The sequence below is a fragment of the Myotis myotis genome, unplaced genomic scaffold (assembly GCF_014108235.1).
Source record: "Myotis myotis isolate mMyoMyo1 unplaced genomic scaffold, mMyoMyo1.p scaffold_m19_p_11, whole genome shotgun sequence".
Classification (NCBI taxonomy): Eukaryota; Metazoa; Chordata; class Mammalia; order Chiroptera; family Vespertilionidae; genus Myotis; species Myotis myotis.
This window is the reverse complement of record NW_023416315.1, coordinates 58,341,158-58,485,336: the sequence shown is the minus strand read 5'-3', so window position 1 is coordinate 58,485,336 and position 144,179 is coordinate 58,341,158. Positions and strand designations below refer to the sequence as shown.

Below are 144,179 nucleotides of genomic sequence, written 5' to 3'. Positions count from 1 at the left end.
CATTTAAGGAAGAAATAATATCCATTATACACAAATTCATTCAGAAAACTGAAGAAGAGGGAACACTTCCCAACTCATTTTATGAAGCCAGCATTATTGTGACACCAAAGCCAGACAAAGATATTACAGGAAAACTACAGACCAATATCCCTCAGGGACATGAATACAAACATTCTCAACAAAATTGTAACAAATAAAATCCAATAATATATTAAAAAGATAAAACCCCGTGACCAAGCTGGGCTTATCCTAGGAATGCCAAGTTGCTTTAACATTTGAAAATCACTTAATTTAGCACATTAACAAACTAAAAAATAAAGAAATACACAATCATATTTGCCGGGAGCCGGTCCATCCTTGCTGTTTCAAGGGACCTGGCATATATGGCATACTGTTCTTAATATGTTTGCTCACCTTCTTGGCACTATGTGTTTTAACCAAGGTCACCTCTCTGAGAAAGGTTGTTTCCCCAGGTAGGGATTTTCCCCTGAAGTTAGGGAGGGAATAAAACCCCAAAACTAAGTGCCAGGCGGGTAATTAATCACGTTAACTAGGAACAATCATGCTTAAGCTACATAATCTTTACTCCCTGGAATGGAGATAAGAAACGCCCTAACCTTTGGAATAGAGATTGATAGGATTGGAATCAACTGGTGTAAATACAGATGTAACAAGACAACAGGACACAGAACCTAGACACAGAACATAGACACAGAACCTAGAGACAGAAGAACTTCGCTGGAGAGAACATGGCAAAAGATCCTGGACAGAAACTGGAGACAGAACCTAGCGAGAGAACATGGCAAAAGATCCTGGACAGAAACTGGCCACAGAACCTAGAGACAAAACCTAGCTAGAGAACCTGGCAAAAGATCCTGGACAGAACCTGGCTACAGAACCTGGCAGGAGAACCTGGACAGAATCTGGCGACAGAACCTGGCTGGAAAACCTAGCGAGAGAACATGGCAACAGAACCTGGCAACAGAACTTGGCAGGAGAACCTGGCTGGAGAACCTAGCGAGAGAACATGGCTAGAGAACCTAGACATAGAACTTGGCTGGAGATCCTAGACAGAACTTGGGTGGAGATCCTAACCAGAACTTGGCTAGAGATCCTGGCTAGGCTGCTGATCAACTGAACGCTGTCTCCATGTCATTCCTTCTTCGCCGACTCTGTCCACACCTTTGGGGACCCCTGGACCTGCTGAGGTTGGACCCCAGCATCTGGCACCTGAACAGGGACCCCTAGGTAAGCACCCCGCACTTGGGACGGATAGGACTCCACCATAGGAAGAGGATGGATAGTCTTCGCCGACTCCGTCCACACCTTTGGGAACCCCTGGAACAGGATTCCCCTAGGTAAGCCCTCCCCCCCCTCCCCCATTGAGAACCCCACACTCGGGACGGATAGGACTCCACCAGGGTACTGCAGACCCCCCTATGGAGGATAAGTAGGGTAAGAAGGTGGATAGTACAGAATTTAGATTGAGAAGATGTGCCATACTGACCAAAGAAAGAAGACTCTGTATTGATCTTTAGATTAAGAAGATGTGCCATACTGAGTCTAAAGAAATAAGACTCCGTATTGATCTTTTAACACATATGCTTGCTAGCAGAGGAATTAAGGTTACTCCCAGTCAGACAGAACGTTTTATACAAGAAGTATGTCCATGCTTTTTTGAGGAAGGAAAGGTAAATGTAAAGGCATGGGAGGAGGTAGGCCCAAGGAGCCTTATCCTTAACCCCACTGCAGCCTTTCCACCCCGGGAAAGTGCAGGATTGGCAAGCTCTCCCTGGGGTGATAGATCAGGACTCAGGTAATAGCGGAAAGCGCCAATCCTACTCTTAAAATGGATGCAAGAGAGCATTTGGGGTTTTTCTTTTTAATGCCTGCTTTTAAAAAATAAAAAAGGGGGAATTTGTCGGGAGCCGGTCCATCCTTGCTGTTTCAAGGGACCTGGCATATATGGCATACTGTTCTTAATATGTTTGCTCACCTTCTTGGCACTATGTGTTTTAACCAAGGTCACCTCTCTGAGAAAGGTTGTTTCCCCAGGTAGGGATTTTCCCCTGAAGTTAGGGAGGGAATAAAACCCCAAAACTAAGTGCCAGGTGGGTAATTAATCACGTTAACTACGAACAATCATGCTTAAGCTACATAATCTTTACTCCCTGGAATGGAGATAAGAAACGCCCTAACCTTTGGAATAGAGATTGATAGGATTGGAATCAACTGGTGTAAATACAGATGTAACAAGACAACAGGACACAGAACCTAGAAACAGAACATAGACACAGAACCTACACAGAACCTAGAGACAGAACTTCGCTGGAGAGAACATGGCAAAAGATCCTGGACAGAAACTGGAGACAGAACCTAGAGACAGAACCTAGCGAGAGAACATGGCAAAAGATCCTGGACAGAAGCTGGACACAGAACCTAGAGACAGAACCTAGCGAGAGAACCTGGCTGAAGAACCTAGAGACAGAACCTGGCTACTGTTGTGCCCAGATTTCAAGATTCCCAAGAACCCACAGGGAGCCAGCGAGTCCGATGCAAAAGCAGAGTCATTTATTTCAAACCTAGGTTTGGCTCCCCTGCCCCCCCTTACTGGCACAGCAGCAGGTGGCAGAGAGAGAAAAAAACTCTGTGTGGAGAGAGGTTTTATAGGGGGTCGGGGTAAGGGGAGGAGAAAGGACTGTAGGCCCTGCCGATTGGCCAGGCGCGAGTCGGTGTCTCCTTACACAGGATGTGGTCATAGTGATGGCATGCACTTCCCTTGACTATCATTGGCCAGTCCAGAGAAGTCCTGGGCGTGGCCAGCAGCGGCTTGGCTTCCGGGAAGAAGCCTTGCTGAGCACATGGCCAAGGTAAGATGGAGGGCATAGCCCTTACCCTGGGGCAAGGTGGAGGGTGTAGCCCTTGCCCTTTCAGCTACAGAACCTGAATAGAGCATGGCAAGAGAACCTGACTAGAACCTGGCGACAGACCCTGGCTAGAGAACCTAGACAGAACCTGGCTGAAGAACCAGGCTACTGAACCTGGCGACCGAACCTGGCTGGAGATCCTAACCAGAACTTCGCTGGAGATCCTGACCAGAACTTGGCTAGAGATCCTGGCTAGGCTGCTGATCAACTGAACGCTGTCTCCGTGTCATTCCTTCTTTGCCGACTTCGTCCACACCTTTGGGGACCCCTGGACCTGTTGGGGTTGGACCCCAGCACATATTGATAAATGTAAGAAAAGCATTTGACAGAATCCATTCATGATTAAAAAATCTCAGCAAACTAGCAAAAATGTGAAAGATTTAAGGAACTTTACCAAGCATTGAAAAGTAAAGAAATTCTTAATAAATGGAGACATATACTATGTTCATTAGTTCGAAGACTCAATATTGTTACAGTTCTTCTCAAATTGATGTCCACGTTCAAAGCAATACCAATTTAAATCCCATCAGTTTTTTTGGACAAACTGGTAGAAATTGACAAACAGATTCTAAGACTCATGTGGAAGGACTTAGAGTGGCAAAAAAAAACTGAAAAGGAAGAACAAAGTTGGAGGATTAACACTAATTGATTTTCAGACTTTCTCTACAGTAGTTAAGATAGTGTGGTATAATTTTTAGAAACTAAGAAAAGAGAACATCTTCTGATCTCAAGTTAAAGAAGGGTTCCTTAGAGAAGATGCAAACAGCACTAAAGGAGAAAGATTGGTACGTTAGATCTCAGTAAAATTAAAAACATCTTTGCATATACAAATATCATAAAGAACATACATAACAGATCCAAGCCCCAGGATGTTAAAGATGCATACATTTGCACTTCAGCAATTTCTCTTCTGGAGAAACTCTTAAACATAAAATACGTATCTTGGTGCCCATGTATATACAGCATTGGTTGTAACAGCAAAAACGAAACAAAAATAAAAAACAGAAAAACAAGAAACAGCTCAACTGTGCATCAGCAATAGATTGGATAAATGCATTGCAGCATTTTCATAGAATAAAATAAAAGGCAACAAGAACATAAACAAACCACAGTTACAGGAATGTGACTGAAATGCACCTCATCTTTCATGATCAAAGGAAGCAAGCCAGGAAAATGATATACATGAATATATTCTTAATGCCACTTTTCCTAGAGCCCCCGAGGGGGTCTCAGACCCCTGCCTTTGTCCACCCGTCAGCGTCCATGGGAACTTGCATCCCAAAGTTCCCCAAACCACCAGCCCTCAGGGCGCCACAGGGAAACTGAGTCCCTAAGGAAATGGAAAGAAAGTCCTCTGCCCACTTTAGCTTGTACTTTTTTCCTGTTTGAGCCCCAACTCTTACAAAGTCTCTCACCAAAACAACTTCAGTGTTGACTTCTAACCTGATCCTCCAAAGGGGATCAAACCAATCGGCATGACAGGAGGCAGGGAGGAAGGCGGTGTGCTGATGTCAGGGGCTCATGCCAAGCCTCTGAGCCTGCCCTAGGGTTGTCCACAAGAAACAACCATCCTGCCCTGACCGGTTTGGCTCAGTGGATAGAGCATCAGCCTGCGGACTCAAGGGTCCCAGGTTCAATCCCGGTCAAGGGTATGTACCTTGGTTGCCGGCACATCCCCAGTAGGGAGTGTGCAGGAGGCAGCTGATTGATGTTTCTCTCATCGATGTTTCTAACTCTTTATCCCCCTCCCTTCCTCTCTGTAAAAAATCAATAAAATATCTACTTATATAAAAACCCTGGGTGTAACATCACGGCCAGAAGCGCGACCAAGCAGAAGGAAGTCAGTCCTGCAGAGGGTCGTCTTGGAAATGACTGTGCCCTCCCCCAGCTGCCCCCCCCCTGCCCTGAGGTCAAGGTTTCAGGCAGGAACCCGCCCTCAGAGCAGAGCATGGAAGCACTGAGTCCAGCCTTCAAACCAGACCCTGACAGTAGGGAGGAGGCAGCCCCATTCCTCACAGAATCTGCTGTTGGATAGCTTGCTGTCAGTGGTCTGCCAGTCAGGAACCCCATTCACCTACACCCCAGACCCTGACAGGAGGGTGGAGGGAGCCCCATTCCTCACGGAATCGACAGGTGGCCAGCTTGCTGTCAGGGGCCTGCCAGCTAGGAATCCTGTTCACCTGCATACCTGTATAAAGTTTTAATACATTATAATTGAGGTCATCGTGGTACTGTTTTACCCACAGTGTCTACAGGAATTGCTGTAAATTTACTTCTTGGTGGAAGCACCTTTCATTCCCAATATAAATTACCGATTCCATTAAATGAAACTTTAATTTCTAGACTCGATATAAACAGTGAAGTTGCTAAAACTATTAAAAAGGCCCAACTTCTCATTGTTGATGAATGCACCATGGCATCCAGTCATGCTATAAACGCCATAGACAGATTACTAAGAGAAATTATGAGTCTGAATATTGTATTTGGTGGGAAAGTTCTCCTTCTTGGAGGGGATTTTCAACAATGTCTCAGTATTGTACCACATGCTATGTGATCGGCCATAGTACAAATGAGTTTAAAGTACTGCAATGTTTGGGGATGTTTCAGAAAGTTGTCTTGTACAACAAATATGAGATCAGAGGATTCTGCTTATAGTGAATGGTTAGTAAAACTTGGATATGGCAAACTTGATAGCAGTTTTCATTTAGGAATGGATATAATTGAAATCCCCTGTGAAATTAGTTGTAATGGATCTATTATTGAAGCTACCTTTGGAAATACTATATCTATAGATAATATTAAAAATATATCTAAACGTGCAATTCTTTGTCCAAAAAATGAGCATGTTCAAAAATTAAAATTTTTTTCTTCTTTATTGTATCCAATCCTGTTACTACACAGGGCCTGGTCGGGAATGGGTCTGCCTTGGGCTGGCTGGTAGTGTGCGGGTTCTTGACTTGGTGCAGGAAAGATTTCACAGCATGAGACCAGGTGACTTTGAGATTACGTTTGTGAAAGCTGGGGACAGTGAAACAAAGGAAGGGCTGAGGGTAGATGGAGCAACAGGAGGGAGCCGAGGCGGTGCTCTGCTTTGGATCCTAGAAGCATTATGGGAAAGAAGTGGGCCAAAGTGGTGCTGCGTTAGCTCCCCGGGAAGTCAGAGAAAAGGGGGCCTTGGAGACAGGATCAGGGGGTTAGCCTGGGACGAGCGGCCACTGCTCATCGCTCCCCTGGTTGCAAGTCTCATGGGGACCCTTAGCATTTAGGAGGAAGTGAACATTTCATGCCCGGGAAGGGGCGTGGGTGTGCTCTAGAGCGAGCCCTCACCGAGTCTTTGTCTTGAGGGTTTTTCTCTCTTCTGTGGGCCAGAATCTTAGTAGAGGGTTTTTAATTTGCTGATGCATCGAAATGAGTGCAAGGGGGAGTTTGGGATTATTCTTTGGTCTGCTTTACTGTTTTACTTTTATCTTGGGTCCGCCTGGCTCTAATCGGGTTTTTGTTATTTGTTTCCCTGACTTCATCTGTCCTTGGGTTTAGTTGGCACAAATGGCATTAATTGGGCCTTTGTTCTCTATTTTCCCAGGCCAAACGCTGTGTGTTCTCTAGTTAGGGAGGAGGACATAAGCCATTTGCTCTCAGGTGTCCTTGGTTGGGGAAGATAAGGGCTTACAATTCGCTTGCTGGCTGTAAATTGTTGGAATTATTGGGCCTTGTTTCATTATCTCGTCTCAGTTTCCCCATTTCACTTGCCCAGGAATTTTCCTAGCTTCTTACTATCCTGCCTCGATCTTACTGGTTTCTCCATAATTTCCCCCTTTCCTTCCCAAATTCTAAGCAAGATAACTCATTATAATTGGAAGAAAACTTAGATATTATATAGTCAAGCTCATTGACCTGCAGATGATCAAATTGAAGCTTGGAGAGATGTAACCAGCTAAATTTATAAATCTTTTTTTTTTTTAATATATTTTATTGATTTTTTACAGAGAGGAAGGGAGAGAGATAGAGAGTTAGAAACATCGATGGGAGAGAAACATCGATCAGCCGCTTCCTGCACATCTCCTACTGGGGATGTGCCCGCAACCCAGGTACATGCCCTTGACCGGAATCGAACCTGGGACCCCTCAGTCCTCAGGCCGACGCTCTATCCACTGAGCCAAACCGGTTTCGGCAAAATTTATAAATCTTAAACCCAGAAGGGGTTATGCCTTGCAATACCTATAATAACAGTGACTAGTAATTTGATGTCTTCTAGTCCACCTGCTCACTGGGGACAACTTGTCTTTTAAGATAAAGTAAAAATGTCCTCAAATTCAGATTCCATCTTTGACAAGCAACTTGGCTTGTGCCCCAACGTCTCTAGGATTCTCGGTGTTCTCCCATGTTGCTGGGTACCTCCGGCTTCAGGCCCAGGCTCTGCAGACTTTCTTAGGCCCAACCTGCTTTCACCCTCTGTGTGGGGCATTTCAGCAGAGCCTGGGCCTGGAGCTACAGGTCCCCAGCAAACAGTGAGAACACCAGCAACCTCAGCAATGAGGTATTACTGGGGCAAGTCTTGGAGCCATCCAGGAGAGGTCTGGCTCCTAGCCACACACACCATCACGCCCTTCCCTGAGCTGATCACTGCACCGGGCGCATCCACTCGGAGGTAGGCACTGGAGGGCGGTGAAGCAGCTCTTACACACAGCCACGGTGCTTGTCCATGGACATGGCTTTGAACATGGTGTACTGGTTCTCTATAAGTTCGTGACTGAGACAGAGCCACGGCGACGCAGAACTGAAATTCAGACACAGCCTGTGTCAATAGGGAAGCACAGATTTTATTAAAAAACACAGGCTGTCCAGGGGATTGTCAAGGGCGGGGAAAAAAAAAGGAGACATATGTAATACTCGTTGTAATACTTTAAGCAATAAAACAATTAAAAAGAGAGAGAGAAAAATATCCTTGGGTGAAGATTAACCAAAAAAAAAAAAAAAAAAGCACAGGCTGTCTCTACCTCAAGTACCTCTGCTGCTAAAGAAGGATCTTTACGCCTTGCCAGCATCTTCCCAGTTTCCTTCTCTGCAGCCTGTCAACATGGTCTGGAAAAGTGTCTGTGGTCTCATTCCCCCCTGTGCCACCATGGAAACTATATTCATTCACTCACTCATTCATTCATTCATTCGCTCATTCATTCACTCACTCATCGGATAACATTGACTATCTTCATTGTGACAGCTGTGCTGGGAGAATGAACCGTGCCTGGTTCCTGATCTCAGGAAGTTTCCGGGGAGGGGCAGAGAAGAGAAGCTTAGATGACTGTGGCACAGGTGGTCTGAGCAAAATACGAAGAAAGCGCAAGCAGTTAGTGATGAACTCCTGCATTCTGCCTGGAGGGGTTGAAAAGGGCTTCCCAGGGGACGGGTCTGGAGTGTAGACCTCCCCTACTATTTGCAGGGCACTGCCCAGGCCCTGGGGCAAAACCAAGTGACTTGGGCTGTGCAAGAAGAGCTTGCAGTCTTGTTAGGGGTTATTCAAGAACAATACAAAGTTGCAAGAACGAGTCACGAAAACAAAGCGCATGGGATCCCTGCAGTGTGGGGGACCTTCCCCACGTTCTGGAATAAGATACTAAAAGTCACAAACATGAAAGACAATTTTCTAAACGGTCCTCCAATTTTCTTTAGGAAATTAAGCTTAACCTGTTTTACAAGAAATGTGCTCACACGGACAGAAGTCTTAGATTCAGAAATTCAGTGGCCAGAGTTGCCTTGTGGGTGGCAGTACACGCCAGTGTCAAGTCACCGGCCATCTCTGATGTCCTATCAATAATTCAGTGTCCACGGCTTCGGTCGTTTGCTGTGTACATCTTCCCAAGAACCCACGCTCACCACCATGACGGTAGGTTTGCACATTCTTACCTCTCACTTGAATTACTGATTGTCTACCCTGGGCCCAGCACTTTTCTAGGTGGGGAAATTCAAAAGTAGAGGGAATAGGGAGAGGCAAATGCCCCTGAGATGAGTGACATACTTAGCGCCCTCTCTCCTGTTACTCGACCTTGAATACAGCCTTCTCCGTGGATGAAATAATAAAACCGCCTCACCTCTCACACCTTCTCTGTCAGACCAATCTATCCTCAAGATTTCAGCTCAGCTCCAGGCTTTTCTTTCTTTCTTTTTTTCTTTTTCAAGTACAGTGGACATTCAATATTATTTTATATTAGTTTCAGTTGTATACATAGTGGTGAGACATTGATGTAATTTACCAAGTGGTCCCCCTGATAAATCTAGTACCTACTTGGCACCGAACAGGTATAATAATATTATTGATTATGTTCCTTATGCTGTACTTTACATCCCGGTGACTATTTTGTAATCACCACTTTGTACTTCTTAATCCCTTCACCTTTTTTTCATCCAGCCCTCTAGCCTCCCTCCCCTCTGGCAGCCATCAGTCTGTTCCCTGTGTCTATGAGTCTGTTTCCGTTCTGTTTGTTCATTTATTTTGCTCTTTAGATTCCACATGTAAATTAAATCAATGGCATTTGTCTTTCTCTGTCTGACTTATTTCACTTAGCATAATACCCTCTAGGTCCATCCATGTTGTGCGAATGGTATGCTTTTGTTCTTTTTCATGGCTGAGTAATATTCCATATATATATATATATATATATATATATATATATATATATATATATATATATATATATGTCTTTTAAATGCAAATTGCCTGAAAAGGGTAGCTCCTGGCTCCATAAGTCACTATGGCTCAATGTGAATCCTTTTCCAATGGGTTTGCTTATGAAGAAAGGAGCAGAACACGCTTGGGGACTGGGCCTGGGCTTGGGAGACTGAAAACATTGAGGTGAGTCATAGAGAAGGGATGGGGGGGAAATACAGATTAAAGCCCTGTTGATATAATGAGTTTATATTATAATTGCTTCTTAACACAGAGGAAACAAGAAAGGGCCCAGTGTGAGCATGAAGGGGGAGAGAAGGGGATGGAAGGAGGGAGGGAAGGAGGGAGGGAGAGAAAAGAAAGGGAGAAAGGAAGTCATTGCTTACATAAACTGTTTGGTCAATTACGTGTTGATTTCTTCTTTGCAGTTGGCTACAGTTCTCAGGTTGGGTTCCTGTCAGCTCATGCTGCTTGCTGCTGCATCTGCAAATACACTGCTGCATTTAGCAAGAATAACACTTAGTAAGAAGGCCCAGACGTGAGACCCTTGTCCTACCTAACAGTCAGTTCCTCCTCTTCTCTTCCCGCATGCACTTCCTTAAGGAAGGAGTCAGGGCTTTCACACAGTGCCTAGGACTCTGCTTCCTGCCACCTATAAGACAGTGGGGAGGTGAGAGAAAGAACAAAGGCCGGGCAGAGAGGAATGAGGGAGGACCCACTCAGCAGGCATTCGCCTCCCTTATCTGTTATCAGAGCAGGCTGTCTCACTCCTGTGGGCGCCTCTTCCATCCATGGCGCCTTCAGAAAGACCTGTTTTCCAGGTTGGGGCCAGGATTCATACGCCAGCAGCTCCCACAGTGACCTCCGGCTTCCCGAAGGGCCTCTCACACAGCTCTGGGGCCAGGCACCCATCTCCGAGGATCCACCTGAGGGTCCTGGGAAGCCTTTTCCCACCAAAATAACTCTGAAGCCACTTCTCAAGAGCCCTTAATCTGTACAAAGACCAATACCTTTGGAGGAAGCTTCTAGCAAGCACTCACTCCCCAAGAGAAATTTGCTGAACATTTGCTTTCTCCTCAACAGTCAGCTCAGAGCAGGTCCCCCGCCAGAACGCAGGATTTGGACCAGGAGAGGAATCACTATAGACATTGGTCCTCCGTCAAAGAGGTGTGAGTGTCCTGGGAGAAGCACGAGGTGTGAAACACCCACCCTGAGCTGACAAAGTGCAACATAAGAGAAGAAGGTGTTGGCTTGTTTCTTTTCACTCTTACAAGGAACCAACTACCAAGTGCAAATGAGGAAAGCAATTGTTTTGTTCTCAAAAAGCCATATATTTCCATCTGTGCCCTGTGGATGCTAATAGGTTTTCAGTCTTTGAGGAGCACCCAGTCCCAACGTTCCCCTGCTGGGCAGTTACCCAAAACAAATAGAGCTGGATGGTTGGGGCGTCCCCTGAGTTAGGGGCAGAGGACATCTCAGAGCGGCTCACTTCAGGCTGCTGTCATTAAGCCTGAAGCCAGCAGTAAGCTTCTGCCTGTTGCAGGGGCCGGGGGTGGGGGTGAGGTGGGGAGAGAGGTTGGGCTCATGCAACAAGGGTAGTTTCTGGGTGGCACATGTGTGGACTTAAGAGGTAGTTCAGTGTTTTTTTCGGACTTCAATGTGCACACGAATCACCTGGGAAGCTTGTGAAAATGCAGGTTCTGGCTCAGTGGGCCTGAGGCGGGGCGTGAAATCCTGCATTTCTGACATACTCCCAGTTCAGGCAGATGTTTCCGCTCCCCCAGCCACACTTAGAGAACACGAGGAAGCGGTGAGGGTTCAAAGACAAAAAACTTCCCACTGCTGAGCACTGCCTTGGTCTGGAGCTGCCCCGGCGCTTGAGTTCCAGATTAGGCGCCAGTGGCTTTTCATGGCACATGCCCAGCTGGGCTTTGTCAAAGCTGGTTGTCTTCCCCCAGGCAACACTGCCAGAGGCCGGCTTTGCCTTACAGGTATACGGAAAGCTAGGCACATAGGTGGGTGCTGCTCTCTGCTGGCCGTAGTCTGAAGTGCAAGCCCGCCCTGCCCTGGACAGGCGCGGGACGTCACACCTGAAAGTGCTGGGGCCCCGCCCAGGCCAGGAAAGGCTTTAGCTTCGCTTCTCCACCTCTGGGCTCTTTCCGCCACAGACCTCAGGTGTCTGCAGCCCCCGCGCTTTAACTCAGGTCACCCCCTGCACGGCTGGTGCTTCTGATTATGTGCCCACCTGTGTGGGGCGTCGATGCTCATTTAGTATTGGGTGCTGGGTGTGCCAGGATGACTCCGCAGTTTTATTTCCCACTGAGACCGGAAAGGGTATGTGCGCTGTAAAGGCATTTCTAAGCTGTTTTGGTCCGAAGGAGTGGAGAGAGAGAGAAACCTCTACTACTTATTTTTAATACAAGTTCTCTGGGAATATCCCAACCGTGGCTGTTTCTAGACTTCCTTTGTCAAGGACAGAGCTTGTCATGGCCACCGGGACACCCTAGAAATGGGAATTTAAGGATTACTGTGGAACGCGGAGATGCAAGGCATAATGGGGACCCCCTCTTCTCGCAAATAAATGCAGTATTCTCCCAGTTTCTATGTTAACACGGACCGTGGACGGCAACTTCAGCCGTGGTCTCAAGGTTTCTGTGTGCAACCCAGGTAGTAGAGAGATTCACCAGCAGGCCACTAGGGGGAGTGCTGGCTGGTTGCGCGGCAGAGGGCCAGAAGCAAGAGCACAAGGCCTTGTAGCTACTAGGAGCCAAAGGGAAAGGAGAGAGAGAAAAAAAATGATTGGTGGGGAAAACCCAAGATGCAAATTCTGCTCTCTGTCTTTATCTGCCTGCCCTTCTTCGAAACTATTAAGCCTTCTCTCTCCCCCTGAAATCGACAACACTCTTCCCACCTCAGCTGCCCTTGTCAAGGCCGCCACCTCCGCGCCCGCTGTTCTGTGCCCCCAGGAAGCTCCCTCCTGTTTCTAGTACAAAAGGAGACATGACCGTGGTCCTGTCCAGGACTTTAAAAAGGATGAAGGAGCAAGAATAGTCTAAAGCAGCGATTTTCAACCTTTTCCATCTCATGGCACACATAAAGTAATTACTAGTAGCACACCAAAAAAGATATTTTTTTTGCAGATCTGACAAAAAGAAATGTATAATTTTTTTCTAATCCTCACCTGAGGATATATTTTATTTTTTGAGAGATTGGATGGGAGGGAGGGGGAAGGAAGAGAGGGAGACAGGGGGAGAGAGAGAGAGAGAGGAGAGGGAGAGATGAGAGAAAAACATCGATTGGTTGCCTCCTGCATGTGCCCCGACACGGGCCAGGGATGGAACCTACAACCCAGGTACATGCCCTTGACTGGGAATCAAACCCTCAACCCTTTGGTGCCCTGACCTGGGGGTGGGGATTGGACGTGCCCTTGACTGGGAATCGAACCCGAGACCCTTTGGTGTATAGGCTGGTGCTCTACCCAGTGAGCAACATCGGCCAGGGCCACCCCATAATTTTTTTATGAAGCACCCTTCAGGGACACCAGAGTAATTGTTCCCCAAATATTAGCACAATTCCAGAAGAGCTGCAAGCTCCCAGGAAGGGTTAGCCCATGAAATAATAAGTTGTGGGATAGGACAGTGTCCTTGCTCAATAGGAAGATGACAATTTACTTTCTTTTAATAGGTAAATTTTGCTGGAAGCCGATCCAGTCTGGCTGCTTGAGGCAGTCCCTGCAGGGATGTTTCAAGGGACCTGGCGTATATGGCATGCTGTTCTTGGTATGTTTGCTCCCCTTCTTAAGCGCTGTGTGTTTTAACCAAGGTCACCTCTCCAAGAAAGGTTGTTCCCCCAGGTGAGGATTTTTATCAGTAAACCCCTTAACTAAGTGCCAGAGAGGTAGTTAATCACTTTAACTATGAACAATCACGCTTAAGCTACATAATCTTCTTCCTTGTAGTTTAATAGAACAATAGAGTAACCTTGGAATTGGGATAAGAAATGCTCTAACCTTTTGAATAGAATGGATAGGATTAAGACCGAATAGTATACATACAGATGTTAGATGACAATAAAGTGAAGAACCTGGCTATGATGATCACCTGAACACTGCCTCCGCGTCATTCCTTCTTCGCTGACTCCGTCCACACCTTGGGGAACCCCTGGACCCGCTGGGGCTGGACCCCAGCAAAATGTAACATATTCATACCTATTATAAAAATAGAGTTTCTGTTACTGAACCTTATTTTCTTTTTGTCATATTTCTCTGACGTTTTCTAGATGGGAAAAAAAAAAGTTCCCTTTACTCCTGGTGGTTTATCTCCCTGTTGGTTTGGGTGTTCTACAACCCATTCATTCAATTAATCTTTACTTAACAAGCAGAAAACAGCACACTTGGGGGGCGTCTCCACCTGCCTTTTCTAATTTAACCGAGATTTGCTTGTTTGTGTAGCTGTTTGCCCGAACAGTCCTGGTTTGAATGGAAAGTTTGCCAAACAATATGGTTGAGTGAGATATTGTGACTTTTGCTTAGGTACTCCTTCCTTCACCTTTTAGCCTACATCACTTCTCTGGAACTTTCCACGGTCAGCCACCCTGAGTGGTAACAGCTGCACACGGGAATGACATGAGAGGTAACGTTTCCTTTGGTTGTGGATATGATGAAAGAGTAGATCTAGAGTCAGCAGCAAGAGGACAGACAGCCTGTTGGCTATTTTTTAAACATTGTACTGACTCAAATGTTTAAGCATTATAGGCCTGAGACTTTCACCAACCACAGTCATTCACTCATTTCTGAAGGATGGATTGGACATCTATGCAACTAGGGACTCTCCCGGGCAGTGGGGTGATGGTGGTAAACAAGACAGACAAGATTTTCCTTCAGGAAGTGATGAGAGAGAGAGACTAACAAGCAAACACATTAATTCAGATCGCAACAAGCTGATGTGAGAAATAAACTGGACAGCGAGCCAAGTTGGGGGAGAGGGTAGGCATGCCACTTTCACACAGACAGGCCAGGAAAGGCGGCCTCAGCGCTGGGGAGACATTTGAGCCAGGACAGAAGAGAGAAGTCAGCCCTGCTAAGAGCAAGTAAGAGAATATTTCAGGCACCCAGAAAGCAAGTGCCAATGTCCTGGGGCAGGAAAGAACTGGGAATCTTAGAGAAACAGCAACGAGGCCTGCAAGTGGGACGCATTATGAGCAAAGGGTGGGTGGACCATGACAAGGTCGGAGAGGCAGTAAATGGACAGAGTCCAGAGGCCGTGAAGGCTTGATCCACAGGCTGTATTTCACTGAAAGGGGAGTGGAAACTCATTGATGGGTTTAAATATGTTCTTTTTATTGATTTTAGAGAGAGAGAGAGGAAGGGGGAGGAGACAGGGAGAGAGACATTGATCAGTTACCTCCTGCATATGCCTTGAAGGGGGATCGAACTGGCGACCTTTTGGTGCATGGGACCACTCTTGAGTGGTGAGAATATAGGTAATGGATATTCCCTTATTTAGAATCGTTTACATCTTCTAATTTTTCTATAATAAATATGTGGCATTTTATTATCACAAAGTTTATTTTTTAAGGAACTCTCAAAAATGTTAAAAGTTTATTATAACTACAACTGTTCAAAGCCCCACATTCTAAATAAATATATGAAGAATATTAGCATATAAAGATTTTGTCCATGTGGTTAACAGATAATTTCTATGCTCTGGAGGATAAAAAAGATACAACTGTAGACCAATCTGATAAGAATAAGTCAAAATGCATGTACTTTTATTTTCCATTTATTAAACTAGCAAAAGTAAAAAGAAAATTGATGAAACCCCTTAAGCATCACTCTCATAAATAATAATATGCGTTTTGTCACTGGGAAAACTGTGCCCCAAGTTGCAGTGCTGCTGGTTCATGAATATTGTTTAATCTTGCAAAGGGCTGGACAGACTTTAGGTTTAGGGCAGGCAATGGACGCCAGCCACCAGCCTCTGGCTCCTCCCTGCTGCCGGGCCTTACCTGGGCACAGCCACCCACCTGAGCACTCGGAACAGTAGCACAGCCATGGCCACCTTTGTGAGGCTCAGCACCAAAGCCAAGATGCCCATCGTGGGCTTGGGCACCTGGCAGGTAAATCACACACGATTCCCTGGAGGGGCTTTGGGCATTTTCTCCTGGGAGTCAGGGGTCTGGGGAGATGCGAGGTGACTTTCCTTTCTCAGGGATGATTCGAGCTGCAAAACTGCAAGTCTGGCTTTTTCCGGTGATAGTGAGAGTTCACTAGCAAGTACCCAGTTTCAAGCTGCAGTTGGGCTTCACAAAACCCCAGTGGTTTTCCAGGGCAGTTTCTCTTTCAGCAGCCTTCCCTCTGAACACTCCTGGCTCTAGGTTACTGAAAGGGGGTAAGGGGGATGTCAGGGCGCAGAAGGCCCGGCACTCCTTGCTGCTCGGTGTGTACCTGCACCCCTCTGCTCTGGGGCTTGCTAGAAATGTGGAAGGAAACTCAGGCCGCATCTCAGGCTACTAAGGTAGAATCTGCATTTTAGCAAGATCCCCAGGTGACTGCGGTGCACCCCGGGGTCTGAGAGGTACTGTGCCCACAGGGGGGATGTCCCAGTGTGGGCTGAGGACAAAACCCAGAAAGGCACTGTGCAGAGTTCAGGGAAGCAGATCCTGGAGCCTCTCTTAGGCTAAGTTTTAAATGCCTTCCCATCACCTTCCTGGGCCTTCTTTCTCATTTCCAATGTAAAGCAACCTTAATTTTAGACTGTAACCAAGAATAAGAACCATTTGTTTGGGTAGAAAGGAGCTGCCGCCTAGGATACAGATTCAGGTAGCAACCTAAATTGTGTTCCACTGAGGCAAAGGGGAGGACACTCTTTTTTAAATCCTCACTGGAGGATATTTTTTCCAATGACTTCTAAAGAGAGTGGAAGGGAGGGAAGGGGTGTGGAGGGGAGAGAGAGAAAGAGAGAGAGAGAGAGAGAGAGAGAGAGAGAGAGAGAGAAACATCGACATGAAAGAGATTGGTTGCTTCCCAAACGCGCCCTCACTGAGACTGGGGAACCCACAACCAGGACACAGGCCCTTGACTGGGAATTGAACCCATGACCCTTCAATCTGCCAGCCAACACTCTAACCATTGAGCAAACTGGCCAGAGCAGGGGAAAGTTCCCACACAGGTTTCCAATTAGGTCCATTTTATGTAAACGAGGTATAGAAATATAGAAATTGTGCAGTTCTGATTGGTCGGTGTAGGTCTCAGAGCTTCCCTGCAGCTGTTGGCTTAGATGGTGGTGTAACAAATGTAAATATCCTATATAATAAAAGCTTAGGTGGCGTGATGCCCTCACATGACATCATCACAAAATGGCTGGTAGGGGAGGGCAGTTGGGGGCAAACAGGCCTGCAGGGGAGGGCAGTTGGGTGCAATCGGGCTGGCAGGGAAGCAGTTAGATGTCAATTAGGCTGGCAGGCAGAAGTGGCAATTAGGGGCAATTAGGCTGGTGGGCAAGCAGGCAGGTGAGTGGTTAGGAGCCAGCAGTCCCAGATTGTGAGAGGAATGTCCCAGATTGGAGAGGGTGCAAGCCGGGCTGAAGGACACCGCCCACCCCATGCTCTAATTTCATGCACCGGGACTCTAGTAATGTAAATAAGTGGAGCAGGGGTAGTGCAGGAAACTGAGAGTTCAGCCTACGGTTCCTCCTGGTATACAGAACGTCTGAGGAGCCCCTCTCAGCAACTGGTTCTAGACCAGGGGTGGGCAAACTTTTTGACTCGAGGGCCACAATGGGTTCTTAAACTGGACCGGAGGGCCGGAACAAAAGCATGGATGGAGTGTTTGTGTGAACTAATATAAATTCAAAGTAAACATCATTACATAAAAGGGTACGGTCTTTTTTTTTTTAGTTTGCCCACAGCTGTTCTAGACTCCTATTATTTATAAAATGTGGGTTCTCAGTTCACCTATGGGGAGTCTATCCCAGCAGATTTGTTTCTTCTCAGCATTTACATCAAATGAATCTTTCTTCTCACATCCTAACTAGTGATAGGAGCAATCTTTGCATTTCTTCTCTCTTGCCCCTCTGCTGATTCTTTCTCCTCTGTCTCCGCCCTTCTTGCACTCAATCTTTCCCATCTCCTCTCTTGAGTTAGAGCAGTGGTTCTCAACCTTCTGGCCCTTTAAATATAGTTCCTTATGTGGTGACCCAACCATAAAATTATTTTCGTTGCTACTTCATAACTAATGTTGCTACTGTTATGAATCATAATGTAAATATCTGATATGCAGGATGGTCTTAGGCGACCTCTGTGAAAGGGTCGTTCGACCGCCAAAGGGGTCGCGACCCACAGGTTGAGAACCGCTGAGTTAGAGGGCAGAATCCCGTGTGGTCCCAGGATCGGGTCATTCCCAGGAAGCATTCTTGGTCAATCTGGGTGAGCAGTTCTCCTCCAGTTTACCTCAGTCCCAGCTTCTCTTGCTTGAATGAGGCTGTTTTGCTTCAAATCAGAGCTTCGACCTTGATACAGATGTGACGACAAATTGCTCCCTGCCGTGTTCCGGGTGCTGTGCTAAGAACTTTACATTCCTTGTGGCAGTTAACACGATGACCTCCGGGGCAGCAACTAGTATCATTCCCATTTTGCAGACAAAGTTTAGATAAAGTAAGTCATCTGCTCAGGTCTCGCACCTAGTCTGCGACGAGCCTAGTTTTTGCTGCAATGACCATTTTCCATCGGTAGATTCCTTTGGGTGGTTCAGAATCCAGTTTTCAGCCCGGTCATTAGAAGGGTTGCTGTCGGAGCCATCGCTCCCCCGCACACCTGGAGACATTGCAGAGCTGGAGGGTTAACCTGGATTAGAAGGAAATGGGCTTTTATGAGCTAGGTTAGGCCATGAGGCCATAATCAGAAGTGAACTCACTTTTCCTCCTTCCTCTTTGGGGAGTCTTCCAAGCGTGTTGTTCTTCCCAGGTGTCCTCTGGAAAGTGACCCCAGTGAAGCCTTGGTTGGGAGAAGCCAGGCTTGGAGCAGAGCCCTTTGAAGGTGGGCTGGGGATATGATATATGTGGTCTTTCTCTTAAGTCCTCCCTAGACAAAGTCAAGGAGGCTGTGAAGGTGGCCATTGACACAGGGTATCGCCACATCGACTGTGCCTATTACTACTGTAATGAGAACCAGGTCGGAGAAGCCATCCAAGAGAAGATCCAAGACAAGGCTGTGAAGCGGGAGGACCTCTTCATCGTTAGCAAGGTATTGTTACCAGGAAACCCCCGGTTGGGCTCGGGCTGCCTGTCGCTCTGTCCAGTAACGAAGGCAGGGTTAAATCATATTAGGCATTTATTGAGCAGGCCAGCCAACTGAGAACACAGGGTGCTTACAAGCATCAAATCCTGCCTTCCCAGCAAGGTACAGGGGACAGAATTATGAAGGGGAAAGGGCTGGGGGGCTATGTGCAGCCCTGGGGGGCTGCAGACATCAGCTATTGTCCTTTAGTCATTGATGAGATGATGTTGATGACATGATGTTTTGACTCCTGGTGGGTCGGTCTGACTGTGCTTACTGGTTCTGCTTGCTGGATTCACAGCTGAGTCACCTCCTCAGTCGCTTCGCACAGGCCTTGAAAAGGAAACTAAGAAAAACGTAACCCCCTATCTATAATAATAAAAGCGTAATATACTAATTAGACTGGACAGCCAAACGACCTTCCTGATGAAGCCAGGACTGCGAGCGCCGAGCCCCTGCATGAATTTCGTGCATCAGGCCTCTAGTTCACATGTAAGAAAGTTAACCCCTTATTCACTTAAGTATTTGTGTTCTAAGATTTAAAATAATATGATTATTTTTCAGTACCAGTCTCCTTTGCTGGGAGGACTGCACTTTAAGTAAAGGTGGGAGGCTTTGGATGTGGTCAGCACCCAGAACTCTGCCAGCCTTTCCTCTGAGTTCTAGCATCATTTCCCAGCCCTCTTCATCCCTGCCTTTATGACATCCCTGGATATACACATATCCACACTGTTGAACAGCATTGGTGTGGGGAGATACTGCTGCCACCCACCCATCTCCACGCAGTTTTCCCTAGAGGGGAGGGCTCCACTGAGCCATGGGGGCAGTCTCCATCCATGGGATCCACCTGCCCCATGATAGTCAAAGGCTAAGGGTGCAGTCAGGATTGATCCTGAAGCCCTGCCTTTCAGCACTGGTCTCAATGGCTGTGGCCCAGAGGTATTTTGGAAAATGGCCAGATTGTTTTTTTGTTGTCCCATGCAAATTTTATTTTAGTTCAGTCCAGTAAAAGGTGAGTTACAAAGTGTTATCTATATAATAAAAGCCTAAGCGGCCATTGGGCAGAACAACCAGAACGACCGGTTGCTATGATGTGCACTGACCACCAGGGGGCAGACGCTCAACGCAGGAGCTGCCGCCTGGTGGTCAGTGAGCTCCCACTGCCACTTAGCCAGAAGCTGGGCTCATGGCTGGTGAGTGCAGCAGCAGTAGCAGGAGCCTCTCAACTGCCAGTGAGGGATCCCGGACTGCGAGAGGGATGTGCAACTGCTGGCTTAGGCCCGCTCCCTGTTGCACATCCCTCTTGTAATTCATTACGGGAATTTCATGCACTGGGCCTCTAGTTTTAAATAAAGGGCAGGGTGAGAGAGAGGTGAGAATCACTGTATCTATATCATATCCAACTTGCTAAACAAACACTAGTTACAGGAACTTGGAAAGTGCCCAGATCCACTGTATGCAATGGTGGAATCTGGATAAACTTCTTAAAGAGTCAACACTTGGGGCCCATGGGCCCAGAGACATGAAAATGCAGAGGAAGGGCCATTTGCTCCCAAAGACTTAAAAATGCTTGACATTTAAAAGCTACACACAATTCCTGCCCTCAGAAAGCCGATAGCCGAGGAAGAGAATTAGGCATTACACAAATACCGAGTTAGGGCCCAAATATGCTAAACAATAGGCGAGACAGACAGAAGGCCAGGAGAGTTGAAAAAATAACTTGTCCTCACACTTAAAAATGTCCTTGACTTGCTGAGCAGCCTGGTGATCTCCAATACCTGGATCATGTGTCTTAACCCACTTTGCTCTAAGAGGCCTGCCTCTGGTTAGATCAGGGTATACATCCCCGGCAGGGAGAGTGAGTCGCGGGGCCTTCCTTTACCCAGTACTGACGTCTTGCCTTTCACTCATTAGCTGTGGGCTAGCTTCTTTGAGAGAACCCTAGCGAAGGAAGCCTGTCAGAAGACCCTCATGGATCTGAGACTGGACTACCTGGACCTCTACCTCATTCACTGGCCACAGGGGTTACAGGGATCACAGGTCTGAGCTACTTCCTGTCCCTATCTCCAGTTCCCAAGTAGGTGCCAGGGCTGGGCATGGGGCGGATGGAGCAGGAGGCCTTGCACTTTGTGACTTGAGCTGCAGGTTATCGGGAGGAGACGAAAACCTGGAAGAAGAGCCGAGTCCACGTGTGGCTCATGAAACAACCACGGGCCCAGGCATTCCCTCAGTCTGGGAGAAACATGCTTTCTGGCAGTCCAGGCAAGCAGCGGCTGCCACATCTCCTTCGTCCTGATCCCAGGACAGTAGTTCCCTTCCCAGGGGAGCTCTTCCATGCTGATATGTCAGGGCTCAACCCTCTGGTGCCCTGGGGTGCCACCTTGGAGAAGAGCCCAGGTATGGTCCCGCTGGAAGGCAGCCAGTCCTCGCTGAAGAAATGGCCCTCGTGTCCTGGGGCTCTGCTCCTGCCGGAACCTGGCAGACAGGAGGGACACAAATTCCTGGCTCTCTCACCTCCTGACCAGCTATGGCAAGGATAGTGTACCATCCCTAACTCCAGGCTTCTTAAGGCTACAAGAATAGAATTTGGCCAATATATGGTATTCCCCCAGGACACCACTTCTTTGGGAGCTAACCCTTGTTGGTTGATTTTGAAACTGAAGTCTGTCCCCAAGTATCTATAGGGTCTGGGTATGAAGATAGTGCCCATGGTGACAACAGTGGCTTTTGGAATGTGCTCATAATAGATTTTAAAACCATCTCAGCAGTTTCTAAAATATAAAAATATATGTTTTATGCTACAGGACTTATCCTACAGTATTTAGGATAATTCAAACTCACATTCTTGAAGTTGGCACTCTGGAACTTGAAAAAATAGGATGAAGGTGTGGGTGTTTAGCATGAGTTAGGACCCGGAAGTCTCATTGAACAAACCAAGTGCTCAGATGAACAATGCACTAAGCTCTTCGTTCTGCATTTTCAGCCTGGACAAAACTCTCTTCTCAATGTTACGGAAAGCAATGTCCTCGCCAGTAAATTTACATTCTTGGATGCCTGGGAGGTAAGTTCCTTCTTCTTCTCAGTGCGCTGGGAGTGAACCCTTCCCTTCTGTCCACAAGGGCCTGTCTGTCTACACGGGTGTGAAGCAGCCCATGGACTTGGTGCTGTTGAATTTTATCATTGCCACCATTCTCTCATTCTTTAAACTCCTTCCTAATCGCCTTTGGCTTAGGGTCCACCTGACACCACTTGTGTTTTCAAAGGCTAAGACTGAGTTCTCAAAGGAGACTGGAATACAGTGCACCTCACCTGGAGGATGCCCGTGATGGCCTCAAACCAGGAAGAGGGATTTGGAGCAGAGGCCTTGCCCTGGGTTTGCATGTATCTGCTGAACAACCTAGCATAAGTTGTTTAATCCCCCTGAACCTCAGTTTCTGCCCCTTAAAAAAAATCTTATAATGCATGCTAATAAGATATATCTTTTAGAATACGGCAATTTAAAGATTAAGGTCACTACCATCTATTAAGCACCAGGAACTTCAGTCACAGAGCTTAAGAGGCAGGTACTATGATCATCCCCCTTTACAAATGTGGAAATTGAGACCCAAGAGGTTGGTGACTTTGTCAGGTCATGTAGCAAGTGTGTGGCAGAGCTGGGACTGGATGAACCCCGGTCGATCTGTCCCAAATACCCCACCTACCAAAGCACTTCATATGGAGCTTGGCACACAGTGAATACACATGTTCCAATATTGGGGGATACGAGCAACTCGCTTCTCAGGTCAGATAATGACCTGTCCCACATAATTTGAATTCAAAATTGAATTAAGGAATGTCTTCCTCTGCTCATTTCCCGCCCCCCCCCCCTCCCTGAAACCAACATGTCCTCCTGCAAATGCTAGTAGAGATGAAAGTGAATGAACAAATGACAAATCAATAGTGACAAAAACTTCCAGAGTTCACTGTGTTACTTTGTCAGCTTTTGGTGTGGGACACATGTAGCTCATATTTTACAGCTTAAAAGTGTAGTAAGTGTTAAGCCTAACCTTTCTGAAGAACTTATCCTATATAATAAAAGCCTAATATACAAATTGACCAAATGGTGGAATGACTGGTTGCTATGATGTGCAATGACCACCAGAGGGCAGATGCTCAAAGCAGGAGCTGCCCCCAGCCCACAGGCCCCAGGCCAGCCAAGGCAGGTACCAGTGGCACCCCCCCATCCCCCCGATCATCCTGCCAGTCGCCCTGCAGAGGGAGGCTACAGGCAGTGGCAGCAGATTGGCCCTGATCGCCGACCAGGCCTAGAGACCCTACTGTGCATAAATTTCATGCAATGGGCCTCTAATACTTGACATAATTAAGTGTTGACTTTTCTGTGGATTATTTGTTTAAAAGTATTTATCTGTAAGCACAGCATTATTGCTGCTTTGAACTTCAATGAGTAGCAGTAAGAAAATTTAGATAGCAAAATTGATTTGATAACAGGGAAAAGGTTAATAAAGCAGAAAACTAATCATTGAATAATGGCAAGGTTAACAATTTGTAAATGTATTTGAAGGGAATTATCTTTGGCAAATAAATCATGAAATTTGTCTACTAGCAATAGAAAGGCTACATTACCACAAAGTATGGAGAAAACTATCCCGTTTTCTATGGGTGAGTTTCTAAGACTGTTATGAAGCTCTCTGGGTTGTAGGTAAAAGGAAAAAAAGACAGCAAAAACTACCAGCCATGCTAAAGAGCTTCAGGATTACCATTGGACTTGATGGACGAGGATATATCATTTACACGTAGGCTCTGTAAGTCGAAATTAGCAATAATAAGACAGCAATGATTTATGTAACTAAGATCCATACTAAGTAACATCATATTTTAGGAGCCAGACACAGTAAATAGCAATAAATGAAATACTTTTGGGAAAATCCTCTGAAGGCATCAATTCGTCATACATTCTACCATCTTGATCATATAATTAATGAATCCAAGGTAAATGCGACAGAACATCACTGCCGAACAAGGTTATGAGCTGATGAGCCCACATTCTAAAAAGAGGACTCAAGTTTCAGGTTGAAAAATGCTCCTTTTAGATTTGCGTATTCTTTTTTACCTTAATTATCATACAAGTCACTATCTAACTACCGAGTCTTAAATATTTGTTTGATATACTTACTAAAATAAATGTAAGTACTAAGCCTGCATTTTCAAGAAAAGATATTACTTTTTCTTTGCTAGTGACAAAATTGTAGCCATAAAAACAAAAGCAATAACGAATTCTCATACTTAACTGTAGAAAAGAAGTCTACATATTTATTTTACTACCACAAACAACCTCTTATGAGGGAAACAGGTCAGGATTGATGATTTCATAAACAATATAATGGTTTATGTACATGGACTCAACTCAATGAATGTTTTATTCCTGAACATGAAAATTGTGGCAAGACCTGAAACACAGCTCAAAATTTCAGCAGACTCAGCCACTGCACTAAATTTGGTAACGGCTCTGTCATATATCTTACCCTGGTTAAATGTGAGTTCTTAAATATCTTAGGAATTATTTCTGAGATGTGGAGATAGGATATCTCTAAGGTTGTTGGTTCTACCAGATTTTTTCTCCTAGCTTTTATGATGGTATGAATTATGGCAGTTCTGTCGTTTTTCTCTGCAAAAAAATAACATATATATATATATATATATATATATATATATATATATATATATATATATATATATTCTGATAGTCACAGTGCTGTCTTTTGAATGGATTTGGAATAAGGGAATAATAAGTACCTGTTGAGTTGGGGGCTGCTGTTAACAGATATGGTATCTTTGGGCAAGTTCAGAAAAGTGCCCCTTATAGACTAAATATTATAAAACAGGTATCTTTCCTTGGGGTGCAGGCACCAGGGACACAGCTTGCTAAATAAATGGTGGCCAGGTTATGGCTCCACTCAACTTCTTGTCTGCATGACCTCCCCCAGTTTGCTTGATGTGCAAAACCAAGCCACGGTTGGTATGCAAGAGGTTGACCCAGAACCCAGACAAGTGATGCTTCTCCTCTTCCAGGGCTACCCGGAGCCACCAGGTTTGGGGGAGAGGAGAAGGGCAAGCATATGAAACCTTCATCTTTTACTCCTAGTGTTTCATCAGGTCTGAGGAAGGGCAGGAGGGCTGGAATTGACCTGCAGGTTAGATAGAAATCTCCCTTTACTGCCTCAGCTAACCCTACGATGGTGGACATTGTACCAGCTTCCCCTGTCCCAGAGAGGACTAAGCCAAGCCAAGGTCCCTGGAGCCCCTCTGGGATGCCCAGAGTTGCTCCTCTCTGTGACAGGCTATGGAAGAGCTGGTGGATGCGGGTCTGGTGAAAGCCATCGGGGTCTCCAACTTCAACCACATCCAGATCGAAAGGCTCTTGAACAAACCTGGACTGAAACACAAACCAGTGATGAACCAGGTAAACTGCTTAGTAAGGTGTAATGATCCTGCCCATTATGTCTTAAATGGTTGGGGCCAAGTTCTGTGTTATGTACTGAGTCTTACTTATCTCAGGGCTCAGTGATCAGGACACTTTGGGGAGGTATGACAGCTCTTGGGGTCTGGGTTAGCAGGGGGCAGTCTGGTCTTTGTCTGGCAGTGTGTGTGTGTGTGTGTGTGTGTGTGTGTGTGTGTGTGGAACCCCCTGAGAACAGCTCATAAAGCAGGCCAGCTGCCGAGTGACAGGGATTGCTTGCTTTTGCAGGTTGAGTGTCACCCATACCTCACGCAGGAGAAACTGATCCAGTATTGCTACTCCAAGGGCATCACTGTCACGGCATACAGCCCTCTGGGCTCTCTGAGTAGACCGTGGTATGGCCTCTGAAGGGTTTTTCTCTTGATACCCTAAAAACATATTTCATAATTGGCTCATGTTGGTCTTAGACTACAAGCCCTCAGAAAGAAAAACGTGTTGAAGGTGATGTGCCTGGCACAGCCAAGCAGTGGGGGGAAATAGGAACTTTCAAAAACGGCAACGTACCTGACCCTTGAGGATGCTCCAGGTCAGCCACCCAGGGCTGGGCCTGTCTTTGCAAAGCGCTGAGGCTCAGAGCCCGTGGAGCTCAGGGGTGAGACCCCACGCATTCAGAACCTCCCACCTCATCTCCCATGTGGAGAAGACTGATGAGCAGCCCTGGGCCCCTCACTGTAGTAATATTCCCCCGCATATGATAAAAAGGTGATCGTTCTACCTTCCTTCTGCCTGTAGGGCCAAGCCGGAGGACCCTTTCCTGCTGGAGGACCCCAAGATTAAGGAGATTGCTGCAAAACACAAAAAAACCACAGCCCAGGTACAGTGTGTGTGTGTGTGTGTGTGTGTGTGTTCGCCCCGGTAAACCATTTTGGTTTTTTCTTCCTTATGTTGCCTTCACTTAACTCCTTGAAAGAGAAGTGAACAGGAGAGGAAGCCCCCCAGGCCTTTCCTTGGAAGTTTGTTTGCAGCCCAGGAAATACCATGGTCATCAGTGAAGGAAGGCCAGCGTCCCTCTCACGGCTGCAGCGGAGCCCTCGAGATGAGCAGCAAGAGCGTGACTTTTGGAGCTGGTCCAGATCCCAGTTCCACCACTTACCAGCTGTATGGCCCGAACACTGTCCCAAGCCTCTCTCTTTCTTCTTTTTTTTAAAAAAATAATGTGTTAAAGGGAAGCATAGGGAGGTTGTGAGGATTAGGGGAGATAATCGAGCAGAGGATTGGCAAGTGCTGGGTTGTCACGAAGTGCGCAGTCCATATAGCCGCTGTTAACGAGAGGCACAGTGAGCGGCAGGTTTTTCATTTTTCCTTTTCGTAGGGGAGGCGCCCCTGTAGATAAGTGGGAACACGATGTCCCTTTCTGCACAGGTTCTGATCCGGTTCCAGGTCCAGAGGAATGTGGTCGTGATCCCCAAGTCCACGACACTGGCACACATCGTTGAGAACTTCCAGGTCAGATTCTGGCTGGGTGGCCCTGGTTTTCCTCAGTGGAGGAGGGGGAGGGAGAGACTCTGTTGCTGGGCTTGTCATCCCATCCCTGCGTTGTCTGTGGGCCTCACCCCCTTCCCACCACCCTGCCATCTCTCAGGCCAGTGAGCTGTCCTCAGTGGAGCTGAGAGAATGATCTGTGGGCCTAGGATGTGCTGGGGGCGCAGCGGGCAAGTCCTGTTAGGTCTGAGCACAGCGGTGCCTCTCACCACTGAGAAGACCTGCGGTTGCCCCTGAGCAGTGAGGTTCTGGGGCCACACACAGCAGTAGGCAGGCATGGACCACACTTGAAGACCTGCTCATCAGGAGCGCAGACATGGGTAGTGCTGATAAGCCTGGCCACTCTCCCCTTGGGAACACTAAACCCTGTCAATACTGCAGTCTCCGTAGGATCTAATTTAGAGCCAAATTCGTATCCAGTGGACATAATGGGAGCAAGGCTGTGGCCCCATTATGTGAGTTTGCTTCTGGTGAGAATGACAGAGATCTCAAAGCATACCAGAAATGGGCTTGGCGTTGATGTTTTGGAATTCTCTCTTTTCCAGGTCTTTGACTTTAAATTGAATGATGAGGAGATGAGGACCATTCTCAGCTTAAATAGAAACTGGAGGGCCTTCAGTGGGGTCTTGTAAGTGGCACTGGGTTAAGTGAAGGAGGAGGAGGGATCATCAGGAGTTTTTCTAAATGGATAGAGGGTCAGCTGGAAGGATTGGAAGGCACCTGGGACTACTTTTATCTTTACATACTATTTCCTGGTAGTTTGGCAATTAAAATTGGAGTACCTGGAAAAGATGCATCCCTAGCAGCTGCATGTTGTCTGAACTTCTAGATGTAGAGTTAGAACTTTAAGAAAGGACATGTAACTAGGGAGAAGACAGAATCATTAATTTCATCCACTCAATAAATATTTATGGAGAATCTACTATGTGCCAAGCACTTTCTAGGTGCTTGAGATAGCACACTGGTCAAAGTTCTTGCCTTCACAGGCTTGCATCCTGGTGAGGGACTACAGGGACTACAGAAATAAGCTCAAAATAAACATGCAATTAAGACTGAATCCTACAACTAGAAACAGAGGCATGGATACGGGGAACAGACTGACAAGTGTCAGAGGGGAGAGGGGTTGGGGGACTGGATCAAAGTCGATGAAGGGATTGAGCAAAAAAAAAAAAAACTAAAAAAAAACTAAAAAAAATAATATATATATATATATATATATATATATATATATAGAGAGAGAGAGAGAGAGAGAGAGAGAGAGAGAGAGAGAGAGAGAGAGAAGCAACAGTGAACAATGTTATGGCAACCAGAGAGAGAGAGAGAGAGATAGAAACATCAATGAAGAAAGATAATCATTGATTGGCTGCCTCCTGCACACCCCCCACTAGTGGACGAGCCTGCAACCCAGGCATGTGCCCTGATCAGGAATCAAATCGTGACCTCCTGGTTCATAAGTCAATGCCCAACCACTGAGCAACACTAGCCAGGCTGGGATTGATACTTTAAATAGGATGGATCAGGGGAAACTTTGCTGATAAGATGCCAGTTGAACAGAAACCTGGAGGAGGTGAGGGATGAACCGTGTGGATGTCTGGGGGAATAGCATAGTAGGCAGTGAGAACCGCAAGTGTAAAGGCCCTGAGGTGGAACTGTGTTTAGAGGAGTTGAGTAAGGAGGCCAATGGGGCTGAAGCAGGATGAGTGAGGAGAGGCTTAGTATTAGCTATTATTATGAGTTTATTCTGTGCCCTGGTTCCTAGCACACCCATCAGATCAATTTGATGGAAGATCAAGGTGGGGCCTCCTTTGTGTTCTTACAGAATTTTGTGGGGGAGACTGAGAGAGCACAAAGACCACAGGATACACCAGAGAAGAATGCCTTTTGAACCAGAGTTTAATATTGACATATTTTTCTTTGTGCTTGCTCTCTCCATAGGTTCTCTCATTTGGAGGACTTTCCCTTCGAAGCAGAATATTGAAGCTGAATCTCTTGATGGGATGACCCCACAGCGTCTCTCTCTTCATTTCACTGAACTCTCTTGGCCAGAGTCCTATTTTAGCTGAGCTTGTCTGAAATCACACTGAGCCTGGCCCTCCTCTAGGCCAGAATCCAGGCAGCCGTATGTAGAGCTACACATTCAGCCAGGAGCAGATTATCACCAGGAAATATGACCCCAGCAAGCACACCACAGGGTTTTTCCCCACATATTTGATCTAATCATGGGACAATTCTGTTTACACTGTGGGTACAAAGATTAAAAAGATAAAGGATAATAATAATAACCAATAAGTATTGAGAGTTTACATAGGCACAGAGAGAGGACTGGTGGTTGCCGGATGGGGAGGAGGCCTGGGAGACTGGGAAAAAGAGGTGAAGGGATTAGGAAGTGCAAATTGGGAGTCAGAAAATAATCACGGGGATGCAAAGCACAGCGTAAGGAACATAGTCATTAATAATGCCAGGTGACTACTGGAAATACTGGGGGCAGCGACACTGTGTAAGCGATGTGGTTGTCTGACCACTATGCTGTATACCTGAAAATAATACAAAATAAGATTGAAAGAAAACTGTGATTGAAAAATTAAAATTAAACTTCTCAGAAACATTGAGAGTTTACTATGCGCCAATACTATTCAAAGGTCTTTTTGTTTGAGTTAAGCCGTTGAATGCTGCTAGTACCTCCTGGAAATGGGCACTCTTATTCATAGCTCGCAGAAGTGAAAATGCAGGGATGCTCAAGGCCACCCAGGTTGTAAGTGGCTGAACCAAGTTTCAAAGGCAGGTGGGCTCAGGGGAGCTCCCTGTGATTTGTCCCTCCCACGTCTTCCAGCGCTTTCTCTCCTTGCCTTTCTCTATCCTTTCTCCTTCTCACTTACCCTCCTTGCCTTTAATATGTTGTCATACCAAAGAGTCAACTGCAGTGGTGGCAGTGCCTGTAAGAGGCCGCCTTTCATTGGAGGAGGGGCGCAGCATATTCCTGGGGGTGGGGTGGGAAAGAGTGGCACGTCTGAGCAAGGAAAAGGCTTACTGTTGCCAGTAATCTGGAACGTTTTTTCTCTAATAATTTCTTCTTACGAAATATTCCAATGATATAGAAATGCACAGAGAATAATACAATGAGCATCTGAACACCCACCTTACTTATTTAACAAATGGTTATATTTTGCCATATTGGCTTCAAACATTTAAAAAAATTATTAATGAAATAAGTGGTTATTGATATGGTTGGAAACTCTCGTACCCCTCCCCGCTCCCATTCTACTGACACCCTCCCCAGAGGTAATGCACACCCTAACGTTGATGAGGTGCCAAGTCCTTCCTCTGCTGGTCATTTGCTTCCAGTCCTCGCCCTCCCCTATTCGGCATGGCGGAGGTCTACGAGCAGCAGGAAAAGACTACCAGTCCTAGGGATGGAGGTTACAGGAGGAGGTGATGTTTCCTAATCCCAGAAGTCGGGTCATCTAGTGGGAGACCAAATCAAAGTAGAGGCTACCTGGCGAGAGCTGGGAACAGAGAGGAAATGTTACTTCTTTTGGAGAAAAGGAGAAAGTAGGACCTCCTGTCCCAAGTATGGTCAATGGGAGGTCCTATTAGATGATTGGAGGGCAGGAGGAAGAAACACTAGGTGATTCTCCCTCTCTCCCTTGGTTATCGGCTTCTGTGTTGCACTGTACAGTTCTAGACTGTCCCTAAACATGATCTAAATTTGCCTTGAGGCTTGAGTTATGAACTACAAAGGCAAACACCATTCAAGTGTTCAGATAAAGCTCTGAGTCAGGAAGAATTTTTTACTTATTCTTTTGATCTTAATATTAACAGCCTGTTTCTATTTCAAGATTAGTTTCTGACCAAAGCATGTCTGCCTGTGAGGGCCCAGCACGGTTCCGGGAGTGCACGTGCACTTGCTGGTATCCGAGGAGCCTCCGTGGCCGTCCTCGTCGCAGATGTCATAAAAATCTGTAGAAGGATAAAGGTGACCTTTTGTGAGGGGCAAGCACCCGAGGACACTCTCGTTCATTAGCACGCCTCCTGAGTTCAATCCTGAGTTTCTAGCCAACATCAAGAGGTTTCTCATTGCTCAGGGGTTACATAAACTCAACGGAAAGAGATACTACACAGGGGCATCTTTGTGTCATTTTGATCAATGATTCCAACTTCAGATCCACAGGCCCTTGGGTGGCCAGAGTTTCTGCAGATCTAAAACTTCACCAAACATGAGTTGTGGACTAAACAAACATTATGTCTTTTTAAAAACTATGCAAAAATAGGAGGCAGTAAAGAATCTTAGAAAAACAAACATTTGCCATAAATGTGACAAAAATGAATTGGTAATTTTCTTATGATTGAAAGAGCTTATTCAAATCAGCAAGAAAAATCTAAGATGCCAAAAGAAAAGTTGGTACATGAAAACTGGCCAAAAAACAATATGAAAAGCTGTTCATAGTAGAAACCAAAATGCAAATTAAAACAAGTTATTTTCACTATAAAATCAACAAAATGTAAAAAGAAAAATAAATCTAGAAATATACAAATATTTACAGATTTTTAAAAAATATATTTCTTTATTGATTTCAGAGAGGAAGGAAGAGGGAGAGAGAGAAACATCAATGATGAGAGAGAATCATTGATTTTCTGCCTCCTGCATGCTCCCGACTGGGGATTGAGCCCGCAATGTAGGCATGTGCCCTTGACCAGAATCGAACCTGGGACCCTTCAGTCCGCAGGCCGACGCTCTATCCACTGAGCCAAACCGGCTAGGGCTATTTACAGATTTTTTTCCTATGTGGTAACAAGTGAATTTTATTTTTGTTATTCTTTTGCATAGTTCTCAAGTTTTCTACATTAGGACATTCACTTTTGCAATCAGAGAAGCATTAAGCATTTAAAAAACAACAAATAGCCTGACTGGCATGGCTCAGTGGTTGAGCATCAGTCTCTGAACCAGGAAGTCAGGGCTTGATTCCCAGTCAGGGCATGTGGTCAGGGCACACACTCGGATTGCAGGCTGGATCCCCAGTGGGGGGCATGCAGGAGGCAGCCAGTCAATGATTCTCATCATTGATGTTTCTATTTCTCTCTCCATCTCCCTTCCTCTCTGAAATCAATAAAAATATATTAAAAATAAAAAACAACAAATAAGGATTAAACTCAATTAGCTATTTCACACACCTACTGAAAAGCCAAACACTTTTACTCAGAATCATTTTCATTTACTTGATCTTTCAACTTTAGGAAACAAATATTCTGAATGTACTACACTGTAATTTGATAATATTTTAAATTCTATCCAGTTTGTTGTTCCTCATTTGTTGTCAGTGGATAAATGTTTCTCCAGCAATTTCAGGAAAGTTTTTTACTCCTGGATATTATAATGCTGCCTTTCAGCACTTTTGTTGGTGCAAAGAAGTTAGCCCCCAACTAAGCTAGGAAGAGTTGACAGGGACCAAGAAGACCACCTTGTCAACAAATTTTGACCAAGAACTATAAGCTAAGTGAAAGCTTTATTTGGAGGTCTTAGGAATTGCAAGTTGGCACACAGATTTGAGTAGAAACTCAACTGTGTTCCAAGGGGGAAAGAAAGAGACAGAATTTAGAAAAAGGGGAGCTTTGAGAGGGGTTATACAAGTTTCTTTGAAAGAGCTGTGGTTGGTGCTGGCAGCAGACTTACACTATAGTATATGATATGATTAATTGCTTTTGTTTATTGCTAGGTAAAAATTTATTTTTTAATTAGAGAGTTCAGTGATGCAGAGCCAGTTCCAGGAACTATATTAGGATATAACTGTTATGGTTTAGCTTAGTTCAAAAGTTCAGTTTCACATGGAGGGGGTAAGTTAGTTCAGCTTCCCAGAGGCCTCCTGGTTCCATTTTAGATTGCTCTCTTGACAATATCAACTCCATTTTGCTACAAGGCCATAGTAATCAAAACAGCATGGAACTGGCATAAAAAGAGACATAAACTAGTAGACCAATGGAACAGAACTGAGGGCCAGAAATAAACCCAAGTTTTTATGGCCAATTAATATTTCACAAAAGAGTCAAGAACATACAATGGGGTAACGCTAGTCTATTCAATAAATGGTGTTGGGGAAATTAGACAGATACGTACAAAAACATGTAGCTAGACCACCTTCTCACACCATACACAAGAATAAACTAAAAGTGGATTAAAGACTTACATGTTAGACTTGAAACCATAAAAATCCTAGAAGAAAATATAAGCAGTAAAATCTTGGACATTTCTCATAGCAATATATTTTGTGATACATCTCAGGCAAGAGAAACAAAAGAAAAAACAAACAAATGGGACTATACCAAATTTAAAAATTTTGCACAGCAAAGGAAACCGTCAACAAAATGAAAAGAAAACTCACTGAATGGGAGAACATATTCACCAATGATACATCTGATATTAATATCCAAAATTTATAAATAACTTGTAAAACTCAACACCAAAAACCCCCACGCAATCCAGTTAAAAAATGGGCAAAGGACCTGAATAGATTTCTCCAAGGAAGACATATGGATGGCCAACAGAAATATGAAAGATGCTCAACATCACTAATCATCAGAAAAATGCAAATTAAAACCACAATGAGATATTACCTCACACCTGTCAGAATGGCTATCTTTTTTTTTTTTTTTCCTTATGTATTTTTTTATTTTAAAGTAATTTTACATTTACAGAAGAGTTGCAAGGTTAGCATAGAGTGTTCTCATATATCGTGCATCCCAGCATCCTAAACATTAACATTTTATACAACTATGGTAAATTTATTATGACAAAGGAACGACCATTGGTACATCACTATCAACTAAATTCCAGACTTTGTTCAGATTTCACCAGTTTTTCCACTAACTCAGAATCATTGTTTTCTCTTCCAGGTTCCAATTCAGTATATCACATTGTACTCAGTCGTCATGTCTTCTTAATAAGAGGAGACAGTTACTAGTGATAACTGCAAAGCTGCAGAAGAGGTTACATAGGGGGAAGAGAAAGGTTACTAATCAACTTCTCAAAATTCAATAGACAAAAGGAACCTTGTGCCTCTCTCTGAGGAAACAATATTACAAGACCATCATGAGTCTCTCTTCCCTACTGCCTCATTATTTACTTCTCTGAAGGGTAAGATTGAGGTGAATGACATTGTGCAAGACAATAGTGTCTTGTTTCCTCTGCAACATGTCTTCTAGTAGTTCCTGCTCTCCTCTTTGCTAACTGCTTCATACACTAACTAAGCTCTTTGGAGCAGGGCTCTTCACATCTAGGGGAAAGCCCAGGTCCTCCAGCTGCTCTCCCTGCAGGGAGATGGGTGAGTTAGTTCACATTAGGTGGTAGAGAGTAGAAAAATCCATTTTGGCCATGTATTAGGGTAAAAAAGATATTATGTTGAGATCCACAATTTCACTTACTTCCTGTTGTTATTTTTCTTTTTTTTCTTTTTTTTTTTTTATTATTAGTTAAGGTATTACAAATGTGTCCTCATCCCCCCCATTAACCCCCAACCTCCCCCCCACACACACTCATGCTCCCATCCCCCTGTTGTCCATGTCCATTGGTATGGCTTATATACATGTATACAAGTCCTTCGGTTGATCTCTTCCCCTTACCCCCGCCCTCCCCTACTTTCCTTCTGGGGATTGATAGCCTGATTGCTGTTTCTCAGTCTTTGAGTCTGTCCCTTTTCATCAGTCTATGTTGTTCTCTATAATCCACAAATGAGTGAGATCATGTGGTATTTATCTTTCTCTGACTGGCTTATTTCACTTAGCATAATGCTCTCCAGTTCCATCCATGCTGTTGCAAAAGGCAAGAGTTCCTTTTTTTTTTACCGCAGCATAGTATTCCATTGTGTATATGTACCACAGTTTTCTAATCCACTCATCTGCTGATGGGCACTTAGGCTGTTTCCAAATCTTAGCTATGGTGAATTGTGCTGCTATGAACATAGGGGTGCATATATCCTTTCTGATTGGCGTTTCTGGTTTCTTGGGATATATTCCTAGTAGTGGGATCACTGGGTCAAATGGGAGTTCCATTTTTAGTCTTCTGAGGTAGCTCCATACTGTTCTCCACAGTGGCTGCACCAGTCTGCATTCCCACCAGCAGTGCAGAAGGGTTCCTTTTTCTCCACATCCTCTCCAACACTTGTTGTTTGTTGATTTGTTGATGATAGCCATTCTGACAGGTGTGAGATGATAACGCATTGTCGTTTTGATTTGCATCTCTCGTATAATTAGTGACTTTGAGCAGGTTTTCATATGTCTTTCGGCCTTCTGTATGTCCTCTTTCGAAAAGTGTCTATCTAGGTCCGTTGCCCATTTTTTTATTGCAGAATGGCTATCTTATCTAATAAAAGAGAAACATGCAAATTGACCATACCTCCGCTACACTCACCAGCCACGACCACCAGCCAATCAGGACCGAGTATGCAAATAAACTCAACCAAGATGGCTGCAGCCACAGAGCTGGAGCGAACAGGAGGCTTGGGTTACCCCTGGTGATGGAGGAAGCCAAGCTTCCTGCCTGCCCTGGCTGTCCCTGAGCTCCACTCAAGGCTACAAAGTTTCAATTATATAAGCTAAATAAATCCCAGATACCTGCTTCCACCTGCTGTAGCCTCCACTGAAGGAGGGTCTGGAAGCCTGGGTTGCCTGGGGCCATGGCCAGCCTGCAAACAGCCATCAGCCCCTCACCCAGGCTGGCTAGGCACCCCAGTGGGGACCCCCAACCTGAAGGGGGTGTGACCAGCATGCAAACAGCCCTCAGCCCCTCACCCAAGCTGCCACACACCCCCAGTGGGGACCCTCACCCCATGGGGGTGTGGCCGGCCTGCAAACCAACATAGGCCCCTTGCCCAGGCCGCCCCATGCCTCAAGGGAATCCCCACCCTGATCTGGGACACCCTTCAGGGCAAACCAGCCAGCCCCCACCCATGCACCAGGCCTCTATCTACTTATATAAAATCCCTGGGTGGTGTACATGACGACCTCAACAACCGTGACTGAGCAGAAGGAAGTCAGTCCTGTAGAGGTTGTCTTGGCAATGGCTGTGCCCCTCCCCGCCCCCCCCCCCCCACCACCACCACCCCTCAGCTGTTTCCCAGAGCTGTTTCCTGTAGGGGCGTTGTTGAGGCAGGAACCCACCCTCAGAGAGTGGAGGCATTATATCTTTATGAAGTGTGCTGCGCCAGCACAAGGGGTTTACAACATTCTTCTGGGTTTCAATCCTACTCAACTACATGCACCTGAACTCTATCAAGCCTACATCACTCAGGCATGTGGGGCCACATGTTCGGACCATAGGTTCAAGCTTACAACTACAGCTGTTGGCTATAATTGTGCTGGCAGGGCCAATGAGAGGACTGTGCCCTCTCATCAGTCTAAGGTTTGAACCTGTCCAAAACCCTGTAATCATCATGCTATTGAGAAATCTCAATAGTAAATGGGGTCTTTGTAACGCTACCAGATTTATTATCAAAAGATTACCATCTAACATGATCGAAGCTGAAGTATTAACAGGGTCTGCAGAGGGAGAGGTTGTCCTGATTCCAAGAATTAATTTGTCCCCATCTGACGCTGGCATCCCATTTAAATTGATTCGACGACAGTGTCCCGTGATGCCAGCATTTGTGATGACTATTAATAAATCATAAGGACAAACTCTAGTCAAAGTAGGCATATTCCTACCTGAACCCATTTTTGCACATGGTCAGTTATATGTTTCTTTCTCTCGAGTTTGAAGAGCATGTGATGTTACAGTTAAAATTCTAAGTACTTCATCACAAGTGAAATTAGTCAAGCACTCTGAAAGTGTTTTCTCTCTTAATGTGGTGCACAGGGAGATATTAGAATAAGTTTAATCACTTTATCAGTCATTGTTTGCATCACTGTTGTTTTCATATCATGTTTTTGTTGTTTTCATATCATGCCTCTGTTGTTGTTATATCCTTTTGTTACTGTTTATTTATTAATAAATTTATATATTATTTTCATATACATTTTACTAATTTCCTTTAATCTCTCACACTTCTATTATAGAGAAAGGGCAAATAGCAATATTAAAATATCTCCGCTAATTAATTCCCTTTTTTTAAAAAAATATATTTTATTGATTTTTTACAGAGAGGAAGGGAGAGGGATAGAGAGTTAGAAACATTGATGAGAGAGAAACATCGATCAGCTGCCTCCTGCAAACTCCCCCGGGGGATGTGCCCACAACCAAGGTACATGACCTTGACCAGAATCGAACCTGGGACCCTTGAGTTCGCAGGCTGATGCTCTATACACTGAGCCAAACTGGTTAGGGCAATTAATTCCCTTTTAATGTGCATGAATTTCATGCACCGGGCTACTAGTCTATACTAATAAAAAGGTAATATGCTAATTTGACTGGGAGACCTTCCAGGAGAACTTCCGGACGTTCTTCTGGACAAAGCCATGGTTGCGGGGCCAAGGTAGAGGCGGTTAGAGGCCAAGAGGGAAGGGCAGTTGTGGGTGATCAGGCTGGTGGGGGGCAGGGCCATTGGGGGTAAGCAGGCCAGCAAGGGGGGCCGTTGGGGGCAAGTAGGCCATCAGTGGGGGTCAGTTGGAGGTGATCAGGACAGCGAGGGGGCAGTTTGGAGTGAGCAGGCAAGCAGGGTGACAGTTGGGGGCAAGCAGGCCAGTGGGGAGGGGAGGGAAGGTTGGGGCGAGTAGGCTAGCAGAGGGGGCAGTTGGGGGCGAGCAGGCCGGCAGGCAGGCAAGCAGTTAGGAGCCAGCAGTCCCGGATTGCGAGAGGGATGTCCGACTGCTGGTTTAGACCTGATCCCTGTAAACCAGCAGTAGTACATCCTTCAAGGGGTCCCAGATTGGAGAGGGTGCACGCTGGGCTGAGGAACACTCCCTCCCCCTTGCATGAATTTTGTGCACCGGGTCACTAGTCATCAATAAATCAACAAACCAAGTATTTGCAAGGATGTGGAGAAAAGGGAACTCTTGTCCATTGTTGGTTGGAATGCAGATTGGTGCAGCCACTGTGAAAAGCAGTATGGAGTTACCTCAAAAAATTAAAAATGGAACTACCTTATGACCCAGTGATCCCACTTTTGGGACTTTTTCTGAAGAAACCTGAAACACTGATTTGAAAGAATATGTGCACCCCTGTGTTCACTGCAGCATTATTTATAATTATCCAGATTTGGAAGCAGCCCATTTTGCTATTTCTCTTTCACAACCTTGACCATCATTTAAAAATTACACAAGAGAGATGGTTTGTGTTTACCACTGTGTTTGCCCCTTGAGTTCTTCTTTTTAAAATTTCTTTTCTTTTCTTTATTGATTAAGGTATTACATATGTGTCCTTATCCCCCCCACTCATGTCTTGCTGTCTGGTATGCTCCACCTTCAGGTAGCTGAGTGATTCTCTTCTACATATTCTTCAGGCCTTTGCTTATTTATCATCTTCTCAGTGAGGCCTTTCTCCACCACCTTATTTAAAATTAATCCATCTCCTCTGCTTCTTTCTCTTTCCCTTCTGTTTTATTTTCTGCCACAGCATTTATTTAACTAACATATATATATTTTACTTATTGTTTGTTTGCTTGCTTGCTTGTTATGTTTCTACCCAGTAGAATGTAAGCTCTATAAGAGCAGGAATTGGTGTCTGTTTCATTTGTTGTTGTATCCCCTGTGCCTCAATATCTGTTGGGTGGATGAAGGATGATGAATGGATGAAGGATAATGGATGGATGAATGGATGGATGAAAAGTATTTATTCTGGATTTACAGTTGAGAAAACTGAAATCATGTCTCTTAATTGTTACAACCCATAGTGCCCACCCGCATACTCTGAGTGAGCCATGAAGGACTCTACAAATAATCATAAATTTCATGGACTGCATGACACTCTTAAACTGGGACCGAGATGATCACTTTGCAGTCCAGGGTGATAGGTGGAGAATGTCAGTCTTAATTCATGATCAAATTTTTATTCCTATCCTCACTCAGGTCTAATAATGAGGCTAAAATAGGAATTGAAAAACTGTCGTTATTCCATCCCTTCCATTCTATTTGTTCTACTCCAAACTTGAAACAGGTATATCCCCCACCCCCTCTACTATCAACTTCCTACTAACTATGATTTGAACAGGGCTTGGTGATAGGCCATAGCACTAGGTCTGCTTTCTACCAGGACACAGCTTTCAGGGGGCCAGAGAAGCATGAGTGGAGGAGAACGGCCACAGTAGTATCTCTATGAGTCAAGCCATGCTAATAGCTCTGGAGAGAAGCAGGGACAAAGACAGCTTGTGTATGGTAGCTTCGCAGGGGTCTTGGGCCATCATAATAGGCAAAATTATACCCTTACTGCCCAGTCTTTGAAGAATCCTGGAAATTAAAGATAATGGCTGTCATATTTATTGATAAGCTGAATTCATACCCCTTGCTGTTTTCCTATGAACAGCAGTATTCTGATTATTCCAGTTTTTATTTCTTCCTCCAGTATAGCAGTTTCCCTAGGGCTCCATCACAAATTACCACACAAGTGTTGCTTCAAACACCAGATACATATTCTTTCACAGCTCCGGAGGCTAGAAGTTCAAAATCAAGGTTTGGCAGGGCCACATTCCCTCTGATGGCTGCAGCCGTTGTCTATTTCAAGCTAGATGTAGTAAGCAAAATTCTAAAAGGTCCCCCAATATTTGAATGTGATAACATTCACATAATTGTGTTATATTGTATGATAAAGGGGATTTTACAGATATAATTAAGGTTCCAGATCAGCTGACCTTAAGATAAGGAGGTCATTCGGTGGTCCTGACCTAGCCACATGAACCCTTACTTGTGTTACTTCTGTTTGTTAGACAGTCACTTGTACTGAAGATGATGTAGAAGAAAAAAATAGGGCAAACCATAGTTTCTTTTCCTTTTGGCACAACCTTATTCATCAGTAAATCAAATGAAGAACATGTTGGAAGAACGTGTATACATCAAGAAGTGAAATAAAAACAGTTGAATTAGTTTTGTGCAATGTTTCCACTGTCCTGGTAAAACAACATACATCTGTGTGTATGAGCTCCAAAATATGAGTTGTGTTATGTTCTCCTGATTTTCCATATGAGTTCAATGCTCTCCTATTTGCATTTAAAACTGATACTGCATAATAGAAAGATGAGCAGTAAAATTCATGCTAATAACTTACCATTTTGACATTAAATAACAAATAAAAACAGGTGTGACTAGTTGAGAGAGAGACAGAGAGAGAGACCCTGGAAAAAGGAAAAAGATTTATATGCAGTACCTTTATTGGCATCTTTCCCCTGCTTTTTGGACAAGGGCCCCTGCATTTTCATTTTCCACTGGATTCTACAAATTACTAGTATGTAGTCAGCCACAGAGTCAGATTTCTCACTGTAAGAGATGACAACTATGAAAAGATACAAACCTAGAATGGCCCCTGTGGAACAGGATTAGAATTAGTGTGAACTCGTGGTTTTCCATAGAGATAGATTGGCATAGAAATTGAGATGTAAAGATTTGTGGAACTATAGATGTGTATGTACCATTCTCCATTAAAAGAGACTAGGGTTGCTTGGAGAAATATCTAATTCCAGGGTTGAAGCAGGGAATATATTTTTCCACCAGAAAGTGAGGGAGTGCTCATGAATGAGGGGGTCCTGGCTACAGGAACAGAGGCCAGCTCATTTAGAGCATAAAAATTAATGACACTAATGGATTATGATCCACTGAATAGAAGAGGGGTCTGTGAGACTGAAATAAATAAATGAAAATTAAAAGTTTTCCTCACAGCATATTGCCAAGTATAAATATAGAAGAAACAATGGGCAATCATATTAATAACTAGTCCATCCAAGAAACACCAGCGGGTACTGAGGAATAGGATATTTACCTAATCTCAAAGTACCTCTTCAAAAAAATGCTTATTAATTACAATTATGGACTGAATGTTTATGTCCCCCCTCAATTTCGTGTGTTCAAATCCCAACACCCAATGTGATGGTATTTGGAGACAGGACCTTTGGGAAGTAATTGGGTCATGAGAGGGACACCCTCATCAATGAGATTAGTGCTCTTATGAGGAGACATGGGAGATCTCTCTCTCTCTCTCTCTCTCTCTCTCTCTCTCTCTCTCTCTCTCTCTCTCTCTCTCTCTCTCTCTCTCTCTCTCTCTCTCTCTCTCTCTCTCCCTTCCTCCCTCCCTCCCTCCCCTCTCCACCACATCAGGACACAATGCGATGACCATCTGCAAACCGAGAAGTGGGTTCTTATCTGACACTAGATCTGTTGGCACCTTGATGTTGGACTTCCAGCCTCCAGAACTGTGAAAAATAAATGTTTGCTGTGTAAGCCACTCCAGTCCATGGTAACTTGTTACAGCAGCCTGAGCTGACTAGGACAATTACCAAGGGGCAAAGAGTGACTTTACAGTGGAGAAGCCTGGCAGATCCCTTATTAATTTTCTTTTCTTTTCTTTTTTTATTGTCTTGCTAACATTGCAAACGCCAGTCTCTGGACATCACTAGAAAGAGCAGGTTGTGAGGCTCCACCTTTTGAGCAGCCCTGTTGCCTTCTGCGTGTTGGCTCTCTGCACATTGCACTCCCACGTCCAAATACAATCTTATCCATTGTGAAGTTGTTGGTCGAGGTCGCCACACCATGACTTCACTTACGTATCTTCCTCAGCCTGTCTCTGGATTTGGGGCTTTGGCCTTCTGTTGGCACAAGCAAGACACATTGTTGTCACTCTTCCACCAGGGCAAAGGCTGTGGAGTCATAAGAGGGGTCAGGCTTCTGAAAATAAAAACATATCCACAAGCCCCAGCTCATTCTTTCTCTTACCAACCTCTTTCCTTGGTTTTAATGATTCTAATAAAGCAACACAGGCCTCACTCATACATATTCTTCAAAATAAATCAAGTGCCAAGTATTTTCTTCAAAGTCCAGACACAGAGCCCTACCCTGTTTTGCTCATTGGCTAGAGGATCTCGGGTTCGACTCTGGTCGAGGGTACATACCTCAGTTGCAGGTTCGATCCCTGGTCCTGGCTGGATGCATGTGGGAGGCAACCAATTGATCTGTCTCTCTCTCTGTTTGTCTCTACCTCTCTCTTACGCTCTCTCTAAAAATCAATGGGGGGAAAAATGTCCTTGGGTATGGATTAACAACAACAACAAAACACAGAACTAGGTTAGGAAAACAGTGAAGTTAGAAACCACTCTTTCCAAAGTATTCGCATTTTCATATCCACCAAAGTAGTCCCTTCTGGCCTGTCTCTCAGGTAAATCCAAAGATCCACGCTTTCCACCTGCCTCTCAGATCATGCCGGCCCAGAAGAGTCTATCCCTTTAGTCCACACTCCAGCTCCTTGCAATAATCTGGAACTAGTCCTAAGCCCATTTCCTTCATTTCTGATTAAACTTTCAGAGGAAAAGAATGATTTCAGGGAAATAATCTCTTGACTCCTTTCTTCCCTGATTTCAGCTCTTTATGGGTGCAGCGTCTGTCTTCCAACTTTGTTTATTTCGAAACAAAAAGGTAATATTGTAAAGCAGAAAATACTGCTGTCGTTGTTGTATTCTAATGTTCTGTAACTTAATAATTGAGTTCTACCTCCAGACTGGAAGCCAAGTACTCAAACAAGTAGTTCAAACAGTTGCTTCACCATAATTATCAGCCTTGCACTATCGTCCTTAGGGAATCTAACAGATGCAAATGCACTCACAGCCGTAAATGCTGATAAACAGGTTTGTCTCCCTGCAGCCATGCCCTATGTTTGTGTAGGAAGTGAGCCAGGGTCAGGAGCTGAGGTGGCCCCAAGGCTAACCAACAATGCTGTGCTTCTGGCTGCAGTGGAAATGGTAGGGTTGACTTAACCGGTTCAGTCTCAACCAGACAGTCTGTTTGGTGGTGCCTTGAGGCACTGAAGGTCGTCCAGATCTTCAAGATCAGACTGGCCCAACCACTTCCAGTGACCAGGAATTCACTTCTCCCAACTAATATTTAGAAAAATGTTGTGTTCAGAGAAGCCTTTTTTTTTATGCCAAAATATGCCTTCCTATATCTTCCACCCGTAGGACTCAATTCTGTATGCTGGGACTACATGGAACAAGTCTTAGCCTATACCTTGTGAGAGCCTTCCAAGTACTTGTCATGGCTGTATATTCCTACTCTATATCCAATTTTTTTTGTGTGTAAATAATGCCAATTAATCATTAGTGTTTAAATTAAAGCTTAATACTTTATTTTCTTAAAGCTATTTTTTAAAATATGTTTTTAAATATTTTTTTTTTAGAGAGAGAGGAAGGGAGAGGGATAGAGAGATAGAAACATTGATGAGGGAGAAAGATCAATTGGCTGCCTCCTGCACGCCCCCTATTGGGGATCGAGCCTGCACAGGAATGGAACTGGAGACTTCTCTGTGCATGGGATGATGTGCAACCAACTGAGCCACACTGGCCAGGGCCTCCACCTGATTAATTTGAAGCAAATCCCAAAGATCAAACCCTTTCATCTATAAATATATCAGTATATGTCTCTAAAAGGTAAAAATTCATACCAGATCACACATAAAAATTAGCAAAAAAATTCCCAAGTCGTTCATAATAGTGGCTTGAGGGTAGTTCTTCTTGTTCAGAAAAATTTCAATTTCAGCCTTGGTCTAAAAGAAAAATCTCAATTAAACTTTACCATTACTAAACCATCAAACTGCTGTTTGGTAGGGCAAGTCAGGATATTCAGCTTCTATTGCTGACAGAAAGTTCATAGAAGTGAAGACACTCAAATTCACAAAAGTGAATACAGTTAATTTTTGTTATTGGTTTAATAATACATGACAGACTCAAATGCAATCTTGCCTCACATAATGATGTTTTGGTCAACTATGGACCACATACACAATGGTGGTCGCATAAAATTATAATGGAGCTGGAAAGTTTCTATTGCCTCGTGACACCATAGCCTTCAGAATGTCATAGGACAATGCATTCCTTATGTGTTTGTGGGGAAGCTGGTTTAAGAAAACCTACTGCTCTGCCAGTCATACAAGAGTATAACACAGCCCTATCTGGTTTGGCTCAGTGGATAGAGCATTGGCCTGCAGACTGAAGAGCCCCAGGTTCAATTCCTGTCAAGGGCACATGCCCGGTTGCAGGCTCGACCACTAGTGGGGGGTGTGCAAGAGGCAGCCAATCAATGATTCTCTTTCATCATTGATGTTTCTATCTCTCTTCCTCTCCCTTCCTCTCTGAAATCAAGAAAATATAATTTAAAAAAAAGAGTATAGCACATACAATTATGTACAGTGCATAATACTTGATAATGATAATAAATGACTATGTTTCTGATTTTGTATTTACCGTACTTTTATTGTTATTTTAGAGCGTACTCTTCCTAATCATAAAATATGTTGGCAGCAGCCTCATACATATCATGTTTACCAAGTCTGTCAATTGCATCATTTTCTCTTGTGCTTGAGTCAATTTTGTGTTGTTATATAAATTCAGTAAGTGTACGTTTATAAAACTACCATAGCATACAGTAATGCCTTAGGCCCCCACTTTCACTTACCACTCACTCACCCAGAGCAACTTCCAGTCTGCAAGCTCCGTTTATGGTCAGTACCCTATAGAGATGTATCATTTTTTATCTTTTTTATCTTTTCTTCTTTTATTGATTTCAGAGAGGAAGGGAGAGGGAGAGAGAGATAGAAACATCAGTGATGAGAGCGAATCCTTGATCAGCTGCCTTCTTCATGCCCTACACTGGGGATCAAGCCTGAAATGTGGGCATATGCTCTGACCGGGAATCAAACTGTGACCTCCCGGTTCATAGGTCAACACTCAACCACTGAGCCATGTCGACCAGGCTATAATTAAGCATAATTAATATGCTTTTCCTACTATTGGACTGAATTCAATTTAATAAACTTTAGTGCAAATATGGTGGCATTGATAAAGTTAAAATGTGTGGCTAGACAAGCAATTGAAAAACTACAGGAAAAAGGTTGATTATTGAGTGGTAAAGATTTGGGAAGCCTTATAAAAGAGATGAAACTTGATCTGAACTTTAGAAGGTAAAATTTAAACTAGAGGAAAAAAGTGGAATGCTTCACAAATTTGTGTGTCATCCTTGCGCAGGGGCCACGCTAATCTTCTCTGTATCGTTCCAATTTTTAGTATATGTTGCTGCCGAAGCGAGCACCATTTTTTATCTTTTACATTCTATTTTTTTCTGTACCATTTTTATGTTTAGACATGTTTAGATACACAAATACTTACCACATCGCCTACAGCATTCGGCACAGTAACATGCCGTGGCCTAGGCGCCATAGGTTATCCCATATAGCTGGGTGTGTAGTAGGCTGTGCCACCCAGGTCTGTGTGAGTGCACTCTACGATGTCCATACAACGACGAAATTGCCGAGCGATGCATTTCTCAGGACATCTCCCTGTTGCTAAGTAGCACATGGCTGTATTTTCTGCATAGTATCTGCCGATAAATCACACGAGTAACTGCAGGCTTTAACCTTCTACTTTTTCATAAGCTTTGTAAATTTGTCCAATTAAACCTTTTCTGTTCCACACAAATTTCTACCACTAGGAGTTGTAACACATCTTAGCAGATTCCACTTCAGGTTGTTCTGTATTAGAGATTTTCTCAACTTCTTTGAAAATATTCTCACTTGTACTTGTTCTACACAGACGAACCCAATTCTTCAGTCACTTCAAACCTGGCGTTGCTACCTCAAGTAAACAACAACTGAGCAGTGCCGGTAGCATCTGTCAACTCATTAAGATACAAGGAAAAATACCCAGAACCATCAGCCTTCTTTTTGTAACAACTGTTGATGTTGCAACCAAGGTCCCCAACTCTTGGACCAACTGTTCTTACCATAGTTTGATTGTTTTAAACAGGTTTATTTTCTCTGGACACATTTCTTCAACTTTTCCAATCAAATACAATCTTATTAACTTAATATTGGTAAACCACTTTCTTTGCTTGCTAATAAGCCACTTGGAAACTTGCTTTGGTTGCAGCTTCATTTACATTTTTAATTCTTGTGAAGAAATTCTAGCTGTCCTAATTTTTTTAACTGTCACTTTCCTATGAGTTTGGAATATTGTGATTAGTGCTTAATCTGGTGATGGTGACACACATTGTGCTTAGCACAGTTGTAGCAAAATTTGAAGTCCACTTTTCTTGTTTCGACATAAAAGATATGCACTGGTAAAATAAAATAAAACAAAATGTCAGAAAATATCATGGTACAAAACTATGCTTGGCACTTGAAATGCTTTCTGAGTGCATCATGACTTACTGAGCAGCCGTATGAAGGGATGAGAGTTCCACATATGGTCTCTGTTGCAACTTTTCAAGTCTGCTCTTTTTTTTTTTTTTTTAAATATATTTTATTGATTTTTTGCAGAGAGGAAGGGAGAGAGATAGAGAGTTAGAAACATCGATGAGAGAGAAACATCGATCAGCTGCCTCCTGCACATCTCCTACTGGGGATATGCCCGCAACCCAGGTACATGCCCTTGACCGGAATCGAACCTGGGACCTTTTAAGTCCGCAGGCCGACGCTCTATCCACTGAGCCAAACCGGTTTCGGCACAAGTCTGCTCTTAAAACTCGAATACAACCATAGACAATATGAAAATAAATGCATGTGGCTGTTGTAATAAAACTTCATTTACTGATAGATATAACCTTTAATTTCAAATATTTTTCACATGTGACAAAGAGTTCTTTTTCTTTTTTTCAACGATTTTAAAATATAAGACTATTCTTAGCTTTAGGGCCATTAAAAAGAAAAAAGGCACCCTGGCCAGTGTGGCTCAGTTAGTTGAGTGTCATGCCATTCACTGAGAGGTGATCAACTCCATTCCTGGTCAGGGCATATGCCCGAGTTGGGTTGATCCCGGGGTGTGGGGTGTGGGGGGTGTGAGGGGTGTGGGTGTGTGTAGGAGTAATGCCGGTGGTCTTGATCCAGCATCTAGAAGGGCTCAGGAATCTGGAGAAGGCGCTGTGCTTAAATTAATAAAGAGTCCAGAGACAAAACATAATTTTGAAAGGCATTATGGGGAGTCAGAGAAGATTTAGCTAAAGGAACTAAGTTCTCCTTGTCTCAGGACCCCTTTCTATTTATTAACACAATTTGTCCTAAGGCAAGGTAGATATACATCAAAGGCCAGGGTTTATATACACAATCCATTGTCAGATTGGGGAATTGCCTACAGTTGTTCAGGTGTTTGGCCAGTAGGAGGCAATAACATGTAGCCTGAAATGTCCTCAGCTGTCTGGCAGCAAGCAATCATTTTATGCAACCTTTTCAGGTTTGGAGAAATGCCCTCAGCCATTTCCAGATGATTCAGCCCTACTGACATGCTGGAATTGGCTTCCGGCACAGGAGGCAGCCGATGGATGATTCTCTCTCTCCCTCTCTCTCCCTCTCCCTTCCCCACTCTCTTAAAAAAATCAATAAAAACATTTTGAAAAGTCAGTGGGCTCACAGGCCATAGTTTGCCAACCCCTGGTCTAAACTATTATACCTCTAAAAAATGCCACAGATGTGTTAGATCCCTGAATATTCACAGGTTTATTCCCTATCATCCGAGGAATACATCTCTTACCTAAGCATTCACAGCTCTAGTCACTTTCTGCTACTGGGTCCAACTGGCATGGTGTCATCAGTATAGTGGACCAGTGTCCAAAATGTCCAGGTAATCAAGGTTCATTGTCATCCTCCACGATCTATTTAATTTAAACAAGGATTAAACTGGTTAACTGAATGGGCTATTATGGAGATAGTCACTCCTGTCTCCTTTAAGTGGTTGAGAGTGAGCAACTCACTGCAGGATGTTTTATTTTTTTCAACTTACCATCTTTGCCTAGGGTTGCAGATCAGGGAGAACTTTTAGGGGTTTCCTCTTAGCCCAGGGATGGCGAACCTATGACACGCGTGTCAGAGGTGATACGCGAACTCATTTTTTTGGTTGATTTTTCTTTGTTAAATGGCATTTAAATATATAAAAGAAATATCAAAAATATAAGTCTTTGTTTTACTATGGTTGCAAATATCAAAAAATTTCTATATGTGACACGGCACCAGAGTTAAGTTAGGGTTATCCACAGCCCTTAAAATACTCAAATATTTACTTTACTCAGTGTACAGTTAATCTGATAAAAATCTGTTAGTCCCTTTGAGGAAGAATTGTTAATAGCTACTCTAAGGGCTTGCTATGGTGTTTCAGCCACCTTCCTCAAGGGGGCACAACAAGTCAATCAATAGATTCTGAATCTGAAATCCACCTCAACTCTTGAAACTAGACAAGAGACCAGATTTTCTTTGTGGTACTAACCCACTCAAGATCTTTTTTGGATATATAAATCAATTAGTACCTCATTTGCCTGCCCATACATCTTGCTCCTAGATACCATGGTTTATTAGTCCTTGCCACAGATTCTTGAGAGTCAAGGCCTCCTGGTTGTCACTCTGGCCTTGCTATTCACTCAGAGAATTGCATCAACCTGTCTTCCTAGAGGCTTATTGTGGCAATTAATGCAGCCAATTAATTTCACCAATCTTACCTTCGCTCTGATAGTTCTATGCTGTGGACTTGCTTCTGCTCTTCCAGAATCCTATTATCTCCACTGACACCAGGGAGCCCAGTTTCCCAGAAATATTTCCCAATGTCAGCGTTGGCTATGCCATCCAGGCTTGTGTAAGTGCACTCTACGATGTTCATGCAATGAGGACAGACAACACTGCCTTTGTCAGATGCTGGTGTCTCCCCCATGAAGCATTCCTTCCTGCTTCAGTGAAGACAGTGCCTCTGTGTCTCCTGGTCATTTAGTGGTTCTCTGGCGTTGCACCATCAGTCAGTTCTAAGATGCTCACCTTTCTGAGCCTTTAACCTGTTCCTCTGCCAAGGAATTCCCAGCATCTCCGCCTGATTTACTGTGAGCATCATTTTCCCCAAAGTTTAAGGAGATATTCCAGGAGCTTATTAGGAGCGACTCTAGGAGACCTTGCCAGAACGAACTGGGGGAGGAGAAAGCAAAGAGCAAAACTCAGTTCTGAGCTGAGGGGAGGGTGACACCTTGAAATGGATGACAATTTGAAGTCTTTAGCTAGGTGTACCTTTTAATACCTGAAAAGGGAGACTGTGTTAATGCCCAAGAGTGAATTGAGAGTCATTGGATCTGCCTGCGACATCTCCAAGGCACAGGAGAGAGAGCCAACAGTGTTTTTGAAGGCAAAGCTAGAAGAAAAACAGCGCTGTTCCCTCATTGTGCACTGCCAATTATAGATGGTTCAAATAACCTGTTGCACAAGTGCTGAGGGCAAAATGTGTTTCTGCCTTCCATTTCCTTGAGTTGTTTTTTCCACTTAGAAAATGTGTTACAATGAGTCATTATGCAGTATAAAACCATTAGGGTATTCTGTGTTTATAAACCTAGGGGACAAAATATGTTAAATCTGTATACCACACTATGTGAGCTGGTCTTGGAGACTGATTAAGTAGTAACCTAAGTGCAATACAAATAGTCTTAGACATGGGCTGTGGAGCTCAGCGAAGAAAACATCTCACCCATGGTATGGGGGTTGCTGGTAAAAACAGGTTTCATGAAGGAGATGGTATTTTGAAGTGATGAGTATGATTTTGAAAGAGAGAGAAAAAAGTCTTTCCAAGTAAAGGAAACAATAACAGGAAAAGGTGTGGCAGTATGATACTAGGGATGAGAATTTCAGCTTAGATGAAACAAGGGACCCATGTAGGGATGTAATGGAAAACGAAGTCTGAAAGACGCATGTGGCCTGCATCTGGAAAGTCCAGGACACCAGAGAGCAGGGTTTATATTTCCTATGGAGGTGCAGGAATGATGGATTGAAATTCAAATACTTCCCTTAGTATTTTTTTTCAAATAATTTCTTGCATATGATCTTCAAGTTCTCATTTATAAACTAAACCTCAAGATAGAGGTTGGTTCAAACTGGCCTTAGGCAGCCTGGGAGCACCCTGAATCAGCTACCTCTCTCTCCTTTGCAGGTCCACCCCCTTAGTCATGAAGCCCCCAGGACAATGAGGTTCTGGCCAGCATCACATAATCTTAGGAACAAAGCCTTGAGTCTGTTGTCCACAGAGACAGAGTTTTGGTCAATCTATAGATAACATCTTGGCCTCAGTTTTGTTTCAGCTCCAGGCCCAGAAACCAAAACCATCCCACTAAACAAATCCTTGCAAAACTAAGCAGAATGACACCAGGGCTGATATCAGGACCAGATGCAATGATCAACTATTCTCTACCCTAGTGCTAACCAATCAATGGAGACCACGAGCCTAACTCCCTTAGTCCCTTATACAACCCATTTCCTAGAAGCCACCAGGGAGCCAGGTCTTAGAGCAACAGCTCACCTGTGACTCTGGTTTTGGTGACATTTCCTTCCATAAACCTTCACTTCATTTGCTGCAATCTGCTATTCCCGTCCGATTTTGATGCATGCAGGCGAATGAAGTCCTTTTGTTTGGTAGCAGAGGCAAGTCCTGTTACTCAGGCACTGCTCCTGGATTTGGCAACCTCCTTGAAGTTCACTTACTGCCTTGCCCCATTCTGATTCTGGTCTGAGTACAGAAAGTAAATGGTTCACGACTGTGTTGGATCGTGGGAGCAAAGAGCCCTTCTTTCAGAAGTTGATCATGAAGCTTCAAGTTGAATCGTAGGATCCAGCATCAAATAGTGTGTTTACCTTGACAAGCATATGCTTTCCCCTCACTTGATCTTCAAAAGGAAGAGTTAGTAGAATACTGGTAAGGTGTCAGAAACATACCAATAACTGTCTCAGAGAGTTGGTGTGGGGATGTAAAGTGGTTATTACTTCCTGGCTCACAGTAAGCACTCAACGTTAAGCTCCCTTTACGTAGATTTTCTATAGAAGGGAGTAGCACAGAGTAAGTAATTTATCTCATACGAACTCTCTCTTTGAACACTGCCTCCCATCGGCACCAGCCCAGATAACTGAAGACATTAAATCCCTGACTAATTATATTTCCCATTCCTGCAGACATTCTTCATGAGATAGTTTCAGCCTTGCACCTTTCTATCCCATTCTGGACCCCTATAGTTTGATGCTGCCCCTCTTTGATGCAATACCTGAAATAGTACTCAATTCCCAGGTATGGGCTGACTAATGGAACAAAGAGTTCTTTTACTATAATTCTGTTTTTCCAGGCTAAGATTTCTTTAGGGTTTTGTTTTGCTTTGTTAAGTAGCCACGACTTGCCATTGACTCATATTTAGCTTCCAGCCAACGGAAACCCTTAAGTTTCTTTTCTTTTTTTCTCTCCCCCATGTGATGTTATTAAGCCATCTCTTCCCCACCCAGATCTCGGACAGTTTGTTTTTCTGTAGCTGAGTAAAGGACTTCTCATGGCTGTTAAATTCCAGCTTGTTAGATTAATTTTCTCCATTCTAGCCGTTAGTGTGTTAACAAACCTCTCCCATAGGACCAGTTAGATATCTTCTTCAAATTGGATTGATTTTCTAACGATGTCCTTTATTGACAACTATAGGGCGCAGCTACAGTGTTTTGGCCAGGTTCAAGCCTCGGACTAATGAAAGGACAGGGTCCTCTCATTGTCACGTGCAAGTCCCAGCTGGAGGGCAGGGCCCTCCCAGCACAATCATAGCCAACGGCTGTGGTTGTAAGCTTGAACCTATGGTCCGAACACGTGGCCCCACGTGCCTTGTGAAAGAGTTCAGGTGCATGTAGTTGAGTAGGGTTGAAACTCACGAGAATGCTGTAAACAACTTGATCATGCCCCTACTTTGCCTCGTGACATCTGCTATAAAATAAAGACATGGCTTGTGGGCGCTGGCGCTGTCTCCTCATCAGGGAGCAGCATCCCACCGAGACCCAGCTTTCATTCTCTTGTCTGTCTTTTCTCAATTCTTTCACCCTCCCCCCTGTCCCCCCCCCTCCCTCAGGATCACCTTTGGCCGTAACAGACAACATTGCTAAAAAGTTTTACTAGGACTTGAGGCAGCACAAAGCCCTGTGACCTGCCACAAGAAGCTTCCTAACAGGTTGAAAGGAAATTCAGTAAGTACTAGTCTTTGGATATGGTCATTCAACTGGATATGAATTCACTTACTTGATCTAGAAACCAGCTTACATTATTACATATTTTCTAAAATAAATCATGAGGCATCTTGGCAAATGCCTTGTCCACAAACACAATTTATGCTGAATTCACTCCTTTTTCTAGTCTAGAAACTCTATCAAAAACAGAAATAATTACTGTGGAATGGTGTACTGATTGTCAATACTGTATTTATCACTATCTGGGGTGCACTTTCCATCTGCCTTCCCTACAAAAGGTGCTTTCTAAATGTACCCCCTTTTGTACGGAGGCAGTGTGGCACTGTGATTAAGAGCATGGAGGGTTTAAAGCCTGGGCTCGAGCCTTGGCTTCCCTAGTTAGTGGCTGTGTGAACCTGGGCCATTTTCTCACCAAACGATGCCTCAGACTTTTCATCAGTAAAATGGGGAAAATAATAGAACCCACATCAGAGGGTTGGCATGAGGACTGAATAACTTAATATTTGTAAAGCATTTAGAAAATCTTCTGGCACATTAGTAAGCAATGTAAAGATTCTTGTTTAAGTGAACAGGTGGAAAAAATAGATTTGGTAAACAGACGTCAGACTGCAGCCAAAACTATGCATTTAGGATATCCTTCAGCAACAGACTATAGCAACACAAAACATCATAGCAAACGTATAAGCTGTAGTTTTTTGTTATGTTTTTAACAAAAATAACCCACAAGCCATGGAATGACTAGAGGTATTAGAGTCTCTGGTAACTTACCAACACTTAGACGAATTTTTTTTCTCAGGAGAATATATTGAATCTCCAGAACTTAGGGTCTATTACTGTCCAGTATGTATCTATATCTATACTAGAGGCCTGGTGCATGAAATTCATGCGGGGGGGGGGAGGCAGACCCTCAGCCCAGCCTGTGCCCTCTCTCAGTCTGGGACCCCTTGCTCCTTAGCACCCACCTGCTCACTGCTCCTTACGGCTTGGCTCGCTGCTCCTTAGAGCTGCTGCAGAGGCGGGAGAGGCTCCCACCACTGCCGCTGTGCTTTCCAGCTGTGAGTCCGGCTTCTGGTTGAGCAGCACTCCCCCTGTGTAAGTGCACTGACCACCAGGGGCTAGCTCCTGCGTTGAGCGTCTGCCCCCTGATGGTCAGTGCACATCATAGCGACCAGTTGTTCTGGTCACTTAGCCTTATCGCCATTAGGGCAGAACAATCAGAACGACTGGTCGCTATGATGTGCACTGACCACCAGGGGGGCAGACGCTCAACATAAGAGCTGCCCTTTGGTGGTCAGTGTGCTCCCACAGGGGGAGCTCCGCTCAGCCAGAAGCTGGGCTCATGGCTGGCGAGCGCAGCGGCGCTGGTGAGAGCCTCTCCCGCCTCCGTGGCAGCACTAAGGAGCAGCAAGCAGGTGGGCAGTAAGGAGTGAGCGGTCCTGGAGTGTGAGAGGGTGCAGGCCGGGCTGAGGGACACACTCCTCTCCCCCCCACCCACAGCGCACAAATTTTGTGCACCAGGCCTCTAGCATATTCATATTAATGAATGTATGCTTTCCACCTCCAAATAATTTTAATACTTTAATGGGTACTAGATAACTAAATACACAATTTAATACTTTTATTACTTTTCTTTCATCAGAAAAAAACCCAGATAAAGTTGGTTTACCTCTTAAGTTCCTGTGTATTTTATACTCTATTTTTTTTTAGATTGAGGTGATATTTACATAACATAAAATTCACCTATTTAAAGTGAACAATTCAGTGTCAGTACATTCACAATGTTATACAACCATCACCTCTATCTGGTTCCATAACATTTTCATTACCCCAGAAGAAAACCCTATTACCATTAAGCAATTATTCCCCTTTCCCCCTGCCCCCAGATTCTGGAAACTACCAATCTGCTTTCTGTCTCTGTGGACTTACCTGTTCTGGACATTTCATATAGATGGAATTATACAATATGTGACCTTTTGTATCTGGCTTCTTTCAGCATGCTCTTTAGGTACATTCATGTTGTAGCATGTATCAGCACTTCATTCCTTTTTATGGCTGAATAATAACCCATTATATGGATATGCCACAATTTGTTTATCCATTTACACACTGATGGACATTTGGATTGTTTTAATCTTTTGTCTACTGTGAATAGTGCTGTTATGATTATATATGCACATGTATTTGCTTGAGTACCTATTTTCAATTTTTTGAGTATATGTCTGAGTGAAATTGCTGGTTCATATGGTAATTCTGTTTCAGTTTTTGAAGAACCACCAAACTGTTTTCCACAGTGTTTGCACCATTCCCACCAGTACTGTTAGCATGTTTAATTTATCCACATCCTCACTAACATTTATTATTTTACATTTTTAAATTATACATCTCCTGCCCAGCTGGTGTGGCTCAGTGATCAAGTGTCGACCTATGAAGCAGAAGGTCACAATTCGATTCTGGGTCAGGGAATATGCCTGGGTTGTGGGCTCGATCCCCAGTGTGGGGAGTGCAGGAGACAACCAATCAATGATTCTCTTTCATCATTGATGTTTCTATCTCTCCCTCTCCCTTCCTCTCTGAAATAAATTTATTTTAAAATAAATAAATTATAGACATCCTAGTAGGTGTGAAGTGGTATTTCATAGTGGTTTGGATTTGCATTTCTCTAATGAGTAATGATATTCAGCATCTTTTCATGTGCTTGTTCTCCATTTGTTTATCTTCCTTGGAGAAATGTCTATTGAAATCCATTGCTTATTTTTTAATTGCATTGTTTCTGTTGTTGTTGAGTCTTAAAAGTTCTTTATATATTCTGGATACTATGTAAACCCTTATGATTTGCAAATAATTTCTCCCATTCTGTGGGTTTTCTTTTCACTTTCTTGATAATATCATTTAAAATTATTTTTTCTTTTATTGCATATGCCTTTGTTATCATATCCAAAAATCCATAGCCAATCTAAGGTCATGAAGAGTCATACTTATGCTTTCTTCTAAAAGTTTTATGAATTTAACTCTTACATTTAGATGTTGATTCATTTTGAGCTAACTTTTTGGCTCCTCTTTTTTTTATTGATTAGTATAGTTAAAGGCTTTGTCAATTTTGTTGATATTTTCAAAAACCAACTTTTTGTTTCATTGATTCTCTCTATTGTTTTTACATTTTCATTTATTTCAGTTTTAATCATTTTTAGTGCCTTCCTTTTGCTAGCTTTGGATTTAGTTTGCTCTTCTTTTTTTAAATTCTAGGATATAAAGTTGAATTACTGATTTGAGATCTTCCTTCTTTTTTAATATAGGCGTTTACTGCTATAAATTTCCCTCTGAGCACTGCTTTCACTGCATCCCATAGGTTTTGACAAGTTGTGTTTGTATTTTCATTCATATAAAAGGATTTTCCAATGTTTATTCTAATTTCTTATTTGACTCATTAGATGTTTAAGAGTATGCTATTTAATTTCCATATATTGTGATTATATGCTACTTTAAGACCATTCTTCAGAATCTACATTCTACCTTAATTCAGGATCTTACATGTATCCTTACTAAACCTTATTTTATTATATTTGAGTTATCAAACTGTTTAGCCAATTTTTTTTTTTAATTCTGATTGTATCATTTAACAATTTGGCCTATCTGAGGTCCCTTATCAAGTGAATGATAAAAAGGTGGAACATGGTGGCTAAGGATAAACCTGTGTTTATATTTAGGTTAACAGGAGCAAGTTCATTGTATGAATTTTTCTACCTTATGAAAAAGTAAAGGGTTAGGATTGAAAAGCCCAGCCTATTTTCTTCAAACTATATATTATTCGTAATCTAACTTGTACACTACAAATCTAACTTAATTTAATACACTATAATCTTGCTGTGATGGTTAACTTTATGGGTCAACTTGGCTGGACCACAGTGCCCAGACATTTGGTCAAATGTTATTTTTTTTAATTAAATCTTTATTGTTCAGATTATTACATTTGTACCTCTTTTTTTCCCCCCATAACTCCCCTCCTTCCAGTTCCCACCCCACCCTCCACCCTCACTCCCCACCCACTGTCCTCATCCATAGGTGCACAATTTTTGTCCAGTCTCTTCCCGCATCTCCCACACCCCTTTCCCCCCCAAGAATAGTCACTCCATTCCCTTTCTATGCCCCTGATTCTATTATAATCACCAGTTCATTCTGTTCATCAGATTATTTATTCACTTGATTCTTAGATTCACTTGTTGATAGATGCATATTTGTTGTTCATAATTTGTATCTTTACCTTTTTCTTCTTCTTCCTCTTCTTAAAGGATACCTTTCAGCATTTCATATAATACTGGTTTGGTGGTGATGAACTCCTTTAACTTTTCCTTATCTGTGAAGCTCTTTATCTGACCTTCAATTCTGAATGATAGCTTTGCTGGATAAAGTAATCTTAGTTGTAGGTTCTTGGTATTCATCACTTTGAATATTTCTTGCCAGAAACTCCCTTCTGGCCTGCAAAGTTTCTGTTGAGAAATCAGCTGACAGTCGTATGGGTATTCCCTTGTAGGTAACTGAGTTTCTTTCTCTTGCTGCTTTTAAGATTCTCTCTTTGTCTTTTGCTCTTGGCATTTTAATTATGATGTGTCTTGGTGTGGTCCTCTTTGGATTCCTTTTGTTTGGGGTTTTCTGCACTTCCTGGAATTGTAAGTCTATTTCTTTCACCAGGAAGGGGAAGTTTTCTGTCATTATTTCTTCAAATAGGTTTTCAATATCTTGTTCTCTCTCATCTTCTGGCACCCCTATAATTTGGATGTTGGTTCGCTTGAAGCTGTCCTAGAGGCTCCTTACACTATCTTCGTATTTTCAGATTCTTTTTTCATTTTGCTTTTCCAGTTGGGTGTTTTTTGCTTCTTCGCATTTCAAATCTTTGACTTGATTCTTGCGCTCCTCTGGTCTGCTGTTGGGAGTCTGTATAATATTCGTTATTTCAGTCCATGTATGCTTAATTTCTAGTTGGTTCTTTATCACAACATCAAGGGTCTCATTAGATTTCTTGTAGATCTCAATAAGTTTATCAGCGGCTTCTAGACAGTTCTTGAGAGACCTTAAAAGTGTGGTTCTGAATTCAATATCCTCCATTGACAATTTTGTCTTGTTTCTTTGTCTCCACATTTTTTATGCTTTCTTGGTGCACCCCCTAGTGGTCTTTGTGCGCAGTCTTGTTGTAGTTAAGCCTTGATTGTTGTAGTTAATACTAGGGGGATTTGACCTCCAGGCCAACTGGATGTGAGAATCAGCTGTGTCTGCAGTGGGAAAACTTCTGTCCTCTGGGGAGGTGCTAATCTAGCCTTTGCCTGAGGCTATCTGGCAAATGGCTCTGCGCAGGGCTTGGGAGGGGTGGGTTGCACGGGATCAACAGGGCAGGCAGAGCAAGCAGTTATGGCTGCTCTCAGTCCCGTCCCCAGAGGCTCTGCCTCTCAGAGTCCCAGCAACCACTGCAAACCTCGGAGGGAAAGCTGCCCTCGCGTTCCGATCGATGCCAGACAGTCCCGCTTCTCCCGTTTGAGTCTGGGTCCCTAGCGACTCGCCCAGAACTGGAGCTCAGAGCCTGAGCCTCCCTCCCGATTGAAAACGACAACCGCGCCCTCAGCCACCAGCTGCTCCGCACGCACCTCCTCACGTTTGTATTTTCCGCACTGCGCCTCCTCTGAGACTCGGTATGCTGTTCTCTTTCCTTCTAGTTGAAGAATTTCCCCTCAGCCAGCCTTCCTGTGGTTCTGGGTGATGTCCATTCCGTCTTTTAGTTGTATTTTTGAAGTGGTTGTTCAAGGCAGCAAACTCCGGTGTTTACCTATGCCGCCATCTTGGTTTCTCCCCCAAATGTTATTATAGATGTTTCTATGAAGGTAATTTTTGGATAAGATTCACATTTAAATTGGTGGACTTTGAGTTGAGTATGTCTCTCCATAATGTGGGTGGACCTCATACAATCAGATGAAGGCCTTATAGGGAAAAGACTCACATCCCCTAACAAGAAGACTGCCTTTGGACTCAAATTACAACTCTTCCCTGAGTCTCCAGCCTGTTGGCCTGCTCCATAAGATTTTGAATTCACCAAGCCTCCATAATCATGTGAGCCAACTCCTTAAAATAAATCTCTGTAGGTACACACACATACTTGTTGTTTCTGTTTCTCTGGAGAAGTGACTAATATACTTGCTACATAGTTCAAATGTTTTCTGAAACCAAAATATTTCCTTTAAGCCCTGTGATTTGTACTTTGTTTCCAGAGTAAGATTTTACTGCATATCCAGAATATATTTTCTCCTATTGGATGCCATCATTCATTCATTTGAAAAACATCATTGAACATCTATAATGTACCAGGCACTGAGCATAAGGCAGGGAACAAATGAGGAAACATATAGCATATCAAAGGGTGGTAAGTGTTGTGGAGAACAATAGAGGGCAGGATGGAAAGGGTGTTTACCATGATATGTAAGGTAGCATGTTAGGTACCATTCCTTTGCTTCTCCAGATCTGTTCCCCACATTTCTCCATTCTATTATCTACCATATGCGGTTGACCTGTATGGATTATACAATGGGCACTTTTTCTTTCTGGTTTAAGTTGGGTTTGGCCAGTGGGACCACTGGCAAGAGATCAAAGGGAAAGAGAAGAGTAGTTTTAGAATACCTCTTCTTCTGGCCCTTCTGAAGTGCAATGGTGTGGCTATCTCTTTCTATTAAAGGTTTGTCTAGTTGATGGTCATCTACCTACACCTTTCTCTCTTAGGGTTTCCAATAGCTGTTTTGCCTAGTGGTTTTTAACCTTGGGCTATTTTGGTCCCCACAGTACATTTGGCAAAGTGTGGAGATAATTTTGATGGCCCCAACTAGGGGAATGCTACTGGCATCTAGTGGGTAAATGACAGGGATGCTGCTAAATATCCTACAATGTTCAGGACAGCCTCCCCATCAAAAAGAATTATCTGGCCCAAAATGTCAATAGTGCTGAGGTCAAGAAGCCCTGCCTTAAACTCTTAAGCCTGGAGGTTGGTGGTGGTTCCCAGATGTTACTGGCCCAGAGTTACTGCATCATTCCTGTGATTTCCCCAAACCAAACCAACACCTATGTAAATAATCATTTAATTATTAATTTTTCCTCAAATTACAAATTTCCTTCTGGAACTGAAACTGATAGAAGTTGTCAGTCAGAATCCAGTGAGTAAAACAGAAATAGGTCTCAGTATTTCAAAGAGAGGAATTTCATGAAAAGAATTGGTTGCATGGGTATTGGAAGACCTGAAAGGCCAAATAGCAGTAAAAAATCCAGAAACCAGCAACAGTTGGGAGCCACTACCAGGGAGGGACAAAGAAAATATATCATGTTACCATATCCTAGATGCCGGAGTTACCTGGAAGAAGCTAGAAGCTAGTTCAAAGGAAACTAGAGCCATTGGAGAGATTTTCTGCTGCCTGAAGATGTAGCCTGACAAAGAGGAACATATGCCTTCCTCCCTTTTCTCTTCTGCCATTCTCCAATCTCATGTTGGCATTCCTAGTGATGAAACCCAACTGACAGGATCCTGAGAAAAGCAGCCTGCGGGAGAAAGCAGAATCGGCGAACATAAAATTCTGAGAACACGAAGGCTCAGATCCAAGAAGGCCCCTCTAAATAAGAGGACATTTCAGTAGAGAGGCAAAGCATGCAGCTATTTGGAATAAGAATGTCCTGGGTTGCAGAAAAAAAAGTGCAACGGCCCTAGAAAGCAGCATGCTTGGTGGGCAAAGGGGCAGTTGGAGCCAATGCTCCTATAACAGAAGAATGAGCAGGAGAGTGGTAAGAGATGAGATCAGGGGGAAGACCGGCAGCAGATCACATCAGGCTTTATGTGCCATACCATGGACTTCAGATTTTGCTCTGAGATGAAGTCATTGGAAAGTTTTGAACAGAGGGACATGATCTCACTATGGTTTAAAAGGCTCCTTGTGGCTGCCGTGAGGATAATAGACTTTAATAGGGCAAGAGACAAAGAGAGAGGACAGTTTGAAAATTATCTCAATAATCTAGGCAAGGTAGCTTGGACGAGGGCCCAAGAAGTAGATGAGGAGAGGTAGGATTTTGGACATATATTGAAGAAAGAGCCAACAGTTTTGTTGTTGGGTTATATGTGGGTGTAAAAGAAAGCCAGGAGTCCAAAATGACTTCTACTCGAGAAGTGCAGGTTTGGAGAAATTGGGAGCTCACACGTGGACATGTTTAGTTTGAAATGAAATATTAGATATCCATGCAGAGCTGTGGTGGAGCTATATGATTTGGGAGATGTTTGGATTGGAGATGTAAATATGGGCATTGTTAGCATATAAATAGCATTTGTCGTAATTTGGGTTCCCCTAGAAGCAGACCCTGACAAGAATTTAAGTGCAAGTAGTTTATTTGGAAGGAGAGTCCAAGAATTACCAGTAGAGGAGAAATGAGCCAGAGAAAGGGAGGAAGTCAATAAAAGGTGCATTATAAGGTAAGTTATCCCTATTGGAAACTGGCATTGTGGAATTCTGGGAAAGTACAGAACAGGCCTCAAAGGTCTCTAAACTGAGAGGCCAGAAAGCTAGATTAATTATTCACCAAATTGCCATTTATCTTTGATTAAGGATTTCTCTAGGTGCATTAACTCCCCAGCAATTTGCAGCTTCTTACCAGGAGAGCCCAGTGCTCTCTGGGCCAATAAAAGGTCCCAGGCAGAGAGTCAGAAGCAAGTCTCCCCAAAAAGCAGTTCCTGTGTGTAGAGGTGAGTCTTGCAGGGATACCGGTGAGGTGCCCACAGCATGAGACAATCTAGCATCAGCCCAACAGTGAGTGATAGAAGGTGTCCAGCTACCAAAGCACTATAGCTTTCCAACATTTAGAGGTCAAGGAAATGAGAAGGACAAGCAAAGGAAAGACTGAGGAGAGGTCAGTGAAAAACAGACAGTGGAGTTCTGGAAGCCAAGTTAAGAAAGTGGTCTTAGCAGCAGGAGGAGGAAGAGATTAACTGTGTCAAAAATGCCACAGAAGAAACAAGTAATGTGAGAGCCCTTGGTGACCTCAACACGATCAATTTTGGAAGTGTGGTTCAGGACAGGGAGTGAGTTAAAAAACCGGAGACAGTCTGTATAGACAACTTTTTCAAACAGTTTTGTGGCAGAGAAATTGAATGGAAGCTGGAGGGAGATGTGAAGGTCAAAAGAGAGGTGTGTGTGTGTGTGTGTGTGTGTGTGTGTGTGTGTGTGTGTGTGTGTGTATGTGCACCTGTGTGCATGCCTGTTTAAGATGAAACACTGTAGCATGTTTGTATGTTGATGGGACTGATTCAGTCAAGAGGGGAAAACCGCAGAAGTGATATCCTTACTAAATTACAGGGAATGGGACCATGTGCACAACTGAACAGGGCTATCTTAGGCGCACAGATACTCACTGATCATAACAGAGAGGAGGCAGAGGGTATGGCTATAGATGTAGATAGGTGACGGACTGTGTGGAAATTCTCTTAGTTGCACTATTTTTCACAGAAGTAAGGAAGTCAGCTACTATTTGAGAATTGAACAGGAGGAGCTGTTGGAGGATTGAGGAGAAAGAAGGTGTGAAATAGTCATTCAGGGTTGGGAAGAGATAGATAAGAGAAGTGGAGAAGGATGGCAAGTAGCACCAAAGGCCCACTTGAGCTGAGTGATCTTAAATTTAAAGTGAGGAGCAGTCAGCATGGCTGAGTCTCCGGCTATGCTCAGCCACCTGGGTGCAGGCCTGGAATAGGAGAGAGTAGATTTAACTGAGGTTGGGTATGTTTTATTTACAACCTCTAATTTTTTTGTGTTCGCTTCAAGAACACATTATATAGTAATTAGATAAGAAATAAGCATTTCTTGGGAAAATCATCCTGAATGCCAAGAGTCTTGAGACTATGTTATAAGCAAAGACAGATAAAAGTAAAGCATAAGTTGTTTTATTCAATCCATTTTGAAAGCGTAGCTCTGCAAAAACTGACCTTTACCCTCAGTAAATGTGGTGAACTGGCTTCCCTCCCTGAGCCTTCTGACTCTGGTGGACCCTATAGCCACTGATTAGCTAAGGCATAGAACTCAACTGTAAGAACTGTAAATACTTGTCCCAGTTTACAAGAGGCTGAGTCTAGTACAACCACAGGGATTGTAAAAAGCAAGAAAGATGTGTTTGAGGTTGCCCCACCTTCCTCTAATAAAAATGTCTTAACTCTAGACCTGTTGCAGGTAGAGCTCACATCCTTTGATGAGCCTTTGGTCAAAGATTTGGTAAGAAAGCCCTTTGAGACCTGAAGCTGGATAATTTGGACCCATATTTTACTCCTGGCCAATGGGAGTTATGACGCTGTGTCTTTCTATCCTAATATCCAATTTCTGAACAAGGTCAAACAGCCCATTCACAAGTGCTCTGAAGACATCCATGGCACATGTGGGCAAGGAAAAGGGGGTTGGATACTCTTTCCTAAAAAAAACATGTCTACGTTCTAACTCCTGGAACCTGTGGATGTGACTTGACTTGAAAACAGGATCTTTGCAGATGTTATTAAGGCTCTTGGGATGCAATCATTTTGGATTGAGGGTGGGTCCCAAATCTAGTGACTGGTCTCCTTATGAGAAGGGAGAGGGAGACTTGAAACATGCAGAGACACAGAGAAGGCCGTGTGACTGTGGAGGCAGATAATGGAGGGCTGGGTCTACGAGAGTCAGGATTGCCGACAGGCACCAGGAGCTGGGACAGAGGCAGGGGGACGATTCTCCCTCAGAGTCTCCAGAAGGAACCTATCCTGCTGCCATCTGGATTTCAGACTTCTGGACTCCTGAACGGTGAGAAAATACATTTCTGTTGTTTTGAAGCCACTGAGTTTGTGGTATTTTGTAATGGCAGCCCTAGGTAACTGATGCAGGGAGTAAACTCATGTTTTAGTAAAGTGAGAAGTGGGAAAACAACATGGTTGGGAAAACAACAATGAAACATCCTTGGGACTAGGGAAAAGGCTGAGATCACTGGTAGTTCCTAAAACCTCGGGGCATTTCCCTGACGTTCTCTCTAGGAGGAGATGCCTCCTCCCCCAGAAATCATGTTTCCTGATTGTCTGGAAAACCTGCAGTTATTTTGAGTCTATTGTCCCATTTCTATGAAAGTGTTGGAAATATGTTGCTCCCCAGGAAGTCTTACCCTTATCCTTCACCAGCCTGGCTTTTCAATAATGACATTTCTGCTTGCAGCTGCTCTGAGAAGCCTGTACTTGAGGGCAGCCTCCCAGGCACCTGTCTCTGCCTGGCTGCCTGACTTCTCTCCTCTGGAATGAGAAGAAATAACAGCCAGCACTGTCCTGTGATGTTTCGGTGTTTTTGTTCACTCTGTTCTCTGCCTGGAGTGCTCTAAGTCCCCTCAGGGAGCCCCCCTGCCGGTTCCTGGAGACTTGTCCAAACGACTCTGGCTCCCAGGACGCCTCCCTGGAACCACAGGATCAAGGATGTTTTTCCTTCTACGTCCCACAGAGCTGGAGCACTTTTATTACAGGACTTAGCAGGCTTTATTACAGCTCACTGTTAATGTATCTATCTTGCCTGAGACACTCCAGAGGAAGTGTTATTCATGTCTGAGTTACCAGAACGTAGTCTAGAAGCTGGCTCAGTAAGTGCTTTTCATATAAGTTAAGGAAAGCACTATCTCCAGTAACCAAAGTTTCCTGAAAACACACAACTGCTATCGTTTAACTTCATCTATTTTGGATTTCAAGCCATTAGAATTTGGCAACAAAAGGAAGTAACATAAAACTTAGTGTATCCTTCCTGAGCAAAGAGTTCAGTGCAGAATTCTGGAGGTAAGTGTTTGCTGCTTTGCAGTTATGATCAGAGAACTTATTTCCTGGAGATGACAAGGGCAATGTCACCCCTAGGACTGCAAAGGTTCTGAACACATGGGAGGTAGGCTCTTCCCATTTCAATTAGAGCTTGGAAAAGGCTTTCCAGAATTAACCACCGAAGAAGCACGCTGTGCCATATTTCCTTTGTCTGGTCACCACAGAAAGCTGCGTAGCAGATGGCACTCAATGAGATGCTATTACTCCACGGTCTATTCAAATGCCTTCTTTCATCGTGTTCTGTTTGGAGTTATACCTAGAGTTTCATGTATTTGAAAAAAATTCAGAATGAATCCTCAGCTGTAGAAGAAAAATTGACTGTGCTCTAAGCTTATATGTGAATATGCCCCATAGAAAAGATGAAAACGTTCAAGTGAACAGAAGCTGAGGGCAAACAGAAGAGGAAGGTTTGGGTAGGTATGTCTGTTCCCATGGGAACATAGGGCTGCTGCCAACAAAATCCATGGGAAAGGCTACAGACTTTTTCTATGATTCAGGCTAAAATTAAATTTGTAAAGGAGTCAAAATACACATGAATCATCTCCTCTTTCAACCACTACGATTATTATCATTTCCCAGTCAAAAGCTGGCCAAGAGTCACAACGACAACCAGACTGTTGTGACAACTGAAGATGTTTGAACTAAATAATCTCTCCACCAAGAAATCCCAGCAGCTTCTAACATCCACTACAGGCCATCTACATTCCTTCACCTATCAAGACCATCTGGTACAATGGTCTCTATATCACCTAATTTGTGACCAATTCCTCATTTTGGTCAGGTTGGTCTTCTCACTGTCCCCTGTACATTCGTGTTTGTTCATAATTCCAAAACTTTACTTCCACTCTGTCTGTCTTCCAGTGCATTTTTCCTCTTCACCATCTGTTCAAACCAATTTATTCTTAAAATCCAGTCCCAGTATCACAACCCTATGACTGGAGCCTGTTTGAGAGCTAGTCCAGGGACTGCCCAATGGTAGCTGTAGTTTTGGTGATAAGTTCATTGATAGAATCACCGTGAACAGAGTAAGTGGGAGGGAATAAGTACCCTCATATCTCTCCTCCTACATTCTGATCTCCTCCTGGTACCTCCCACTGGCCAGAGGATGACATCGTCCATGCAGGTCAGCCTTCCAAGACAAAGAAAATAGTAGAGAAGAGTCAATGGTCTAGGAAGAATAAAAGAATAACCAGAATAGGTGTTTATTAACACTTTCCTGCCTGTTTCCTCAGGAAAGAAAAATTGGGGTGGACAAGAAAGGTGTTAGGTTTACAAGGACATCGGTTATAGAAAGTGTACAAAGTCTGTCATTTTAAATGGATGAACATTTGTGACATGGACCCTTAGTATCTTTGTGTTGTACAATGTTGACCTCAAGGATTTCTCTAAAAGCATGAGAAACCGGCACTAGAAGTTTCATTTATTCATATAAACCAGAGAATATAGCTAATTCAAATTTAATAGAAAACTATAACAATGTTCAGTCCTTATCAAGCAGCAATTATATATATTTTTTAATTTAAAACATAGTGAAATTAACATTAAATTACCTGGAATATAATATTTGGAGGAAGACTATGGGACTAAGCTTCAGACCTGAATCTCTGCATTTGGAATTGGGATTTAAGAAGAAATATTCTAATGGGTAGGGAAGCAAAATGTATCCTGGTGCCAGATTTCTAGCATCTTGAGTCATGAAAACCTGACATTGCTTTAATTTTGTAATACTCCTCTGATCCCTGACCTATAAAAGTATTACGTGGAGCTATTTACCAAACTCATCAACCCATGACACATCCATAAACCCAAACTTGCCACGGTATTTTAGTTGTGTTAATGTTTTTGTGAAGGGCAAAGGATGCTGAGGACTCCTGGGTCCACACATACATACATACCTATACACCCCAGCACTAGCCATCTTCTCTCTTCAGCAAAATTACTCTTGCTTCCCATTTTTGTTTTCCAAAACAGGCCAAGGTAAGTAAGTAAAATCAAAACATCAATATGTTGAAGATACCTTTTATTATACCCAGAAGTATCTTAATATGATGGGAAACAATAAACATTATACCAATTTGCTTTGAGAAATCAAGTAGCTGATTATCCATCTACACTCAAATATGTGAGATACCCACTTCCTTGGTTTGGGGGTTATTCTTTAAACTAGATCTTTTCCTGAAAAGAATTCTCTAACGATATCTCAGGGAAAACACTGGCTGAACTCAGGAGTTAGTTCTGTCTTTAGGAATGCTGGAGGTGCAGTGCAGCATTTTGAGTATCAGAAGATTTATTTACAACTTGTTCATCCTAATATTATTTTATTAGTGAGTTGACTTGATACTAAGCTAGCCTAGATTGGGTTTCTCCAGAACAGATCCTGAGACTAAAATTAAGGCCAGGAGTTATTTGGAAGGTAATATTGGGAAGCATCGCCAGGGAAGGGAAGGAGCCAGTTAGAGGATGCGTTCATGAGGAGGTGACTGTGTGGGGAACTGGGCTCATGTCTACTCTGGGAGGTGATGTAGAGCATACCCAAGAGTGGTACCACCCAAAGGATGAGAAAGATGGAGGATTTAGCCACTAATTCCCATCTGTCATTAGTTTGAAGGCTATTCCTAGGGATGTTAACTCCCTGGCACTTCAGCCTGCCTGGCACCCAGCACCTCCTGTGGTTAGAGAAAGCTCTTGGGCTAAGGGATGCAGGCATTGGCAATAGAAAGCTATCACCATGTATAGGAATGTTGAGTAACAAGTGACTATGAGCAATGCACCAAAAGTATAGGCATAACTGATTATAAACACACTATTAAAGTTTCCTCTTGGTGGGAGGAAGCCAAAAGGCCAGCAACAGATGGTGGCAAGATATGGAAAGCAGAAACTGTAATTCTTCTGTTAGCAGTCCTATTTCTTCCCACACATGATCTTTGAAGGCTTCACCTCAACCCCAGACTGAAGATCAGGCTAAGGGAGGCCTGAGAAAAGTTTCTCCTTATCTTCTCAGAAGACACTGGGACAGGTTAGGAGACCAGCTTTATAAAGCACAACCAGCAAGAGTTTGCAGTGCCTTTCTGATAAACGGAAACTTAGTGTCACACTCCAAGGAAATATTTCTTTTTTATGCTGTAAATTTTAATCATTTTATTTCCCTACGGGCTTGAAAGCCACAGGATTACCCCTTCAAAGGGAGATATTGTTCTTCAATAAAAGTTCCGCACAGTACTTTCCCTTTATATTTTTTGGTATGGCCCTGTTTCCACTTAAGTCGCAGCCTTATAAGCTTTTTGTACCTCTTAACATCAAACTAAATGAGCAACTCAGACTTGCATTGTGTTTCCTAATTTGGGAAATGGAGGAGGATGCAGGAAAGGAGAGTTTTCCTGCTCTAAGATTCCAAGGTGCTACAAAAAGACAATGGTTGATGTTGTTTCTAGAAAACAGGTTCTCCTATAACTTTTAGGCTGATTTCCTTATCTCTCCACTTTATTGGACAAAAGATTCCTTTCAATAAAGTGAGAAGGACAAGATAAGGAATACATAGTTAACTAGGTATGTGTGTGGTAGTAAGTGTTCTGGACAAAGGAACCTCATGTGAAACATGTTAGGCCAAAGTAATAGCTCATGACAACATGATTAATATTTCTAGTCATTAGGGAAATGCAAATTAATACTAAATTGAGATAGTACTTCACACCCACTAGAATGGGTAAAATTGAAGAATGAAAATATCAGGTATTGATGAGACTGTGGAACAATTAGAATATATATATTCACCATATATATATATATATATATATATATATATATATATATATGCTGGTGGGAGCACTATAATGATATAATCACTTTGACAAAGGGTGGTAGTTTCTTATAAAGTTTAACATATGCTTTCTTTATGATCCAGCAATTGCAGTCCTAGGTAATTATCCAAGATAAGGGAAAATATATGTTCACAAAAGGTCTTGTACAAGAATATTCATAGCAGCTTTATTCACAATAGCCAAAAATGGAAAGCACCTCAAATGTCCATCAACAAGAAGCTGGGTAAACAGGTTTTGGTATATTACTACTTGTCAATAAAAAGGATGAATTAGCGTACTGATACATGCCACAACATGACTGCATCTCACAAATGTAATACTGAGAAAAGAAGTGGACACAAAAGGGTATATAAAAATGGCATTTCCACTTACATGAAATTCTAGAATAGGCAAAACTAACATAACGTGAAAAAAAATCAGTTGCTTTTGGGGGGTAGAGAGAAAACATGGGAAGAAAGGAGGAAGACCTCATGAAATAGAAATCTGGTGAGGGTGTAGGTACACAGGTGTATCTAGTTGTCAAAACCATTCAATTAACACTTGTGTGTTTCATTGTATGCAAAATTTACCTTAAAAGCTGTAAAAGTAGTAATAACCAAATGAAGGGGCTGGCAAGTGGGTGGTATAGATGAAACGAGTGATAGAATATTTAATTGTTGAAGTTGTGTGAAAAAGTGGGATTTAATATACTATTTTGTTTATCTAGGTTTGAAGTTTTCCACACACAAAAAGTTTTTTAAAAAAGACACTAAGCAAAGATCACCAAAAGGCTTTTATGGAACTAAAAAAAGTTCAGTGTGTCTGGAGTGGAGAGTGTCTTTTCCATTCTTTCATCTCATAGGAATCTTCCCAGACAGCGGTGGGCCAAAGATACTGAACCTCTTAGTCACATCTCATTCCAAAGCATGGATGGTTACTATGACTAGCTAACATAAATGGATAATTGTGGTGGGAAAACAGATGTGTATATCTCATGTGTAAATATAACTCACCAACTATTGTTCCTTGAGGTACCTTGCCGTAATTGGAATGAGAATTCAAACGTGAGCCATTTAGCTACCATGGACTATAGACATGTTTACAGGTACAGGCTCAGACCAGCATAATCCCCTTTTTCAACCTGGTAAAGCTCCTGAGGTTGTAGTAATTAAATTATACCACAATCAGTCACCAACTAATTTAAAAAAAAAACTATAAATTTAAAATTGTGTCTGAGAATATATAAGAAATATGTCCAATAAATCATCACCTCATCACTTTGTTTTAAAACAGATTAATGACAATGCTGTGTTTCATAAGAGTCTACATCAAATTCCCTACATCTTAATGCAATGCAAGTGTATGTGTGTGAAAGCAGGGGTCTGTGTAGACTCGTTAGAGTGAATTACAGATTTATTTCTTAGGAAACATTTGAAGTTCCCTTTAATGTTACATATGAGGGAATTGAAACCAGGAGCAGTGAATCACTTGTGCAAGGTAACAAGGGATAAGACTACCACCCAGATCTTCTGATTTCTTCAAATTGAGGTAGACTTTTGCCATGTGCATGGCCATGAAATGCTTTTTATTAGCTGTGTCCACGAAAACTTTATCTTGGCAATTCATAGAATACTATACAAATACAGAATTGTTCAAAAGGTTTCCAGTCCACCAGTAAAACTACAGGATGTCTCAAAAAATGTACACACAATTCAACAGCTGTAAGTTCAATTTTTGAAAATGAAATGAATATTAATAAACACTGCTTTTATAATTATTCAAAGTGTGTGTCTACATTTTTTGAGGACATCCTATAGTCTTTTGCCAGATGGAGATTACAATACTGGGCCAGGGTGATGTCTTTTTTTCCATTTATTTTTTTAAAATATATTTTTATTGATTTCAGAGAGGAAGGGAGAGGGAAAGATAGAAATATCAATGATGAAAATCATTGATCGGGTGCCTCCTGCATACTCCACACTGAGGATCAAGTCCACAACCTGGGCATGTATCCTGACCAGGAATAGAACCGTGACCTCCTGGTTCATAGGTTGACGCTTAACCACCGAGCCATGCCAGCTGGACTGCCCATTTTTTAAAAAATATGTTTTTATTGATTTTAGAGAGAGTGAAAGGGAGAGGAAGGGAAACATCAATGTGAGAAACACTCATCAACTGCCTCCTGCATGCCCCCTACTGGGGATCGAGCCTACAATCCAGGCATGTGCCCCAACTGGGAAATGTACTGGTGACATTTTAGTGCATAGGTTGATGTTCAACCAACGGAGCCACTCCAGAAGGGCTCTCTGTCCATTTTGGGTTAATTTTTGTATATGGTGTGAGGTAACTTCATTCATTTGCATGTGGGAATACTGAACTTGAGTTTAGAATTTTCCCTTCTTTCTGAAGTACATTCTTTATTTTTTAAATAGTTTTATTGACTTTTAGAGAGAAAGAGAAGAGAGCAGCATTGATGTGAGTGTAACATCAATCGGGTGCCTCCTGCACACACTCCCACTACTGGGGATCAAGCCTGAAACCTGGGCATGTACCAGAATCAAACCAGCAACCCCTTGGTACATGGGACAACGTCCAACCAACTGAGCCACACTGGCCAGGACTGAAGTACATTCTTTAAAAAGTTCCTTGAGGGAAGGTTTCTTGGTAGTAAATCCAATCTACTGTATGTTAGTCTAAAAATGTCTTTATTGTCATTTTTCTTGAAAACAGAAAAGCTAATCCAGAAACCTAGGTTGACAATTATTTTCTCTTCAGGACTTTGAAGATATCATTCCACTGTGTTCTGGCTTCCATTGTTGCTATTGAAAAATTTGGTATCTACTTGTCCTCCTTTGTAAATTATCTACCTTTTTTCACTGCATACTTTTAAAGTGTTCTCTGTTATTTGATATTCTTTGGTTGTACAACAAATATATATCTTTCCTATCTTGGACTCTTATTTCTTCTTTTTGTGGGTTCATATCCTTTTATCAGTTTTGGGGAATTCTCAGCCATTATATTTTCAAATGCTGCCTTTTTTCTATTTTCTTCATCTCGGACTCCAATTAGATATGTTATCCTTATTATATCCTTCATGTATCTTAACTTCTTTCATATTTACCACCTTGTTTCTGTGTATTATAGTCTGAGTATTTCATTCAGATTTAATACTCTCTTCACCTGAATATATTCTGTTCAATTCATTCACTGAGTTAATTCAATAATTATTTTTATTTATAAATGTTCTAATTGGTTCTTTTTTCAAATATGCCTAGAATTTTTACTACATTTATATTTTGATCCTTTTTTCAGTTTTTATTCCATCTTTAATTTCTTAAAACAGTTGAACCATAATTATTTTATACTACCTACCTGATAATTTCACTATACAAATTCTCAAGAATTTAAATGTGTTATTGTTCTCTCATGATTTTCATTTGTGGTGTGTTTGTTAATTTCTTATTATATTTTATTGTATTTAAGTTTTGTAAATCAGAGGCCTCGACTGGGGAATTGTATTTGTTTTATAATGGATTCAGGGAGGCTACTGATCTGAGATCCGTGTAGTTCTCTTCAAAGATTCTGGCTTAGTGGAAGAGTCTCACTCCCCATTTTGCAGAAAGCCCAAGCTTAATCTTCTAATCCCAGTAGCTGGTATTGACACTTCCCCCCCAAGGCAATCCCAGCCTTTACATTTGTTTAAACTGTTCATTCCAGTTCTAGCTGTTCTCATTTTTCCATTTTTGGCACATGGGGATATAATTTATTTCTTGTTTGTCAGCAATGTATTAAAATTATATTTGAAATATATCCAGGTTCTAGTTAGTCATATTGTAATGGGAGAGTCATTCATCTTATCTAGTCCATCATAATCATAGCAATGAAAAGCATAAGAAATATTTTAATCTGTATCAGTGGAAGGTTGTAACTTTGGAAGAAAAAAGAGGAAGTGAGAAGTAAATAATAAGCCATGTAGACATGTTGAATAATAGGATTTGATTTATTGGACCATGATTATATCATACTTTTTTTTCTGAAGGCTAAAAAGAGGAATACATGAATTGATGGAGAAAAGTTAGTTATAAATTGTGTTATAATGTCTTGAACCAAGTTCACCTTAAATAATGAGAAAAGAAAAATGTTATATTTAACTACTTAAAATAAGTCATATTTTTATGAAATGATATGCTTCTTAAGACTAAGACTATATTTCTTCCATATGTCCAGGGCCCCAACATAGAATAAGCACTTAAGTATTCCCTGGGGTCTGAAACTGCTGAGCTAAAAATGTCTTTAAAAATCATATAGTTTAACATTTTAAATATAGAGACAAATAACTTGAACTACAGTTTTAAGCAATTTCTCACACAGCTAGTATAATAGATCATGGAAGTAGACCCAAAGTCTCCTGACTCCAGACCATGCCTGTATATTAATCACATTATACCACTGAGTTGAGTCGATATGAAATGTTCCTGTATGTGCCGTTGCATATCAAAAGAAGGGAGAAATGCTCTCTTTGAACTAATTGTGTTTTTTCCTTCCCCTTTACAGAACTGATGACTTCATGCTGAGAGCACATTTCTATGAATATAAATCCTCTACAGTACTGTGTATTTAAAAAAACAATTTACACTTTAAAGACAAAATCTTCTCTTTCACTCCTCCCACCCCGACCCCCCAACCCTTTGGTAATAGTTCAACTCCTAATCTCAGTGGTTAAGTATGGATGCTGCCCAGGAGTAAGCAGGACTCACAGGTTAGAGACCAGGAAAGAGCCGATTTGTGCATCAGACATAAATAGCAAATGTGTGATGAAAGAGGTTAAGAGGGAAAAAAGAGCTGTACATGTGTGAAGTGTGTCAGGCTGGGATCTGAACTTTTAAAAGATGGACATGCTTAGTGACTTGGGGTAGGTTTACAGGGGTGAAGAGGGAATACACACCAACTTTGTTTCTTTTTCTACCTCCCTTCATTTACTTCAACTCCGAGGCCTTAATATTCTCATCTGTAAAATGAGGATATATTCCTCAGAATTGTTATGAGAATTAAATGAGATAGTGAAAATAAAAAAGTGAATGCAGAACTTGTCACATCATCAGGCAGAGAAGCCCTTAATTTATATTATTACTGCATTTGCTGAAACTGAGGCCCACTAGCCAAGCCCTTCACGTGTGCTTTCTCCTCTGACCACCAGAGAGCACACCAATACTGCCCTTCTCAAGGGAGAAAGGCCCCCGAGTCCCACAGCCTGAGGCTGTAGAAATGCTGTGGCTAAGCCACTCTCGTATGAATTTTGCAGAAGAGCAAACCACCCTTCTTGAAAGGCATAAGCACAGTATCTGCCTTCCTCTTTATATATTAGTTGAGCAAGGAATGCACAGGATGTAAGTTAAACAGTAACTGAATATAAAATTATATGTAAATATTGAGATACACTAGGTTTCTGGCGTTAGGAAGCAAAATAACTTGAGTATTAACTTTCTTTTTTCTTTATATTTTAGAAGACTTTATTACTTTTTTGAAGTACTATACCATAGGTATAAACATTCCATTTTATCCTCACAATAACACTGTGAAGTATAACTTTCTTTTTCTTTTATATTTTGAAACACTTTATTGCTTTTTTTTGAGCTCCTATTCTACAGGTATACCTCTTTCATTTTATCCGCAAAAATAACACTGTGCACAGGGCAAAGGGCACTTTTTCCAGCTATCTGGTATGAAAAGTGAAGTGCAGAGAAGTTTAGTGACTCACCCAAAGCCACACTGGTATTTAGGGTCAGAATCTGAACTACCACTCAGATCTAAGATATCATGTGTAGGAATGCTTTTCTCTTCCCCTCACTCCATTCTTCCCTTTCTCTTTCCCTCCCTTCTTTTCTTTCCCTTCCTCCAGCTGCTCTCCCTCTCCATTTCCTTCTCCTGCTTCTTCACTATGCATATTTCAGACATATGTCAGAACTAAATAAAATGCCCAATAACCCACCATTCAAATTAAGAAATATATTACCAATACCTCTGAAGCCCACTGCATCCTACCCCCTATCTTTAACCACTATCCTGGATTTTGTAGTTATTGTTCCCTTCTCTTTCTAGTTTTATTATCTTATCACCTGTGCATCCCTACAAATACCTAGTTTGTATGATGGACTTTATGCAAATGTAATAATACCAATGTATCCTTTTTTGCTCGATATTATGTGTCTGAGATCCATTCATCAATCAACATAATGAGTTGTCACTGCTTTAGAGTACTGCATTTTATGAAGACACCACACTTTATTCATCTACTAGAGGCCTGGTGCACAGATTCGTGCACCGGTGGGGTCCTTTGGCCTGGCCTGTGCCCTTTCACAATCCGGGACCCCTCAGAGGATGTTGGACTGCCGGTTTTAGCCTAATCCCCATAGGCCAGGCCAAGGGACCCCACCGGTGCACGAATCTGTGCACTGGGCCTCTAGTATGCATATAAGATCTTTGGTTAATCTCTTCCTGCCTCCTCTCCCCCCTTCCCTCTGAGATTCATCAGTCTGTTCCATGTTTCCATGCTTGTGCGTTGAGTGTCTGCCCCCTGGTGGTCAGTGTGCATCATAGCTACTGGTCAAATGGTCGAATGGTCGGTCACTTGGGCTTTTATATATATAGATTCTACTGAGGGACATTTTGGTTATTTTCAGTTTTGTGCTATTCTGCATACAACTTCTGTTGCACATCTGCAAGAATTTTTCCAGTGAAATTACTGGCTTACAGAATGTAACTACCTACAACTATACCAGCTAATGCTAAATTGTTTTCCAAATTGATTGTACCAATTCCCATGAGTGTATGAATTCCACATTTTCATCAACTTGAAATTTTCAGAAACTTTAGCCAATTTCACAGCTTGTGTTCAGATCGTGGTTTCTAAACACCACTCTCTAATAAAAAGAACTAGAGTTTCTTGGAGAAATAAGTTGATTCCAGGGCTAGGGCAGGTAATACTTAAGATGAGTCTGGAACATCTTCCTGTGCCTAAAAGTAAGATCATGTTTCGAAACCAAAATAAAACACAGGGGCCAACTCAAAGTAGCTCCTATGTGCCAAAGCTGGAACAATTTGAGCAGCAAAATAGGAAATTATAATATTAAATTATAATATATAAATATAATAAATATCCATGAGTCCTTACTGATAGCAGGGGTCCTCAAACTACAGCCCGTGGGCCACATGCAAATACAAATATTGTATTTGTTCCCGTATTGTTTTTATACTTCAAAATAAGATATGTGCAGTGTGCATAGGAATTTGTTCATAGTTTTTTTTTTTTAAACTATAGTCTGGCCCTCCAACGGTCTGAGGGACAGTGAACTGGCCCCCTGTTTAAAAAGTTTGAGGACCCCTGAATAAGAGTAATCAATTAAATAAATAAATGGGGGAGATGGGTCAGATTTTCCTTATGGTAGAATTTGAAGTAATAAATATAAAAGGAAAAAGAAAAATACAAAATTACAATGAAATACCACAATAATAACAGTTGCAATAAAGCTTCATCAAGAGATGATAAAATTAGTGTGTGAAAGTTTGAGGAGATACAAAGTTTGCACCATTTCAAAATATCTCCTCTGAGGGAGAAGGGGGAGCTTTTGTTTGATGAGTATAAAGTTTCAGTTTTGCAAAATGAAAAGACTTCTGGAGATGGGTGGTGGTGATGGTTGCACAACATGAATGTACCTAATGTCACTGAACTATCCACTTAAAAATAGTTAAGATGATAAATTTTGTGTTATGTATATTTTACAATAAAATTTAAAAAAATATATTTCCCAAGATATTTATTAATTACAATGGGATAAACAGCAATTTTATCGTAGAGAAACTTGGCAGAGACCACCTTAACCAACTGGTAAAGGTTAATGTCACCAATAATAATACCTACCAATATCATGAACACTGTGATATGATTCAGTGTGAATATAATATTTCCTGGTATTCTTACCTATCATATATAACGTCACTTCAATATGAAAAACATCAGGCCAAGTCATACTGAGAGACGTTTGACAAAATAAACTTTTCAAAAAATAATTAAGGTTGTGAAAGACAAGGACAGACTGAGGAACTATTATAGCCTCAGGGAACTAAGGACAAACTAACAACTAAAGGTAATGTGACATCTGGGAAAAGATCCTGGAATAGGTGGAAGAGATCAACCGAAGAACTTGTATGCATGTATGCATAACCCATGGACACAGACAATAGTGGGGTGAAAGCCTGGGACAGGGGGCGGCTGCAAGGGGTCAATGGGGCGGGGGAAAAAAGGAGACATATGTAGTGCTTTCAACAATAAAGATTTTTTTTTTAACCAAACTACAGACTTTATTTAAATGTTACTAGTTTTCTACCAATGCCCTTTTTCTGTTCCAGAATCTCACATTTATTTGTTGTTTATCTTTAGTCTCCTCTAATTTTAACAATTCCTGACTTTTTCTTATTTTTCATAATCTTGATGTTTATGAGGAATACTGATCATTATTCTGTAAAATGTTTCTCAATTTGGGTTTTTCTGATGCCTTTTCACGTTTGGAGTAAGGTTATGCATATTTGTAGCAAGAATATAAAGGAAATTAGTTACATTTTTCTTGCACATCATATCCAGAGTCCCGTGATGTCAATAGGTCTTGTTAGTGTTGGTGTTGACTTCTGCAACAATAAAGATTTAAAAAATAAAAAAGGAGGAAGAAATCAACAGGATTATTACTTATTTTTTTAAAAAGAAAAAGGATGTTAGTGGAAAATGAGTGGCAAATTTGAATAAGGTCTTCAGTTTAGCTAGAAGTATTATAGCAATGTTAATTGCCTGTTTCTGACTATTGCAGTATGGTTATAGAAGATGTTAACAATAGGGGAAGCTGGGTGAAGGGTATATTCTGGCAAGTTTTCTAACAGTCTACATTTAGTTCCACATAAAAAATTTTGAAAAGTTTTTCACCAATCCAAAATTGTAAAATTGGTAACTAAGATTGTATAGAAACAGATAGAGACCAGAATATCAGCTATATTGCTGTTAAAATTTTTGAATAATAGGACTCAAGTATGAGGCAACAATAAGCTGCTTAATACTGTCCCAGATCTAGAAAGATCACCCACCCAGACAGGTCTAATCTATAAGGCCAGGGGCTTAACTGCTAAGATCACTCATGCACTTTCTCATTGCAAAGAGGCTAGGCCTCATACATTCAAAGCTTTCTCCCAAACTCATTACTTGGATAAACTGTTCCTTTTCCTCTGGGGATAAGTGAGAAGGCCAGAAAGAGGCCAGTTATGCCACACCAATACATTTCCTTCCATGTAGAAGGAAATATCAAGCACTAGGAGTAAGTGATTCCTGCAAATTACTCATCTGTAAGTTTCTGGGCCAGTGTTTTTTGTTTGTTTGCTTGGTATGGGAAGATTTTATACTATGGATTCCATTTGTTTGTTGATTGTAGAACCATCCAGATCTTCTATTCCTTCTTAAGTCAATTTTAGTAAGTTATGTAGTTTTTATTAACTTTTTCATGTCATCAATATTTTCAAACATACTGTCATAGAAGACAACTTCCACTGCCCTCTCTCCAGAAGCGAAAGTGGCCTTCTGGGTTCTGGGGCACTTCCTTCTATTTTGCCACATCCCACAAAGGCTATTCAAGTCCCCACCTGGGTGACAAGCTGTGGCTTAACCTCACAGGCAAGGAGAAAGCCTCTACTGAGAGAAAGGATTGCAGAAGTGAGCTCCCAACATCTGGAGACTCTCCTCAAAGACTCCTGATGCATATTCCGATAAACATATACCGGTAGAGAATGAAGACCACCACTTCAGCTTCCACTTCATAAGGGGAAAGAGGAAGAGAAAATGGAATAGAAGGAGAAGGAGATGCAATAGCAGCAGCAGTCTAAATGAAAGCACCAGTCAAAAGGAAGGTTCAAGAAAAGAAGAAGGTAACAAAAAGCCCAAATGACAGTGACATGGATTGAAGGAATAAGAGGAAAAAAGTCTAAGAAGAGTTGGAAAGGAGACGGTGACTCAATCTCTAAAGATTTCTAATAATAGTCTCTGGAGAATTCCTGAAAGGATCAATCAGAGATTGAAAACCCTTCAGAACCATGTTCTGTTACCTGACCAGGTTGCAGCTGTGGCTAAATATGCAAACACTGGGAAACTGATCTCACAAATATAAATTTTAAAAAATACACAATTTAAATGGTCAGGTTATAAAATGGGTTCTGTGGCTGAAGGGAGGCCATGTGATTGTGAAAAGCAAACCAGACGCATAGGGCTGAAGCAAAGAGAGCCCTGTATCCTTTAAACAAGAAGATAGACTAAAGAGAAGGAACACTGATTAAAGAGAAGGATGACAAGGATTTTCTGATTGTTCAATAGATAGTTTACTTTAACAACAACAAAAAACGGGACACACACAATCTGAAAAAGCCTTCTAGAACTTCGGTGACTTTTATATAATTCGGCCAGTTATTCCAGAAAACGTTACTAATTGACATAACTTTAGCAGTCCCCTTGGATAATTTTAGATGGACTGAAGTAAATTTGTGTTTCAAAACTGAAATCATCAGTGAAAGGGGAGGTGACATAAAGTATCAATAAGATAAGAAATTTAAATCTCATGCCATGCGATGGTGCTATTAGTCCTACATATGCCCCCACTCCTACCCTTCAATGAACTTGTGGAAAATTATCACTCCTTTATTGACTGTGTTATAAATAGAAGTGACAAAAACATATGGGAGATCTTGCTAAACAAAAATGAAGTTTTTGCTGAACAAAGTTAAGCTAAAACTTAAAAACTGATTTATATAATTCAGAAATTAATATAATTTGATTCTAGTCCCTATTCCACCACAACTCATCTCAAAATAAACAAGAGGAAAAAGTCAACTAACCCAAAGACTTGTTTCCATGAAAAGTTCTGAAGTAAATATGGCAGAATGTTAAGATGTGATAAAGCTGGGAGTGGATACACATGTTTATATATCATTCTTCATTCTTCCCAGTATGTATGGAATATTATACAATTTTTAAATCCTAAAAAACAAATGAAAAAATGATTAAGGATTAGTTAAGTGAAAAAGGATAAGAAATATAATGCAGATAGAAATAACAGCATGGGCAAAGGCACAGAGAAATAGCATTGGAAGTATAGGTAAGATGCTTGATGAAGGTGCTTAGCAAGGATATAAGAGAAATGGGAAAGTGATCAGTCAAGTCCTAGTGAAAGGAAGTCAGAAGACACAGCGAACAGAGGTGTCTAGTGGACAGCGGGAACAATTAAACACTCATTACACATTCCAGGGACAAGAAAGCGAACCATCATAAGCTGAGCATGATAATGTAGCAGGCACTTTAAATACACTGTCCCATTTAATCTTCCCAACAGTACCACGATAGATATCATTATTTCTATTTTACATACGAGGACCCTGAAGATCAGAGAGGTTAACTAACTTGACCAAGATCACACAACTATTAACGAGGATTCTGTCCACATGTATGTTTCTAAAGCCAGTATTCTCTTTTTTAAAAATCAGGTCTTTTTTAAAGTTATAAATTCTATACCATAAAGTGCACCCATTTTAGCATACAATTTAATGAGTGTGAGTTTAATATAATTGTGCACCCATTACCACAATCCAATGTTCAATTGACTGAAATTCTATCCATTCTGACCATTGCTCAGACTTTCTCTCTACCATTATGTATCTAAACTTCTCACATCCCTGCCAACTTCTCACCTTCAACCCCTCCCTCCGCATAATTAAGTACTCCCCTCCCACCAAAACACCTTGTGAGTCTTAATTAATTGCACCTGCACTTATACTTGTTGGACTGTAATTAATAATTCATGAGTTGGTCTCTCTCCTACTAGGCCATGCTCCTTGGCGATAAGGGCAATGTTTCATTTATCTTTATCTCTTGCTCTTGGCACAGTTCATGGTAGGTACTAAAAGTACTGTTAATTCACTTAATTCAAAATTCCCAACGCAAGTTCTTAAGCGTCAGGAGACATTCAATGAGTAATTTGTTACTTTTTGGCTTAATTTGCTGGTTGAGACCAGATCTCAGGCGTTTCTCAAGGTTTTAATTGTTTTCTCATTTTCCCTTTTCCTTTTTGGCTCTTCTCTACCTCCTATCCTCAACACACACACTTTTTTGAGAAGTTAGAGATGCAACAAAGCATAAGGAAATATATAAGTTTAGGCAAAGAGGAGTACTTATAACATAATAAATTTTACTAAATTTACTCTTTTGGGGAGCTAAAAAATGTAACATTTTCCATAATATGTCGCTAAAGTTGGTCTGTTTTTAATATTTTGTCTAATACAGTTGTTTTTGGAGCTGAGGACACAGGTTCTTTCCTATTGGTCTTAAAAATAATTTCTAACAGAAGGGGAGTTTTGGCAAGCTATAACTGCCTGGCCTTTATATCCTTGTTTACGTTCCACGGGTGAAGAAATGTAGGTCATTTGGACTGCGGTTCTGTGCTCCAGCTGTCATTGAGACCAGGGATTGCAGCAACCCGAGTTTCAGCATGTCATCTCACCAGGAATCACCAAGCATCAGAGCCTTTGCCATTACCCACCTTATAAATCCTGAGTAGTTGACAGAATACGTATGGGCTAACCTTACTTGCTAATTTTTACAACTTGTGGTTGCCAACAGGTGTTTTACCTATTTCTCTTATCTGACACCTCACAGAGAGCTGATGTCAGAGACTAGTTCATATCCCTTCTTCCTCCCTCAACTGGCATAAAAAGACCAACATTCAGTTGTTGGTAATGACTGATGGTTTTTGTCATTATTCTTTACTTGAAAACTCACTAATAAATGAGGCCAGTGAAGCTATTTTCTTAATTTATTTAAGATTCTGTGAGGAGTCAACTGAGAAACATAAAAAGCTTTGCCTCACTGATGTTGGAGTCACCGATCTATAGGTAAAGTAGCTTCTCTCTGGACACAGCACAGCACTTACAAGTAGCTATAGAAATGACAGCTCTCAAAGCCAAGTTCTGGGATCTCAGGTAGCCTAGAAAATGTTTACCATACAAGGAAAAGATGTTTTATAGAACAAGCCTTCGTTTAGAAGCTTAGGTGATTTCATTTATAAATAGAACGTATTTTGTCTACTGTTGTGATTTTTTATACCATTTTAGATTTCTTTAAATTTTTTCCCCTTTGTGTATTTTTTTTTACATCCCTTAGGCTTCATGTTATCTCAGCTCACTAGCATCTGTGGCCTGGCACTTGTTTTGACTACGTAATCACATGTCTTTCCCTACATAGTGCAGCCTCTGAAACCTTATCTGCTAGGACCAGCCTTCCCTGCCCTTAGGAGGGCCTCCCAGTTATTTGCTGTACCTATTTTTCTTCAGAAGAGAACAAGAGAAAATCAACAAGGTTGATTTTGTTCCACACCTAAAAAACATATATTTTTAAAGTTAAAATGTATTGAGCTCTTTCTATGTGTCAACTTGTTTAAATAATGTAAATTCATAAGGTAGGTATCATTACTGTGCTCATGATACAACAGAAGAAATGAGGCAAGGATGTTAAGCAAGTTGCCCACGATCATATGATCAGTACAGAACAGACTCAGAGGTGGACTGGCTCCAAAGCCCACACTCTTGCCCATTATTGTACTTCTTCTGAACCTCTGAATCACATTTCCCTGTTGGATAATTAGTCCCCAGTAGTACCCTTGCATTAGAGACTCAGCCTGAGAGTTAGGAAACTTGGATTCTTGTTCTGTGTTTTAACTTGGGAGGAAAGAGCATTGTAGGTAGGGAAAATGCATGTACAAAGGTCTAATGGCCAAAGGGAGGACGAAGAAAGCCAATATTAGGAGCAAAGGGAACCACTGCAGTGTTTTAAGCCGTGGGAAGTGGGGGGTTAGCTGTAATCTGATCACAAATATATTCTTTCTTTAAAAAAGTAAATTACATTACATTTGGATTCTTTTAAATAAATTTATCTTAGAGAGAGGAAGAAAGGGAGGGAGGAAAACATTGATGATGTGAAAGAGACACATCGATTGGCAGCCTCCCATATGCACCCCGAACCAGCAACCTGCGTATGTGCCCTGACTGGGAATCGAATCCATCACAGGACAACACTCCAAGGAACTGAGCCACACCAGCCAGGATGACCACAAAGATATTCTACCAATATCACCCTGGCTGCTTAAAAGAGAGCAAAAGTAGATTTAGGAAGATTTGTTAGGAGTCTATTGAGAAAATCCAGGCAAGAGGTGATGGTGGCTTGGGCTAGGCGCAGCGGTTCTTAGCCTGTGGGTCGCGACCCCTTTGGCGGTCGAATGACCCTTTCACAGGGGTCGCCTAAGACCATCCTGCATAGCAGATATTTACATTACGATTCATAAGAGTAGCAACATTACAGTTATGAAGTAGCAATGAAAATAATTTTATGGTTGGGTCACAACATGAGGAACTGTAATTAAAGGGCCAGAAGGTTGAGAACCACTGGGCTAGGGTATTGGTAGTGTGTGTGTGTGTGTGTGTGTGTACACACATACACAGGTGTACAAGAGTGGAGTGGGGTGAGGGGATGGGAAAATATTTTTTTAAACATGTACCATGGATTAAAACTGCTTTTGATTAGATTATGTAAAAAGCCTTTAACAAAACATTCCAGAAGCTACATTTCCAATAAGTGTTACTGCCTTCAAAGTGCCATGGTGAGAGGTTCATATACCCATTTCAGTGATGCTTCATGGCTCTAAACAATTTTGGAAAGCCTCGTCTAAAATTTCCTTCTAGATATAAGGAAATGAGCTAAACTAGAAAAATAGGCTTACTGATATATATATATATATATATATCATCATCAGTTTAGCTCATAAACTTGTTTTGACTACGTAATCACATGTCTTTCCCTACATAGTGCAGCCTCTGAAACCTTATCTGCTAGGACTAGCCTTCCCTGCCCTTAGGAGGGCCTCCTAGTTATTTGCTGTATCTATTTTTCTTCAGAAGAGAACAAGAGAAAATCAACAAGGAACTAAACTAGAAAAAATAGCCTTACTGCTATATATATATCACTATCATACTTCATAAATCCCAGAAGCTAAGGGAACTATGTGTAGTGCTGTTAAATTGCTGCAGGGTTTATAAGAACTTTCTTTTATGACTTTGACCTTCCAATGTATACAGTGAGGTCAAATAAGAAAATACCTCATCAAAAAATGAGGATATATTCTTTTGACTAAGAGTAAGCCAACTCAGGAGACTCAAGGCAGAAGAAATTCTTGGATAGTCAAGATTTTTATTTTTTTAGGGAACAGATAATACATATATTCCAGAAGATTGACAGCAAATTTCCCATGGGGGGAGCAGGGGAGAATGGTGTTATATCCATCAGTTTTAAGGAACAGTGGGAAGCATGGTGGACACAGTTCAAATTTCAGACCCAAGCTGTGCCTAGCTGTGCAGGCTTGGACCAATTCTCTCTTTGAGCCTTACTTTCCTCATCTGTAAAATGGAGATACATATACCAGGAGTTTTGTGAGGTTTTACTAATGGAGCTCTGATTTCCAACCCGTCCCCCAATTTTCTCTCATTTAACCACCTTTTCTTCAGGTTAAAGAACAGGAAACCCTGAGAAAAGTAAGGATTAAAAGACAACCCTCCAGGTGTTTTCAGGCTTTAACTGGATTTACCTTTCTTAGCTCTGCAATACCAGGGCCCAGAAAAAAGAATTCCTAGTGCTTTATCACCTTCAGCAAAGCAAGGTAGGAGTGCTGTGGTTCAACAGACATTCCCAGAGCACCCTGTCATTCAAGGAAACAAGTAGCCCGTTTAAATACCTGAGTCTTTTTTTTTTTTTTTAAATATATTTTATTGATTTTTTACAGAGAGAAAGGGAGAAAGATAGAGAGTTAGAAACATCGATGAGAGAGAAACATCGATCAGCTGCCTCCTGCACATCCACTGGGGATGTGCCCGAAACCCAGGCACATGCCCCCGACCGGAATCGAACCCGGGACCCTTCAGTCCGCAGGCCGCTCTATCCACTGAGCCAAACCGGTTTCGGCAATACCTGAGTCTTTTTAAGAAAATGAAACAAACTCAATGCTCAAGAGTAGGAGATTGGTTGAACTGTGAGATATAATATCCAAAGGCACACTCACGCAGTGGAATTATATATATTGAAGAATATTAAATGGCATGGGGAGATGTTCATGATACATTAAGTAAATACTGCTGTAAAACAATATATATACTATGGATTCCAGTCTTTTATTTTTAAAATATATTTTATTGATTTTAGAGAGGAAGGGAGAGGGGGAGAGAGAGAGAAACATCAATGATGAGAATCATTGATCGGCTGCCTCCTTTACTCCCCACACTGTGGATCGAGCCCACAACCCAGACATGTGACCTGACCAAGAATTGAACCATGACCTCCTGATTCATAGGTTGATGCTCAACCACTGAACCATGCCGGCTGGGCTGAATTCCAGTCTTTTAAAAAATAATGTATTTACAGGGACAAAATAGAAAAAAAAAATTGTTAATAAATTTTGAGTGGTAAGATTATGGGTGTTTTAAATTCTTTTCTAAACCTAATACAATAAATGTAATATTTGTTAATAAAAAGTTATAATACATATGATACAGCATCTGAAAACTCCACAGGGCAGAAATTGTGACTACTTTGTTTACCGCCACCGAAAAAAACAGCATTTAAAGAAATTAGTGTTTTTTCTAAGCAGAATGTGTAAAAGGGGAAAGTGCCTCTTTTGATTTTCTACAAGTTTCCTCCTTTTTCAGGCAGTTATTTTTTCCCCAGAATTAAGAGTGGAAAAAAGAAAATCAGCCTGCCTCTTTTTCTGCCCCAGGATGCTCACTGCTGAGATTTAGAGTAGGGAAATTTCACATAATACAGACGTCCCAATACCGGAGGCTCCTGGATCTGCCACTGGTCTGTACCCTCTTGGCCATTCACTTCCTGACAGGCGCCTCTGTGGGTAGCAGTGAGGTAACTGGGGAAATTCCTGTCTTATAACCTCTACAGATATCCTGCAAAGGGGAGGAAAGCCCAAGGCCCAGAGTTTCTTGAGTTTTTAAAATAAGGGTACTTGTAAGTAGTTAAAACACTCTACTGTAATTGTTAAGAATCAATACCATTTACTGAATGCTTTCCAAAAGCCAGACATATACTGCATTATCTCATTTAATTTTCACACTGGTCACTTAGGTATTATCCCTATTTCACAAAGACAGGCTAAGGTCAAGCAATGTACCTTCAGAGACTGCAAAATTATTTCAAAATTGCCTCCATTATTCTCCTCTGTGAGATGAGGATTCTCCGTTTTAACACGTGAAAGAAAGGACAGGTGGCTTTCAAATCCCTGGTGTGGGTCTCTATGGCTGATCCCTTGGAGCAATTCCAGTTTTTTTGGTTTCAATAGATGAGTCCTGCCCTAACCAGCTTGGCTCAGTGGATAGAGCGTCGGCCTGTGGACTCAAGGGTCCCAGGTTTGATTCCGGTCAAGGGCGTGTACCTTGGTTGCGGGCACATCCCCAGTGGGGAGTGTGCAGGAGGCAGCTGATCGATGTTTCTCTCTCATCGATGTTTCTGATTCTCTCTATCCCTCTCCCTTCCTCTCTGTAAAAAAAATCAATAAAATATATTTTAAAAAAAATAGATGAGTCCTGTACTTAGTAGTGCAATGGAAGCCAAACATGGGCCTATATCACTAGATTATGAGTGGCAGATTTTAATCCGACACCGAAGGAGTTAGGGTGTGGTAGGAGACTAGATACTACTGCAAACAACCAGGTCAGGATGTGTCTTGACAACTCTCAAGACAAGGAGACAGTCCTGTACATGGGATATAGGACCAACGAATTCTGGAGTTTACTGGAGGGAGGAAGGGAGGGAAGGAGCCCATGGCTCTGCCAGGGGAGAACGAGGCAGAATAGCTCAGGTGAGTGGATGGTGTTCTGATGCTTGGTGGACCAGCTCAACCCTACCTACAAAGGAATCCTGTGTAAATTTTGGCCAGGTATGTATGCTATCATAAAATAGTATTTTATTGAACAAGACAATCTGCTACCCAATCCTTAAAGTACAATACTTGTTAATATTGATTTTCTGATATACACACATAATAAAAAGAAAGACAAAGAGACAACATGGCTATAATAAATTATGGTGTTTTCATTTCTTGTTTGGATGAAACTGGAACTTTTCCAAGAGTTGTTTGAAGTAAAATAGGGACTTGAGACACTGAGTTATTTTCATAGTATTGACACTGCTTGCTATATCAAAATCAAATTCCTCAAGGTTGGTCTTAATGCAAGTTAATTTTAAAATCTGTAATCTTGATTTTAAAGAATTTATTGTCTTTTTTTTGGCGGGGGGGGGGGGGGGGAGGGGAGAGAAGCTGCAGAAAAGGAAGCATTTTCCTAGAATTATGAGTTAGCAACCTTGCAAGGGTCCTTGTCCAAGTTCTGCCCCCAACCAGCTAAATAATTCTGAACAAATCTCTTAAGCTTCAGAGTCCTCACCTGCACAACGAGATTCTAAAAGGCAGATGCGATGGCTGACATTGTTGATGTTCTAATAGAATCTAGGTGACAAGATAGCACTCCATGGGTATCCACAACAACAGTAAAACTAAATCCCATGAGCAGGTGCCCTCAAGTGCAGCGTTGGGTATTCCCGAGTGTCAAATGCTTACAGACACCGGTGAACGGCCGTCTTTGTCCTCAGAGTATGGATGGTGGGCATTCTGAGTTAGAGAGCTTTCTGGGAAAACTTCCCCTTCCCTTGGTCCCCCGTGCATCCTGGAGGAAAGGAAGAGCAAGTGGGGTAAGAATATACGATCTGGAAGTTGTATTCCTGGGAGTCAGGTCTGGAAGGTGCCTCCTCCACTTGCAAGCTGCACCCTGATCTCTGAGGTCCGGGGCGGAAATGTTCTGCTCTAACAAGGCCCGTGAGATAGGGAACCAACTACAGACACTTAGGTCTCCATGAATCCAACACATAGCCTGCCGTGGAGTTCAACAACGTGGAAAGGTCACTTTTTCGAATTTTTGTTTAATTATTCTGAGGACCTGCTTGGCAGGCACCAAGCTACGGGGCTTGTGATGAGGATGAATCAGGAAGTCCTCCAAAGAGGACGCTGACACCAGGCAGGGCAGCTTCTTAGAAATGGAGAAGGGGAGATTCCCATGCGGCCAGGCACGCGTACTATTCCTTATCATTCCCACCTACTCAAAAGGTCTGACTGTGTGCTTCAAAGCCTGGTGTGGTGGTTCTAGCTAGCCTGAGAAGCTTCGGGTATTTTTTTAAATAGGTTTCTCTTGTTCAGTAACTGTGGCCTCCAAATTTATAATTCTCCTCTTTCCACTCCATCCTCCCTTCATCTGTGGTAGAAGCTTTCGTGCCTTGCATTTATCACTGTTCTCTCCCAACCAAAACAGTGCCAGGGAACAGCCTACGGGGCATCCCTACGAAAGCACTAAGAGAAAGCGCGGCTCAGCTGCTGCCCAGACAGCCGGCACTTTAAAGGCTTTTGTTTCCATCACGATTTAAGACTTAAAACCAACGAGGAAAGCGGGAGCTTTGCCCCGCAAGAACTACCCACTTTCATCCCGGGTTGAAGTCTCCCACCTTAAAAAAGGCATCGCCTCATCGCCTCCAGGATCCCGCCGACACTTCCGTACACCGGCAGGTACTTGATTTCTTTACGACGCGAAACTCTCTCTAGCACCTCAGCCTGTCAAGACCGCCCCAGGCCTGAGGCTTTTCTATCGCGGGTTCGACTTCTCTATTTTTCCAGACCCAAGCCCGCCCACCGGCGTCGAGGTCAGCTCTTTATTGGTCCTGACGTGTGCTCGTCTCCTCAGTGAGCCAATCAGAACCTCGCTTTCTACCCCAGGGATTTGGGAAACGGAAAAGACCTCGACCTGTTCCTGGGGAGTAAGGCGGGGCCGTAAATGAGTGACATTTCAACCCCCCAATGGGCAGAGCGCTAGGACCTGCCCCTCTGGCGCCCGGGCTAGAAAAGAGCGTTGATGCCGGGCACAGGGATGAGTCCTAGGCGGCACTGCCGGCCCGGCTGCTCTGAGGAGCGGGTGCTGCTGGTGGCCTCTTTGCAGGTGAGTGGTTTTGTCTTAGCATGTTTGCTGTTGAGAACGTTCCCGTTTTTAAAGGAGGTGGCGTTTTACCCCGGAGTGCGGGAGGCCAGTTCCTTGACTCTGCCGGTTCTGCCTTTGAATCTGGCGCTCGCTCGTCTGCCCCTCAAGGGCCAACCCTCACGCGTGCCCCGGGTTCCTCTCTGCTGTCCCTTTCTCTGAATGAGCCTGTCTGGGAGGCACAGGTGCGTCAGCTGGAGGGAGGACTCGCCTTGGGAGTGGTGTCTTGACGGCAGGAATAAACAGGAATTGAAGGGAGGGAAGATCACCTCCCCTGGGCGCCTGGCAGAGCCCCGTCAATGGTGGGGCTGCAGGAAGGAGGCTCGGTGCCCTCGGGGCCATGCCACTGTATTTAGGGCGATGGCAGACCTGCCCCTGAAAGTCGAAGCAGACAGAAAAAAACCTGAATGCCGTGAAAGGAGGAGGAGGTGAATGTCTGAAATGGTTTTCACGGAGCGCTCAAATCTGGAGCCAAATCACAGGTTCTTAAAAAAAAAGTTAAGTGTGTTTCCTCTCCTTTCAAAGGCGTAGGGGGCTGCATTGCTAGAGAAGGGCAAGAGAAATGCATAAGGGAAGTGAAGTGCACGGTTAAGTTTTGAAGGGTAATGGGTGGTTAGAGAACTTATTATAACTCCCATTCGCCAACCGTCTAGCTCTCTTCCAAATTGTGGAGCATTGATAGCTTGTGCGTGGGACCAGAAAGTTAACTGACGGAATGCAGGATTCGGTGGTGGAGGGGTGGGAATCAAACAGTATCTTTCAGCAGAAGCTGCTAAGATTTTCCGTTTTGAAAGCAGAACACATGTTTCAATTTGCCTTTTATTTTAAATCGGACTCCCCTGAGTCCAGGGACCAGGTTTTATCCATCTCTGTCTTCTTGTAGCACCGTAGATGCTCTTCCGTTAGTGTGGACTTACTTTCGAGAAGCATCATTCAAAACAAATGGTGTAGTGAGAGGAGCTCTGAGTTGCAGAGTCCAGACACCTGGGTTTTAGTCTTGAAGCTGTTGCTATTTGTGTGATCGTAAACAAATCGTTTCAACTCTCTGACTCTTCATTTTTGCATCTTTCAAGAGCAGATGCTGCCTTGGATTATTTCTGAGGTCCATGCCTGTGTTAAAGGTCTGTTTAAAGTGAAAATGATTAGACATTTTCCACCACAAGTATATAAACATAATCTCGTTGCAGTAAATCCCGTACCAGTCTGTTAGCAAATAAAAGTTCGCAGCTGTGAGGGTAGTGTTTGTTCTTTTGTGTCTACATTTAAACCAAATGGATCCTAGGAGAAACTTTGGACATTTACAGACGGACCATTTTACAGAGGTACAAACGTACTAGTAGAAAATGTCATTTTTTTATTCCATCATCCAGCGGCAACTCACTGTTAATGTTTGGGTAGATCTTTTGGTGTCTCTTCCCCTTTTGCTTCCTACAGTTGGTTGAAATTCAGTGGCACCTTCCGTTTTAAGTAATGACTGATACATCTACATTCAGCCCTGCTTTCACCTTTGTGTGTCTGGTGCCCACACATGTTTGAATTGATAGGTCTTTTGAATATTCTTGAAATGAAATCTGGTGTGAGGGAATGTTTATATGGGGAAATAGGACTAAAAGAATTACCTAACAAAAAAATCTTTCACTGAAACTTGGCCACAAATATGGAAAAAACATCCTTTATAAAAATGTAAATTAAATGTTAGCCACCTCATTAAAGCATTTGGACTGTAGTATTTGGTATACTTCTAAGACTGTATCTTACCATCAACTTTACCACCCCCTCCAACATACACGCACACACACACAATTTGATTTCATTCCTCCTTCCTCTACCTAATTTAACTTTCTTTACCCAGCCTCATTTTATTTCCAGCTTTTGCTTCTGCTCATGCCATCAGCAAGGTAGGATCATCTTCAAGGGCCTGAGGTCTGTGCCAGTCTTCATATGTTAGCTAGAGTCTGCTCCATTCAACCCAGAATACCTCTCACTTTTTGGTAGTGTGCTTCACCATCATCTCATTTAGTCTTCCTAATAGCCCCCTGAGAACAGTAATTTCATTATCCTCTTTTTGGATAAAGAACCTGAACAGGCTGAAGTTCAGGAAATTTAAATAACTTGGTCAAGGTCACACTGTCAGTAAGTAGCAAAGCTGGGACTGATATCCAGGTGTCTTGACTTAAACTTTTGGGGTTTGGTGGAATAGTTTATGTTGACAACAGCTACTACTCTGGGGAAATAAGTAGCCAGAGATAGGAAGGAGGTGTCATGAGTGAGTACTGTGTATATTGGTGATGCCTTGCAGGCTGAAACTAGCAACATGAAGACCAACATACATCTCATCACAAAAATATATCTCTTAGCTGTGAATAGGGGTTCACCTGCTATGGTTTGTTTCCCTTGTAACAAGTGATCAGTCACAGCTGTTTGTTAGTAGATGTAAAGTTGGAGAATGACAGGGTAATATTAGTGCCTAGAAAATACCTGTGATAGCATTTGCTCCTGGTAAAGAGGTATTCTTCTAATGCAACTACAAATGGAAAAGTTACTATAAAGCTATAGGAAAAGTAATAGATGGTGGAACACTAGGTACTTTTAGGTACAGTCATGTTTGGACTTTTAATATTGAGCTTGATTTGGGGGAAAGCATATTGTGTTAAGACTCCAAAGAACTGAGCTCCAGATTTCATTTGCCTTAAGAACTGTTCCTTTTCCTTTATCAGAAACATGGTTAACCTCTCTTTGTTTCTATATCCTCAAATATATAGCCAGCCTATCTTCTGTAGAGTTAGGTTCCTAATGCAATGGGAGTTGAGTTTCACATTGAAGATTTGGACCAGGGAAAACATCTGAGTGGTCTATGGTGGCATTTGAATAGTTAATATTTAAGGATAAGCTTTGGATCATAGCAACTCTTGCTCTGTATCCCTTATTTTCCATACGTCAATATTATATCATTGATCATATTTCTTACTCAGTTTTTGGAAACAAAAAAACAGAAAGCAAACTAAGTTTTTGGGCTGGTCTTTATCTTGTAATTTTATCTACCTGTTTATGAATTGTCATACTGGGATATTAGACATTATTACTTTTCGAATACCTGAGGAAGGGAAGAAGCAATGTTCTAGGAACATTACTTTCGAAGACAGGACAAGCCTCATTTATGGTGGAGATGGGGGAGGTATGTGAAATTACCTGGTTTAATTATCAGGAGTAGGAGGTAGCAGCAGGGTTTTTATGCTGCATTTGTTGAAACTACCTAGAGATTCTGGAGATAGTGTAGAACAGTGATGGCGAACCTTTTGATCTCGGCGTGTCAGCATTTTGAAAAACCCTAACTTAACTCTGGTGCCGTATCACATATAGAAATTTTTTGATATTTGCAACCATAGTAAAACAAAGATTTATATTTTTGATATTTACTTTATATATTTAAATGCCATTTAACAAAGAAAAATCAACCAAAAAAATGAGTTCACGTGTCATAGGTTCGCCATCACTGGTGTAGAAGTAACCTCAGTAAATACAATGCCTTGTGTGTGCACCAGTCATATATATATATATTAGAGGCCCGGTGCACGAAAATTTGTGCACTGGGGGGGGGGGGGGGGTTTGTCCCTCAGCCCGGCCTGCCCCCTCTCACAGTTTGGGAGCCCTCAGGGGATGTCCTACTGATGGCTTAGGCCTGCTCCCCACAGGAGGCCACCGGGCTGATCAAGGGAAGGCACCGCCCCTATCACCCCGCTGCTGCTGCCACTGCCGGCCGTGATGGCTGCCTGAGCCCCGGGCCTTGCAGCTGCAGGAACTAATGGCTGCGTGAGCCCATGGCTGCCTGAGGCTGTGGCTGCGGCTGCAGTGAGCCCACAGCTGCTGTGAGCCCTGGGCCTCGCAGCCGCCTGGGCTCAAGGCTGCCTGAGCTTGAGACTGCCGTGAGCCCCGGGCCTTGCAGCTGCTATGGTTTTGTCCAGATGGACATTCAGATGGATGTCCAGAAGATGTCTGCTCTAATTAGCATATTACCCTTTTATTAGTATAGATATACCCTCTTCATCCTTGCCTTATCTAAAGGATACTAATCTTAAAACATAATTTCAATTTTATAGTGGCATTTATGGAAAGAATATTTTTTACTCTGTAGCAAATATATGTATGGCGAAGGGTATTTGAAAATATGTCACTTGCAGAGTGTGTTTCCTTTGAATCATCTATTTGTTTCTTTATTGCCAAGGCAATTGCATAGCACCTCTTCCTCAGCAAGTATACATTCATTTGAAGTTTGAGTCATTGTGGCAATTTATGAAGATGTCTAATAGAAGTAAAGTATGTCAAAATGACAGATTATTTTTTGAAGTTGGCTAACGTGAATAATTTTTCCTTCTAGTGTTTTCTTTAACCCATTATTAAATAATTAAATTAAGGAAAAGTAAATACTCAGACTGATTTAAGTGTTCTCAGTATTGTATTCTGTGAAAAATAAATACAATTATGAATGGGATTCCATTACTCAAGGTACTTGATGTTCTGGCCAAGAATAAAATCAGGTAATATAATAATGTTGGGATTATTCTGTGACCAGATGCTTAAAGTTTCAAAACAGTGATGCAATTAGGAGATGAGAGAATGGTATCCTGCCAGGCCAGGTATTGGCAAATTAAGGCCTTCTGGCCCACTACCTGCTTTAGTACAGCCCACAAGCAATGAGTGGTTTTTACATTTTTTTAACGGTTGAAATAAATCAAAGAATAACAATAGTTCATGTGCAAGAAAATTACATGAAATTCTAATTTCAGTGTTTATACATAAAGTTTTATTGGAACACAGCCTCATTTATTCATCTGTGTATTGTCTACGGCTGCTTTCAGCTACAATGGCAGATTGTAATACCATATAGCACAACAAACCTAAAAAAATTACTATTTGTTCTTTTACAGAAAGAGTTGCCAACACCTGAGCTAAGCTATAGTGTCTTTCACATTCATCTTCTTCACATTTCAACAGTCATTTTCTTAGTGCAGGTCTTCATTGTATGTTACCAGAAATTATTGCAAAATCCTCAAAAGTATTCATATCTTTGGTTTTTCTTATCTCAATTTGTAAATGCTGCCTGATTCTCCTAAAATACACATTATTAAACCTTTAATGATGTCCCAGTATTTATACAAGAACCTATATTCTTTGGCACAAGTACCTGCAGGTACTATTCAGACTTATCTTTCTAGGCTAGTCTCCTCCTATTTCCTCGTTGTACCCTATACTTAGGGTGATCATATAATTTTCCAAATGGGACATTCAAGTGTGAGAATGTTTCTATGATAATTATGTTGGGAAATAGGCCTAAAGCAAGATTGCTCTAGGTAAACCAGGACATATAGTCACCCTACCTATTTCCAGTAATTTTGAATGAGTCACCATTTTCCATAAGTATCTGTTCCCTAGTACTCACTATCCCCTCAGACTAGAATGCCTTTTCCTTTTTCTATAAATCTAAATCTTGAACATCATTCCCAAACCAGTTTAAAGAGTGCCATGTCCATGAAGCCTTGCCCAGAAATAATCTTTTTCACCTCCCTTACGAATGGAGTGTTTCTCATGATGCGAATTACTGTCTGCTTTAGCAGTACGTACACACGCACACATGTCACCCTTCCCTAACCAGTTCCTTGAAGACATATCCTTGTTGGTTTCTATAGTCCTCACAGGCTCAAATGGGATTTGCAACACATGTTTGAAAAATGAATTAATTAACCAGATTTGGGAGACAGTATTTGTGGCTGTCAACTTATAAATCACCAATTTTAATGATATTAAGTAGTGAGGAAAGTTGGGTTTCTAAGGACTGAGGACAGTCTTGGGTGCCAGTGTGGCAGAGTGCTTCCAGGCATAAATGTAGGCTTGATCTGTGTCACCTTGGGCAAGTGAGCCTCTCCTCAAAGTTTCTGCATCTGTAAAACGGGACTAATCACAGTACCTCTCCATAGAACAGTGGTTGAAGATTCAAATAGTCTAAGCACATGGTGAGCACTCCTTGAATGTTAGTGGCTATGACATCATATGATATCTTCAGCATCATAATACTATTCTGGTGGGTAGGAAAATACAGAGACCTAAGACCAGGGCATAACAGTAGAAGAGCCTGGAAAGTACAGCATTGAAATCCTAAAGAATTTTTTTCCTTCGTGGAAGTAGTCAGCTGCAGAGTGTGAGTTCCAAGAGAAGATGTTCTCCACTTAACTAAGAAATAGCTAATCTGCAGTTTTTTGAGAGATCATGTCAGTAGAGTGGGCAAGGCACAAGTTAGGTGTCAAGAGACTAAAAAAATAATGGCTAGAAGAAAGGAAAAATAGCAAAGAAGAAGGGGCAGGAAGATGAGACACAGTCATATAAAAGTAATTTTTTTTTTTTTTGAGCCATACCATACTTTAAAAAGAAAGGAGGCTTGGGGTATGAATTCACTGACCTGTTTTGCCTTTTTTTGGTATAAAGTAAATCATCAACTAAAATTAGTGCTTAATTCAAGTGTCAAGGGATAAGTGAGGAACCCTAAGAACCAACTCCAAGGTGGTGAGCTTTACCAAAAATAAAACTTGATTTTGAAAAAGAAGTTTTTAAATTTGAGGGTGGAGAGTATATATAGAGGAGTATATATTCTTAGTATGATATCTATAAGTTGGGGTGACTATTGCCCAGTTTGACTTAGTGCAATGAGTTTTTTCTCAAGAACAGCCATAAGCTGAGCCCTCCTTTATTCCTTTCATAAAATGCTGCCTGGGTTTGGAAAGACAAGCCGTGACTGGATATGTTCCTAGGAAATGAAGCCAAATGAGCCCAGATCCTCAAACCAAGACTCTAAAGTCTTCAGTGGTGAGATAGGGAAAGCTCAGGGATCAGGGGGAGAAGACCTAAAATTTGCCAGTTAGTACTGTATGTTTTTGAACAAGTTAATTGGAGTCTCTCTCTGTGTGGAGATTATGGCCATTCATGAACATACTAAATTGTAAAGGCTACAAAAATATAATGGATGGTTTTTCTTGGCACTGGCTTTGCCACTAAATACACTGGGATTCTTGAGTTAAAGCTTTCTAACATCTCAGGCCTGCCAACTGACTGTTTTTACTTTGGCAATTACCACCAAAACTGTCAAGCCTCAGCCTCATTAGCACAATATAATCATTTTTGTCTAACTTTTGAGTCATTCAACACACCTCAAGACATATACCTAGGTTGCAGGTTTGATTCCTGGTCAGGACGTATATGGGAGACAACTGATCAATGTTTCTCTCACATCGATGTTTCTCTCTTTCTCTCAAATCAATAAAAAACATATTCTCGGGTGAGGATTTAAAAAAGAATTTTATCAAGCTTATATGATGGAATGATAATATTTTGAACCTATAGGGTTAAATAAAATATACTATTAAAATTAATTTTACCTATTTTTAACTTTTAATATGGTTTTAGAACATATATGGCTTGCATTATATTTTGACTGGACACAGCTGATCTAAAGGATGACTAGACATTACTGAAAGCAGCGTGGGACTGAAGTGAAGTGAAAGTGGAGGGGAGACAGTGATGGGCTGGGAGAGGGTTCTGTGTAGTATGTGTAGAGGTCCTGAGGCAAGAAAGAACATGGCATGCTCAAGGAAATAAAAGAAAACCCAAGCCTTGCGGGTCACAGTAAGGACTTTGAACTTTATCCTCAGATCAATAGGAAGTAATTGAGGGTTTTAAATGGGGTACTTAGTTTTCAGGAAGTTTGCAGTTAATAAATGAGAGCAAGAGAGCTACAGCTGAATATAGCAAGATTCTCATAATCATCCCCCCCCCCCGCCCCCCCGAAAAAAAAAGGAAGAAAAATGAGATGGAGGTATTTGGTTGGGAAATACCATTTGAGAGGGAGCAGGACCCTGCTCACCCATCACCTGCCCCTGTTTCCGCTCCAGGATATGAGGCACAAACACCCCCAACTAAAGAGAGAAGCAGACAACCGGGAGATAGTTTGCATTCAGTTCACTTTCAGCTTGGTTACAGCTCAGAGCCGGAGGAAGCATTCCAGGAAGAGTACAAGGTTGAGTGGGAGTTTGATTACAGAGTTGGGACTCTGCAGGCTGGTGGCAAAGGGTTTAGTGAAGGAAGGACAGGAACAAGGAAGCCCAGTACATAGGGGATTAGAGGGTCTGTTTCTTGAAAGAGTGTGTGGGACAATAACAGGGAAAAGCTTGGATTGGAGCCTGGAGGCTTGGGGTCTGACCATCTCCTGGGGTATGATGGCCTCCCCACTCATCTGTGCCAGGAGGACATTTCCCTTTGTCACAGGTCATACACTAGCAGACCCAATCCAGCATGCAGACATGTTTTGTTTAACTCACATTTAAAAACTGTATTCAAATGAGTCGCCAGTATTTGTATCAGGTATCACATGAAAATGCGCATTTCCAGGGTTTTTGACAATTGGAAGATCTAGGAACCCCAGTTCTTCAGCCTCACAGGGAAGTGGGCTGGAGCTAAATAGTAGCTACTCCTTTTTTTTTTTTTTTTTTCTATAATGTAAACGTTTAGGAACTGAAATTATTATTTTTCTTTTTTAAAAAGGACATTTATGCTAAAAATAAAATGGAATCCGTAGGCTCTCTGTGGTCTGAGTCTAAGTCTTGCATTCTCTCCAGTCTTTGGTTTCAGCAGTCCCATTTTCTTTCAGTTCTTCAGAAAAGTTCTAAGAGTAGCACCCTTAGTTCAGTGAGACCAGGATATACAAAAGCTTCGTCCATTTACATAGAGTGGCGTCCATCAGAGAAGCATGTATCTTCCCTGCAGCTCACCACTGTTCCCACCACCCCTGTAGCCCAGCATCACTGCTTTTACACATCTGTCTATCTGGTAACTGGGACATGTGAGTTTGCAGGCCATGCCCTAAACTTTATTCAAACTGACGACGAGTGTTGATGAACGCTTGGTATACCATGAGGATTAAAATCTTAAAGATTGCTAACTTTAAACCTCAACAGCGCCTTTGTAAATATTTAGCAGTTAATTAAATGGGAAAAGTCAGTTGATAGCATCAAGGACGAGAAAGGGAAGTGACTTTTAGTTTACCTGAGATAGATGCACTAGCTTGGGACCTTACTCTATATTCACTCCCTGTACATGAGTGAGGGAAGGGTATGTATTTGTATAGTCTTTGTGGCTGTAGGACTGTTTCTCTGCTCCAGTGTATATATTTTAAGGGGGGGGGGGGGGCAGAGAAAGTGGTTTATTCCTTAAACAAAGTAAGCAAATGCAGCAGATTAAAATACTGCAAAGCTGGTGGTAGGTGCCTGAGTGTTCCTGCTATATATATATTTTTTTATTCCTTTGGTAGAGTTCATAACCAAAAGATGAGGAAGTGCTTCTGCCTACAAAATTTGTCCATCATATCCCTCTTCATCTGAAGGGAAATAGCTCATTATCGTAAGAAGAGTTTTCTTGCTTGACAAGACAAAGTAAGGGCTGAGGCAGAGGGACAGTTCATAGCTTCTTTTCTCCACCCCCTCGCCCCCCCACCAAAAAACAAGACAATATATGTTATGAGAGATGGATTCAGTTTCTGATGGGCCTAAAGCTTCTACTACTTGGTGGATTAGGGCTCTTTAAAAAAACAATGCAAAAATACCTTTCTTTTGTAAATTACACACACACCCATGTGAATTCATTATTCGGTCTCCCCGTGCCTTAGAAGGTGTTTGTTCCAGCTTGAACTTCATTAGTGTCATGATTATTCTGCTCTGGACACCAGTAATCACCTAGCTAAATACTGCCCGCATGCCTTCATCCCACTCTCTGTTCTTCTGACACCCTGCTGCCCCTCTGGGCTGAGGGTAGAGGCATCACTGTCCCTCTGGAAATTCTCAGTGAGGACCTTCAGCTGAGCGCCGAGCTCAGGCTCTTCCAGTGACCTCATGCTTTTCTCCCTGCCCCACATGTGCTAAAGCCTCAAACCTGGTGCTTGACAAGAAAGGGAAATCATAAACCCAACTGCTGGAGCCTTTCAGCTTGCAAATCACCTCAACCTGCTGCCTTCCTCAGGTCCTCCGTCTGCCTTCCTCCGAAGCCTAACCTTAAAGCCCTTTCCCACCTTCAGAATCTTTAGGAATTAGTAAAGAAAGGAAGAAGCTAGCTCCCGATTCCAGTTAACTTTGTCCCTGAGGGTTATATAACTGTGGCTGAATCACAGTTTTCGTGGGACGGAAAATCTGCAGCTAATGGAAGTTGCCAAGAGTGGCAGAAGACCAGGCCCCGATGTTCATGTAATCTTTGCTCCCCAGTGTGGCAAACGCTGGGGTGGAGGTGGAGAGTGCTGGGCATGTAAACCAAACGGCATTTGTCAGTGAAGATACGTCCGCTGCAAGGTGAGCGAAGGCAGGCCGACGCAGCCAGGCAGCAGAGTCCTGGGAGACAGAGTGGCCCAGCAGATCTCTGGGGCAGCAGCTTAACTTAGCAAGTTCAGAACATGTTTTGGTTGCCTGCTCCACTTCACTAGATTCTTCTCCCGCTGAGATGTGGCTGGTGTGTGTAGGACAGTTGAAGGGTTGGGAGGAGGAGGAGGAGGCAGGGCCTCCTTATCACTGAGCTGCTTCTCACTCCTGCAGACCTGCTCCTGTAATCTGTTTCTACACACAGCAATTGCTCAGCTGCGTGCATTTGATAACTTGTTTTGCATCCGGATTTATTCCTGCCAAAAGCACTATCTCGAGGCAGGTGAGAGATTATTTAGGTGAATACCATGTTTGGTGTTAACATCACTTTAAATCACTTTTAATGTTGTTTGAATGTTGAAACTTAGATTTTCTTGTATGTGGTGTAGCCTGTGGCATTGAGAACTAGTTGCCAACAATCATTGATTTAAATACCAGATAAATGTGGTGGTTTATTGAATTAACATGTTTAATGACGTCTTCAGTGAGGTGAGGCTGGTAAATATTCTTTTTCCACCAGAGGAAAAACAATGAGAAGGATGCTGTCAATCTAGAGTCTGTTACTAGTCATCTTTGTAGACATCTCCACCTCATTCTGGTAAAGCCTCTCTTCTGTAAATAAACTGCCTTTGATCTGGCGGAAACGCAGCATGCCATTAGAATGAAGTGTTCTCATTATTTTACATCATGCAATTAACATACTATCTAGCCATCAGAAAATTTAAGTCAACTAGGTTTCCTGTAATTAATTATCTGTAGAATATGCCTTTATGTGCCATAGTGAATGAGTTGCCGGATGTCTGATATCAACCTGTTTAAAGGAATTGCCCTAGTTTATTTTAGAAATTGGCTGTGGTAAGGTTGTGCTTCCTTTCCCAGGTAGTCAGCTGAATGAAGAATATAACTTATGCGTTTTGTTTCTTCTCTTTCCAGATGTATTTCTGTCATTGAACATTGGCCCCTTTGAAGGCACGAGGGAAGCTCAGCCATCAGTATGTCCAAGTACAAACTGATCATGTTAAGACATGGGGAGGGTGCTTGGAACAAAGAGAATCGTTTTTGTAGCTGGGTGGATCAGAAACTGAACGACGAAGGCCTGGAGGAAGCTCGGAACTGTGGGAAGCAACTGAAAGCGCTAAACTTTGAGTTTGATCTGGTGTTCACATCCGTTCTTAATCGGTCCATCCACACAGCCTGGCTGATCCTGGAAGAGCTAGGGCAGGAGTGGGTTCCTGTGGAAAGCTCCTGGCGTCTGAATGAGCGTCACTACGGAGCCTTGATCGGTCTCAATAGGGAGAAAATGGCTTTGAATCATGGCGAAGAGCAAGTGAGGATCTGGAGAAGAAGCTACAATGTGACCCCGCCGCCCATTGAAGAGTCTCATCCTTACTACCAGGAAATCTACAGCGACCGGAGGTATAAAGTGTGCGATGTACCTGTGGATCAACTGCCACGGTCTGAAAGTTTAAAAGATGTTCTGGAGAGACTCCTCCCCTTTTGGAATGAAAGGATTGCTCCTGAAGTGTTACGTGGCAAAACCATTCTGATATCTGCTCATGGAAATTCCAGTAGGGCACTCCTGAAACATCTGGAAGGTACCATCTTTATGCTACTACTTATTAGAGGTTGCTAATGTTATTGTTACACCTTACTCTGGAAAGGACATGCTGTTTTAGCTAACAATGCACAGTTTACATAATAGACTTTCCTTCCCTATTCTCTTTGGTCACTTTGGTCTTTTAAGAATCATTTTGTTCTAGAAGTAAAAAAATTCTCTTTTCTATTCATAGTATCTGGAGCAGTAGCTATCAAACTTGAGCAAGCATCAGAATCACCGGGAGGGAGAACTTGGTCTACCACAGGTTGCTGGCCTTGCCCTCGGCATTTCTGAATCTGAAGGCCTGGTGTCCCAGTCTAAGAATTTGCATTTCTGAGAAATTTTCAGATGTTGATACTGCTGCTGGGGGTTCTCCATTTTGAGGATCCTGAACTAAAGCACTATGTAGCTTTGTTATAGAAAGATAAAAGGAGGCTAGGGTGGGGAGAGGTTTCTGTAGAAATGTTATTTGAAGTAAACTTATCTGAGTCTTTCAAGATCAGTAAAATTATCTAGACTTCAGTTTTGCTCATGTTCTTCCAACTTAAAACAATTGTTGCTGTGTTTTCAGACCTAGGTGTCTTGAACAATTCTTTTGTTCTAGTCCTCTCTTTCCAGAGCAGGCTTAGTCCTTAATCGGGAGAAAGTTGTGGGGGAGAGGAGGATAAAGAGATAGCTTATTGGAGATAATCAATAGCCTCAATAATGCTCAATGTTACATTCTAAATGTATTGTACAATGTACTGTATTGCTACCTGTCTCTTAAGTTAACATGAACTAAATGAACTCTTTTGAGGACTCAAGCTCACCATTTTGGGGCATCAGTGATTGCACTGTGAAGTTTTCAGGGCATTTCTCACCCCCCTTTCTCCCTTCACTAAGTAACATTATCCGGTTGTGCTTTTGGAGTGATCTGCTCTGTCTGGTGTTTTCTTGTCTATCAGCATGTCAGCAGTTAACTTACTGATATTCTAGTGCATTTCTCTAACATCCCTTTTCCATTCTGCTTTACTTTTCTATATGGGGCTGTGAGAAATGAAAGGGTTAACCTCATATGTGAATTAAGTGAAAATAGGTTGTTGGTAACAAAATAAAGTGATCTTTATAAGATTTTACTGTAAACTTTTTAGCATGTGTTTTTTTTAGCCCTAATTTTTATAACATGGCCAACAGCCAAATCATTACTCGTATACCTGCATCCATTAGTTGTGCAGAAATCTAAGATCTACAGACTTTATTGGCTGTTAAAAACTTTATTGTCTAGACATGGCGCTCGCTCTGTTTGTATGTGTGTGTATATATCTTATTTACTCAACTATTTATATAAAGGGTTCTATTCTTCCTTGTTCAGAACAGATGTTTGGTTAAGTGATATATAACTTCATCATTATTGGACTATAGTACTTTATTGTTTGAAGAAGAATTGAGGCTCCTCTTAGGATGACAACAGCAGACTGAAATTCAGAATTTCAAAGTTTCTTCCAGAAGATGTACATGCCGTGTTTCTTTTTTCAGAGATGGAACTTAGCTCTCTTTGTGGCCAGGCACCATTCCCTAAAGAAAATGTTATCATTTGGGTCCTCTTTGCTTTTTTGTCTTAGCTAGGAAATCCTCCCTTTAAAAACAAAACCCTGCCATTTAGTATCATCTACTCTCCTATCTTCAGGTTTAGATGTCTTTAAGATTATTCTTTAGCCCTACCATAGCTCATTCTAGTGTTCCTCTTATTAGTGCATTGATGATTTAACTATTTGTTACTGTTCTTTTTTGAAGGAAGTAGGATGGTTTAACAAATGGTGCCAAAGAAAAGGCAAGCTTACACACAGAAAAGTTTACTTTATATATTTAAGAGAGGTTTTGAAACCATTAATAATTTATTGAGAAACAATTAAATGGTATAGCTGTTTTGGAAAACAATCTGGCAGTTCTCTGACAGGTTAAATATAGAGTTACCGTATGATCCAGCAATTCCACTCCTAGGTATATATCTGTTTTAGTTTCCTAGTGCTAATGTAACAAAATACCAAAAACTGGATTACTTAAAGCAACAGATGGTAATTTTTTCATAGCTTGAGGGACTAGAAGTCCTAAATAAAGATGTTGGCAGGGTCATGCTCTCTTAGTGGCTTTAGGAAAGAATCCTTTAATGCCTTTTGTACTACCTTCTGGTGATTGCTGGAAATCTACAAATCTGTTCCTTGGTTTGTAGATCTATCACTGCAAACCCCTGTCTTCACTTGGCTTTCTCTCTGTGTATATCTCTGATTCTTGTCCAAATTTCCCCCTTTTGTCCTTACATCAGTAATACTGGACTAGTGCCTACCCCATTGGCCTCATTTTAACTTGGTTACCTCTATAAAAAACCTATTTCCAAAAAAGGTCACTTACCGAGGTATTGGAGGTTAGGACTTCAACATATCTCTTTATTTGGGGGGGTGGGGGGGGGTGGGGGGAGTGTAAGGGGATAGAATAGATACTAAGATAATTGAAAACATATATCCATACCAAAAAATTTAAACAAACCTTAATAGCAGTATTATTCATGGTAGCGAAGATGTGGATGCAACCCAAATGCCCATTAACTGGTGGTTGGATAAGTTAAATGTGGGATGTCTGTACAATGGAATATTATCTACATATATAAAAGCCTAAGTGACTGTCCGACCAGTAGCTATGATGTGCAATGACCACCAGGGAGAAGACGCTCAACACAGGAGCTGCCAAGCGACAGCAACTTTGCAGAGTGCCCCCCTGCACTCCAGGACCCCTCGGGGGATGTCGGACTGCCAGCTTTGGCCCAATCCCCGTAGGCCAGGCTGAGGGACCCCACCTGCCAGAGGGACCCCGCTCACTCCACAGATGGCCTTTGAGTTCCGGCACCGCCCCAGGTGCGGCCGGCCAGGGAGGGACCGTGGGAGGTTGGCTCCAGTGCATGTCTGGCCCATCTTGCCCAGTCCCACCCTGCCAGCCACCTTCTAATTAATTTCCTTTCAATGTGCACGAATCTGTGCACCGGGCTTCTAATTCAGCAATTAAAAAGAATAAAATACTGATACATGTTACAACATGGATGAACCTCAAAATTGCTACAATAGAAGAAACAAATCACAGAGGATCATCCTATATAATAAAAGGCTAATATGCAAATAGATTGAACGGTGGGACAACTGAACAATTGGTTGCTATGACATGAGCTGACCACCAGTGGGCATGTGCGGAACATGGTGGGCGTTGGCCACGGTGGGATGGTAGAGCAGGTGAGCGAGGGCACCAGACCAAGACAGGGTACCAGTTGCTGTCATTGGGGCGAGCCTCTGTTGGTTACTGAAAATTCTTTGCTTCTCTGTGCCATGGTCCCACCCGGCGCTTGCACCTGCTGCTGGCACCGGAGCCTCCACTCACACCCACTGCCAGTGCCAGCCTTGCTCACACCCGTAGCTAGCGCTGGAGCAGCCACTCACACTCGCTGCCAGTGCTTGGCGCTGGTCCTGATCACGTGGCTCCATCAGTGGGTGCAGGTGGCAGCTGCTGGCCCTGTTCACCTCTGAGGGCTTCTCCACCTCCCCCTGCTCCTGAGGGGTGGTCGAGGCAGCAGCTGCTGCTCGCACCCACTGCTGGCACCAGCCCCAATCACTCTGTGCCGTCAGTGGGTGCAAGCAGGGCTGGTGCCGTCAGTGTGTGGTGGTGGGAGTGTGGCTGCTGGCAGACAGGGGACCTGGGGCCAAGGTGGGAGGGGCTGGGCGAGGGCACGGAGGATGGGCCGATACCCGCGCCTGTGCCTGCTGCAGCCTCGTGGACCACAGTTCAAGGTGCACAAATTCGTGCACTGCGCCCCTAGTATATTTTAGGATTCTATTTCTATGAAATGTCCAGAATAGGCCAATCTACGGAGACAAAAAGTAGATTGTATCTGGGACTGGGGTGGAGGTGAAGGAGTGCATGGAGTGAAGCATGACTGCTAAATAGGTGCAGGGTTTCTGGTTGGGGTAGTGGAACTGTTCTTAAATGTATTATGGTGATGGTTACACAAGTCTGAATATATTAAAAGCCATTGAATTGTACACTTTAAATGGGTGAATTGAATGATATGTGAGTTATCATTGAACCTGCAAAAATAACTACATTAATGGGACTGAAAGATGAAAGGATTTGACATTGGCCTAGAAAAAAAAAGTTTAGGGCAGAAAAGCATTGAGCAGACTGTCAAATTACAGTGGGAAGGCTGGGAAGTGTTGGAGGGGGAGGGGGTAAGAGATCAACCAAAGGACTTGTATGCATGCATATAAGCGTAACCAATGGACACAAGACACTGGGGGGTGGGGAGGGATGAGGGCATGTGCCGGGGGGTAGGGGAGGCCGGGTGAAGGTCAATGGGGAAAAAAAAAAGGAGACATATGTACTACTGTCTGTAATACTTTAAACCAGTGGTTCTCAACCTGTGGGTCGCGACCCCTTTCGCGGTCAAATGACCCTTTCACAGGGGTCGCCTAAGACCATCCTGCATATCAGATATTTACATTATGATTCATAACAGTAGCAACATTACAGTTATGAAGTAGCAACGAAAATAATTTTGTGGTTGGGTCACAACATGAGGAACTGTATTTAAAGGGCCAGAAGGTTGAGAACCACTGCAAAATAAAAATTTTTTAAAAAAGTGATAACAAAGTAGAAATGTGTGGATGTAAAGTATCCTATATAATAAGAGATGGATATGCTAATTCGCCCAGATATGCTAATTAGCCACGGCTGGATATGCTAATTAGCCACGACCAGTATGCAAATTCATCATCACTCTAACACACAAGATGGCCAGCAGGGGAAGGCAGTTGTGGGCGATCAAGCCAGCAGGGGAGGACAGTTGGGGGCAACCAGGCCTGTAGGGGAGGGGAGTTGGGGGGATCAGGCCTGAGGGGAGGGCAGTTGGGGGGACCAGGCCTGCAGGGGAGGGCAGTTGGGGGGGACCAGGCCTGCAGGGAGGGCAGTTGGGGGGGACCAGGGCTTCATGGGAGGGCAGTGGGGGGGGACCAGGCCTGCAGGGAGGGCAGTTGGGAGGGACCAGGTCTGCAGGGAGGGCTGTTGGAGGGGACCAGGCCTGCATGAGAGGGCAGTTGCGGGTGACCAGGCCTGCAGGGGAGGGCAGTTGGGGGGACCAGGTCGGCAGGGGAGCAGTTAGGGACAATTGGGCTGGCAGGGGAGCAGTTAGGCATCGATCAGGCTGGCAGGGGAGTGGTTAGGGGGTGATCAGGCTGGCAGGCAGAAGTGGTTAGGGGCAATCAGGCAGGCAGGCAGGCGAGTGTTTGGGAGCCAGCAGTCCAGATTGGAAAGGGTGCAGGCTTGGCTGAGGGACGCATGCATGCACGCGCACGCGCACACACACACCATGCATGAATTTTGTGCACCAGGCCTCTAGTAGAATCAATAAAAATTTAGAACACAGCTTTGACCATTGGGACAGAAATGAATTTACAGGAATCCCTGAGAAATTAGCAGGCTTTAGTACTCAGGCTTCATTTAACCTTTCTTCTGAAGATCTTTTTTCTTTTTTTCAGTTGGAGGTATGGAACTGTATCACATTTCAGAGATTAATTTATTTGAATCAATCTTAAATTATAATTCCTACCCCTGTTACTATAGACTTTATAGAAAATGTTTTATTTGGCAAATACTTGAGTTAAAACATTGGCATTCGTGCTGGAAGAGGTCAATTGTATGAAGAGACTTGAGTAGGAAGTATGTGAAAGTAGAAAAAGGTATAGGGCTGGCAGCTATCTGCAGGGAAGAAGGTGTATATGAGGGAGACAGGGAATGGAAATGGTAGGGTTGGTGCCCAGGGAGAATGGCAGACATTCAGGGGAAAAAATTCTCAGAAAAGCCAGAATATGCTATTAGGCACAAGCCTGTGGCTCGGGAAACAAATGGAGTCTATGTGAAGATTGAGATTTGTCCATTGGGAGACAGACATAAAGTGGTTTGTAATGTTGGCTCACCCATTCTGGGTATAACAACTTTGCTCCTTTTTGGCCTATAGTGCCCCCTGGTGGTACTGTTGGTAATATTCGTGGAGTTCTTTGATCTTGCTGTGATTCCCTATATAGGTGATTTACTCCCATGCCAAACATGGAAGAAATTATTTCATGTGCATGAAAAAGACTGGAGTATATTTTTAGGATAATTTCATAAATTAATTCTCTTATTTTCTACATGCAATTTTCCGCTAATAGAATTTCTCTTGTAGAGGATATTGAAGAATAAGATCCAAACATTCTGCCCTGGCCAGATGGGTCAACTGGGGATATGATAGAACTATTTTGGACACCAAAACGGGTGAATTTTACTGTATGTAAATTTATCTCAATTTTATAAGATCCGCCTTTATCTAGTGAAGTGACCATTGCTCTAATTGGGACCTTGTCTTTTGTTTCACAAAATAATAAACTAGATGAGTTTGTCAGTTAGTAGAATTAAATGAAAGTTGCTATGTACATCTACCTGTCCCTTTGAAAACTAACCTGGAGGGCATCATTATGCTTTCTCAACAAACACTTCAGGAGCTCTTGGTGCAGACTTTATTTAGCATCTATTCTAGCCCATGGTCAGTATATAGAATTCCCTCTTAACGTCCTTCTTCCTTCTTCATAAGAAGTTTTGTACAAGCTCCTGGACCAGCCGTGGGCAAACTATGGCCCGTGGGCCAGATCCAGCCCGTTTGAGATGAATAAAACTAAAAAAAAAAAAAAAGACCGTACCCTTTTATGTAATGATGTTTACTTTGAATTTATATTAGTTCACACAAACACTCCATCCATGCTTTTGTTCCTGCCCTCCGGTCCAGTTTAAGAACCCATTGTGGCCCTCGAGTCAAAAAGTTTGCCCACCCCTGTCCTGGACCATGAATTTTTGTACTTGAGGTCTTGAGCTCCGTTAGGAAAGGTTTTCCTGCCCCCAAACTATTTCTTGTCATTTGCCACCAAATTCTAAGTTCTATTCTTAATTGGGCCTTCCATCTATTTTTTTTCCTTTTCACAACCAGCTAGTCTAGGATTGGGTCACCAAGGACCTCCTGCAGTCAAAGCAGAAGAACAGCACAGTGGGAAGCGCGTGTTACTGATTCAGAGCTAGGTAACACTCCTGTACGGGAACTGCAAACACAGGAACCACACAGTGCCTAGGCCTGAGCAGGATGGCCTCTACCCTGTGAAAGTGCTTACTTATGTAATATCTCTGCTCTTAAATTATATGTAATTTGGGGATTTGCTTTACTTTTAACTTGAGAGTAGTTCTTAGTACTTAGAAGAAAGAAGAGTTAGAGCAGACATGAAATATTATATAGTAAGAAAATTCCTCCTTAAGGGACTGCTTTACTGATTTTTAGGAGCATAATTACCTATCCCGACAAATTCAGATTAAAGCAGGGCCCCCTTTCACTGGTTCAGACACTCTCCTCCCAAAGTACCACCCTGAAAACTCCTCTACCAGGCTTAGTATCTAAAAGCATGCTCTTCTGTAGCATTCCAGACAGGCGTGTGTTTTATTCTCTGTGGTTGGCATAGTCACTTCCTGTTTGTTTCCTGCTGGCCCACAGTGAAGGCAAGGCCAGGTCCTGAACTGAGGCAGTGGATGCAGTCTGCATCTTGCCAGCGGAAGTGGATTGTTTAGTCTGGGTTCAAGCACAGGGCTAGGCAGTCTCAAGTTTGGAATAAGAGTGGCATGCAAGAGACTCATGAAAGACATACTTGATCCCTGAAGAATTGCGTGCAGCTGTACACATAACAAGGCACAGAAGTGGTCAGATGAAATTAGAGAATCAGGGAGGAAAGGTCAGCTGGAACTCACTGTGGGACAGGGACAGGCGAGTAAGTCACCTTTGGCATTTTAATGTGATATTTTCAGAAGCAGCAAATTCAGGCATCTCTTTTATGAAACAAATACTAGCTTCGTGGTATAGTTAAACTTTCTCTTATAAGTATAATTTATTTATAGAAATCTTAAAAGTTGTAGGCTATTTAACTATAAAATTAAATGTAGAATGGATTCTTCTCTCTGCCTTATTCTAAATTAGAAGCTGTTATCCTATCATCATGTTACAATCTATACTAGTAATAATAAAAGCATAATATGCTAATTAGACTGGACATCCTTCCGACGAAGCTGGGGCTTCCAGGGAAGCCCAGGTCCCGGGTGCCAGAGGGAAGCCGGTGCCAGCAGCCGGGAAGAAAGGCCTACTCTTGCACAAATTTCATGCATCAGGCCTCTAGTATTCAAATAACCCATTCCTAGTTGTTCCCCAGCCATTCTTAAGTTGTATATATATATAGCATTCAAATCTTAAAGAGTTTTCATTAAACATAGGTAGATCATCTATAAAATTCAGAATTTTTTCTTCTTTTTTTAGAATTTCTTATGTTAGCTCTTATTTTGGCAATAGAAGAATACAGAACACTTATCACGAATACCCCATAGTGGGGTTTGAATTATGACTTGCTTGATTGGGAAAGGGAAGTGAGGCATGGGTGGGACCTCATACTTGAATGATTTGGCAAAACTATTTTCCTCTTTTTCTAATCCCCCAAAATATGCATGTTAGAAGTAGGGTTTCCTCTTGTCCTATGACAAATTTGAATCCCTCAACATCTTTTCTCCTATTTCCTGATACTCAAAGATTTTGAACAAATACTTTGGAGAAAACCAAAGAAAATGCATAGAAGACAAATTTAATATGAATTGTTTACTTTATTAGCACTAAATGCAAGCAGTCTTCTGTTCAACTTTTTCAGTTCTCTTTTTTTCCTGGTAAGGTAATGAAGAGAAGACAATCTCTAATCAAGGCTTCAACAATAAAAGAGTAGATTTAATTTGAAAGCCCAAGGAGTTCAGATTCATTCATTTCAGCTATGTGCTAATGGTCTGTTAAATCAGGTATTGTTCTTGGTGTAAGGGTACGGCACCTATAATTAGACACACAAAGTCCTTACTTTGAGGAACTATGTCTTGGATCTCTTTCTAAAACTTAGCCAATATTGTACTCCTGAAAGGCCTCAGAATGCTTTCATGTGTAGGCTTTATGTAATAGAGTTTCTAGTTAATGTTTTATTCCTTATAGCCTATATTTATATATTAAAGGTAGACATATAATACATACAGTTATATGTATAATTTCTGGATCCTAGCAGCCAACACATAATAGTGGTCCTTACTGTTGAACATTTGCTAAATTGTTTCAGTGGGTAAGGTACTATTCCAAGATCATGGGTGATATAGGGTTGGATAAAACATGGTTCCTCTCCAAGGAGCTTATAATCCTGGTGGGAGAAGTGAGCATATGCACGGCCACTCCAACAAAGTGTGAGTGGTGTAGTATAGATACAGTGATCTTAATTGTCTGTGGTTCCTGTTTCTGCTGCGGTGATTTGGGGAGGTGGCTTATAGGTATAGACGTGACTTTCTGAAGTCAATCCTATATGCAGAAAATGAAGTTTGAATTTACCCTTATATTGGTCTTGAGTTGTTTCCCCTTTGATTTACCTACCACCAGACTTTTATTCTTACTTGAAATATCCCAATCATTTAACTTGATTGCAGTTAACTCCTAAAAGCTCCTACATGAAGATTTGAGAATTAAAGGCAAGGAGACATATTGTAATACTTTTAACAATAAAGAATTTTTTTTAAATTTCTTTATTGGTTAAGGTATTACAAATGGCTCAGTGGATAGAGTGTCGGCCTGCGTACTGAAGGGTCCCAGGTTTGATTCCAGTCAAGGGCATATATACCTTGGCTGCGGGCACATCCCCAGTGGGGGGTGTACAGGAGGCGGCTGGTCGATGTTTCTCGCTCATCGATGTTTCTAACTCTCTATCGCTCTCCCTTCCTCTCTCCCTTCCTCTCTGTAAAAAATATCAATAAAATATATTTTTTTTAAAAGTCTCAATAAAGAATTTTTTTAAAAAAGAATAAAAGGCAGTTGCCCTGGCCTGTGTTGCTCAGTTTGTTGAACCATTGTTTCATATACCAGCAGGTGGCAAGTTTGATTCCCAGTTCAATTTAAAATCAATTTAAAAAGAATTAAAGACAATGGTTGGGGGTTTAGAAGGGGGTGGCTACAGAGGGGTGATAGAAAATCATTGGTGCAGGATGAGAACTCTGATGTTTCCTTTCAGAACATGCTTGGATGCTGTATAAAAAAAATCTATACCGGTTATCAGAAGATGTGATAGATGTTCCAGTTAATGAGTTTGTAGCACGGTATTACATAATATAGTATTGATTCAGTTTGGTTTAATCCAGTGCAGATGCATTATTCTAGCCCAGCTGTGGGCAAACTACGGCCCGTTTGAAATGAATAAAACTAAAAAAAAAAAGACCGTACCCTTTTATGTAATGATGTTTACTTTGAATTTATATTAGTTCACACAAACACTCCATCCATGCTTTTGTTCTGGCCCTCCGGTCCAGTTTAAGAACCCATTGTGGCCCTCGAGTCAAAAAGTTTGCCCACCCCTGGTCTAGCCTTAGGAGTTCTGCATGCTTAACTTTCTTAGGACAAAGAATGTGACTTATGCCAAAATTGAGCAATGAGTAATGGCTTCACTGTGGTTTTTCCTAATTTGCTATTCAAAATTTGTCTCATTGACTGCTTATTAAACTAGTCTAAGTATTTTAAGTATTTGCAAGTAATTAGTCTGCTGTGTGAATGGCTTGAGTAGTGATTAAAGTGGAATGTCAACTTTTTTTTTATTGGAAACATTCCTATTTTTGTTGAGCTCTCCTTCCTTTGTAGATGAAAAATTATAGTTCCCATGGCCTTTGTGTAGTTGTTTCTTTGATTTGATCCCACACACCTAAGGTGTAGGCATGCGCTTGAGAGTGGTGCTATTAAAGAGAGGACCTGCTAGATCTGGTTAGATCTGAGGCCACTGTTAAACAAGGACCCTTTTCTAAGGTCACAGACTGTAACCCCCAAACCTCATCATGATGGCAGTGTGTGAGCTATTTCAAGAGGACCGGACAAATGTGTTCACATCCTTTCCTAGTATTGAAAATATGAGAACACTGTAGCAAGGGAACATCCCCAGAAGGAGTCCTTCCACAATGCCAGGTTTATTAGGAGAATAAACCCCATTACACCCTCGTACCTCAGTCTTGACATAGTACTTGATATAACTGTCATGGCTGGCTGTGACTCCATAGTGGATTGACAGAGGTGTCCAAAAAGTCCGCTCTGCTCTGCTCTCTGCATCGTTAGCACCCAGCCTTTCACAAGGGCAGCACATGCACACAGACATTCTCCTCTTTCCTCATGCTGTGGTGGAAATATCCATAGATGAGTCAGATGACCAGAATCGAAGTCCTGGGATTTGGGAATTAAAAAAACAACAACACACCACCAGGTTCAGTTGTACTACCATAACAGTTTTGCGACTTGAGCAGTTTTATATAACTTCTCTGGATTTGTTTAGTATTTTTAACGGCCTTATTGAGATATAATTCACATATTATACAATTCACTCGTGTAAAGTATATAGTTTATTGGCTTTCTGTATATTCACAGAGTTGTCCATCCATCACCACAGTTGATTTTAGAACATTTTCATTGCCCTCCAAAGAAGCCCTGCACCTAGTTGTCACTTACCAGTCCCCTCATTCCCTCTAGTCCTAGGCATCCACTAATCTATTTATAAATTTGCCTAATCTGTACATTTCACATAAATAGAATCATACAATATGTAGTCTTTTGTGACTTCTTTCACTTAGCATAACATTTCAAGGTTCCTCAGTATTTAGCACTTATTAGCACGTTGTTCCTTTTTATTGCCAAATAATATTCCACTGTATGGATATATTGCACTTGTTTTATCCATGCATCAGTTGATGGACACTTAAGCTGTTTCCACTTTTTGGCTACCATGAATAATGCTGCTGTGAAGCTTCCTGTACAAGTTTTTGTGTGGACCTGTTTTCATTTCTCTTGGGTATATACCTAAGAGTGAAATTGCTAGGTCACATGGTAACGCTATGCTTAATTGTTTGAGGAATTGCCAGACTGTTTCCAAAGTGTCCATTTTATTCGCTTAATTTTACAGTGTACTAGGATTCCAGTTTTCTGTATCCTCACCAGCACTTACTTGTAATCTGACATTTTTTAAATTATAGCGGATATGAAGTGGTATCTCATTGTGGGGTTGATTTGCATTTTCTTGATGGCTTATCATGTTGAACATGTTTTCATGTGCCTACTAGCCATTTGTATATCTTTTTTAGAGATATGTCTGTTTAGATCTTTTGCCCATTTTTTAATTTGACCATTTGTCATTTTATTATTGAAGTGTAATAGTTCTGTATATATTCTAGATATAAGTCTCATCAGATAAATGAGTTGCAAAGATTTTCTTCCATTCTGAATTATCTTTTCACTTTTTTGATGGTGTGCTTGAAACACAAACACAATTTTTATATGCCCAGCTTATCTAGTTTTTTTTTATTATGTTTTTAGTGTCATATGACACTTGCCTAATTCAAGGTCATGAAGTTTTGTCAATTTCTGCAAAAAAAAAAAAAAAAGTCAGCTGAAATTTTGATAGGGATTTTGTTGAATCCGTATGTTAATTTGGGGAAAACAATGTTTTATAGTGTTCAGAGTAAAAGTTTTGTGCTTCTTTGGTTAAATTTATTCCTATGTATGTTATTTGTTTTGTTTCTATTGTAAATGGAATTGTTTTAATTTCATTTTTTATTTGCTCATCACTACTATATAGAAATATAATTTTTATATATTCATCTTATTTCTTGCAACATGCTGAACTCACTTATTGATTCAGTTATTTTTTAGTGGGATTGTGTCATCTGAAAATAGAGATAGTTTATCTCTTTCTTTTCAATCTGGATGCCTTTTATTTCCTTTTCTTGTGTAGTTGCCCTGGCTAAAACCTCCAGTACAATGTTGAATAAAAGTGGGAGCTTAGTCATTCTATATAATAATCCTATATAATAAAAGGGTAATATGCAAATTGACGGAGCAGCACAATGACTGGTCGCTATGATGCACACTGATCACCAGGGGACAGACGCTCAACACAGGAGATGCCCCCTGGTAGTCAGTGTGTGCATTCCCACAGGAGGAGCACCACTCAGCCACAAGCCAGGCTGATGGCTTGCGAGCGCAGTGGCCCAACTCCACGGCAATGCTAAGGCTGTCCAACTGCGGGCCTAAGCCATCAGTCAGACATCCTCTGAGGGCTCCCAGACTGCGAAAGGACGCAGGCCAGGCTGAGGGACACCCCCCCACCACCACCACCAGTGCACAAATGTCGTGCACCAGGCCTCTAGTTTTAAAATAAAGTCCTAGATCCAAAAATGACTTGTAAAGGTTAATGGTCGGTAATGTTGTCAAGGCCCACAATCTATAAGCAGTGAATCCGAGGTGCTGATAGATGTGTATGCTCATAATTTCTATTTCTCCTGGAAAATATTAGTCAAACATGATCATTTTTACTAAACTGTTGTCTCCTAACAAATTTTTTTGCAGTGAAAATTTAGATTAATTGAAGAAATCTTTAAAATCCATCTTTCTCTCCAATTCAATGAGAAATATGCTTACATACTCTGGGTACAGATAAAACATGGTCCTTGCATGATAGATGAATGTAAACACTAGTCAGTGTCCCAATGTTTCTCATGCCTCCCTCTAAAGTGCCTTTGCTTTTCTTAACCATTCAGAATAAAATAGAGGAACTTTGGTGCTAGAAGAAGCTATCCTCCCTCCTTTTATAAATGAAGAAATAGTTCACTAGAGGTCAAATCCTGGGCATGGTCACAAGTACTATGCATATATACTGGTATAGTAGGCCCTCAGTTACTGGCTGTTGAGTGAGTTAGGCCAGGGACCTTCAGAGGATTGGGGTGAGAACTTCTGGGTTCTAAAGCCTCAGTGGTCACCTGGCTCTAAACCTCGTGCTGGTGAATTCTGCTCTGCTGTCTCCAGGGGATGCCTGTAGCAGCTGTTGTGCATCCAGCTGACATATCTGACCTGACGGAACTAGAGGGCTCTCAAAATCCTCCCACTCCGCAGCTGGCTGTCTGGTCTGAACTGATTTGTTCCTTGCAGCTTTAGTTTGGGATAGTAATCTTTTGTAGGGTTATATACAGTGTGGGGACAGGAACTTGGCAGGGCAAAGGAGTGTTTTTAGTAGTCTACCCTTTAAATCTTCCACCTAGAAGAGAATTCCTAATAGGGATGAAGAAACACTGTGCTACACTTTTTCATGTTCCTAATTCCATTTCTACTACCCCACATCCTTGGTAATGGCAAAGGAAGAGTGTGTATTACTTTTTTAACTTGACAGAGGGAATGTGGAGGCCCAGAAATTCACTTGCCTAAAGTTAAAGAGTTTAGTATATTGAGGGGGACTGGCAGAAGAGGAGATGGGCAGTATACTAGTGTACTGTCCATGGTTTCATAGCTGTTTGAGTATGTACAGTTTGTGTATTGGAGTTCTTAGGTAGCTCTTCTGGGCCTAGAATGAAATTCTAATAAAGAACAACCCTAGTGGTTGAGATCCAGTGCAATGGTTCTGTGACTTTTGGCTGGTGCTATTGCTGCAACCATTGGTTAATTAAAATGACAAAGTACATTGAGAACTAACTGATAATAACTTTTTTCTGCCATCATCACCTCCCAAGTAAAGACAACCCTTCATACTCTTCCTCGGAACTTGCTCCACCTCAGTACTTTCTATTAATATAGAACAGAAACATTTGGTTAAAATGTAGAAGTCTATGTAACAAAAGTATGTTTTTAAAATAGATATTTTGAATAGTTTCAGTTATCTTTTAATTTGCTTAACTCTGTCTCTTTTCTCCTTCCTTCTCTTTGCCCATTTTGAACTCAGAAAAACTTGAAGGCATTACTTGGTACAGTAGTTACAGACGCCTGGGTTTGAATCAGGCTCTGCTAGTTATGTCTGAGTGATTGTCACTTGTTTGCTTAACCTCTCTGTGCCAAAACTTGTTACATGGAAAAATAATAACTTGTAACCTCATAGGATTGCAGCAATGATTAAATGAGTTAATACATGTAAAGTGTTTAGAAGAGTACTTGACATGTAGAATGTACCTCGTACATGTTAGCTGTTTTTGTTAAAAGTAGTCATAATAATAAAAATACTATCACTACCACTGCTACTACTGTAGTCTTAATCCAACTCCAACTCTTCTGGTCAAAGTTGAGTACATGTAATTTAGTTTCTGTAAAAACCAATTGAAGGTAATTTGTCCATCACACATACCTTCCTCTCCTATCAGTTGGGATGATAAGGGACAGTTGGAGAATGAGGCCGATTTACAAGGCATGACTTATAATCCTGTCCTGATTCCTCCTCATTGGGCTTCCCAAGTAGCTAGAAAGTGTTCCTCTTAACTGGATTTAGCCCGAGCATCCAGTTCACTCAGTGTTGGAAAACCAACCACTTTCTAATCTATTGAACTAGATTTAAACAGAATCACCTCCAGGGTTGCCTTTAATGCCTTGTTCCTTCCTCTCTTAATCTGCAGGTATCTCAGATGAAGACATTATCAACATTACTCTTCCCACTGGCGTCCCCATTCTCCTGGAACTGGATGAGAACCTGCATGCTGTTGGGCCTCACCAGTTCCTGGGTGACCAAGAGGCTATCCAAGCAGCCATTAAGAAAGTAGATGATCAAGGAAAAGTGAAAAAAGCTGCAAAATAAAGTTTTTTCCAAGTGTTGGCTAGGAATAGCTACAAAAAGGAGTAGCATGCAGTGTGTTATAGGTGCTGATCTCCCCCTCTCCTCTCTCTCCCTTTTCCTGATTTTTCCAGAGCTAGGCTGTGGGGTAAAGTTTGTATCAGTAACTAGGTAACTTATTTTGGCCCAGATAAAGACTTTAGGGTGCCTGAGTGCTTATGTCATAAATCTTACAGGTTACCTCTCCTGCTGGCCCTGTTTTGAGTTAAATTACTCAGCAGTGGGGCTTAATGTCATAAGTTTCTTAGATGGTAGAGTGATAATGGAGGTAGAGTTTAAGGTATTCATCATTCAACAAATCATTATGAAGTCACCACTGACAGGTACTAATTACTGCAGTAAGTAGTTCACTTTTATATTTACTAAGACTTTCTGGGATGATAGGAGACTATATTAGATAACTATACTTAAGTATTTATTATTAGTCTTTTCCTCTAGGAAAAGGGATGTTTTAATAGGTAAGATGAGAGGCCCATTAAATGGGAAAGCCACAGATGGGTTCCTCCACAACAGCCAGCAATAAACAGCAAGGCCCTTTGCCCTGTCTCTAGTCCAGAGACTCCTTTGACATGAGGTGGAATTCCTCTTTGGCAGTTAGAATTAGCAGCACATAAACAACTATAGCTGTTTGTGTTCTCTTATTTTTGTTTCTTGAACTTTAATCCTTGGGTACTTAAAATTGGTTTTAAAATAAAGTTCTGTGACCAAAAATGATATCTCCAAGTATCTCTATGTGATTCATAAATATTAGATAAAGGCCTCTGAAGTCTTCTGCTCATATCTTCCGTAACACTCAGAGTTGCACCTTTTTTTCAACACATAGACACTCTAATTCTCTATAAATTGAAGGTTGGTGTCAGGATGTATAACACAGTGATGTAGTTTTATTCACATGAGCAAGGAAAATGATATCTTGGAGTTTGTCACATACATTTATTGTTCATCTGCTGAGGGCTAAGAGTAGCCAGGGTAGGCCATGAACAGAATTGATTGCTTTTCAATCTTAATGATACTGTTTTCCATAGTATATTTTTAAATACTATGGTTATGTAAGTCATTTCTTTAAGGAACATATATTTCAATGATAAATTCATGTAAAAATTTGTAGCTGTAATAGATGTTATAGATATTTACCATTTTTTATGACTTTCCATTGGTGGATTAGCTCATTGTATCCATGTTATAATAAAACTGGCATTAGAAGAAAACTAATTCTAAAACCCTTGCCACTGCTTGATCTCTCTTTAATCCTTAAGTCAAGATTCACAGAGCATTGGCTGATGAGGTGGCTGAAAAAAAGAGATGAACCTGGTTTGTTCACTGCTGGCCACATCTGTGATGCATAAGAATGTAGAATGTGGATGTTTTACATTTCTGACCAACCACTGGCTTCTCTACTGTAATCCTTCTTTTTAGTCCAATTGCTTAACCAAATGACACTCGTTAGAATTTAGAGATCGGAGTCAACCACCAACTACCAGATATTCCTACAATTACAAAATCTGTGTTGAGGCTGCATCTCAGACCATTTTGAACAGCTTCATCTCTGGAATTGGTCTCTGAATTTTCCAGCCTAAGGGGTGACCATGTCTTAATGCAGCTCAAGATCCTAGAATTGGATTCTTGCCTTGTCCTGAATCTAGATGTCGACTTCAAGGGGCCCCACCCGCAACATGATAAGTTTCTGCATACAGAGCTACACTCACACCCAGTCACTTTGGAATCTTGCAGACTTCCTCAGGTAGGGATCATTTTTGGATGCTTTCTGATACAATTTGGTTTTATTGTTTTTAAGATCTTGGCTGAAATAAATGAAGAAACATTCATGAAAACATGTAAAATTATTTTTAACAACTCCAGCACTTCAACCTTAGATAACCAGAAAGCCTGTTTTCTTTACATGCTTACAAGGTATAGTTTTTGATGTAGGAATTTTTTTATAATTAAACTAGAGGCCCAGTAAGCGAAATTAATGCACTTGGCTGGGGGCGGTGAGGGAGGGGGATCCCTTAGCCTGGTCTGCACCCTCTCGCAGTCTGGCAGCACTCGGGGGAGTGGGCCTAAGCCAGCAGTTAGACATCCTTAGTGCTGCTGTGGAGGCAAGAGAGGCTCCCGCCACCGCTGCTGTGCTCACCAGCAGTGAGCCCAGCTTCTGGCTAAATGGTGCTCCCCCTGTGGGAACACACTGACCACCAGGGGGCAGCTCCTGCATTGAGCATCTGCCCCCTGGTGGTCAGTGTGCATCATAGCGACTGGTTGTTCCACCATTTGGTTGATTTTTCATATTAGCCTTTTATTATATAGGATTTTTTTAATTATCTTTATTGTTTAAAGTGTTACAGATGTCCTTTCCCCCTCCTCCATTGACCCCCCTCTGATGTAGGAATTTTAAAGGTTGCCTAACCATCCTAATTTGGCATCCTTCTGTTCTATGTCAAGCTGGGACCAACAATATGGGGCTTTTTAATTTTATTTTAAATAAATGGCAGACAGCTTGCCTAGAAATTTGGTCCTTGGAGAGGCTAGCCCATTCTATCCATACTGTTTTCCACAGGTTGGGCTTGCCCTGTTACCAGGTATACGTGTCTCCTCTGCCCAGGCTGGAATGATTGTCCCAGTGTGGTAAGATGAGGGCAGTAAGTAGCAAGATGCTACTCCTAGAGTTCTAACTTATAAGTATCTCAGCTGAGTACTGTATCCCACCCAGTACACTGATAATTTTTCTACAAGAGAAGTGCTGCTTCAGACAGTGGAGGTTCTTGCATCATTTAGCTTGAGCATGGAATTAGCAAAGCATCCTGGTCATTATGTCACATATTTTTCCTTGATAAGATGTCCAAGGAAGATTTCTTCATGTGAACTGGTTATTGCCAAACTCAACCAGATTCTTTTTATTTTATTTTATTTATTCTTTATTGATTAAAGTATTATATATGTCTCCTTTTTCCCTCATTGACCCCTCCCCGGCCACTCCCACCCCCCAACACATGCCCTCACCCCACTAGTGTCTGTGTCCATTGGTTATGCTTATATGCATGCATATAAGACCTTTGGTTGATCTCTTATCCCACCCTCTCTCCTGCCTTCCCTCTGAGGTTTGACGGTCTGTTTGATGCTTCTCTGTCTATGGATCTATTTTTGTTCATCAGTTTATGCTGTTCATTATATTCCACAAATGAGTGAGATCATGTGATATTTATCTTTCTCTGATAGGCTTGTTTTGCTTAACATAATGATCTCCAGGACCATCCATGCTGTTGTGAATGGTAAGAGTTCCTTCTTTTTTATAGCAGCGTAGTATTCCTTTGGGTAGATGTACCACAGTTTTTTAATCCACTCATCTGCTGATGGGCACTTAGGCTGTTTCCAAATCTTGGCTATTGTAAATTGTGCTGCTATGAACATAGGGGTGCATATATCCTTTCTGATTGGTGTTTCTGGTTTCTTGGGATATATTCCTAGAAGTGGAATTATTGGGTCAAATGGGAGTTCCATTTGTAGTTTTCTGAGGAAACTCCATACTGTCTTCCACAGTGGCTGTACCAGTCTGCATTTCCACCAGCAGTGCACGAGGGTTCCTTTTTTTCCACATCCTTCCCAGCACTTGTTGTTTGATGAGGATAGCCATTCTGATAGTTGTGAGATAGCACCTCATTGTCATTTTGATTTGTATCTCTCAGATGATTAGTGACTTTGAGCATGTTTTAATGTATCTTTTGGCCTTCTGTGTGTCCTCTTTTAAAGTGTTTATTTAGGTCCTTTGCCCATTTTTTGATTGGATTGTTTACCTTCCTTTTGTTAAGTTGTATGAGTTCCCTGTAAATTTTGTAAATTAAACCCTATTGGAGATAACATTGGCAAATATGTTCTCCCATGCAGTGGGCTTTCTTGTTGTTTGTTGGTGGTTTCTTTTGCTGTGCAAAAGCTTTTTATTTTGATGTAGTCCCATTTATTTATTTTCTCCTTAGTTTCCATTGTCTCAGGAGCTGTATCGGTAAAGATATTTCTACAACATATGTCTGATATTTTGCTGCCTGTGGATTCCTCTAAGATTTTTATGGTTTCCCATTTTATGTTTAAGTCCGTATCCATTTTGAGTTTATTTTTGTGTATGGTGTAAGTTGGTGGTCTAGTTTCAGTTTTTTTGCATGTATCTGTCTAATTTTCCCAACACCATTTATTGAAGAGACTGTCTTGACTCCGTTGTATGCGCTTGCCTCCTTTGTCAAATATTAATTGAGCATAATGGCTTGGGTCGATTTCTGGGTTCTCCGTTCTGTTCCATTGGTCTATATTATATGTCTGTTCTTGTGCTAGTACCTGGCAGTTTTCAGGACAGTGGCTTTGTAATATAGCTTGATATCTGTCAACTAGATTAGATTCTTTTGCAGATTATTTCTCACCTTGGATTATGACAAATTTATGAAAATGCAATTTCTACTCATGCACATCAATGTTTGTCTTCTAGACATTTTTAATTCATTCTTATGCTTTAAAAGTGATGTCTGTTTTCAAAGTTCAACTTCCCTCTTACTAGAAAAGCTTTCTTATGTTCTTCCCTCAGAAATACACAAAAATTGCTGCAGATCTTGATCATGTTTCCTGTTTTTGTGTTTTGCATAATTGGATTTTGCAAGTTTTTGGCTCCCTTGTATAACACCATTCGTTGTATTAAATCAGGCCTTGCCTCAGCAAATCTGGCTGTGGCAGATACCTCATTATGCTGTGGCTTGAGGGTTTTCACATTGGACTATGAGGGGAATTTAAACCACTGATCCCAAGGGGAATGGGAAACATACAAAATATAAGAATATTTTAATTATCCAATCTCTCTGTAATGACAGAGTTATTTGGCAAAATGATAGGCAGGATTAAAGTCACTCTTTTTCTATTCCACAGTTGGTAAAATCTTTTATTTATTGCAGGGTAATCTAGCTATTACAGTTTAGTCTTTAAGACACTAGAACCTTAAGTTGCCAAAAATAATGTAAATTCCTTTGACAATATTTTAAAGATAGGCTGTTTCCTCACTCTTTCTCCCACCCTATTGGATTATTTTGAAACAACTGCCAAACATCACACAGGATAAATTTGGAAAAGGAAAATGGCTTACATAATCTTTGACAAGTGGAAATGGAAGCCTTCAGTCATCTGTTCTGAACTCTGTCCTTTTTGGTTCTCTAGAGTAACCAAAGGCAGCCCTTGCTTAGTTGTCCAGTTTGAGTCTTGACTTGTGTATAGTTAATTATCTCTGCTTGCTGTTAATCTATTATGTGTGACTTCGGCAGAACACTGTGGGGTGATTTGGTGACTGATGCTAAATTCAACTTGAAAGATGAAAATGTTTCTGAGACTGATTTAAATAAGTAACCCTGGAATAATTTTGTAGGTTTAAAAATGAGCATATTTGTTGATGTTATTGTAAATCAGGTTACTCACTATGGAAGAAGGGAGATACAAAATGAAAGAAGTTAAAGAACTCTGTTTTATTGGTTTTGAACTGGAGATATTTGTGTGAATGTGTGTGTAGGTGTATGTATTTTCCTCTTTCATCACAATATCCCTCCCTTCCCCTCTCCCAGATCTGGCTTCATCCTCTAGTCCTAGAAGCACTAACCTAGTAATAATGAGCATACCTAGTTCCCTTGGTCTTGCTTTCTAAATACTTTTCCACAGAACCAAAAATGTTGGTTGATTCCATGTTTGAGGTAAATCAAGTGTAAGGTGAGTTTGGAACATCTTGAGTCAGAAAAGAAGAGAATGCCCCAAGACTGATGGGACTGTGCTTCAAGTGCCAAATTTGGGAGAATTTGAGACTAAAGAAAAAAAATTGTGATAATGGATTATAGAACATTTGTCTTAGTCTGCTCAGGCAGCTATAAAAAAAATACCACAGACTAGGTGGCATTCAACATTTATTTCTCACAGTTCTGGAGGCTGACAAGTTCAAGATCAAGGTGCTGGCAGACTCGGTGCCTGTGAGGACCCTCTTCTGGCTTTCAGGTAGACTTATTGCTGTATTCCCACTTGTGGAGAAAGAGGGGACTCTGGTCTTTCTCTTACAAGAGCACTATTCTCATCATAGGGGATCCAACCTCATTGACCTCATCTACACCTAATTACCTCCCAAAGGCCGCACCTCCGAATTCCATCGCATTGGGGATTTGTGCTTCAACATTTGAAACTTAATTAGGTATTTATTGTACTATTCGTCCAGTTTTTCTGTAAGTTTGAAAGTTTTAAAAATAAAATCAAGAAAAATAATGACGGGAAGAAAAAAATTGACTAAAACAAACTTTAAGTACAATCACTAAAACTTGTCTTGTATGCAACGTCTGGATAAAGGTGACTGGTTTTTGTACTTTTTATTCTTTTTGAAATCTTAGGCCTTGTCAGATTAGGCAAAATATTTATTTTTGTTAATTCTCACCCAAGGATATTCTTCCGTTGATATTTTAGAGAGAATGGAAGGGAGGGAAGGAGTGTGGGAGAGAAGGAAAGAGAGAAACATTAATGTGAGAGAGAGACATCAATTGGTTGTCTCCCACAAGTACCCCAGGAACAAGACCAGGGTTCGAACATGCAACCCAGGTACGTGCCCTTGACCAGGAATTGAACCCACAACCCTTTGGTGTGTGGCTGACACTCTAATCCAGGAGTCCTCAAACTACGGCCCGTGGGCCACATGCAAATACAAATATTGTATTTGTTCCCGTTTTGTTTTTTTACTTCAAAATAAGATATGTGCAGTGTGCATAGGAATTTGTTCATAGTTTTTTTTTAAACTATAGTCCAGCCCTCCAACGGTCTGAGGGACAGTGAACTGGCCCCCTGTTTAAAAAGTTTGAGGACCCCTGCTCTAATCACTTAGCCACACTGGCCAGGGCTGAAAAAACTTTTAAATCTGTATTGTCAAGAGATCAGTTGTATACTCTTTTTATTTCTACTATGTTTGGGGCTACAGACAACAGTAAGCTTGTCTGTGGATACAACAAATCAGGAGCAAGATTGTGATTTCCATTGCCTTTTGGTTGAGCAAATTGTGTTGTAGGCTCATATCCCTTCTTCTTCTTTTTTTTTTTTTTACATGTCCGAAAGCACCAGGGTTTGGAAGGGACATGGGTGGACCCTCCAAACACGGGGAAATGCTTTCGCAGTTCCTCTCCCTGCACTATCAATGACCAGGGCACAGGCAGCCCACGATCGTATCCCTTCTTAATGCCATGATTTGGCTCCTAAACTCTACTTAATTTCTGGGTCTCTGTTTCCTTGAATTTCAGGTCCCTGAAGCAACCACCTCGGAAGCTTCCCTGTGTCACTCTGCTCTGGGTCATAGCACAACTTGAATCCATGGTTCCTACTGCTCCTCCACGCATCCTTGTACTAAGAATGCTGAGGGTTACTTGCTTCTCATTGCCCAAAACAAGTCAAATGAATTCTGTTGGCGTTAAAGATTTGCCTTTTATGTTGTGCTTGGCCACTAAGTCTCTTCTCACTTTAAAAACAAGGTTCATGAAAAAGATGCTGTTTTCATGAAGTAAGCTCTATCCTTTCAAGACACCTTCATTGCTCACCCTGTTCTTTACTTCTCTGCAAAGCCACGTGTTTTTTTTTTTTTTTAATTTAGCATAGAATGGGACAGAAGCATGTCTCCAAAGAGCCAGCACCTAGTTTCCCGTCTGCAGAAAATAGATGCCACCTGACAGCAACTGCAGCGACTATTGGCCAAGATGTGAGATGGTTACTTCCTCACGATGAAGCAACTCCAGTTGAAGGAGTTATTATGGTGCAGAGAATTTACAAGAATTTCTCATGAACTTGCTCTAGCCACACAGCTATTCAAAACGGAATATCCGCCAACCACACTGCCTGGAATCTACTGGAGAGGAAACTTTATTTAATGTAATGTTGATTTAGGTGGAATCAGACAGAGCTGGAATTTGTATTAGTCAAATTTATTGCAATAAATCTACCCTCACTTCATTTCTTTGGAGTAGTTGAACCTGGACCTTAGAGCAAAGAGGGCAAAGGCCATCTCATAGCTATGCGCCCATGATTGAGGCCACTTAATCCATTCTGACATGTGTTCTGTAGAAAATTCATTAGGAGTTGTCCAGGCAGCCATAGGCCAACAGTTAGCCAGGCAGTATTTTTATTGCTGAAGCACCCCAGGGTTCTGAATTGAAGTGTAGGGAATGGTATTTGTAGTTGGAATTCCAAGTACTCTCTCAGCAGTGTTGGTATTTTATAATCTTTATTTCTGCACCCAAACACTGGAGGTCACTATTTATACATAAATGCCCCTGGATTTGACTGCAAACTTACGTCGATGTACAAAAGGGCCTGTCATATCTAAAAGGGCCTGGAATTGATCGTGGGGTTTTTTTCCTTTAATTATGTAACTACAGAGATCAGCTTATAGAAACATAAAATGTAAATATAAATTATGATCCCCATGGGTTGTAACCTAGGAATAAAGCAGATAGTATTAAATCTAAAATATAAACTAATCCCAAGTCCTTGTTGGTTTCTAGAGACTTGTCTGGCAGTGTGTTGGTCCTACTTACACACTCAGACGCCCAGCCACCATCCTGGCTGTTAGCCTTGACTTCTGATGAGTCCTGTTGATTCTCTCTCCTCAGACCTTTTAAATTCATCTCTCTATCTTCACCACTCAGACCCTCATCTTTTCCCTGTTTAAAGATTTCAACCATCTTCCAGCTGATCTTCCTGCCTCCACTTTTGCTCTCTAAGATTTGTCAGGGGGACCACACAGAACTTCATGCAGACTTGCAGAGACACGAGCACCCTATCAAGGCTCTGCCTTAGCACTCGTCCTCCCCTCCAGCACCCCCCCTACCTTGCCCTCTCTTCATTGTCTCCCAAATATCCGCTCACCTCCTGGGACTCAGGCTCCCCCAGAGCCCTGTGACTTACCGATGCTGGATCTTGCTTGTTCCCTTGTCTCCTCTTCAGTGGCAGGAGAATTGAATTCATGAAGCTGGCAATGTCATGCAGTTACTCTACAGAATTTCACAAATTTACCTCTCTGTAGTGCTAAACTGTCCATTTTTACAGACTTATTCTTTAAAATATTTCTTGTCCAGATATTTGATCTTAATCTGTTCTGTGCTCTGTGGCTATCCTCCCACTATGAAGCAGAGAAGGAAATCTGTTGCTGGTGGACAGGAAGGCCAATGAGGCCGAGCCGCCTGTCAGCTAGAACATTTCTCCATTAGCAACGGCTATACTGGTGTGGAAACAGGTACTTAGTGAGTTGTATTCTTGCTTTTTATTCAAATCATAGAGCTAAATGTAGCAGTACAAATATTTTGAAATTTGAAAATGAGTAGAGAAGATTCCTTAATCCTGTGGACTATTTCATTTATTTCTATGTGCATTTTTCACATAGATATATTCTAAATTTGCATTCCATTTTGTATTCTTCATAAGTATTTCTCCATGTTTCATAGGCTTCAAACAATCTTGGATAAGTACTGTTCCATCATTTGTATAGAACATAATGTTTCAAAGAAAAAAATAGATACTTTCAATGTTCTGCTATAATAATTCTGTTCTTATAACTTCCCTCAAGGCCTATCTTGAACATCTGTGAGGCTCAGTATAAGATTTCAATGGAGAGACACATACTATTTGTCCAAATATTGTAATATATCAATCAGGCTAACAAACTTAATGTATCTTATACTTGTTGACCAATATACTTTCCTAACAAAAAATATTTTAAAGTCTGTAAAGCCATTTTATATGATGAAAAGCCACCAAAGATCAGGAAGATTATGGAAATCTTTGAAAATTTTTCATAGATACTAAACCTTGAATAATGTAATTTGTGTCTGTGTGTACATGAATGCACATGCATGTATAAACACTTGCGTGCTGAAGCAGAAAAGGGTGGTTAAGAATCATAACAGCTACAGTCAGGTAGCTTGAGCACAGTAATGAGCAGTGAAGCATTATGAAATAGGGTTGGAGGAGTACACAGAAGCCACATTGGGTCATGGAGAGAGGAATGGAAGATATGAAAGGCCTCTTAAGCAGTAGAGTGGTCCAGTAGCCCAAGCCCTCATTGCCACTGAAGATCTTCAGCCATTTGAGCATACAATCTCCCTGAGGCAATATTTACATTCCACTATTGTGAAACATAACCCCTATGAGAATTGCAAATCCTATCATATTTAAAGAGAGATTAGCTCCCAAATATATGAATTATGAGAACTAAAGAGAGAAATGGACAGCAACACAGTAAGAGTAGGAGAGCTTAGCTCTGGCCCATGTGGCTCGGTTGAGCACTGTCCTTTTCACCAAAAGGTCTCTGGCTCGATTCCCGGTTGGGGAACATACCCGAGTTGCAGGCTTGATGTCCTCTCTCACATCGATGTTTCTCTCTCTAAAATCAATAAAAACATATTTTTTTAAAAAGAGTAGGAAACTTTAATGACTCCCCTTCAATTATGGATAGAACAACCAGAAGGTCAATAAGAAAACAGGACTTGAACAACACAATTGGACCAACTGGACCGAACAGAGTGAATACACATTCTTCTCAACTGCACATGGGACATTCCAAGACATGTTAAACTACAAACCAAACCTTAATGATCTTAAGGTTAAAATCATATAAAATATCTTCTTTGACCATGTGGAATAAAACTATAAATAAAAGAAAACACGGAAATCCACTAAAATGTGGAAGTAAATAATTCACTCTTAAACAATGATCCAAAGATGAAATCACAAGGGAATGCATAAAATATTTGGAGATAAAATGAAAACACAATGTACCAAAACATATAGGATATAGTGAAAGCAGTACTAAGAAGAACGTTTATAGTATCAAATGCTTATGTTTAAAATATCTCAGATCAACCTAACAACATCTCAAACTAGGAAAGAGCAAACTAGACAAAAAGGTTGGCAGAGAAGGAAATAATAAAGATTAAGCTAGAGATAAATGAAATAGAAAATGTAAAATAAATCAAAACAAAATCAAGAGTTTTTTCTTAAAAGATAAAAAAATTGGCAATCCCTTTAGCTAGACTAAGGAAAAGAGAAGGGATGAGACTCTTATCTAGAAATGAAAGAGGGAACATTACTACTGATACCACAGAAATAAAAGAATTGTAAGACTACTATTAATAATTATATGCCAACAAATTGGATAACCTAGAAAAAATGGATACATTCCTAAAAACATACAACTTACCAACACTGAATCATAAGAATTAAACAAATCCAAACAGGCCTATAACTAGTAAGGAGAATAACACAGTAATCAAAAGCCTCCCAATAACAGTATAGGACCAGATGGCTTCGCTGGAGAATTCTACCAAGCATTTAAGGCAGAATTAATACCAATCCTTCTTAAATTCTTCCAAAAATTGAAGATGAGGGAATACTTCCAAACTCCTTTTATTAGGCCAGCATTATTCTGATACCAAAAAAGAAATAAAAGTCATCCAAATTAGAAAGGAAGAAGTAAAATTATTTTTGATCACAGATTGCATGTTCTTATATGTAGAAAATCCTAAAGATTCTACAAAAACTCTTAAAATTAAGAGATGATTTCAGGATACAAAATTAACACAGAAAAACCAAAAGTGTTTCTATACACTGACAATAACAATGAAAGGAAATTCGTCTTGTTTACTATAACATAAAAAAAAATAAAATACTGCAGTCGTTGCAAATAGAAAAAAAATCCTAAAAGGGAATTTCAAATGACCCTGAATAGCCAAAACAATCTTGAAAAAGCATAGCAAAGTTGAGGGCCTCACAGGTCTTGATTTCAAAATATACTACAAAGCAACAGTGATCATGACCATGTGTGACTGGCATAAAAACAGATACATAGGCAAATGGAACAGAATAGAGAGCCCAGAAATAAACCCCTGCATATATGGCCAAATGATTGACAAGGGTGCCAAGACTACACAATGGGAAAAGGGAAGTCTCTTCAACAAATGGTGCTGGGAAAACTGGATATCCACATATAAAAGAAGTTGGACCCTTACTTTACAGCATATATAAAAATTAACTCAAAGTGGATTAGAAATCTAACAATAAGACGTAAAAGTACATAAAACTCCTAGAAGAAAACATAGGGGGAAAGCTTCAGGGCATTGGATTTGGCAATGGTTTCTTAGATATGACACACAAGGCACAGGTGACAAAAGCAAAAATAAACAAATGGAACTGTATCAAACTCTGTGCAATAAAGGAAACAGCAAAATGAAAAGGCAGCCAACTTATGGAGTGGGAGAAAGTATTTGCAAATAATAAAAATGATAAGTTATATCTGAAATATATAAGGAACTTCTACAACTCAACAGCAACAACAACAAACAACCCAATTAAAAATGGGCAAAGGTCTTGAATAGACAATTCTCCAAAGAAGATACACAAATGGCTAACAAGCATATAAAAAGATACTCAACATCGCTAATTATTATACACATGTAAGTCAAAAGTATAACATTACTGTATGATCCAGCCATCCAACTAGGTATATATTCAAAAGAATTCAAACCAGAGTCTTTTTTTATTTTATTTTTTTAAATATATTTTATTGATTTTTCACAGAGAGGAAAGGAGAGGGATAGTTAGAAACATCAATGAGAGAGGAATATCGATCAGCTGCCTCCTGCACACCTCCTACTGGGGATGTGCCCGCAACCAAGGTACATGCCCTTGGCCGGAATCGAACCTGGGACCTTTCAGTCCGCAGGCCGACGCTCTATCCACTGAACCAAACCGGTTAGGGCCAAACCAGAGTCTTAAAGAAATGCTTACTCACCCATCTATTGTAGCATTATTCACAATAGTCACAGATGGAAGCACCTGAAATGTTCACGGACGGATGGAAAGAGAAACTGTGGCATATCCATACAATGGAATATTATTCAGCCTTAACAAAGAAGGAAATCCTGGCACCTACTACAACATGGGTTAACCTCAAGGACATGTCACTAAGTGAAATAACCCAGTCACAAAAGGACAAATATTGCATGATTCCACTTATATGAAGTCTCTAAATTAGTCATAATCATAAAAGCAGAAATTAGGAAGATGGTTGTCAAGGGCTGGGGGAAGGGAGAATTAGTGTTTAATGGGTACAGAGTTTCAGTTTTGCAAGCTGGAAAGGTTCCAGAGATCTATTGCATGACAATGTGAATATACTTAACACTATTTAACTGTACACTTAAAAATGGTTAAGATGATAGTTAATGTACGTTTTCCACCACAATAATAAAAAAAAGAGAGATATTTAGAGGAAGACTTCTATACACTGAGTGGCTAGATTATTACAACCATCCCATCAGTACTTCGTTGGGCCACCTTTTGCCTTCAATACTGCGGCGATTCTTCTTGGCATGGACTCCACGAGATGTTGAAAGGTGATGCGAGGAATCTGACACCATGCCTGATGAATAGCACTGTCAAGTTCTGTGAGATTTGATGGTTGTGGAACCATCTGCCTGATGGCTCTTTTAACTTCATCCCAAAATGCTCAATTGGATTGAGATCTGGTGATTGTGGGGGCCACCTAAGCAAGGTAAAGTCTCCCTCATGTTCTTGAAACCACTCCTGCACAATACGAGCACCGTGGCATGGCGCGTTGTCTTGTTGGAAGAAGCCATCTCCATTGGGATACACCATCAACATGATAGGATGAACTTGATCAGCAACGATACTTAGGTATGTTGTGCTATTCAGACGTTTATAATGATCTGGCCCTCTAGCAACTTCAGCGTGAAATTATAGCTAATTTGCCTACAAACGTCAGGTGGTCATAATAATCTGGCCACTCAGTGTATTTCTAAATGCTCCACTTCTGGAAATAACGTGACTAGCATCACAAAAAAGGAAAATGATGATGGCTATTTTTATGACTGCTGAAGTCAGGCAAAAGTACTATACTTAACATCTTGATTTAAAAATGTATCATCAGGTTTAATAAATTACTCCCAAGGGTCATTCTCCAATGGCAGATGAAGCCAGGTCTTACATTTTTGTTAAATCCTCACAGTATGACTATGAGATGGACCCTTTTATTATTCTCATCTTACACAGGAGGCTCTGAAAAGCTGAGTAGCAGCCCCAGGGTCACAGAAGAAGTATAGAGCTGCAGCATGATTCAAATCCAGGCCTATCTAACTTCACAGCCCATACTCCTGGCCACTATTCTCTACTGTTTTTAGTTTGAAAATATTTTTTAAGTGACATATCCATTGAAAATTGGCCAAAGAATAAGGTTGTACAGTGAAGCTACTACAGTGAGCAACTTTCATTTCATTCTCTTACAAATGAATATGGTGCCACATAAGTTCAACAGGACGCTGAGTGGAGCTAGAGAGCTTAGATTTTTCACACAAAATTTAAGTGCTTGTTTTCCTAAGTGGAAAGAAATGGAGTTTGCTTTCCTTCTTTTCTCAAACCTTCTGCTTTGGTAGTTGGATAGTCCAGTGTCTGTGTATTAAAACCTAACTGGGTTATATAAATATGAACATAGAGGTAGGTGAACTAAACATTTATTTGCCAAAAAAAAACAAGCCCCAAAAATATAAAATAAAAAACCCCACAAAAACAAAACCCAAAAAAGTGTGCCTTCTTCAGCATGGGTATTTAAAGCTACAGAGCTCCAGCCTTAGAAAACTCTCAGTGTCAGGATTCTGAAGTTGGAAGCTAGTCTAAACAACAACAAAAAAAGAATTTATTAAAGGCTATTGGGTGCCTCACAGACTCTTTGGGAAGGCCAGATAGTTAAGTTTCAAAGAACCACTCAGCTGAGAATAACACCCAGAATAGAGTGTGGGATGGCTCCAGCAAAGACTCTACTGCCCTGCCATTGGGCACAGACACTGCAGCTCCCATCTTTTTCTTTTTTTTTTTAATATATTTTATTGATTTTTTACAGAGAGAAAGGGAGAGAGATAGAGAGTTAGAAACATCGATGAGAGAGAAACATCGATCAATTGCCTCCTGCACATCTCCTACTGGGGATGTGCCGGCAACCCAGGTACATGCCCTTGACCCGAATCGAACCTGGGACCCTTCAGTCCGCAGGCCAACGCTCTATCCACTGAGCCAAACCGGTTTCGGCTGCAGCTCCCATCTTGATGTTGGCCACTGAATGCTAGAACACCTGACACTACTACCCTGATTGGCTATAATCTGATAGATTGCAAAAATAGCTGCATATTTTCCTCCTCCCCTGGATCCATCCTTCTGTGCTTCCTTACGAGGAAACTCTGAATGCCCTACCACCTGATTCTGGGCTCAGCCAGTAGCATGTCAGGAATTATGGCACAAGCAGGGACTTGAAAATCATGTGTACATTGGAGCTTGTCTTCTCTTGGAACCCTGAGACTGCCACATGAAGAAGTCCAAGCTGGCCTCCTGGATGATCAGATAAATATGACCCAGTCGTCCCTGTTATCCAGACCTAAGGCTTGACAACCATCAGATAAGTGATTGAGGCCATCCTGGATCACCCTTCACTTACCCAACTTGCCATATCATGGATGCATGAGTGAACCTAGCAATGATCAACTAAGCTAGCCCAGACCACATAGTTTGGCCAACATACAAAGTCATAAGCAAAATAATTGGTTCTTATTATAAGACACTATATTTTAGGGTATCAGCAGCATCAGCTACCTGCTATTAGTTCACTGAATTCGTTCACATAACTTATCTCACTTTACTCACAAAACCCTGTAAGACAGGAGGAGCAGGTATATTATTCTCATGTTCTGAAAGGGAGGAAATGGAGCCACATAGAAGAATAATGAATTGCCAGATGTCAAACTGCTAATAAATTAAAAAGTTGGGTCTAGAATAGAGGTTACCTTGACCCTCTAGTCAAAATGTACACATCAACTATATTGTTTTGTTTAGAGCAAAGCTGAGCCATGATTCCTACATTGTGGAGTCTTGAGAAAGTTAAGTAGGATAATATATCTAAATGTCTAGCATAGTGCTTGGCAACAGAAGAAAATTTAAATTAGCATTCAATTCCTAGAAGAAACAGTTTCCTAACCCCACTCCTTTCTTCTCCCTTGGTGATGGGAGTGCCTAACTTTGGGTGTTTTGGATTATCTTAGACCACCTGAAAGACCTTTACTAAGTACCTACCACCAAGAATGGTTTTGAACCTCACTCCAGAGCAGGGCTTGGCCAACTTTCCCTACGAAGAGGTCTAGCTAGTAAATATTGTCATCCTTGTGGGCCATACAAACTGTTAAAATTACTAAATTGCTGTAGTGCGAGAGCGGCCATAGGCTATATGAAAAGAATTGGGGGTGGCTGTGTTCCAACAAAACTTTATTTACAAATATAGTCAATGGGCTTGATTTGTTCCATAGGCAAGAATATGCCAATCCTCACTCCAGAGCGATGTCATTGGTGGCCTTACTAGAATGTGAATGTCCATAGACATTAATACCATTTTTTAAAAGATGAGAGACTTGCATATCTAAGACACTCTAGTTTGAGGGACCAACCACACTTAGGCCCCATTATTTAATCATTGCATGAGTAGGAAGTAACTTATAGACCAGCCTTTTGAGTGCATGGACTGCCTTGTTGAAGAGGATTGTCTCCTCCTACTAGCACTGTGCCTAGCATATAACAGGAACCTCAAAGGCTTCTAGATGCTAAGACACATTCTCTCCTTTCATAATAAACCATGGTAGATAGGTACGTAGAATGCCAGTCAGAAACTACGTTTTCCAGCCTCCCTGGCAGCTAGAGTGGGCATGTGTCTAAGTTCTCACTAACTGAATGTGAGCAAAAGTGAAGAGTTCAACTTCCCACCTCACATCCTTAAAAGGAATTGCTGTCCTGGATTTACTTTCTCATCTTTCTTCCTTATAGTTGGCACAAAAACATACCAGAGACCTAGCTTTGATCATGTAAATGAGGACAGTGCTTGAGACCAAGGCTTCTCAAGCCTAAGTATGAAGTTGGACCCTTACCTACCCACCATATGAAAAAATTAACTAAATACGGATCAAAGATCTCATGTGAGACCTTCTTAGGCAAAAGCTTCATGACATTGGATTTGACAATGATTTCTTTTTAAAAAAAAAAATATTTCTTTATTGATTTCAGAGAGGAAGGGAGAAGGAGAGAGAGATAGAAACATCAATGATGAGAGAGAATCATTGATCGGCTGCCTCCTACACGCCCCCCCACCGGGGACTGAGCCCACAACCCAGGCATGTGCCCTTGGCCGGAACCAAACCCGGGACCCTTCAGTCTGCAGGCCGATGCTCTACCCACTGAGCCAAGCCGTCCAGGGCAACAATGATTTCTTAATATGATACCAAAGGCATAGGCAACAACAGAAAAATATAGACAAATTAGACTATAAAAAATAATTTTTTGTATATCAAAGACAATATCAACAAAGGAAAAAGACAGTACACATAGTGAGAAATATTATTTGTAAATCATATATCTGATAAGGGATTAATATCCAAATATATAGAGAACTCCTAAATCTCAACAACAAAAATGGCCATCACTTCTCGGCCTTTTGGCCTATCAAGTATAGTATCTGTTCTTATCAGTTTAAAAATGGACAAAGGACTTGAATAAACATTGCTCCAAAGAAGATATACAAATGACCAATAAGCACATGAAAATATACTCAATATCATTGATCATTAGGAAAATGCAAATCAAAGCTACAATAATTCACCACCTCATACCCTTTATGGTGGTTACTATTAGAAACAAGCAACCACTACAAAAAACAGCAACAGAAAACAAGTGTTGGTGAGGATTAAAGAAATCGGAACTCTTATGAACTTTTGGTAGGAATGTAAAATGACACAGCAGCTGTGGAAATAGTATGATGATTTAAAAAAATTAAAAGTAGGATTACCATTTGATTCAGCAATTCTATTTCTGGGTATATAGCTAAAATAATTGAAAGTAGGGTCTTGAAACAATATTAGTACAGCCATGTTCATAACAGCATTATTCAAAACTAGGGGCCCAGTGCACAAATATGTTCACCTTGAAAGGAACTGTGGGCCAGGAAGCTGTAGTGGGCACAGGGGCGGGTCTCAGCCATCCTCCACTCTCCTGCCCAGCCCCTCCTGCTGCAGCCCCCAGTCCTCTGTCTGCCAGCAGTCCCACTCCCACCACCACTGCTCTCATGTGCTGACAGCGCCGGCCCCGCTCACACCCGATGACGGCCTGGAGTGATTGGGGCTGGCACTGTCAGAGGATGTGAGCGGTGGCTACTGCCCCGATCACCCCTCAGGAGCAGGGGGAGGTGGAGAAGCCCTGAGGGCGATCAGGGCCGGCAGCTGCCACTCACACCTGCTAACCAGCAGTGGGTGCAAGCAGTGGCTCCAGTGCCGGCAGTGGGTGCGAACACCAGGTGGGACTGCAGCGCGCGGGAGCAAAGAATTTTCAGTAACCTCCAGAGGCTCGCCCCGATGACAGTGACTGATGCCCTGCCTTGGTCTGGCACCCCCGCTCACCTGCTCCACCCTGGTGGTCAGCGCATGTCATAGTGACTGGTTGGTTGGTTGTTCCGCTGTTCGGTCTATTTGCATATTAGCCTTTTATTATATAGGATAGCTAAAACATAGAAGCACTTCAAGTGTTCACTGACAGATGGATGGATAAGCAAAATGTGTTGTATACATGCAATATTATTCATCTTTAAAAAGGAAGGAAATTCTGACAGATGCTACAACATGGATAAACTTTGAAGATATGCTAAGTGAAATAAGCTAGTCACAAAAAGACAGATACTGTGTGAGGCCACTTATATGAGATATTTAGAGTAGTCAAAATCATAGACAGAAAGTAGAATGGTGGTGGTTTCTAGAGGCTAGGAGAAGAGGGGAATCGGAGTTAATGTTTAATGGGTACAGAATTTCAGTTTGGCAAAATGAAAAGTTCTGGGGATGGATGGTGGTGATGGAGCATAACATTGTAAATGTATGTAATACCTCTGAACTGTACACTTTAAAATGGTTATGATGGTAAATTTATGTTATGTGTATTTTACCATAAGAAAAATTGAAAGAAAAAAAATAATCACCTGAAGAGTTTGGTAAAACACTGATTCTTGGGCCCACCACCAGAGTTACTGACCTAAGAATTTAAATTTCTAACAAGCTCCCAGGTGTCCCTGGTGCTGTCCATCCCTGGATCATACTTTGAATAGTGCTGCCCAACGGGAAAGCAGATTAACAATAGGAAAGGAATTTGGGTCACCAAACGATCTTATGTAACAGGGAAGAGAGATTAAGCCTGTGTCAGTGTAGTGTATGCCTTTTGTCAGAGCAGCTTAGCTCTCATCCTAATTCAGCTGGTACTCAACAATTGTTTGTTGGATAACTGAATGCATTAACCATTGTGTGTTTTGGGGCCAAAAGTACAGATTGGCCTGGACTGCCTGGTTCTCCTGGGTCTACTTCCCTCTCTTCCTACATGCCAGTCCAAGATGGATGATCCTAGCTACCGAAAGGACTGAAATCAATAGCTGGGGTGTGGGCAAGGGCAGTGCAGTCACTTTTTGCCAACCATCCCCATATTGAATTCAAGGATGGATTATCCCGCAGGGAATGATGGGTGCACAGGCTTGCTGAGAGAGCTTGATTCCGAGTGCATGAGATGGAGAGACGAATGGGCATTACTAGACCAGGGAGGCGCTGCTGTAGTGGGAAAGAATGCTGGTCATGACCACTTCCTCCTCTTTATTCTGCATTGGAGTTAAATGCTGGCCTTGCCCGAATATCATGCTGAGACCTGGACCTCAGTAACTCTAAAACACACACCCTTTTCAGAAATTTGTAATTTCATCATTTCTTGACCAAATGACTCCAACCACAGAAAGGCACGAATTTTCCATTGGGATTTATTCTGCCGCTCCCTTTTGGTGGGTAAACTCTTTCTTGCTTGCGTTTGAAACCCCATTCATTATATGAAGTATAGGTTTTTCATAACTGATTTTAAAGTAAGCTTGTTATTAAATATGCATATCTTGTCTTTCTCACTCCACTTTATAGATTTGAGACCTGAGATACAGAGCAGTCTATGGCTTAGAAAAGCTAATTCATTTTTTTATTCGGCCTGTAGACCATCATCTGGGCTTTGAAGTCTAAAGATCTAGAATTACCCACCCTCTCCCCCACTCTCAGCATGGCCAGACCCTGATGCAGAAAAGCAATCCAAGACTTCCAGTTTCTGGTTGCAATTGAAGGCTAGTAAATTGGGAGAACAGGATGGAACTGTTTCTTGTCCAGGCAAACAATTTATAATCATTAAGAAGTCTGAAGCTAATGAAAAGCAATTAATCCAATGGCAAGTGTTGCCATAAATTTTATTCCCAAAGTGAACACATGATACAGGCATGATTCTTGATTTCCGATAAAAAAGAAAATGTGGAGCTATTATTAAATACAAAGGAAAACAACGTGGAAAAAAAATGCCAGAAGATAGAAGGAATGAAAGTAGGAGCCCAGGGCAGAGGGCAGGAAGAGCTCAGTGAAGGGGGGTGGGGTGGGAAGAAGAGGGGAAGGGGGCGCTCTGCTGTGGAGCTGTGCCAAGTTGAATCAGTTTCCAGGATGGCCACACTAAGGGGCAAGGGACAGAGCTGGCTCCTCCCTTAGGAATCCTGAGCCAGGGCCTCAGCAGGCTCCCCACCTCACTACTCCCTTCCACAGGGAGTCACATGGCGCCCTCTCCTTATGAAACAAGAAATAAAGAATGACTCCTCATTTCCTGGAACACTTGAGACCACAGGGGAGTTGGCAAAGGGAGGGGAAAGTTAAAATTTTCTGTGGACTAGGAGAAGGGGGGGGTGCAGAGGGCCCCACAGCTACCTATGTATCTCTCCCTACCAGGCAGAATTCTGGCAAATGCAGGCAAGGGCCTTTGAGATAGCGTGCAGTTGAAAAGTCAACCAGGGATGCTTCAAGTTCTGCTCACAGACCCAAATTATTATGTGGAGATTTCTGCCTGTGAGAGATCAAAATATAATTTGCTCTTTGGCCATCTTCAGGATACCTTGAATGAATACCTAATATGATCACACCATCTTCCCAACCACTAAGAAAAAGTGTCTCCCCCCTTCTTCCATCACAGATGCCTGAAATTCCTTTAATAAGGGATATAAATTTTTGTGAAATCATTAGAGATAAAATTTTAAAAGCAAATACCACTAAGGAACAGAGTATACTGAAGACACTCACTGGCAATGAAAAAGGGGTCAGTAAATTGAACCACAGATAAAAATTATTGGCGGCAGATTCCCCCTTGTTTTGACAGAGGGAAGGGGTGCTAAAGCTGAGGAGGGATCTCTCTTGAAAAAGAAACAAGGGCCAAAACCGGTTTGGCTCAGTGGATAGAGCGTCGGCTTGCGGACTGAGAGGTCCCAGGTTCAATTCCGGTCAAGGGCATGTACCTGGGTTGCGGGCATATCCCCAGTAGGAGATGTGCAGGAGGCAGCTGATCGATGTTTCTCTCTCATCGATGTTTCTGACTCTCTATCCCTCTCCCTTCCTCTCTGTAAAAAATCAATAAAATATATTAAAAAAAAAAACAAAAAAAAAAAAACAAGGGCAGCGATTGGGTGATTGTACTAAGGGTTGTTCTGAGGGTTGGAGGAGAGAGAACAGGACACTTGCAAGCTGGGTATGGAGGTATCTTTGTCTCATTGGAGTATTGGTGATAGATAATATTGTCTGCACTTTATGGAGATTTGGGTGCTTTCTTTCCTACTTCTTTTCTAAAACATCATCTGAGCATTCTGTAGCGTCATTATTGAGACATGTATGTATAATAGACAGGTAGTAGCACAGCACGGGGAGATGCGAAGGATCTGGCACTGGGAGACCCAGATTTGCTCTGGCACCAATGAGCTGGATGGCCTGTGGCCAGTCACTTCATCTCTGCGGCTGAATTGCCTCGGACAGTGCTCTCGCTCATGGTTTTCTTCTTTCTAAATGGGAACATTTTCTTTGAAAGCAGAGTTTCCCCATTGGAACTGGAGGAGGGGGGTCCCAGGACCCTGCCCATTCAGCTCCCCGCTTCCTCCCCCAGCCCGTGTGGTGCTCATCAGAACCTTGGAATGGTTGGAACTGCGCTGGCTCAGATGATGGCTCAAGTCTCCTTGAGTTCATCAAAAAGTAGCTTTGCTGGAGCAGCGTCATGGTCTTTGAGAAGCTGGCCATCTTGGGTTGGAAGGCGCACATCAGCTTTATTCTGCTCAGGTTGTGCATGGGAGTGAGGAGGAGGCTGCTAGTGGGCCTGCAGGTTCCTCCAAAAGGTGGGTAATCTCTTAGCTGCATAGGCTTCCAGAAGATATGGAGCTTCTAGGGACTTTTATTAATGATTCTTTCATTAAGGACAGCTTCTACTCCTCACATCTTCCATTCACAATCACATAATCTCCTGACTTCCAATTCAGCTCCTTGCTAGTCAACTTGTCCTTTTCTGTCCCTGCCATCCCATTGGTGCTTGATCATAAATTTTGCCTTTGGTGTTTCTACCACATGTCATGGGTGACTTACATGGTCAGAATAGCATACCTTCCATAACACCTGAGGGGAGGTGTTATCCATTCATACCCCACTCCCATTAGGTATAGACAAAACAGGACCTCTGTGCTCTTGTCCTGAACCTGCTACTAACTCACCATGTAGCCTTGGAGAGATATAGATACAGATACAGATACAGATACAGATACAGATACAGATACAGATACAGATACAGATACAGGTACAGATGTAGATGTAGATGTAGATGTAGATGTAGATGTAGATGTAGATGTAGATGTAGATGTAGATGTAGATGTAGGTATAGACAGATATATAGATATAGATAAGCATAGACATAAATATAAATATAGATATAGATATAGACATAGATGTAGACATATACATAGATGTAGACGAGACATAGACATGGACATGGACATAGATATAGATACACACATCAAGGAATCTTTTCAGGGTCTCAGTGTCCCATTTGTTGACAATAAGCATTGATTGCTTACCTTTGGGAAAGGACTGGAGAGAATAAGAAGTGGCATTAAAAGAAGAGAAGTAATAGTACCGATTCTCTTAGTCTCCATAAAAATCAGAGGCACGCACAAAGCCACATCGCTTCCAGAAGAGAAGCCCAGCACATCCTTAAACATTGAGGCAGGATGAGAGACATTTGTATTTGAAGCAAAACTATTCTGGCAAAGAGATGTGAAGGGAATCAGCGCAGGGAGAAGACACAGGGAGATCAGCTTCCCGAGTGTGTGGGAAGGCCGACCCTAGGTGCGATGAGGACCTGTGCCAGGAGTGCCATCTCTCCCCTATGAGATCAGCACGGGGCAATGGGAAGAACTTGGTCTGGGGATAGGAGACTGAGAGACCTAGGGGCTGCCACCAGTTTTGCCCTCAACTTGGCAACAAGAGGCTCTAAGATGAGGGTGGGGCCTGACTGTCTATGTGGCCCTCCCTGACCCATGTCATCTGTGACTCTCCTTCATCCTTTGTGACCCAGAGGGGCCACAGTCACTAGGCATGTTTCCCCGTGTTCTTTGCAAGCAGTTTAACTTGTCTCCAGATCCTCCTAGACATTTTCCATCTTGATGGTTGAAGGTCATTAGAGCAGTCCCCGATGGTGAAAGCCCTACCTAGGAAAATTGTGTAATAGTCACTAGCGCTTGTGTGGAACTTCTGTGCAAGCCATGCTTACCTGCCTTATGTATATTCGTGTATGAAGTAGACACTATTGTCATTCTTATTTTATAGAAAAGGAAACCGAGGCACAGATAGGTTAAGCAAGTTGCTCAAGGTCATGCAGCAACAAGTGGTAGGGCTGAGCTTCAAACCTAGGCAGCTTAGTTCTGGACCCCATGTGTTAAATCACCAAATTTCATTACCTCTCTATTATAAAGCAAGTAATAATAGCAATGGCACAGTCACATATAGGGGAAGCACTTGGCCTATCGGAACAAGGAGAGTTTTGAGCTCGTACAAGGAGGTGTCAGGTTATCTCAGAGTGTGCTCAGGGGCCTTAGAGGATGTCACAGCTACTGTATACATGCGCTGCTGCCACAGGATCGATTTCTCTCTAAAAATGAACAGCAACAAAGAAACACGATCATTTGCAACTTTAAAAAGAAGCTAGCAGCTATGGGAATCTGGAAATAATATCCCCTTAACTCAAAGGGCTGATGCATTGGTTTAAAAGGGGCTGACTTTAAAGCTGGTATGTGAGTTTACTGGGGCCATTGGCAGGGATGCTAACAATTTATGGAATGCATTTTTGGAAAGGATTAGGGGGAAAAACATGTTGTGTCTTACAAACCCAGAGTTAGGAACACAGCTCTAAGGGGTGAGCGTTAAATATCAAGCTTTCAGTATGCATAGTTTTTAAGGGAATCGGTTTGCCTTCTTTCTTCTCCTTTTCTTTTTCAGATCTTACCCAAAGGATCAAATTCAGGCCATACCGGATGTGCCCAAATCATTTCCATCTGACTCCCAGGTCAGCCCAGGAGGCCTGGCCTTGAGGAGCGGCTCCCAGTGAGTACTAGTTGTGAAGGGATCAAGATGGAACCATGTTGGTTGTCTCTGTTCAGCCCGGTTCAGGGCCCTGCTAGCATCATCTCACTGGGTTTCTTCTGCCAGCTGAGTTTTAGAAATGGGCTGCTGCTGACATTCTGGCCATCGATTAAAATAAGGAAAAAGAAGCTCTTCATTTGTATCCCATTTTCCTCCCATCTCTTCCTCCTCACTGCATGAATGGTGGTTCCCACAGAGTAAAGTTTGCAACAAATGGGTAAATTGAGGCAGAGAGAGGTTGACCGAGGTGTGCTGGTTCTGCTACATTGTTGAACAACAAGGAAAGGGGAATACATAGATCTCTGTCGAGAACAAAAGCCCTGGTAGCTATGTTAAAGCAAAAGGAAAACAATGGGCTTTTTAAAGGATCCCTCTGTTGCTATTTCTGGGAATGCTGCTTGGAGCCCACCTGCCCGGCCCCAGATTTTCACAGCTCCCCAAAACACAGAGAGCCTTTTAGTTCTGCGTTTCCCTCCATGCTGACTACCCGTGATCAGACGAAACACACCTGGCAGAAAGGAGCCCAGCTGCTCCTGAAGGCAGCAGTGGTTGCATCAGGGGGGGAAGTGTAACAGGGAGGCAGCTTTTAAACTGAAACGAGACAGGGAGATGTGACCGGCAGCAGAGGCCCTGGGCTGGGCATGCACAGAACCCCTGCCTTTGCTGGGAGAGACTCTACTGGGAGAGGCTTGTTTCCACTGAGCCAAACCAGCTAGGGCAGGGAGAAGCTTGTTTCATTGCAGACAGTGGTCTGCCCTGGGAAGGGCCCTTCGACATCCTGCCTTCAGCTCTCTAGGCTGTTTTCCTTTTTAAATATTTTATTTTTTCTTAAGCAGTATTAAGTTCACAGCAAAATTGAAAGAAATGTACAGAAATTTTCCATTTATATACCCCCTGCTCCAGCAATGCATAGCCTTCCCCATTATAACATCACTCAGCAGAATGGTACACCGGTTACCCAGGACGAACCTACACTGACATCATAATCAACCAAAGCCCATAGTTTACCTTAGGGTTCATTCTTGGTGCTGTGCATTCTATGGATTTGGACAAATGTATAATGGCATATATGTATCAGTATAATGTCACACGGGGTATTTTCATTGCCCTAAAAATTCTCTGTTCTCTGCCTGTTCATCTCTCCCGCTGCTCCCCAACCCTTGGCAACCACTGATCTTTTTATAGTGTCCCTAGTTTTGCTTTTTTCAGAATGTCACAGAATTGGAACATACAGTATGTAGCCTTCTCAGATTGTTTTTTTTTTTTCAACTTAATACTATTCATATAAGTTTGCTCCATGTTGTTTCATGACTTGATAGCTCATTTCCTTTTAGTGCTGCATAATATTAACATCGCCTGGGTATACAACAGTTTATTTACCTATTTACCTACTGAAGAACATCTTGGTTGCTTCCGAGTTTTGGCAATAAAGCTACTATAAATATGTGTATGCAGGGCTCTGTGTGGACATAAGTCTTCAACTCCTTTGGGTAAATATCAAGGAGCACAATTGGCAGATCATATGGTAAGAGTATGTTTAGTTTTAACCACCAAATTGTCTTCCAAAGTAGCTCTGCCATTTTGCATTCCCTCCAGCAATGCATGAGAGTTCCTGTGGCTTTGCATGCTCACCAGCATTTGCTAACTAACTGGTAATGTCTTGTTTTAAACTGCATATCCCTGAGGACGTGTGATGTGGAGCATATTTTCATATGCTACTTGTCATCTGCATATCTTTTTTGGTGAGGTGTCTGTTAGGATCTTTGGACCACTTTTAAATTAGGTTGGGGTGTTTTCTTTTTTTAAATAAATCTTTATTGTTCAGATTATTACAGTTGTTCCTCTTTTTCCCCCCCATAGCTCCCCTTCACCCGGTTCCCACCCACCCCATGCCCTTACGACCCCCCTTGTCCTCACCATAGGTGTAAGATTTTTATCCAAGCTCTTCCTGTACCCCCCACACCCCCTTCCCCCCCAAGAACTGTCAGTCCACTCCCTTTCTATGCCCATGATTCTATTATACTCACCAGTTTATTCTGTTCTTCAGATTTTTTATTCACTTGATTTTTAGATTCACTTGTTGATAGATATGTATTTGTTGTCACTTTGTTGTTTATAATTTTTATCTTTACCTTTTTCTTCCTCTTCTTAGAGAATACCCTTCAGCATTTCATATAATATTGGTTTGGTGGTAATGAACTCCTTTAGCTTTTTCTTGTCTGTGAAGCTCTTTATCGGACCTTCAATTCTGAATGATAGCTTTGCTGGGTAGAGTAATCTTGATTGTAGGTTCTTGCTATTCATTACTTTGTATATTTCTTGCCACTCCCTTCTGGCCTGCATAGTTTCTGTTGAGAAATCAGCTGACAGTCGTATGGGACTCCCTTGTAGGTAACTGACTGTCTTTCTCTTGCTGCTTTTAAGATTCTCTCTTTGTCTTTTGCTCTTGGCATTTTAATTATGATGTGTCTTGGTGTGGTCCTCTTTGGATTCCTCTTGTTTGGGGTTCTCTGTGCATCCTGGACTTATAAGTCTATTTCTTTCACCAGGTAGGGGAAGTTTTCTGTCAATAGTTCTTCAAATAGGTTTTCAATATCTTGCTCTCTCTCTTCTTCTGGCATCCCCATAATTCAGATGTTGGTACACTTGAAGTTGTCCCAGAGGCTCCTTACACTATCTTCATATTTTTGGATTCTTTTTTCATTTTGCTTTTCCGGTTGGGTGTTTTTTGCTTCTTTGTATTTCAAATCTTTGACTTGATTCTTGGGATCCTCTAGTCTGCTGTTGGATCTCTGTATATTATTCTTTATTTTAGTCAGTGTATGCTTAATTTCTGATTGGTCCTTTTTCATATCCTTGAGGGTCTCACTAAATTTCTTGGAGGTTTCTAGAAGATTCTTGATTAACCTTATAACCGTGGTTTTGAACTCTAGATCCAGTAGTTTGCTTTTATCCATTTCTTTCATTTGTGACTTGTTTTTTTTGTCTCCGCATTTTGGTTGCTTCCCTGTGTTTGTTTCTATGTACTGAGTAGCTGCTAAGTCTCCTTGAGTTGATAGAGTGGTCTTGTGTTGTTGGTGTCCTATAGGGCCCAGTGGCTCAGCTTCCTCAGTCACCTGAAGTGGATGCTCTTGGTGCACCCCTTTGTGGGATGTTTGCATAGTCTTGTTGTAGTTAACCCTTGGTTGCTGTTGGTATCACTGGGAGGAAATGACCTCCAGGCCAATTGGCTGTGGTGATCAGCTGTGTCTACACTGGAAGATCTGTTGTGCAGGAGACACCCTTATGGGGCAGGACTTGCTTCAGCAGGGCTTTGATGCTCACTGAGTCTTCCCTTGAGTGTGTCTCTATGGATGTAAAGAGTTGTAATCTGTTATCATCTCCAAGGAGGTACAAGGTCAGCCACTGTCTGGGGCCGCCCAGCAGGAGCTACAGAGACATCTGCAGATTCCTCCTCTTTGTATGGGTTTGGAAGTGCCCAGACAAGGCCCAGCTGTGAAGTAAGGCCGCTGCTGCTGCCAGGTAGTGGGCCTTCTTTTGGAATCTCTGGGGCTCTCTGACCCAGCTGCAGTTTGTTTTAGGCAAAAGGACAGGCCATTCATATGCAAAAGCCGATGCCCACAGCTTGGGTGGGGTTTTAAATTGGGAGGGGCGGGGTCTCTGAGAATCACCAGGGCATAGCAAACAGCAATGGTTTCTGAGAAGTCCTTGGTTCTCCATGTCCCACACGCTGTGCAGGAACAATGATTGCTGTGAGTACCTCTAAGAGTAAGCCGCTCTCACGTTCCTGTCCTAATGCCAGACAGTCCAGTTTCTCCCCGTATGTGTCTGGGTCCCCCAGAGTCTCGCCCGTAACTGGAATTCAGAGCAAGCGGGAGCTTGTATCTCCCTCCCCGTTTAAAGAGCAGCCCATCCAGGTGCCAGCACTTTCTGAG

At 42.0% G+C, this 144,179-nt stretch overlaps 2 protein-coding genes, 4 long non-coding RNA genes, 2 other non-coding genes and 1 pseudogene across 14 annotated transcripts; 4 read left to right on the top strand and 5 right to left on the bottom strand.

Annotated features, from left to right (window-relative positions):
* The first annotated feature begins 15,600 nt into the window (after positions 1 to 15,600).
* On the top strand, positions 15,601 to 29,448 carry AKR1B10 (aldo-keto reductase family 1 member B10). 2 transcript variants are annotated; one of them, XM_036327032.1, is made up of 10 exons: positions 15,601 to 15,705; positions 18,661 to 18,828; positions 20,776 to 20,901; positions 21,845 to 21,922; positions 25,199 to 25,321; positions 25,607 to 25,713; positions 26,111 to 26,192; positions 26,741 to 26,824; positions 27,406 to 27,488; positions 28,796 to 29,448. In XM_036327032.1, the coding sequence occupies exons 1-10, from the start codon at positions 15,640 to 15,642 to the stop codon at positions 28,836 to 28,838; spliced, it is 960 nt and encodes a 319-aa protein (XP_036182925.1). In that variant the 5' UTR covers positions 15,601 to 15,639; the 3' UTR covers positions 28,839 to 29,448. The 2 variants fall into 2 exon arrangements, with proteins under 2 accessions (XP_036182925.1, XP_036182926.1); XM_036327033.1 differs by lacking the exon at positions 20,776 to 20,901.
* An 11,864-nt stretch (positions 29,449 to 41,312) lies between these two features.
* LOC118665737 lies at positions 41,313 to 48,896 on the bottom strand. Of its 2 annotated transcripts, none has more exons than XR_004970742.1 (4): positions 48,759 to 48,896; positions 47,491 to 47,611; positions 45,136 to 46,081; positions 41,313 to 41,571 (listed from the first exon to the last, which is right to left on the bottom strand). It is a non-coding gene; the product is annotated as an uncharacterized LOC118665737 (long non-coding RNA). The 2 variants fall into 2 exon arrangements; XR_004970743.1 differs by lacking the exon at positions 41,313 to 41,571 and adding an exon at positions 44,440 to 44,521.
* Positions 44,950 to 45,058, bottom strand: LOC118666634. The gene has a single exon (XR_004970994.1). It is a non-coding gene; the product is annotated as a U6 spliceosomal RNA (small nuclear RNA).
* A 27,121-nt stretch (positions 48,897 to 76,017) lies between the features above and the next one.
* Positions 76,018 to 87,460, bottom strand: LOC118666382. Of its 3 annotated transcripts, none has more exons than XR_004970953.1 (4): positions 87,275 to 87,460; positions 86,193 to 86,471; positions 78,546 to 78,687; positions 76,018 to 76,307 (listed from the first exon to the last, which is right to left on the bottom strand). It is a non-coding gene; the product is annotated as an uncharacterized LOC118666382 (long non-coding RNA). The 3 variants fall into 3 exon arrangements; XR_004970951.1 differs by having other exon boundaries at positions 87,301 to 87,460; XR_004970952.1 differs by lacking the exon at positions 86,193 to 86,471 and having other exon boundaries at positions 87,301 to 87,457.
* LOC118666384 lies at positions 82,981 to 83,940 on the bottom strand. Its single transcript, XR_004970957.1, has 3 exons — positions 83,716 to 83,940; positions 83,336 to 83,482; positions 82,981 to 83,147 (listed from the first exon to the last, which is right to left on the bottom strand). It is a non-coding gene; the product is annotated as an uncharacterized LOC118666384 (long non-coding RNA).
* A 187-nt stretch (positions 87,461 to 87,647) lies between the features above and the next one.
* On the top strand, positions 87,648 to 116,346 carry BPGM (bisphosphoglycerate mutase). The gene is made up of 3 exons (XM_036328637.1): positions 87,648 to 87,788; positions 99,203 to 99,864; positions 115,416 to 116,346. The coding sequence occupies exons 2-3, from the start codon at positions 99,264 to 99,266 to the stop codon at positions 115,592 to 115,594; spliced, it is 780 nt and encodes a 259-aa protein (XP_036184530.1). The 5' UTR covers positions 87,648 to 87,788; positions 99,203 to 99,263; the 3' UTR covers positions 115,595 to 116,346.
* On the top strand, positions 106,036 to 110,178 carry LOC118666383. 3 transcript variants are annotated; one of them, XR_004970956.1, is made up of 4 exons: positions 106,036 to 106,205; positions 106,900 to 106,988; positions 108,665 to 108,785; positions 110,027 to 110,178. It is a non-coding gene; the product is annotated as an uncharacterized LOC118666383 (long non-coding RNA). The 3 variants fall into 3 exon arrangements; XR_004970954.1 differs by lacking the exon at positions 108,665 to 108,785 and having other exon boundaries at positions 106,071 to 106,205; positions 106,900 to 107,081; positions 110,027 to 110,173; XR_004970955.1 differs by lacking the exon at positions 108,665 to 108,785 and having other exon boundaries at positions 106,078 to 106,205; positions 110,027 to 110,169.
* A 6,372-nt stretch (positions 116,347 to 122,718) lies between the features above and the next one.
* On the bottom strand, positions 122,719 to 122,857 carry LOC118666670. Its single transcript, XR_004971021.1, has one exon. It is a non-coding gene; the product is annotated as a small nucleolar RNA SNORA71 (small nucleolar RNA).
* Positions 122,858 to 133,177: 10,320 nt separating this feature from the next.
* On the top strand, positions 133,178 to 133,290 carry LOC118666716 (annotated as a pseudogene).
* Positions 133,291 to 144,179: the final 10,889 nt, after the last annotated feature.

Excerpts from the sequence above, each read along its gene's own strand:
- AKR1B10 (XM_036327032.1), top strand. The coding sequence starts at position 15,640 with ATGGCCACCTTTGTGAGGCTCAGCACCAAAGCCAAGATGCCCATCGTG. Across the intron at positions 18,829-20,775 it reads ACCTCTTCATCGTTAGCAAG|CTGTGGGCTAGCTTCTTTGA; the intron begins GTATTGTTACCA and ends TTCACTCATTAG. Across the intron at positions 27,489-28,795 it reads AGGGCCTTCAGTGGGGTCTT|GTTCTCTCATTTGGAGGACT; the intron begins GTAAGTGGCACT and ends CTCTCTCCATAG.
- BPGM (XM_036328637.1), top strand. The coding sequence starts at position 99,264 with ATGTCCAAGTACAAACTGATCATGTTAAGACATGGGGAGGGTGCTTGG. Across the intron at positions 99,865-115,415 it reads ACTCCTGAAACATCTGGAAG|GTATCTCAGATGAAGACATT; the intron begins GTACCATCTTTA and ends CTTAATCTGCAG.